The sequence below is a fragment of the Canis lupus genome, chromosome 4 (genome assembly GCF_011100685.1).
Source record: "Canis lupus familiaris isolate Mischka breed German Shepherd chromosome 4, alternate assembly UU_Cfam_GSD_1.0, whole genome shotgun sequence".
NCBI lineage: Eukaryota > Metazoa > Chordata > Mammalia > Carnivora > Canidae > Canis > Canis lupus.
The window spans coordinates 10839580-10975865 of record NC_049225.1 but is presented as its reverse complement, the minus strand read 5'-3'; the positions used below and the strand labels follow the sequence as shown (position 1 = coordinate 10975865).

General features: G+C 59.0%; 1 protein-coding gene, 36 non-coding genes and 6 pseudogenes across 37 annotated transcripts; 1 reads left to right on the top strand and 42 right to left on the bottom strand.

Annotated features, from left to right (window-relative positions):
- Positions 1 to 42330: 42330 nt before the first annotated feature.
- LOC119876246 lies at positions 42331 to 42449 on the bottom strand. Its single transcript, XR_005358790.1, has one exon. It is a non-coding gene; the product is annotated as a 5S ribosomal RNA (ribosomal RNA).
- Positions 42450 to 42888: 439 nt separating this feature from the next.
- On the bottom strand, positions 42889 to 49953 carry LOC119876179 (collagen alpha-1(I) chain-like). Its single transcript, XM_038533768.1, has 5 exons — positions 49750 to 49953; positions 48361 to 49230; positions 46571 to 47437; positions 44784 to 45680; positions 42889 to 43860 (listed from the first exon to the last, which is right to left on the bottom strand). Exons 1-5 carry the CDS (start codon positions 49951 to 49953, stop codon positions 42889 to 42891), a joined length of 3810 nt encoding a protein of 1269 aa, XP_038389696.1.
- On the bottom strand, positions 44121 to 44239 carry LOC119876245. The gene has a single exon (XR_005358789.1). It is a non-coding gene; the product is annotated as a 5S ribosomal RNA (ribosomal RNA).
- LOC119876244 lies at positions 45912 to 46030 on the bottom strand. Its single transcript, XR_005358788.1, has one exon. It is a non-coding gene; the product is annotated as a 5S ribosomal RNA (ribosomal RNA).
- On the bottom strand, positions 47698 to 47816 carry LOC119876243. The gene has a single exon (XR_005358787.1). It is a non-coding gene; the product is annotated as a 5S ribosomal RNA (ribosomal RNA).
- Positions 49491 to 49609, bottom strand: LOC119876242. Its single transcript, XR_005358786.1, has one exon. It is a non-coding gene; the product is annotated as a 5S ribosomal RNA (ribosomal RNA).
- A 2325-nt stretch (positions 49954 to 52278) lies between the features above and the next one.
- LOC119876250 lies at positions 52279 to 52397 on the bottom strand. The gene has a single exon (XR_005358794.1). It is a non-coding gene; the product is annotated as a 5S ribosomal RNA (ribosomal RNA).
- Positions 52398 to 53980: 1583 nt separating this feature from the next.
- On the bottom strand, positions 53981 to 54096 carry LOC119876264 (annotated as a pseudogene).
- A 934-nt stretch (positions 54097 to 55030) lies between these two features.
- On the bottom strand, positions 55031 to 55148 carry LOC119876251. Its single transcript, XR_005358795.1, has one exon. It is a non-coding gene; the product is annotated as a 5S ribosomal RNA (ribosomal RNA).
- A 1602-nt stretch (positions 55149 to 56750) lies between these two features.
- On the bottom strand, positions 56751 to 56868 carry LOC119876252. The gene has a single exon (XR_005358796.1). It is a non-coding gene; the product is annotated as a 5S ribosomal RNA (ribosomal RNA).
- A 1598-nt stretch (positions 56869 to 58466) lies between these two features.
- LOC119876263 lies at positions 58467 to 58583 on the bottom strand (annotated as a pseudogene).
- Positions 58584 to 60219: 1636 nt separating this feature from the next.
- Positions 60220 to 60338, bottom strand: LOC119876241. The gene has a single exon (XR_005358785.1). It is a non-coding gene; the product is annotated as a 5S ribosomal RNA (ribosomal RNA).
- Positions 60339 to 61907: 1569 nt separating this feature from the next.
- Positions 61908 to 62025, bottom strand: LOC119876253. Its single transcript, XR_005358797.1, has one exon. It is a non-coding gene; the product is annotated as a 5S ribosomal RNA (ribosomal RNA).
- A 1614-nt stretch (positions 62026 to 63639) lies between these two features.
- On the bottom strand, positions 63640 to 63758 carry LOC119876240. The gene has a single exon (XR_005358784.1). It is a non-coding gene; the product is annotated as a 5S ribosomal RNA (ribosomal RNA).
- Positions 63759 to 65391: 1633 nt separating this feature from the next.
- Positions 65392 to 65509, bottom strand: LOC119876261 (annotated as a pseudogene).
- A 1612-nt stretch (positions 65510 to 67121) lies between these two features.
- On the bottom strand, positions 67122 to 67240 carry LOC119876256. The gene has a single exon (XR_005358801.1). It is a non-coding gene; the product is annotated as a 5S ribosomal RNA (ribosomal RNA).
- Positions 67241 to 68831: 1591 nt separating this feature from the next.
- LOC119876249 lies at positions 68832 to 68949 on the bottom strand. The gene has a single exon (XR_005358793.1). It is a non-coding gene; the product is annotated as a 5S ribosomal RNA (ribosomal RNA).
- A 1605-nt stretch (positions 68950 to 70554) lies between these two features.
- Positions 70555 to 70669, bottom strand: LOC119876260 (annotated as a pseudogene).
- A 1601-nt stretch (positions 70670 to 72270) lies between these two features.
- Positions 72271 to 72389, bottom strand: LOC119876254. The gene has a single exon (XR_005358799.1). It is a non-coding gene; the product is annotated as a 5S ribosomal RNA (ribosomal RNA).
- A 1614-nt stretch (positions 72390 to 74003) lies between these two features.
- LOC119876262 lies at positions 74004 to 74118 on the bottom strand (annotated as a pseudogene).
- A 1597-nt stretch (positions 74119 to 75715) lies between these two features.
- LOC119876255 lies at positions 75716 to 75831 on the bottom strand. Its single transcript, XR_005358800.1, has one exon. It is a non-coding gene; the product is annotated as a 5S ribosomal RNA (ribosomal RNA).
- A 1627-nt stretch (positions 75832 to 77458) lies between these two features.
- Positions 77459 to 77575, bottom strand: LOC119876257. Its single transcript, XR_005358802.1, has one exon. It is a non-coding gene; the product is annotated as a 5S ribosomal RNA (ribosomal RNA).
- Positions 77576 to 79205: 1630 nt separating this feature from the next.
- Positions 79206 to 79325, bottom strand: LOC119876247. Its single transcript, XR_005358791.1, has one exon. It is a non-coding gene; the product is annotated as a 5S ribosomal RNA (ribosomal RNA).
- Positions 79326 to 80938: 1613 nt separating this feature from the next.
- LOC119876259 lies at positions 80939 to 81058 on the bottom strand. Its single transcript, XR_005358804.1, has one exon. It is a non-coding gene; the product is annotated as a 5S ribosomal RNA (ribosomal RNA).
- Positions 81059 to 82708: 1650 nt separating this feature from the next.
- LOC119876239 lies at positions 82709 to 82827 on the bottom strand. The gene has a single exon (XR_005358783.1). It is a non-coding gene; the product is annotated as a 5S ribosomal RNA (ribosomal RNA).
- Positions 82828 to 84492: 1665 nt separating this feature from the next.
- LOC119876238 lies at positions 84493 to 84611 on the bottom strand. Its single transcript, XR_005358782.1, has one exon. It is a non-coding gene; the product is annotated as a 5S ribosomal RNA (ribosomal RNA).
- Positions 84612 to 86261: 1650 nt separating this feature from the next.
- Positions 86262 to 86380, bottom strand: LOC119876236. The gene has a single exon (XR_005358780.1). It is a non-coding gene; the product is annotated as a 5S ribosomal RNA (ribosomal RNA).
- A 1663-nt stretch (positions 86381 to 88043) lies between these two features.
- Positions 88044 to 88162, bottom strand: LOC119876235. Its single transcript, XR_005358772.1, has one exon. It is a non-coding gene; the product is annotated as a 5S ribosomal RNA (ribosomal RNA).
- A 1659-nt stretch (positions 88163 to 89821) lies between these two features.
- LOC119874890 lies at positions 89822 to 89940 on the bottom strand. The gene has a single exon (XR_005358763.1). It is a non-coding gene; the product is annotated as a 5S ribosomal RNA (ribosomal RNA).
- Positions 89941 to 91584: 1644 nt separating this feature from the next.
- LOC119871721 lies at positions 91585 to 91703 on the bottom strand. Its single transcript, XR_005358753.1, has one exon. It is a non-coding gene; the product is annotated as a 5S ribosomal RNA (ribosomal RNA).
- A 1659-nt stretch (positions 91704 to 93362) lies between these two features.
- On the bottom strand, positions 93363 to 93481 carry LOC119874884. Its single transcript, XR_005358745.1, has one exon. It is a non-coding gene; the product is annotated as a 5S ribosomal RNA (ribosomal RNA).
- A 1647-nt stretch (positions 93482 to 95128) lies between these two features.
- Positions 95129 to 95247, bottom strand: LOC119876233. Its single transcript, XR_005358735.1, has one exon. It is a non-coding gene; the product is annotated as a 5S ribosomal RNA (ribosomal RNA).
- A 1647-nt stretch (positions 95248 to 96894) lies between these two features.
- On the bottom strand, positions 96895 to 97013 carry LOC119876232. Its single transcript, XR_005358724.1, has one exon. It is a non-coding gene; the product is annotated as a 5S ribosomal RNA (ribosomal RNA).
- A 1656-nt stretch (positions 97014 to 98669) lies between these two features.
- Positions 98670 to 98788, bottom strand: LOC119876231. The gene has a single exon (XR_005358713.1). It is a non-coding gene; the product is annotated as a 5S ribosomal RNA (ribosomal RNA).
- A 1632-nt stretch (positions 98789 to 100420) lies between these two features.
- Positions 100421 to 100539, bottom strand: LOC119876229. The gene has a single exon (XR_005358710.1). It is a non-coding gene; the product is annotated as a 5S ribosomal RNA (ribosomal RNA).
- A 1663-nt stretch (positions 100540 to 102202) lies between these two features.
- On the bottom strand, positions 102203 to 102321 carry LOC119876228. The gene has a single exon (XR_005358705.1). It is a non-coding gene; the product is annotated as a 5S ribosomal RNA (ribosomal RNA).
- A 1632-nt stretch (positions 102322 to 103953) lies between these two features.
- On the bottom strand, positions 103954 to 104072 carry LOC119876265. Its single transcript, XR_005358805.1, has one exon. It is a non-coding gene; the product is annotated as a 5S ribosomal RNA (ribosomal RNA).
- A 1651-nt stretch (positions 104073 to 105723) lies between these two features.
- Positions 105724 to 105842, bottom strand: LOC119876258. The gene has a single exon (XR_005358803.1). It is a non-coding gene; the product is annotated as a 5S ribosomal RNA (ribosomal RNA).
- Positions 105843 to 107493: 1651 nt separating this feature from the next.
- Positions 107494 to 107612, bottom strand: LOC119876248. Its single transcript, XR_005358792.1, has one exon. It is a non-coding gene; the product is annotated as a 5S ribosomal RNA (ribosomal RNA).
- A 1651-nt stretch (positions 107613 to 109263) lies between these two features.
- On the bottom strand, positions 109264 to 109382 carry LOC119876237. The gene has a single exon (XR_005358781.1). It is a non-coding gene; the product is annotated as a 5S ribosomal RNA (ribosomal RNA).
- A 1651-nt stretch (positions 109383 to 111033) lies between these two features.
- LOC119876227 lies at positions 111034 to 111152 on the bottom strand. Its single transcript, XR_005358703.1, has one exon. It is a non-coding gene; the product is annotated as a 5S ribosomal RNA (ribosomal RNA).
- A 1012-nt stretch (positions 111153 to 112164) lies between these two features.
- LOC119876178 lies at positions 112165 to 129617 on the top strand (annotated as a pseudogene).
- LOC119871742 lies at positions 124537 to 124643 on the bottom strand. Its single transcript, XR_005358721.1, has one exon. It is a non-coding gene; the product is annotated as a U6 spliceosomal RNA (small nuclear RNA).
- Positions 129618 to 136286: the final 6669 nt, after the last annotated feature.

The following is a 136286-nucleotide window of genomic DNA, read 5'->3' as shown; positions in this document are numbered from 1 at the left end:
AGCCTTGAGAGATCACAGTCCAAATCTTGTGGGCTCTTGGCCTGCATCTCATGAGATCTCCTCCCCCAAGCATCAAAAGATCTCTTTCCAAATCAGCACTTTGACATTTACTAGTGAAACTTGCAAATTTCAGAGATAAAGAGAAAAATCCTTAAAGCAGCTCGAGACAGAAGATTCTTAACTTATATGGGGAGAAATGTCAGATTAACAGCAGACCTCTCCAGAGACCTGGCAGGACAGAAAGGGCTGGCAGGATATATTCAGGGTACTAAACAAGAAGACCATGCAGCCAAGAATACTTTATCCGGCAAGGCCATCATTCGAAATAGAAGGAGAGATAAAGAGCTTCCAGGATAGGCAGAAACTGAAAGAATATGTGACCACCAAACTGGCTCTGCAAGAAATATTAAGGCGGACCCTGTACAAGAAAGAGGGAGCCCAAAGAAACAATCCACAAAAACAGACTGAATAGGTAATATGATGACACTAATTTCATATCTTTCAATAGTTGCTCTGAACGTGAATGGGCTAAATGATCCCATCAAAAGACAGAGGGTATTGGACTGGGTAAAAAAGCAAGACCCGTCTATATGCTGTCTACAAGAGACTCATTTTAGACCTAAGACACCTCCAGCCAGAAAACAAAGGGGTGGAGAACAATTTACCATTCAAATGGTCCTCAAAAGAAAGCTGGGGTAGCAATACTCATATCAGGTAAGGTTTATTCCAAAGGCTGTAGTAAGAGACGAGGAGGGACACTGTATCATACTGAAAGGGTGTATCCAACAAGAAGCGCTAGCAATCATGAATATCCATGCTCCTAATGTGGGAGCCACCAAGTATATCAATTAATAACCAAAGTAGAGATACTTAGATAATTATACACTAATAGGAGACTTCAACATGGCACTTCCAGCAAGTGACAGATCTTCTAAGCAGAACATCACCAAAGGAACAAGGGCCTTAAGTGATACACTGGACCAAACAGATTTCACAGCTACATACAGAACTTTCCATCCGAACACAACTGAAGACACATTCTTCTCAAGTGCACATGGAGCTTTCTCCAGAATAGACCACATACTGGGTCACAAATCAGGTCTCAACCGATACCAAAAGACTGGGATTGTCCCCTGCATATTTCAGACCACAGTGCTTTGAAACTGGAACTCAATCACAAGAAGAAATTTGGAAGAAACTCCAACACATGGAGGTTAAAGAGCATCCTACTAAAAGATGAATGGTTCAACCAGGAAATCAGAGAAGAATTTAAAAGATGCATGGAAACGAATGAAAATGAAGATACAACCATTCAAAATCTTTGGGATACAGCAAAAGCGGTCCTAAGAGGGAAATACATCGCAATACAAGCCTCCCTCCAAAAATTGGAAAAACCTTGAATAAACACACAAGCTAACCTCGCACCTAAAGGAACTGGAGAAAAAAAAAGCAAGTAAAACCTACACCAAGCAGAAGGGAGATAATAAGGACTCGAGCAGAACTCAATGAAATAGAGACTAGAAGAACTGTAGGGCAGATCAACAAAACCAGGAGTTGGTTCCTTGAAAGAATTAATAAGATATATAAACCACTAGCCAGCCTTATTAGAAAGAAAAGAGAAAGGATTCAAATTAATAAAATCATGAATGAAAGAGGAGAGATCACAACCAATACCAAGGAAATACAAACGATTTTAAATATATATTATGAGCAGCTATATGTCAACAAATTAGGCAATCCAGAAGAAATGGATGCATTTCTGGAAAACCACAAATTATCAAAACTGGAACAGGAAGAAATAGAAAACCTAACAGGCCAATAACCAGTGAGGAAATTGAAGCAGTCATCAAAAGCCTCCCAAGACACAAAAGTCCGGGGCCCGATGGCTCACAGGGGAAGTCTATCAAACGTTTAAAGAAGAAGTAATACCTATTCTGCTAAAGCTGTTGCAAAGGATAGAAAGGGATGGAATACTTCCAAACTCATTTTATGGGGCCAGCATCACCTTGATTACAGAACCAGACAAAGACCCCACCAAAAAAGGAGAAGTATAGACCAATATCCCTGATGAACACGGATGCAAAAATTCTCAACGAGTTACTAGCCAATAGGATCCAACAGAACATTAAGAAGATTACTCACCATGACTAAGTGGGATTTATCCCCAGGATGCAAGGCTGGTTCAACACTCATAGAACAATCAACGTGATTGTTGATTGATCACATCCATAAGAGTAAAAACAAGAACCATATGATCCTCTCAATAGATGCAGAGAAAGCATTTGACAAAATACAGCATCCATTCCTGACCAAAACTCTTCAGAGTGTAGGGATAGAGGGAACATTCCTCAGCATCTTAAAAGCCATCTATGAAAAGCCCACAGCAAATATCATTCTCAATGGGGAAACACTGAGAGCCTTTCCCCTAAGATCAGGAACACGACAGGAATGTCCACTCTCACCACTGCTATTCAACACAGTGCTAGAAGTCCTAGCCTCAGCAATAAGACAACAAAAAGAAATAAAAGGCATTCAAATTGGCAAAGAAGAAGTCAAACTCCCTCTTTGCAGATGACATGGTACTGTATATAGAAATCCCAAAACACTCCACCCCAAGATGGCTAGAACTCATACAGCAATTCAGCAATGTGGCAGGATACAAAATCAATGCACAGAAATCAGTGACATTTCTATACATTAACAATGAGACTGGAGAAAGAGAAATTAAGGAATCAATCCCATTTACAACTGCACCCAAAAGCATAAGATACCTAGGAATAAATCTAACCAAAGAGGCAAAGGATCTATACCCTAAAAACTACAGAACACTTCTGAAAGACATTGAGGAAGACACAAAGAGATGGAAAAACATTCCATGCTCATGGATTGGAAGAATTAATATTGTGAAAATGTCTATGCTACCCAGGGCAATTTACACGTTCAATGCAATCCCTATCAAAATACCATGGGTTTTCTTCAGAGAGTTGGAACAAATCATCTTAAGATTTGTACAGAATCAGGAAAGGCCCCGGAATAGCCAGGGGAATAGTGAAAAAAGAAAACCAATGCTGTGGGCATCACAATGCCAGATTTCAAGCTGTATTTCAAAGCTGTGATCATCAAGACACTGTGGTACAGGCACAGAAACAAACACATAGATCAATGGAACAGAATAACGAACTCAGAAATGGGCGCTCAACTCTACGGTCAACTACTATTCAACAAACCAGGAAAGAATATTAACTGGAAAAAGGACCGTCTCTCCAATAACTGGTGCTGGCACGTGCAGAAGAATGATACTAGACCATTCTCTTACACCATACACAAGGATAATCTCAAAATGGGTGAAAGATCTAAATGTGAGACGAGAATCCATCAAAATCCTAGAGGAGAACACAGGAAACACCCTTTCTGAACTTGGCCACAGTAACTTCTTGCAAGATGCATCTATGAAGGCAAAGGAAACAAAAACAAAAATGAACTATTGGGACTTAAGCAGGATAAAAAAAGTTTCTGTATGGCAAAAGAATAGTCAACAAAACTAAAAGACAACCTACAAAATGGGAGGAGATAGTTGCAGATGGTATATCAGATAAGGGGCTAGTATCCAAGATCTAGAAAGAACTTATTAAACTCAACAGCAAGGAAACAAACAATCCAATCATGAAATGGGCATAAGACATGAACAGAAGTTTCACCGAGGAAGACATACACGTGGCCAAGAAGCACATGAGAAAATGCTCCGCGTCACTTGCCATCAGGGAAATACAAATCAGAACCACAATGAGATACCACTTCACAGCAGTGAGAGTGGCAAAAATTAACAAGACAGGAAACGACAAATGTTGGACAGGATGTGGATAAAGGGGAACCCTCTTGTACTGTTGGTGGGAATGCAAACTGGGACAGGCACTCTGGATATCAGTGTAAAGCTTCCTTAAGAAGTTAAAAATAGAGCTACCCCACAACCCTGCAATTGCACTACTGGGTATTTGCCCCAAAGATGCAGATGTAGTGAAATGCCACGATACCCGCACCCCCAATGTTCAAAGTAGCAATGTCCACAATAGCCAAACTGTGGAAGGATCCGTGATGTCCTTTGACAGATGAATGGATAAAGAATAAGTGGTCTATATATACGATGGAATATTACTCAGCCATTAGAAAGGACAAATACCCACCATTTGCTTCGACATGAATGGGGCTGGAGGGTATTATGCTGAGTGAAGTAAATCAATTGAAGAAGGACAATCATTATCCGGTTCCACTCATATGGGGAATATAATAAATAGTGAAAGGGATTATAAAGGAAACTGAGTGGGAAAAATTAGATAAGGTGAGAATCCATGAGAGACTCCTAAGTCTGGGATATGAAGAAAGGATAATGGAAGGGGAGGAGGGTGAGAGAATGGGGTAAGTGGGTGATAGGCACTGAGGAAAGCACTTGATGGGATGGCACTGAGTGTTATACTGTATCTTGGCAAATTAAACAGAAAAATACGAGTCATAATGGAAAAATGAAAAAAAAAAAAAAGAAAAACAAGGACTCTCTAGGTCTATATACTACCCCTCCCCCCAACACACACACCCTGAAGCTTTCCAGCACTGCTTCGTTAATAAACTTGCTCTTCCCATGTTCTTCCAGCAGCTCTTCTGGGGGAGGTGTCTGCTGTGCTGATTCTCAGGTGTGTGAGCCTCGGCAGAGATGCTCCACCCCTTGCCAGGTACAGGGGTCAGTATGAGTTGTTTACCTGTAAGGCCTTTGTTCCCCAGCGCCCCGCCTCTCCCAGGCACAAGGTGAAACAAAGAGGAAAAACAACAAAGGCAGCGGCCAGATTTCCAACTCTGTAGGCAAGTTCCCTGGAAGTAACTAACCACAGTTTCCCAGTCCGCACTGGCCTAGATGCTCCTAGAGGCTGGAGCAGGTGCCCTGATCTGCACAGTTTGCTGGGTGCCCAGTGGCAGGAGAATTCTTGCCTCCCTGTGCCCTCTCTACTTCCACCTGTCCCAGGGGGAAGGCAGGATTGTTGGCTTTGTCCACTTGGGTGCCCTGAGATCCGGGGCTCTGTGCCGCTGGACCCACACTCCCGGGGACCACTGCTCCTGAAGGGAATGGGGTACAGCCCCCTCTGTCTGTAGCCAGCTCACCTAACCAACTGGCTTCTCCCAAATGCCCAGGAGAGCTGTGGCACTCCAGCTCTTTACCAATATTGGACGGAGGTTTGAGGTGAGGTTTCCCCAGGGCACCCCTCCTCTTATAGTGTCTCCAGGAATCTTCAGGCTTCACTGCGCCCCTCTCGTGATTCTTCCCCATATCCCTGCTAAGCACTTTTCCATCAGGGAAAACTTCGGCTTTTCCCTGTTGGATTTTTAAAGTTCCTATTTCTCCAGGGCTGGGCTTTCCTGCATGGGAGGCTTTCCTCACTTTAGCCCTGCTATTTGCAGTTCCCCTTCCCGACTTTATTCTTTTTTATTTTTTGCCTTCCTACCTTGTTAGAAGTGAAAAGTTTTCTCTCTGTAGCATTCCATCTGTTCTCTCTTTAAATTTCAGGTTGAATTCATAGGTGTTCAGAATGTTTTGAAAGTTATCTAAGTAAGTTCGTTAGGCCCCATGAGTTGAGGACCCCTACTCTTCCACTGTCTTGCCCCTCCGCATAGCATTCATATCTTAACAAAGGGAATAGGTTATTTGACACATAGTTTAAGCACAGTTCAGTTTCAACTAGATGCTAAATCTGGACTTCCAGGACTATGGTAAATAACATGCAAAAGAATGAAACTGGACACTCTTATACCATATACAAAAATAAATTCAAAAGGAATGGAAGACCTAAATGTGAGGTGGGACAACAGCAAAATCCTAATATGATAAAGTTGGACAACCACATGCAGAAGAATGAAACTGTGTCATCCTATTATACCATACACAAAAATAAACTCAAAATGGATGAAAGACCTAAATGGGAGAGAAGAATCCATCAAAATCCTACTGGAGAACACAGGCAGCAACTTCTTTGGCCTTGGCCATAGCAACATCTCACTAGGCACATCTGCAATGCAAAGGGAAACAAAAGCAAAAATAAACTATTGGGACTTTGTCAGGATAAGAAGCTGTAGCACAGCAAAGCAGTCAACAAAACTGAATGGCAACCTACAGAATGGGAGAAGATATTTGCAAAGGACTTACCAGATAAAGGGCTAGTATCCAAAACCTATAAAGAACTTATCTGGAGGGGCAAGATGGCTGAAGAGTAGGGTCCCCAAATCACCTGTCTCCACCAAATTACCTATATAACCTTCAAATCATCCTGAAAATCTACGAATTTGGCCTGAGATTTAAAGAGAGACCAGCTGGAACGCTACAGTGAGAAGAGTTCGTGCTTCTATCACGGTAGGAAGACGGGAAAAAGAAATAAAGAAACAAAAGGCCTCCAAGGGGGAGGGGCCCCACAAGGAGCCGGGCTAAGGCCGGGGCGAGTGACCCCAGGAGAGGAAAGCTCCATCCGGGAGAAGCAGGAGCTGCACCAACCTTCCCGGGCAGAAAGGCGCCTGCAGGGAGTTAGAGCAGGACCCCAGGAGGGCGGGGATGCCCTCGGGCTCCCTGGGACACTAACAGACACCTGCGCCCCGGGAGATGGGCCGAGCTCCCTAAGGGCTGCAGCGCGCACGGCGGGACCCGGAGCAGCTCCGAGGGGCTCGGACGGTGGCTCCGCGGAGGGGGCTGCGGGGCGGGAGCGCGAATCCAACCGCGCAGGCTCCGGAGCACAGGGCGCCGGGACACAGCCCAGGATCCGGCCTCCCCCCGGGACAGGCAGAGGCCGGGAAGGCCCAGGACAGCGAGGACGCTCCTGCCCCGAGCTGAGCAGATCAGCGGCCCCGCCCCGGAGCCTCCAGGCCCTGCAGGCGGAGAGCTCCGGAGTTCCTGTGGGGGCTGAATCCAGGTTTCCAGAGCTGGCCAACGACACTGGGGTTGTTCCTCCAGGGGCCTCACGGGGTAAACAACCCCCACTGAGCCCTGCACCAGGCAGGGGGCAGAGCAGCTCCCCCAAGTGCTAACACCTGAAAATCAGCACAACAGGCCCCTCCCCCAGAAGACCAGCTAGAGGGACAAGTTCCAGGGGAAGCCAAGGGACTTAAAGTATACAGAATCAGAAGACACTCCCCCGTGGGTTTTTTGTTTTTTGGTTTTTGTTTTTTGTTTTTTTGCCTTTTGATTTCTTTTGCTTCCCCCACCCTTTTTTCCCTTTCTTTTTTTCTTTATCTTTTTCTTCTCTTTTTTTTTTCTTTTTTTCTTCCTTTTTTCTTTTTTCTTTTTCTCTTTTCTTTCCTTCTTTCTCTCTCTTTTTCTCCTTTTCCCAATACAACTTGTTTTTGGCCATTCTGCACTGAGCAAAATGACTAGAAGGAAAACCTCACCTCAAAAGAAAGAATCAGAAACAGTCCTCTCTCCCACAGAGTTACAAAATCTGGATTACAATTCAATGTCAGAAAGCCAATGCAGAAGCACTATTATACAGCTACTGGTGGCTCTAGAAAAAAGCATAAAGGACTCAAGAGACTTCATGACTGCAGAATTTAGATCCAATCAGGCAGAAATTAAAAATCAATTGAATGAGATGCAAACCAAACTAGAAGTCCTAATGACGAGGGTTAACGAGGTGCAAGAATGAGTGAGTGACATAGAAGACAAGTTGATGGCAAAGAGGGAAACTGAGGAAAAAAGAGACAAACAATTAAAAGACCATGAGGTTAGATTAAGGGAAATAAATGACAGCCTGAGGAAGAAAAACCTACGTTTAATTGGGGTTCCCGAGGGCGCCAAAAGGGCCAGAGGGCCAGAATATGTATTTGAACAAATCATAGCTGAAAACTCTCCTAATCTGGGAAGGGAAACAGGCATTCAGATCCAGGAAATAGATTCCCCCCCTAAAATCAATAAAAACCGTCCAACACCTCGACATCTAATAGTGAAGCTTGCAAATTCCAAAGATAAAGAGAAGATCCTTAAAGCAGCAAGAGACAAGAAATCCCTGACTTTTATGGGGAGAAGTATTAGGGTAACAGCAGACCTCTCCACAGAGACCTGGCAGAAAGGGCTGGCAGGATATATTCAGGGTCCTAAATGAGAAGAACATGCAACCAAGAATACTTTATCCAGCAAGGCTCTCATTCAAAATGGAAGGAGAGATAAAGAGCTTCCAAGACAGGCAAGGAACTGAAAGAATATGTGACCTCCAAACCAGCTCTGCAAGAAATTTTAAGGGGGACTCTTAAAATTCCCCTTTAAGAAGAAGTTCAGTGGAACAATCCACAAAAACAAGGACTGAATAGATATCATGATGACACTAAACTCATATCTCTCAATAGTAACTCTGAACGTGAACGGGCTTAATGACCCCATCAAAAGGCGCAGGGTTTCAGACTGGATAAAAAAGCAGGACCCATCTATTTGCTGTCTACAAGAGACTCATTTTAGACAGAAGGACACCTACAGCCTGAAAATAAAAGGTTGGAGAACCATTTTACCATTCAAATGGTCCTCAAAAGAAAGCAGGGGTAGCCATCCTCATATCAGATAAACTAAAATTTACCCCGAAGACTGTAGTGAGAGATGAAGAGGGACACTATATCATACTTAAAAGATCTATCCAACAAGAGGACTTAACAATCCTCAATATATATGCCCCGAATGTGGGAGTTCCCAAATATTTAAATCAATTAATAACCAAAATGAAGAAATACTTAGATAATAATACACTTATACTTGGTGACTTCAATGTAGCTCTTTCTATACTCGATAGGTCTTCGAAGCACAACATCTCCAAAGAAATGAGAGCTTTAAATGATACACTGGACCAGATGGATTTCACAGATATCTACAGAACTTTACATCCAAACTCAACTGAATACACATTCTTCTGAAGTGTACATGGAACTTTCTCCAAAATAGACCACATACTGGGTCACAAATCGGGTCTGAACCGATACCAAAAGATTGGGATCGTCCCCTGCATATTCTTAGACCATAATGCCTTGAAATTAGAACTAAATCACAACAAGAAGTTTGGAAGGACCTCAAACACGTGGAGGTTAAGGACCATCCTGCTAAAAGATGAAAGGGTCAACCAGGAAATTAAGGAAGAATTAAAAAGATTCATGGAAACTAATGAGAATGAAGATACAACTGTTCAAAATCTTTGGGATGCAGCAAAAGCAGTCCTAAGGGGGAAATACATCGCAATACAAGCATCCATTCAAAAACTGGAAAGAACTCAAATACAAAAGCTAACCTTACACAAAAATGAGCTAGAGAAAAAAACAGCAGATGGACCCTACACCCAGCAGAAGAAGAGAGTAATTAAAATTCAAGCAGAACTCAAAGAAATCGAGACCAGAAGAACTGTGGAACAGATCAACAGAACCAGGAGTTGGTTCTTTGAAAGAATTAACAAGGTAGATAAACCATTAGCCAACCTTATTAAAAAGAAGAGAGAGAAGACTCAAATTAATAAAATCATGAATGAGAAAGGAGAGATCACTACCAACACCAAGGAAATACAAATGATTTTAAAAACATATTATGAACAGCTATACACCAATAAATTAGGTAATCTAGAAGAAATGGACGCATTCCTGGAAAGCCACAAACTTCCAAAACTGGAACAGGAAGAAATAGAAAACCTGAACAAGCCAATAACCAGGGAGGAAATTGAAGCAGTCATCAAAAACCTCCCAAGACACAAGAGTCCAGGGCCAGATGGCTTCCCAGGGGAATTCTATCAAACGTTTAAAGAAGAAACCATACCTATTCTACTAAAGCTGTTTGGAAAGATAGAAAGAGATGGAGTACTTCCAAATTAATTCTATGAGGCCAGCACCACCTTAATTCCAAAACCAGACAAAGACCCCACCAAAAAGGAGAATTACAGACCAATATCCCTGATGAACATGGATGCAAAAATTCTCAACAAGATACTAGCCAATAGGATCCAACAATACATTAAGAAAATTATTCACCATGACCAAGTAGGATTTATCCCCGGGACACAAGGCTGGTTCAACACTCGTAAAACAATCAATGTGATTCATCATATCAGCAAGAGAAAAACCAAGAACCATATGATCCTCTCATTAGATGCAGAGAAAGCATTTGACAAAATACAGCATCCATTCCTGATCAAAACTCTTCAGAGTGTAGGGATAGAGGGAACTTTCCTCGAAATCTTAAAAGCCATCTACGAAAAGCCCACAGCAAATATCATTCTCAATGGGGAAGCACTGGGAGCCTTTCCCCTAAGATCAGGAACAAGACAGGGATGTCCACTCTCACCACTGCTATTCAACATAGTACTGGAAGTCCTAGCCTCAGCAATCAGACAACAAAAAGACATTAAAGGCATTCAAGTTGGCAAAGAAGAAGTCAAACTCTCCCTCTTCGCCGATGACATGATACTCTACATAGAAAACCCAAAAGCCTCCACCCCAAGATTGCTAGAACTCATACAGCAATTTGGTAGTGTGGCAGGATACAAAATCAATGCCCAGAAATCAATGGCATTTCTATACACTAACAATGAGACTGAAGAAAGAGAAATTAAGAAGTCAATCCCATTTACAATTGCACCCAAAAGCATAAGATACCTAGGAATAAACCTAACCAAAGAGGTAAAGGATCTATATCCTAAAAACTATAGAACACTTCTGAAAGAAATTGAGGAAGACACAAAGAGATGGAAAAATATTCTATGCTCATGGATTGGCAGAATTAATATTGTGAAAATGTCAGTGTTACCCAGGGCAATTTAAACGTTTAATGCAATCCCTATCAAAATACCATGGACTTTCTTCAGAGAGTTAGAACAAATTATTTTAAGATTTGTGTGGAATCAGAAAAGACCCCGAATAGCCAGGGGAATTTTAAAAAAGAAAACCATATCTGGGGGCATCACAATGCCAGATTTCAGGTTGTACTACAAAGCTGTGGTCATCAAGACAGTGTGGTACTGGCACAAAAACAGACACATAGATCAATGGAACAGAATAGAGAACCCAGAAGTGGACCCTGAACTTTATGGTCAACTAATATTCGATAAAGGAGGAAAGACTATCCATTGGAAGAAAGACAGTCTCTTCAATAAATAGTGCTGGGAAAATTGGACATCCACATGCAGAGGAATGAAACTAGACCACTCTCTTTCACCATACACAAAGATAAACTCAAAATGGATGAAAGATCTAAATGTGAGACAAGATTCCATCAAAATCCTAGAGGAGAACACAGGCAACACCCTTTTTGAACTTGGCCACAGTAACTTCTTGCAAGATGCATCTACGAAGGCAAAAGAAACAAAAGCAAAAGTGAACTATTGGGACTTCATCAAGATAAGAAGCTTTTGCACAGCAAAGGATACAGTCAACAAAACTAAAAGACAACCTACAGAATGGGAGAAGATATTTGCAAATGACGTATCGGGTAAAAGGCTAGTTTCCAAAATCTATAAAGAACTTATCAAACTCAACAGCAAAGAAACAAACAATCCAATCATGAAATGGGCAAAAGACATGAAGAGAAATCTCACAGAGGAAGACATAGACATGGCCAACATGCACATGAGAAAAATGCTCTGCATCACTTGCCATCAGGGAAATACAAATCAAAACCACAATGAGATACCACCTCACACCAGTGAGAATGGGGAAAATTAACAAGGCAGGAAACCACAAATGTTGGAAAGGATGCGGAGAAAAGGGAACTCTCTTACACTGTTGGTGGGAATGTGAACTGGCGCAGCCACTCTGGAAAACTGTGTGGAGGTTCCTCAAAGAGTTAAAAATAGACCTGCCCTACGACCCAGCAATTGCGCTGTTGGGGATTTACCCCAAAGATTCAGATGTAATGAAACCCCGGGACACCTGCACCCCGATGTTTATAGCAGCTATGTCCACAATAGCCAAACTGTGGAAGGAGCCTCGGTGTCCATCAAAAGATGAATGGATAAAGAAAATGTGGTCTATGTATACAATGGAATATTACTCAGCCATTAGAAATGACAAATACCCACCATTTGCTTCAACGTGGATGGAACCGGAGGGTATTATGCTGAGTGAAGTAAGTCAATCGGAGAAGGACAAACAGTGTATGTTCGCATTCATTTGGGGAATATAAATAATAGTGAAAGGGAATATAAGGGAAGGGAGAAGAAATGTGTGGGAAATATCAGCAAGGGAGACATAACATAGACTCCTAACTCTGGGAAAGGAACTAGGGGTGGTGGAAGGGGAGGAGGGCGGGGGGTGGGGGTGAATGGGTGACAGGCACTGAGGGGGACACTTGACGGGATGAGCACTGGGTGTTATTCTGTATGTTGGTAAATTGAACACCAATAAAAAAATAATTTATTAAAAAAAGAACTTATCTAACTCAACACACACACAAAAAAAACTCCAGTCAAGAAATGCCAGAAGACATCAACAGACATTTCTTTAAAGAATACAGACAGATGGCTAACAGACAGACACACACACACACACACACACACACACACAGAATGCTCAACAGCACTCAGCATCAGGGAAATGCAAATTAAAATCACAATGAGATGCCACCCCACAGAAGTCAGAGGGCTAAACTCAACAATTCAGGAAGCAACAGATGTTAGTGAGGATGCAGAGAAAGCGTAACCATCCTACACTGTTGGTGGGAATGCCAACTGGTGCAGCCACTCTGAAAAACAGTATGGAGGGTCCTCAAACACATAAAAATAGAACTGCCATATGACCCAACAGTTGCACCACTACGTATTCACCCAAAGGACACATAGTTATTCAAAAGGGCATGTGCACCCCATTGTTTCTTGCAGCAATGTCCACAATAGCCAAACTATGAAAGAGCCCAGATGTCCACTGATAGATGAATGGGTAGAGAAGAAGTGAGATATATATTTATATTTACATATATAAATATATATAAAGGGGATCCCTGGGTGGCTCAGCAGTTTAGCGCCTGCCTTCGCCCCAGGGTGTGATCCTGGAGTCCCAAGATCGAGTCCCACATCAGGCTCCCCACATGGAGCCTGCCTCTCCCTCTGCCTGTGTCTCTGCCTCTCTCTCTCTCTCTGTGTCTCTCATGAATGAATAAATAAAATATTTTTAAAAAATAAATATATATAAATATATTCTATTTTATTGTATTATTTAATATTATTAAATATATATTTATATTTACATATATAAATATATATAATGGAATATTACTCAGCCATCAAAAACAATGAAATAAGTCAGTCAGAGAAAGAAAAATTACATATGATTTCCCTCATATGTAAGTTTTAAAAAACAAAACAGATGAACATGTGGGAAGGAAAAAAAAGGGAAGGATGAAATCCATGAAACTCTCAACAATAGAGAACAAATAGGATTGATGGAAAAAGGTGGGTGGGGAATGTGTTAAATGGATGATGGGTGGGCACTTGTTATGATGAGCCCTGAGTGTGACATGTAAGTGATTAATCACTAAATTCTACTCCTGAAACCAATATTACACTATATGTTAACTAACTAGAATTTAAATAAAAATATTTAAAGAAACAAAGAATTTTGAGAGTCTGATCAAGTTTTTATGAACATAGGACAGTTTTAGCCACAAGACTACTCTTCATTTGGCTTTGAGACTAGCTTGACATCGTGAGGCTTAGGGCATTTGAAACTACCCAGGAGAGAATGTTCATGTGTAGGTTGGGCCATCCCTTTTGGAAAAAAGCTGGCCTCATTTCTGGGGCAAATGGAAAGGAAGAAAGATACCTTCTTCCAGATATTTCCCATTCTTTGAAATGTAAAACTTTGACTCTTTTTGTAGCTATCCTCATATTGTTGCATAATTTCTAACTAGGCTTCATTCACATTCAGAGATGATGGGGCTCCCACACAGCCAGCACCCAAGGATTGGTATCAAGTTCCCACTCTGATCCCATGATAAGGGAGAGCAATCAGTGTCTGATATCCCAAAGGAACAATGTCTTTCTTGTTCCTTAGGACTTGCTTGGCTGGCTGGTGTAAGTATGGTGATCAATAACCAGTTTGCCTCCCTCCCCTGGATGATCCAGATACCTTCGTTGTGAAGAGGAGTTAGTTCATGCATGTACAATATGCTCCAGAATCTGCTTAGTGCAGAAAATGCCCTTTCAAGGCCCTGATCCAAACACTTGAGCATCAGCGGCAAGTACCCGCATGCCATTGTTGAGCCATTGCTGTCTCTATCCATTAGTGGGAAGGGCAGGAAAAAACAACCAAGTCCAGAAGCTTTCCCTCTATTTCTGAGGAAAGAATGTAGGGTTCTTGCTGACAGGGCTCCCATGCATAAACAATTGAGAGTTCACTTTGCCTAAGTTCATTATTCAGTGTTAGCTATTCAGAAGGTGGCCCACTTTCTAGGAGATTGTGCTACGCCATACTCAACATTATCCGGTTCTCATCTATCATAAAGAGCATTAACCTTCTGTGTATCCATTTTTACCCTATCCTTTTTAAGGTTTATTTATTTATTTGAGAGAAAGAGCGAGCGAGAATGAGTTGGGGAAAGGGCAGAGGGAGAGAATCTTCAACTGGACTCCACTAAGCATGGAGCCTAATGTGGGGCTTGATCCCACAACCCAGGAGTTTCATCTGAAACCAAGAATTGGATGCTTAACCCACTGAGCCAACCAGGCACCTTTTATTCTTATCTGAAACTAGATTAACCCAACAGGCATTCAGAGCCAGTGTCTCAGAGGAACATCCTCTACTTTAAAGTGGGGAGTCTACTTTAAGGTGGGGAGTCTGGCAGAGTTCTTAGGACTATGGAATATGCTGTGCCACAGGGCCCCTCAAAATTTGGTTTCAGAACAATTTGGACATCAGTAATCTTTGGGCATTTGAAGATGCTCAGCGGGAAATGTTTGTGTGTAGGATGAAATACAGGGTTTGGGATGGACGTGGCCTCATTCCTGGGGCAAGAAGAAACAAAGTTAGTTCTGTCCTTCCGGGATTTTGTCCCATTCATGTTTGAAATGTGGAGTGCTGATCCTCTTAGGAGGCATTCCCATATACTTCAGTATTTCTCACTAGGTCTTTGCTCACATTCCAGAATAAAGATCCTCTCACACTACCAGCATTCAAAGACTTTGATGGGTTCCCACTTTGTTTCTATGCTAAGTGAGCATAATCAGTCTTTGATACCCCCCAAAACAATGGTCCTCCTATCTCCAAACACTTACTAAGAGCAATGATGAATAGCTATACAATCACCACACACATGCTACTTTCACACCTACTTATACCACATACAAATGCACACCATACATACACCACAAAATTGAGAGACACCAACACTTTCATCACACATTAACAGCACAAACTACATAGATACACCACAGACAACACATATAACACAGACACAACACAAATACATCACACACACAGTACCCATATACCAAACACCTACATATGATACATATACCACCCTCATCCTAGACATACACCATATACAATGCACAACTCATACACAGAACAGATACATATATACCACACTCACACTTCACACATAAAATATCCAGAATACAAGTATACCACACACTTCACCTACACCATACATGCATAAACACATATACCACACTATCACCATACACACAGTGCACATACACAACATACACCACACATAAGGTACATAAGGCACACACAAACCTCTCACACAACACACATACCATACACATACAACAGACATACAGAACACACACCAAAGACATTACATACACCACATACAACACACACTGCATACCAAACACCCACTATACATACACCACGCAAATACCATACACAACAAACACACACCACACACACGTTTCATTTACCTCAAACACAACACATGCTCACCAAAAATGCCCAATATATTTACCACACATACAGCACATACACAGAGTACATACATTACATACACACAGAAGGCACACACAGCATATATTCCACAAAAACTCACCCACCACAAATACCATTTTCATACCATGTACATGACACATATCACTCATATATGACACAAATACATCACACACAAACCTCACAGACACAACACATGTAACACACACAACCGCACACCCAATACATACAAACATGCACAACACAAATACTGAATACACATCGCACATACCACACACACAGACATCACACTTGCACCACACAACTACACATACACTCCACACATACATAAACCGCACAAACACCACACACAAATACCAAACACACAGAGCAGAAATTAACCACACAAACTGAACGCACATACCAAGTGACAGTCACACCATATATACAACACCAATATCATGTAAATAACACAGACAGCTACCACACATATGTTACACTCACACATGTAGTATGCAGACACATGAACCCTTCATGCACCATACATAGTACACATACTCCAAAAAAGGCACCATACGTATACAATATCACCTCCATTACAAACACACCACACACACCACACACGACACATACAACACACATACCACACATCACACACAATACACAATACAAACACCACACACATCCCACATGTAAACCATTTGTATAATACACACACCAGATTCATACCACACATAGTAGACCCATTTTACCACATGTACATCACAAACAACACACACATGATACATACAACACATATGCCACACAAACACAGAAATCACATGAACTAAATCATATACAAAACCATATACAACATATACACTATGTGTATACCACACCTAACACACAGATCAAACACACACCACAACTCTATAAAACACAAAGACATAACAAATACATCACACACACCTATATAAAAACACACCAAATATTACACCTCACACACACCACACATGCAACAAAAATTCACCACACATACAACATCCACACACTGCACATACACCATCCACACACCACACCTATCCCACTCATACATGACTCACATACACCACAACTTACCACTGAAATACAATATATTTATCATACACACACTTGTAATTATACACACACACACACCAAACTCACACACATACACTACACAAAAATCAACACACACAAAAACACTTTACACTATATACATCTACACCACACATGCAACTTAAATAACACACATATACATCATACACACAGAACACATACAATACATGCCACATCTATACCAGAGACTCATAACACATACTGTAGAGAAACACACCAAACATATACAGTGCACACACACCATACATTCACAACAATACACCACACACATTATACATCTACCACAAACACACCACACATATACCACATAAAAATGCACCACCCACACACCATGCATACACCACACTTAGTACACATATACTACACAAAAACACACACTTACATCATGCACATAGCACACAAATAACACATATGTGACACATACACCACAGACAGACCATACATATAACATGCATACACAGCACACATACCCCTACATATATACACCACACAGACACCAAACATACACCATACAAAACACATCACCATCACACACAAACATACGGCACACAAAACACACACCTAGACAACACTCAATAACTGCACACACACCATACCCATACCACACACTTACACCCACATATTCAACACACCTCCACACAGCACACAAGCAAGAGACACATATCAGATTTACGTCACAATCAAACAACACCAACTGCACACACAAACACACATATAGAGCAGACCACACACTACATGTATACTGAACACAGGCTAGACATGCACACACGCGCACATGCACATGCATGCACACACATACCTGCTTAGTTCTTGGCTGGTGTAAGCATCATGTTAGGTAGCCAGCTTGTCTCCCTCCCCTGGCTGATTGACATGCCTTTGTTATAAAGAGAAGATAATTCACCCATGCACAGAACTTTTCATGGCATGGCCAGCACAGAAATAGCCCTTTCTTGGACTATTGCACCAAGGTCCATCTCAAGTGCTTGAGATTGGGCCCCAAAGCACTCCTTGAGATTTACCCCCAAAGAGCTCCTGCTATCCCTGAGCCACTGCTACCCATATTCACTGATGGGAAGGGTAGGAAATATAGCCAAGACCAGAAGCTTTCTCTCTCTCTCTGTTTTAAATATTTTATTTATTTATTCATGAGAGACACAGAGTGAGAAGCAGGCAGGGAGTCTGGTCCAGTCCTTGGGCCTGTGCAGTCAGTTGAGCCACAGGATCACTTGCAATTTGGTCTCAGAAATATATGGACACTGGGAAGTATAGGGCATTTTCATATGCTGGCATAGGATGTTTGCGTGTAGGCTGGGCCAGAGGTTTTGAGAGGGAACTGGCCACATTTCTGAAGCAAAGGGACACAAAGTTAACATCTTCCCAGATTTATTTCATTCCCACTGGAATGTAGAACTGTGGCCCTCCGGGGAGTCATTCTCATAACCTTGCTGTATTTCCAACTAGATCTTGGTTCACATCCATGGGATATGTAGCTATATCAGTCACACAGCCACCAGCCAGTGGTTGGTGGCAAGCTTCCATTCTGGTCCTGGGAAAGCAATCAGTGTCTGTTATCCCCAAGGAAAATGGGGCTCTTTTCTTCAAGTGCTTGATGCCTCATGCACGGAGTAAGTGCTGTATTGGGTAGTCAGCTTGCTGCTTTACTTTGGTTCACTGAGATGCCTATATTCTGAAGACCAGATGGTTTGGGCAGGCAGAGTATCTTCTAGGACCTGGTCAGTACAGAAAGAGCTCATTCAAAGAACTAAAGGCCTAGTTCCAAACACTTGGGCATCAGCAGAGAGCACTCACCTGCTTCCCTCAAACCATTTCTGTCTCTATTCACTGACTTGAAGGGCAGGAAAATCTTCCAAGGGCAGCAGCTTTCCTGATATTTCTGAAAGAAGGATAGAGGTCTCTTGCTAACTCCCTGGTGTAACCAGGTTTCCCTTTGCCGGAGCTCAAAAGGGTTTCTTATTCCTGAGAAAGCCAACTTGTTAGGAGATTATGCTAGTCACTCCATTCTCAACATTATCCCATTTTCACCTCTCTTGAAGATATTTGGCATTTTGTGTATCCATTTCCATTGTTTGGCTCCCTTTTAAAACTAGATTCACCTTTGGAAAAATTATGAGTCAGTATCTCAGAGCAAATTCATCTGCTTTAAATTAGGGAGCCTGGCCAAATCCTTGGGACTATGGGATAAGTAAGGACACTAAGCTCCTCAAAGTTTGGTCCCAGAACTCTGTGGATGTTGGGAGGCCTAGGGCATTTAAAGATGCCCAGCAGAGCATGGTTGTGTGTAGGCTGGGCAAGAGGTTTTAGGAGAGTGTTGGCCTCATTTCTGGGGCAATAGAAACAAATCTACATATCTCATTCCCAGATTAATCTCATTCCTATTCAAAATGTAGAACTTTGGTCCTCCTGTGGCCATTTCCAACACCTTGCTATATTTCTAACTAGTTCTTGGTTTCTATTTCCTGGCAATGGGGCTCTGACTGACACACCAACCCCTAGGAATTGCTAGTGAGTTCCCACTCTGGTCCTGTGAAAACCAAGTGAATCAGTGCCTGACATCTACCCTTTCCCCCCTCAAATGTGACTGTGTTGTCCCTGAGTGCTTTCTGCTTACCCAGGTTGGCAAACGTAGTGATGGGCAGCCAGTTTGCTGACCACCCCTAACTGACCTAGATGCCTGTGTTCTTAAAAGGAGGAAGCTCACACATATGAAGTTATGACTGGTCATAACTGGTCAATATCGAAAAAGCACTTTCAAGGAATACTACCCCAAACCCCAGTTCCAGACGCTTGTGCATCAGTCCCAAGCACCCACCTGCTACCTCTGAACCCTCACTGCCTCTATCTACTGATAGGAATTGCAGGGAAAAAGAGCCAAGGCTGAAAGCTTTATCTCTTTGTGTGAAAGAAAATTGCAGGTGTCTTGCTGACAGAGCTCCCAGGTGTAGCCAATGGGGGTTTCCTTTAGCCAAAGCCCACTGGTGTTTCTTATTCCTGAGATGGCCAGCTTGCTAGGAGATTGTGTTGGTGACTTCATTTTCAACATTCATAGCCAGCATCTTAGAGCAGTATCCTCTGCCTTAAACTGAGCAGTCCAGCTGAGTCTGTGGGACTGTGGAATAGGTTGGGCAAGAGGATCCCTCAAAATTTGATTTCAGAAGGATGTGGACATCAGGAAGTCTAGGGTATTTGAAGGTGCCCAGGGAAAAGGAGAAAAAATGAGTGGGAAATCGGAGAGGGTGACAGAACATGAGAGACTCCTAACTCCGGGAAATGAACAAGGAGTAGTGGAAGGGGAGGTGGGCAGGGGGATGGGGTGACTGGGTGACGGGCACTGAGGGGGACACTTGATAGGATAAGCAATGGGTGTTATACTATATGTTGGCAAATCGAACTCCAATAAAAAATATACAAAAAAAAAAAAAGAGAGAAGGTACCCAGCAGAGAATGTTTGTTTATAGATTGGGCCACAGGGTTTGGGAAGAAGGTGGCCTTGTTTCTGTTATGAAAGAAAATTACTTTAGGCATTTGTTTCCCCAGTTGATTCAATTCCCACTTGAAATGTGGGACTTGGCCATTCTGGTTGCTATTTCCATTCTCTTGCTGTATGTACCTTGGTCCTCATTCATATTCAGGGGTGATAGGGCTGTAACTCATGCAGATAGCATAACAAGATTGATAGACCTTTTTCTACTCTACTCCCATGCTAAGCAAGAACGATTAGTGCCTGATATCTCCAGAAAAGATGGCCTTCCTGTCCCAGATAACTTGTTCTTTGCCAGCTGGAATAAACCCAGTGATAGTAGGCAGGCTGTCTCCCACCCCTGGCTGACCCAGATATTTTCATTCTGAAGAGCAGATGGTTTGCCCATGCACAGTTTGCTCCAGGAGCTGGTCAGTGCAAGAAGAGTCCTTTCAGCTACTGCCCCAAGGCCTGATTCCAAACACTTGACCATTCACCTAAGCCACCCCCTAATACAACTGAACTAAAGCTGCCTGTAGCCACTGATCAGAAGAGCAGGAAAAACAGTACAAGGCCAGAAGCTTTCCTTCTCTTTCTGAAGGAAGAATGCAGTATTGTTCTAACAGGGTTCCCAGATGTAGTCAATTTCCCTTTGACCAAACCTACCACTATTTCTTAGTCTTGAGAGAGCCAGCTTTCTAGGAAATTGTGCTAGTTACTTCATTTTCACCATTATCATTCTTATCTCTAATGAAGAATTTTGGCTCCCAAAGTGTTTTATTTTCATCACTTTGATATTTTCTCAAATTAGGTTCTCCCTGGGGGCCATTCAGATCCAATGTCTCAGGCCATACCCTCTCCATTGAACTGGGAGTCTGGCCAAGTCCTTGAGACTGGGGGACAATTTTGGCCACAGAGTCCTCTTATGTTGGCTTCTGAACTATTTTGACATTGGCAGGACTAGGCGTTTGAAGGTGCCTAGCAGAGAATATTTGTGTGTAGGCATGGTCAGAGGACTTGAGGTGGAGAACTGCCTTCATTTGAAAGGTATTTCATTTGGAAGAAACTCAAACACGTGGAGGTTAAAGAGCATCCTGCTAAAAGATGAATGGGTCAACCAAGAAATTAGAGAAGAATTAAAAAGATTTATGGAAACTAATGAGAATGAAGATACAATTATTCAAAATCTTTGGGATACAGTAAAAGTGGTCCTAAGAGGGAAATACATCGCAATACAAGTATCCTTCAAAAAATTGGAAAAAAACTAAAATACACACTAAAGGAACTTTGCACCTAAAAAGAACTGGAGAAAGAACAGCAAGTAAAACCTACACCAAGCAGAAGAGAGTTAATAAAGATTCAAGCAGAACTCAATGAAATAGAGATCAGAAGAATTGTAGGACAGATAAACAAAACCAGGAGTTCGTTCTTTGAAAGAATTAATAAGATAGATAAACCATTAGCCATTTCTTCTTAAAAAGAAAAAAGACTCAAATTAATAAAATCACGAATGAAAAAAGGAGAGATCACAACCAATACCAAGGAAATACAAACGATTTTAAAAACGTATTATGACCAGCCTATACACCACAAATTAGGCAATCTAGAAGAATTGGACACATTTCTGGAAAACCACAAATTACCAAAACTGGAACATGAAGAAATAGAAAACCTGAATGGGCCAATAACCAGAAGGAAATTGAAGCAGACATCAAAAACATCTCAAGACACAAAAGTCCAGGGCCCAATGGCTTCCCAGGGGAATTCCATCAAACGCTTAAAGAAGAAACAATACCTATTCTACTAAAGCTATTATGAAGGATAGAAAGGGATGGAATACTAAAAAACTCATTTTATGAGGCCAGCATCACCTTGATTACAAAACCAGACAGAGGGATCCCTGGGTGGCGCAGCGGTTTGGCGCCTGCCTTTGGCCCAGGGCACGATCCTGGAGACCCGGGATCGAATCCCATATCGGGCTCCCGGTGCATGGAGCCTGCTTCTCCCTCTGCCTGTGTCTCTGCGCCTCTCTCTCTCTCTCTCTGTGACTATCATAAATAAATAAATAAATAAATAAATAAATAAAAACCAGACAGAGACCCCACCAAAAAGGAGAAGTATAGACCAATATCCCTGATGAGGATGGAGCACACGCAGGCCTCCAGCTGGGCCATGTCTGTCTCATCGTCCATATGCAACATGTATCTCATCGAACACAGATGCAAAAATTTTCAAGAAGATACTAGCCAATAAGATCCAATAGTACAGGGCCATGCCCCCGGGCCGGGCCGGCCGCGCAGGCGCGGTCCCCAGCCCCATAAAAAAAAAAAAAAAAAAAAAAAAAAAAAAAAAAAAGATCCAATAGTACATTAAGATTATTCACCATGACCAAGTGGGATTTATTCTAGGATGCAAGGCTGGTTCAACACTCGTAAAACTAGATCACATCTATAAGAGTAAAAACAAGAACCATATGATCCTCTCAATGGATTCAGAGAAAGCATTTGACAAAATACAGCATCCATTCCTGACCAAAACTCTTCAGAGTGTAGGGATAGAGGGAACATTCCTCAGCATCTTAAAAGCCATCTATGAAAAGCCCACAGCAAATATCATTCTCAATGGGGAAACACTGGGAGCCTTTCCCCTAAGATCAGGAACACGACAGGAATGTCCACTCTCACCACTGCTATTCAACACAGTACTAGAAGTCCTAGCCTCAGCAATAAGACAACAAAAAGAAATAAAAGGCATTCAAATTGGCAAAGAAGAAGTCAAACTCCCTCTTTGCAGATGACATGGTACTGTATATAGAAATCCCAAAACACTCCACCCCAAGATGGCTAGAACTCATACAGCAATTCAGCAATGTGGCAGGATACAAAATCAATGCACAGAAATCAGTGACAGTTCTATACATTAACAATGAGACTGGAGAAAGAGAAATTAAGGAATCAATCCCATTTACAACTGCACCCAAAAGCATAAGATACCTAGGAATAAATCTAACCAAAGAGGCAAAGGATCTATACCCTAAAAACTACAGAACACTTCTGAAAGACATTGAGGAAGACACAAAGAGATGGAAAAACATTCCATGCTCATGGATTGGCAGAATTAATATTGTGAAAATGTCTATGCTACCCAGGACAATTTACACGTTCAATGCAATCCCTATCAAAATACCATGGGTTTTCTTCAGAGAGTTGGAACAAATCATCTTAAGATTTGTACAGAATCATAAAAGACCCCAAATAGCCAGGGGAATATTGAAAAAAGAAAACCAGAGCAGGGGGCATCACAATGCTGGTTTCAAGTTGTACTACAAAGCTGTGGTACAGGCACAAAAACAGACACATAGATCAATAGAGCAGAATAGGGAACCCAGAAATGGGCCCTCAACTCTATATGGTCAACTAATATTCGACAAAGCAAGAAAGACTATCCACTGGAAAAAGGACAGACTCTTCAGTAAATGGTGCTGAGAAAATTGGACAGCTACATGCAGAAGAGTGAAACTAGACCATTCTCTTACGCCATACACAAAGATCAACTCAAAATGGTTGAAAGAGGAGAACACAGGCAACACCCTTTTTGAACTTGGCCACAGCAACTTCTTGCAAGATACATATATGAAAGCAAGGGAAACAAAAGCAAATATGAACCACTGGGACTTAATCAAGATAAAAATCTTCTGTCAGCAAGAGAAACAGTCAACAAAACTAAAAGACAACCTACAGAATGGGAGGAGATATTTTCAAATGACATATCAGATAAAGGGCTAGTATCCAAGATCTAGAAAGAACTTATTAAACTCAACAGCAAAGAAACAAGCAATTCAATCATGAAATGGGCAAAAGACATGAACAGAAATTTTACCGAAGAAGACAGACATACACATGGCCAACAAGCACGTGAGAAAATTCTCTGCATCACTTGCCATCAGGGAAATACAAATCAAAACCTGAGATACCACCTCACACCAGTGAGAATGGGGGAAATTAACAAGGCAGGAAACAACAAATGTTGGAGAGGATGTGGAGAAAGGGGAACCCTCTTGCATTGTTGTTGGGAATGTGATCTGGTACAGCCATTCTGGAAAACAGTGTGGAGGTTCCTCAAAGAGTTAAAAATAGAGCTACCCTATGACCCAGCGATTGCACTCCTGGGGATTTACCCCAAAGATACAGATGCAGTGAAAAACCAAGACACCTGCACCCTAATGTTTTTAGCAACAATGTCCACAATAGCCAAACTGTGGAAGAAGCTTCAGTGTCCATCGAAAGATGAACAGATAAAGATGTGGTCTGTATATAAAATGGAATATTCCTCAGCCATTAAAAACGACCAATACCCACCATTTGCTTCTACGTGGATAGAACTTGAGGGAATTATGCTGAGTGAAGTAAGTCAATCAGAGAAGGACAAACATTATATGGTTTCATTCATTCGGGAAATATAAAAAATAGTGAAAGGGATTAAAGGGGAAACAAGAGAAAATGAGTGGGAAATATCAGAGAGGGTGACAAACCATGAGAGACTCCTAACTCTGAGAAACAAACAAGGGGTAGTGGAAGGGGAGGTGGGCAGGGGGAATAGGGTGACTGGGTGACTGGCACTGAGGGGGGCACTTGACAGAATGAGCACTGGGTGTTATACAATATGTTGGCAAATTGAACTCCAATAAAAAAAAATATACAAAAAGAAAATATACAAATAAATAAATAAATAAACCAAAAAAATGAAAGGTATTTAATTTCCTATTTGAGAGATAGAACTTTACAAATATTTCCATTTTCTTGTGGTTTTCTAACAAGGTCTTGGGTCACCATCAGGGGCCATGGTGCTGTCACTCACACAAAGAGCACCAAGGGATTGGCAGCAAGTTCCAATTCTGGTCCTGTATTAGGCAAGATATCAGTATTTGATATCCCAAAGGTAATATGGCACTCTTGTTCCTGGGCACTTGATTCTTGGACAGTTAGGTAAAGTGCAGTGATGGGTAGCCAGCTTGCCTCCATCCTCTGGCTGTCAGAGATGCCTTTGTTTTGAAGAACAGACAATTCCCACGTGGGCAGCATGCTCCTGGAGCTGGTCAGTGCAGAAAAAACCTTGTCAAGGAATACTTCACCAATGGGCAGCCCAGGTGGCTCAGCGGTTTAGCGCCACCTTCAGTCCAGGGCCTGATCCCTGCAGACCCAGGATCGAGTACCACATCAGGCTCCCTGCATGGAGCCTGCTTCTCTCTCTCTCTCTCTCTCTCTCTCTCTCTCTCTGTATCTCATGAATAAATAAATAAAATCTAAAAAAAAAAGGAATACTTTACCAAGAAACAGTTCCAAATACTTGATCTTCAGGTGGGAGAACCCCTGAATCACTGCTACATTTAAGCACTTACGGAAAAGCAGGAATAAGAGCCACCATCAAAGCATTCCTTACCTTTCTGGAGGAAGAATATAAGCCTCTGGCTAAAGCTTTCCTGGGGTGGCAGATGGAAGTTTCTCTTAACCCAAGCCTATGGGTGATTCTCTTTTTTTTTTTTTTTAATTTCTATTTATGATAGTCACACAGAGAGAGAGAGAGAGAGAGGCAGAGGGAGAAGCAGGCTCCATGCACCGGGAGCCCGATGTGGGATTCGATCCCGGGTCTCCAGAATTGCACCCTGGGCCAAAGGCAGGCGCTGAACTGCTGCACCACCCAGGGATCCCCTATGGGTGATTCTTATTCCTGAAACTGACAACATTAGGAGATTGTGCTAGTCACTTCATGATCAACATTATCCTATTTTCATCCCTAATGAAGAACTTTGGCCCTCTGTGTATCTATTTCCATTCCTTTGTTCTTTTGTTCATAAGAGGTTTTCCCCAGGGATCATTCAAAGCTAGTGCCTCAGAACTATATCTTATACTTTAAACTGAAGTATGTGGCTGAATACTTATCACTATGGGATAGGTTAGGTCAACATTCCTATGGTCACATTGACAACAGGAGGAATAGGGAATTTGAAGGTGCCCAGCAGAGAATGTTTGTGTGTAGGCTCAGGCAGAGGTTTGGGGAGGAGCTGGCCTCCTTTTTCCACAAGTGGAAACAAAGGGAGATATTGTAAGATTTATCCCATTCTCACTTGACCTGTAGAACTTTGGCCCTCCTTGTAGTGATTCCCCAGTTCTCACTGTTTTTCAAACAAGGTCTTGGGTGGTCTTCATGAGCCACCATGTTTGAACTCACATTGCACCCAGGGTCTTGTGGTGAATCCCCCTCTGGACCTGTGCTAAGGTAGAACAATCTGTGACTAATATTTGAAAGAAAAGTTTGTCCTTCTGTCAAGGACAAACTTGAACACTTGATTCTTGGCCAGCTGAGGAAGCACAGAGATGAGTATCTAGCTTGCTTCATTCTCCTGGGTGATTTAGATGCCTTCATTCAGAAGAACAGATGGACCGTGCATGCCTTCTATGCTCCAGAACCTGTTCCATGCAGAAATATAATGTTCTGTGTACCAATTCCAAACATTTGATCATCTGCTGGGAGATCCAGCCCAGTACCTCTGAATCACTGATGTCTCTATCCACTGATGGAAGTGCAGGAAAACTCCCAATGTAAGAAGCTTTCCCTCTCTTTGTGAGGAAAGAATGAAGGCATATTGAGGAACCTGTGTGGCTCAGTTGATGAAGCATCTGACTCTCGATTTTGGCTCAGGTCTCACTTTCAGGCTCATGGTCTCAGGGTTGTGGGATCCAGCCACACATAGGGCTCTGTGCTGGACCTGGAGCCTGCTTAAGATTCTCTCTCACTCCCTCTGCCCCTCCCCCATCAAGTGTATGCTCTCTCTAGTTCTCTCTGTCTGAAAGAAAAGAAAGAAAGAAAGAAAGAGAGAGAGAGAGAGAGAGAGAGAGAGAGAAAGAAAGAAAGAAGAAAGAAAGAAAGAAAGAAAGAAAGAAAGAAAGAAAGAAGAAAGAAAGAAAGAAAGAAAGAAAGAAAGAAAGAGAGAGAAAAGAAAAGAATGCAGGCATCGCGTTTACTCATTCCCCAGGTGTAGCCTATGGAAGTTTCCCTTTGGCCAAGTCCACTGGAGTTTCTTATTCCTAAAACAGCGAGATTTTTCACCTCCTTGTAGCCAATAGAGAACCTTGCTTCCATGCATAAATATTCATCCCTGTTCTATTTTTTCAAACTAGGTTCTTCCTGGAGGCCATTAAGTGCCAGTGTTCCTAGCACAATATTTTCTGACTTAAACTGGGGAAACTGACAGAGCCCTCTGACTGTGAGATAGGTTGTGCTACAAGTCCCTTTGTAATTTGGCTTCAGGATAAGGTTGACATCAGGAGGGCCTGGGTATTTGAAGGAGCTCAAAAGATTGCGCATAGGCCAGAGGTTTTGGGAAGGAGCTTGCCTTTTTCTGGGGCAAAGGGAGATGAAGTTAGACATCTTACTCCCAGATAACTTTCATTTCCTTTTGAAATGGAGAACTTTGGTTTTCCTTGAAGCCATTCCCATCCTCTTGCTGTTTTTCTAGCTAGATTTGTTCACATACAGGAATAACATGATTGTCATCACACAACCAGTGCCCAGTGTTGGTGGCAAGTTCCCACTCTGGTCCTATACTATGAAAGAGCAAAAAGTGTCTGATAGCCAAAAGGAAAGCTTCCCCTTCTGCCTCTGAGTGATTTGTTCTTGTCCTGCTTCTTCTCATGCTGTGATTAGTAGCCAGGTTGTCTCCCTCTCCTGGCTGGGAGAGATGCCTTCATTCTGAAGAGCAGACAGTGCAATATGCTCCAGAACCTATTCAGTGTAGAAAGAGCTTTTTTTTTTTTTTTTTAAAAAAGAGCTTTTTCAAGGAATACTGCTCCAATGACCATTGCCAAATACATCATCAGTTGAAAGAACCAATCTTTTAGCCTTAAATCATTTTTCCCCCCCACTGGTGGAAAGGCAGAAGAAATATTCAAAACCAGAAGCTCGCCCTCTCTTTGTGAAGGAAGAATGAAGGTCCATTGCTTAACTGCCCCCCATGTGTAGCCAATGGATGTTCCCCATTGCCCAAGCCAACAGATGTTTCTTATTTCTGAGACTGCCAGCTTGCTAAGAGATTTTGCTAGATACTTTTAATTCTCAACATTATTTCATTCTCATCTCTAAGAAAGTCCTTCATTCCCTCCGTGTCTATTTCCATTCCTTTGCTCTTTTTCCAAACTAAGTTCTCCAGAATAGAGACATCTCAATTACCCAGGGGGAGGGAGGCACCCTGACCACCCATCAATGCATTGACCCAAGGTAGCCACATATATACATCTTCTTTATACATTTACCTGTCGATGTGGACATATGGGCTCTTTCCATAGTTTAGCTATTGTGAATATTACTTATATAAGCCTCAGGGTGCATGTGCCCCCTTTGAATGACTATGTGTATTTCCTTTGGACAAATACCTAGTAGTGCGATCCCTAAATCATTTGGTCATTCCTTTTTTATACCCTTGAGGAACCTCCATACTGTTGTCCAGAGTGGCTGTACCAGTTTACATTTCCATGAACAGTGTAAGGGAGTTCCCTTTCCTCCGCATCTTTGCCAACATCTGTTGTTTCCTGAGTTGTTCATTTTAGCCATTTTGACCAGTATGAGATGGTATTTCATTGTGGTTTTGATATGGGTTTCCCTTAAATTTAGTGATGGTGAGCCTTTTTTCATATGCCTGTTAACCATTTTTGTATTTGGAGAAATGTCTTTTCATGTCTTTTGCCTATTTCTTGACTGGAGTTTTTAGTTTTGTGCTGTTGAGTTTGATCATTTCTTTATAGGTTTTGGATACTAGTCCTTTATATAGTCATTTGCAAATATCTTCTCCCATTCCTTGGGCTACCTTTTGGTTTTGTTGACTGATTCTTTTACTGTATCAAAGCTTTTTACCCCGATCAAGCCCCAGTAGTTCATTTCTGCTTTTGTTTCCCTTGTCTTATATATGTGTATTGGAGTAAGTTGCTGGAGCCAACGTCAGAGAACTTACTGCCTGTGTTCTCCTCTAGGATTTTGATGGATTCTTAGCTCCCATTTATTTTTTTTTTATTTTTTTTTCTTAGCTCCCATTTAGATCTTTCATCCATTTCGAGTTTGTTTTTGAGTAAGCTGTAAAAAAAAAAAAAAAAAAAAGTGTTAGTTTCATTCTGCATGTGGCTGTCTAATTTTCCCAACACAAGGATTTTGGTGTTGTGCTGTCTCACATTTAGGTCTTTCATCCCTTTTGAATTTATTTTTATGTATGGTGTAAGAGTGTGTCCAGTTTCATTCTTTGACATGTTACTTAATAGAGTCCTGGAAATCCTAGCCTTAGCATCTAATTGAAACTGCCCTGTGCTTAAACCATGTGTCAAGCAACGTATTCCCTTCATTAAGATATGATTGTTAAAATGTGATAAGTGATATCATATGTATAAATAAACTAGGAAAAATACATGTGTTTATATTCTTGAAACCATACTCTGCTTAAAGTGTCCCTCAATTAACATCTTCTTTTCATTTGATCCTTATGTGAAAACACATTAGTGGAAAATGTGCTTAACTCCTTTGAAACTACTCTGTTCTTAAATCATAGTTTAAGTAACAACTTCCTATTTTACATATATGTTCATAAACTCATGTGTATAAGCACTAGAAATAAGCCTTGTACTTAATTCCTTGAAGCTATAATTCTTAAGACATCTTAAAGTAACATCAGAGTTTCATAATGTTAAGAAGTGTTTTTGACACCTGTATTGTTAACACAAGGAAGTGGCATTGTGCTTATATTCTTGAAACCACATGGTTGTTGGTTTTTTTTTACCATACTCTAAGTAAAAATCTTCCTTTCCTCAGAATATGTGTTTTTAACTTATATGAATAAGATTATTAAAAGCCATTTGTTCAACTCCTTGAAACAACACTGAGCTTAAACCACTTGCAGGTAACATCTTCCTTTCATGAAGATATAGATAGATGATAAATAGATAGATAGATAGATAGATAGATAGATAGATAGATAGATAAAGTATATAAGCATTAGGAAAAGCATATGCTTATCTACTTGGAACTACATGCTTAAATTGTCTTTCAAGTAACATCTCTTCTTTACTAAGATGTGTTTTTAAACTTATGTATATAAATACTAGTGGAAAGGCATGTGCTTAACTGCTTGAAACTACATTGTGTTTAAAGTTTCCCTAAAATAATAACTCCTTTCATTAAGATATAAGTGTTTTTGAGGTAGGTTTTCAAGGTGGCTGTGCAGTAGGGGGACCTGGAACTTCCCTTGTCCTTTGAATACAACTAGATCAACATTCAACTATTTTGAACTCTTAGGAAGCAGATTGGAGGAGTAAGGAAAAAATCTCCAAACCTGGAGGGAGAGAATCTGGCAGAGAGGAGGTTCAGAGTCCTGAATTGGGAGATTGGGAAGCCATGTAGCCAAAAAGGAGTTCCTGGTTAGTGGAACAAAGTCAGAAGCAGGAGAAGGTTGGAAAGAGCAGAGCAGGTTGTGATCACACAACAAGCCAGGGCAAGGAGATCCCTTGGGTCCTTCAAGAGGGATTGCTCCCCTCCTAGGAGGGCATGTGGAAGAGAGTATTTAGCCTCTCCAAAGACAAAAGGCTAGTTGAGGGGTGGGGGAGAGCAGAGCTCAGCAACAGGGTCACAGTGGCCCACAGAGGGCAGAAAACCTCTTAATTTTTGATGTGAGCCACAATAGGCTCAAATCTCTATGCACAAAGATGTTATTTGAAAGATGCTTTCTATAGTGTTATTTCAATGAGTTACATATATGGCACGTTCCTTATGCTACCACACATACATTTACTAAGGCTACTATCTTCATGATAGATGTTAGTTGTAAGATGCTTTTCTACAGTGTTGTTTTAATGAGATAAATAATGGCACATTCCTTATGTTTCCACAGATACATTTGAAAACTCTTCTATATTCACGAAGGAAAACGTTAGTTGAAAGATGCTTTCTACCTGTACTGTTTCATTGAGTTAAGTATATTGCACTTTCCATGTCCTTCAACACATATATTCGAAAATACTACTATCTTCACCAAAGAAGATATCATTTGAAAGATGCTTTCTACACAATGTTGTCTCATTGATTTCCAGTATTTTGCATTTTTCTTAGGCTTCCACAGATACATTTGAAAACATTCCTATCTTCATGATACATGTTAGTTGAAAGATGCTTTCTAAATGGTATTGTTTCAATGAGTTTAGTATATATCACTTTCTATATGCTTCCACACATACATTGAAAAGACTTCAGTCTTGATGAAGGAAGAAGTGATTTGAAAGATGTGTTCTACACAATGTTGTTTCAATGAATTAAGTATATGGAACTTTTCTTATGGTTGCACATACATATTTGAAAATGCTTCTATCTGCTTGAAAGAAGGTGTTAGTTGAAAGATGCTTTTTACGCAGTGTTGTTTTTTAGTTTGTTTTTTAATTTTTTTATTGGAGTTCAATTTGCCAACATATAGAATAACACCCAGTGCTCATCCCATCAAGTGCCTCCCTCAGTGCCCATCACTCAGTCACCCCCACCCACCTCCCTTTCCACCACCCCTTGTTCGTTTCCCAGAGTTAGGAGTCTCTCATGTTCTGTCTCCCTTTCTGATATTTCCCACTCATTTTTTCTCCTTTCCCCTTTATTCCCTTTCACTATTTTTTATATTCCCCAAATGAATGAGACCATATAATGTTTGTCCTTCTCCGATTGACTTACTTCACTCAGCATAATACCCTCCAGTTCCATCCACGTTGAAGCAAATGGTGGGTATTTGTCGTTTCTAATGGCTGAGTAATATTCCATTGTATACATAGACCACATCTTCTTTATCCATTCATCTTTCGATGGACACCGAGGCTCCTTCCACAGTTTGGCTATTGTGGACATTGCTGCTATAGACATCGGGGTGCAGGTGTCCTGGCGTTTCATTGCATCTGAATCTTTGGGGTAAATCCCCAGCAGTGCAATTGCTGGGTCGTAGGGCAGGTCTATTTTTAACTCTTTGAGGAACCTCCGCACAGTTTTCCAGAGTGGCTACATCAGTTCACATTCCCACCAACAGTGCAAGAGGGTTCCCCTTTCTCCACATCCTCTCCAACATTTGTTGTTTCCTGCCTTGTTAATTTTCCCCATTCTCACTGGTGTGAGGTGGTATCTCATTGCGGTTTTGATTTGTATTTACGCAGTGTTGTTTTGTTATGTATATTTCAATTTCCTTAAGCTTCCACAGCCTAAGGCTTAAGCCACAATTTCCTTAGGCTTTGAAAACACTTCTGTCTTAATGAAAGATGTTTGTTGAAAGATGCTTTCTACACAGTGTTAGTTGAATGAGTCAGGTTTATGGCATTTTCCTTATACTTCCACACATACATTTGAAAACACAACTTCATGAATTCATGAGATTTTTTCCAAGATTACATGAGATCAGGCTAAGCCAGAGGTTGCTTATCAGGTGGAGACACAAACAGCCTTAACATGTTGAAAGCCTCAAAAGGCCCCCATAGAGCCTGCCTGTGTATTCACATGGGTAGCTCCTGGGCTTGTTGTCCTGAGACTTCATATTTGGCCATACATCTCATGAGAGTTGCCCCAAGGTCTTATGAGATTTGGGTTAAGATGTCATGAGCTGTAGAACTAGAGAGAATCACCCCAAACTTTCCTGATACCCCAAAGGGAAGAGGTGGCTTTTTTCTGCAAGTGTCAAGTCCCAACCTGTCATGAATTGTTGAAAGCCTGGGCAAGCATCCAGGGAGCATTTCTTTGTGTTCAGATGAGCCAGATCCCAGGGTCATTGCCTCTTCCTGCACCTACTGCCCTCTTGTGTCTATCTAACATAATGCCTCTAAGAAACCTGGAGGTCATTCATCTCTATTTTAGTGCTCCGTTTTGACCCCCAAATCAGAATGGCATCTGTGGGCTTTTGTGAAATGCCGGGTATTCCCAGAGTTTCCCAAACCAGAAATGTCCCTGTGCTACCTATAAGACTGTACAAGAATTGGTATTAGGGGTTCCAAATCATGCTGAGTTCCTGTGAGATGTCTCCCCAGGCCTCATGAGGTTTTGCCATAGATTTTGTAAGATTAGGCCTGACCTCTCAGGAGATTTGAGTGTAATTACATGAGATCTGGCTAAAGAAAGAAGTAACTTATCTTTTTTTCTGGGAGGGGGGTGGTGGTGGTGGTGGTGACTTGCACAGACAGAATTCAAGTGTTAAAAAACTGAGAAAGCCTCCAGGGAGTCTGCTTATGTGCTCAGATATCCATCTCCAGGGCACATTGCTTCTTCCTTTTCCTCTAGTCCTTCTGTTTCTACCACTTCCAATTTAGTGTGAATAAGAGGCTGCAGGGCCCGTTCATCTGGAATTAGTGCGATGTTCCCTTCCCCCTTCACCCAGGATGCTGAATCACTAGGGGTATAGGATGAAACACCTTATGTATTGGTGCAGGACGTGTCTGGTAGAATTTGTGAAACTGCAAATATTTCCAGTTGTTCCCAATCTTGGAATATGCCATACCTACGTACTTAAGTAGTTACAAAGCAGTCTTTCCTAGGGAGTGCCAGGTCCTACCAAGTGCCCAGGAGCATTGTCCAGAGATCTCATGAATTTTGGACCTAGATCTCACTGACCATAAGACCATGATCTTTTGAGATTTTGATGAAGTCTCACAAGATTTGGACTGAGATCACTCAAGACTTGCCTGAAGATCAAGTGTGGTCCCGCAAAGGGAAGACATTGCTAGATTCTGCATATGGTAAGTTTCAAACAGACTGTACTGAAATGTGGAAAGCCTGGGAAAGCACCCAGGGAGACTTCTTGTGTTCATATAAGCCAGCTCCCAGACTCCTTGCCTCTTCCTGCACCTTATGCCCTCCTGTGTCTCTCACCTATAACAATGCCAGTAAGGTATCTGGAGACCATTCATCCCTATTTCATTTTGACCCCAAATCAAAATGGCTAAGAAGATCCCACTCCTGCCAAATTCCTATGAGATTTCTCTCCATGTCTCATGAAATTTATCCATATATCTCTCAAGACTAGGTTTGACCACTCGAGAGATTTTGGCCAAGTTCCAAGGAGTAAGCTTTGATCTCTCAAGATTTGTCCAGAGATCTTGTGAGATTTGGTCCTAGGATTCCTGAGGGGTAGCCTGAGAGTTTTTGAGATTTGTCCAAATATTATAGGAGACCTTGCTAAGGAAAGAGGTGGCTTATCTTTTTTTACTAGAGTGAGGTGAGACAAACACAGAGAGCCTTAACCTGTTGAAAGACTAGGAAAGCCTCCAGGGAGTCTGCCTATGTGCTCAGATATCCAGCTCCAGGGCATATTGTTTCTTCCTTCTCCATCTGCCCTCCTGTTTCTATCACATCCAGTTTAGTGTGTCTAAGAGGCCACAGGGCCCATTTATCCTGAAATTGCTACTACCTTGTTACCCCTACTTCACCCAGGATGCTGAAACACCAGGGATTTGAGTGTGAGACACCATGTGTCTTCCTGCAGTTCCTATCTAGGAGCATTTGTGAAACTGCAAATATTAGCAGTTGTGCTCAATCGGGGCATGTGCCATCCCTACCTAGTCATGCAGCACAAAGCAGGCTCTGCTAGGGAGTGCCAAGTCCCTCAAGGGACTGGAAGCTTTGGCTAAAGAAAGGTCTCATGAGATTTGGCCCTAGATCTTGATGGCTGGTTCCAATATTGGGAGATTTTGATGAAATCTCATGAGATTTGAACTAAGATCATCCAAAACATGTTCCAAGATCATGTGAGATCTGGCAAAGGGAAGAGGTGACTTGTTTCTGCAGGTGAATCTAAAACAGGCCTTCCTGTAATGTCAGAAGCCTTGAAAAGTACCCAAGGAGCCTTTCTATGTGTTCAGATGAGCTAAGTTCCTGGCTCCTTGCCTCTTCCTGCACCTAATGCCCTCCTGTGTCTATTACCTCTAAGGTCATGTCGATAAGGGACTTGGAGGCCATTCATTCCTATTTTGGTGTCCTGTTTTGAACCACATATCACAATGGCATCTGAGGGTATTTGTGGAATGCCAGATGTTTCCAGGAATCAGCAAAACTTGCATGTCTCAGTGCTACCTATTATCCAGCACAGGTCCTGCCTAGGTTGTTCCCACCCTTGCCAAGTTCCCATGAGATTAGCTCCAGGTATTGTGATATTTGGCCATAGATCTTCTGAGATTTGGACAGATGTCTCAGGAAATTTTGGCTTAGATCCAAGTAGTGGCCTTTGATCTCAAAAGATTTGTCTAGAGATCATAAGATTTGGTCCGATGATTCCTGAGATGTAGCCTGAAAATTCCCATGATTTGCTACAAGATGACATAGATCTGGCAAAGGAAAGAGATGGATTATCTTTTGGGGGGGATGGCAAGAAAGATGGAGATAGCCTCTAAGTCTTGAAAACATGGAAAAGGCCAGTCCTCCTGGGAGCCTGCCTGTGTGCCCAGATGTCTAGCTCACCTTTTGCCTTCACCTCCTGCCCTCTTGTTTCTATTGCCAACATTTTAATGTGAATAAGTGGTCACAGAGTTCATTCGTCCTAAGTTCAGTGCTACCTTGTTATCACCACAGAACTCAGGATGTTGAAACTCCAGGGTTTAGGTGCAAAGCACTTCATGTCTTCCAGCAGTTCATGCCTTTGTGCATTTGTAAAACTGCAAATATTGGCAGTTGTGCCCAATCCTGGCATATGCCATCCCTATCCACTTAAGCAGTCCAAGTAGGCTCTGCTAGGGAGTGTCAGAGCCTGCTGAAGGCCCAGGAACTTTGACCAGAGACGTCATGAGTTTGGGCTCTTGATCTCCCCAGTGAGGCCCATACTCTCACAAGATTTTAAATGAGATCTCATGAGATTTGGACTGAGATTGCATGAAATTCCCCGAAGATCAACTGAGATCTGGCAAATAGAAGAGGTGGCTCATTTCTGCAGCTGGTGAGTCTCATATTGTCCTGAAATGTGGAAATCCTAGGAAAGCACCTGGGGAGTCTTCCTGTGTGTTCAAATGAGTCAGCTCCTATGCTCATTTGCCTCTCCCTGTGCCTACTGGACTCCTTTTTCTATCACCTCCAACTTAATCACTGTAAGAGATCTGGAGGCCATTCATCCCTACTTCAGTGCTCCGTATCGAATTTTAACATCAGAATGACATCTATGGGCAGTTGTATAATGCCAGGTGCTCCCAAGGTTCCCCAAACCAAGAATGTTCCAACATTAGCTATTAGTTGCACAGGAGTCAAGGCTAGGGAGTTCCCAGTCCTGCCAAGTTTCCATAAGATTTCTCATCGGTTCTCCCAAGATTTGGCCATAGATCTTGTGAGATTAGGCCCGACCTCTCAGGAGATTTTGGCTGAGTTCCACAATGGCCTTTGATCTCTCAAGATTTGTCCAGGGATCTCCTGAGATTTGGTCTGAGGTTTTCCTGATAGGTAACCTGAGAACTGGCATGATTTGCCCCAAGATTATGTGAGTTCTGGCTATGTTAAGAGGTGGCTTATCTTTATCTTTTTTTTTTGGGGGGGGGGGGACTGGGGTTAAGGGGAAGACGACCACAGATTATTATTTGTGTACCACAGTGCTTTGATACTTGAACTCAATCACAAGAGGAAATGGGAAAGGAACTAAAATATTTGGAGGGTAAAGAGCATCCTATTAAATAATGAAAGCATCAACCAGGGAATTAAAGAAGAATTTTTTTAAAATCATAGAAACAAATGAAAATGAAAACACAACTGTTCAAAACCTTTGGTATGCAGCAAAGGCAGTCCTAAGAGGGAAGTACATAGCAATACAAGCCTTTCTCAAGACACAAGAAAAGTCTCAAATACACAAGCTAACCATACATCAAAAGAAGCTGGAGAGAGAACAGCAAATAAAGCATAAACCAAACAGGAAATGGGAAATAATACAGAACAGAGCAGAAATCAATGAAAGAGGAACCAAAAAAAAAAAAAAAAAAAAACCCACAATTGAACATATCAATGAAGCTAGGAGCTGGTTCTTTGAAAGAATTTATAAGGTCAGCAAGCCCTTAACCAGTCTTATCAACAAGAAAAGAGAAAGGATCCAAGTTAATATAATCAAGAATGAAAAAGAGATCACAACAAACACCAAGGAAATAAAAAACATCATTTTTTGATCAGCTAATATATGCCAACAAGTTAGGCAATCTGGAAGAAATGGATGCATTCCTGGAAACTTATAAACTACCAAATCTGAAACAGGAATAAAGAGAAAACCTGGGACCCCTGGGTGGCTCAGTGGTTGAGCATCTGTCTTCAACTCAGGGTGTGATCCTGGAGGCCTGAGATTGAGTCCCACATCAGGCTCCCTGCATGGGGCCTGCTTCTCCCTCTGCCTGTGTCTCTGTCTCTGTCTCTCTCTCTCATGAATAAATAAATAAAATCTTAAAAAAGAGAGAGAAAACCTGAACACACCCATAGCCAGCAAGAATTAAAGCAGTCATAAAAAAAAAAAATCTCCCAACAACAAACAAGAGGCCAAGGCTGGATGGCTTCCCAGGGGAATTCTACCAAACATTTAAAGAACTAATACCTATTCTCATGTAGCTGCTTCAAAAATAGAAATGGAAGGAAAACTTCCAAACTCATTCTATGAGACCAGCATTACCTTGATCCTAAAACCAAAGACCCTACCAAAAAAGAGAATTACAAACCAATATCCCTGATGAGCATGGATGAAAAATTCTGACCAAAATACTAGTCAATAGTATCCAAAAGTACATTAGAAGGATTATTCACCATGACCAAGTAGGATTTATTCCTGGGCTGCAAAGGTGGTTCAACATCAACAAATCAATCAATGTGATATATTACATTATCAAAAAAAAGGACAAGAACTAAATAATTCTCTCAATTATTGCAAAAAAAAAGAGTTTGATAAAATACCTCATCCTTTCTTGACTAAAATGTTCCATAGTGTAGGAATGGAAGGAACATATCTTGGTATCATGAAAGCAATATACAAAAAGCCCACAGTGACTATCATTCTCAATGGGGAAAAACGAGTTTTTCCCTAAGGTCAGGAATATGACAGATGCTCACGCTTACAACTGTTGTCCAACATAGTACTAAGAGTCCTAGCCTCAGCAATCAGACAACAAAAAGACATAAAAGGCATTCAAATTAACGAAGATGTCAAACTCTCACTCTTTGCAGATGCCATGAAAACCCAAAAGACTCCACCCCAAAATAGCTGTAACTTACACAGCAAGTCAGCAATGTGGCAGGATATAAAATCAATGGACAGAAATTAGTAGCATTTCTTTACACGAACAATGCGACATAAGAAAATAAATTAAGGAATATATGCCATTTACATTTGCACAAAAAAAACCCACAAGGTACCTAGGAATAAACCTAACCAAAGAGATAAAGGATCTCTGCTCTAAAAATTACAGATGGCAGTTGAAGTCTCACCACACTTGGTGAAGGAGATATCACAAGATTTGAACTAGGATCCAACGAAACTTGGTGGAGAAGATATCGTGAGATGTGCGCTGAGATCTCTAGGTAAGAGGTGGACGAGATCAAGATATGGTAGAGACCTCAAAAGACTTGATAGAGGATATCTCAAGAGGCATGGGCCAAAATCACACGATAATTGGACAGCGACCTCATGAGACTTGGTAGAGGAGAACTCGCACGATGTGGGGTGAAATCATGCAAGAATTGGATTGAGAACTCGTGATACTTGGTGAAGGAGATCTGATGAGATATGATCTGAGATCTCCCAAAACTTGGTGAAGGAGATTTCACACAATGTGGGCTGAGATCTCACAAAAATAGGTAGAGATATCTCTATCTATATTTGTACTGTGATCTCTCGAGGCTTGGTGGAAAAGATGTTGCAAAATGTGGCTGAGATCACGTGAAATTTGGACTAATACCTCATGACACTTGTGAGACATGGGCCAAGATTATGCAATATTTAGACTGTGATTTATTTCATGGGCAGCCCCGGTGGCCCAGTGGTTTAGCACCGCCTTCTGCCCAGGGCCTGATCCTGGAGACCTGGAATCAAGTCCCACGTTGGGCTCCCTGTATGGAGTCAGCTTCTCCCTCTGCCTGTGTCTCTGCCTCTCGCTTTCTCTCTCTCTGTGCCTCTCATGAATGAATAAATAAAATATTAAAAAAAAAAAAGACTGATATCATGAGGCTTAGGGAAGAGATCTCCAGAAACATGGACCAAGATTTCCCAAATTCGGGTGAAGATCACGTGAGATTTGGACAGAAACCTCGTGAGGCTTTAAGGAGTAGATCTCTGGAGATGTGGGCGGAGATCTCATGAGATTTGGACTGAAACGGGGGGGGGAGGGGAGCTTGAGGGAGCAGAGCTCACGAGGTAAGATATCACCCAAGATTTGTACTGTGATCTCACAAGTACAGTGGGAGGAGATTTCAGGAGATGTGTAATGAGATCTTGCAAAATGCCTGCCAAGATCCTGCAAGATTTGAGAGAGATCTCACCAAATGAGAGATGTTATCACATGAGATTTGGACAGAGATATAAAGACTTTTTCAGAGTAGGCCACTGGAATTGCAGGCCAAGATCTCATGATCTTAGTGGAGGAGATCTTGGACCATCCTGGTGAGACCTCAAGAGATTTGTGCTGAAGTCATGAGAGAATTGGCGGTGACTTCTTGAGATATGGACTGAGACATCTCGACGTTTGATGGAGGAAATATCACCATTGCCAGAACAAGATCACATGAGACTTGCACTGAGATCTTGCTAGGGTAGGTAGAAGAGATCATGCAACATGCTGGCTGAGATCTCGCATATTTGTCCTGATACCACGTCAGGCTTGAAAGAGGAAATCTTACAATATGCGGCCCGGGATCATAAGAGATATGGAATGAGATCTTGAGAGGCTTTTCAGAGGATACTCTGCAGAATTGCCAGCCGAGATCACATGAGATTAGCCCTGAGATATAGTGAGGCTTGGCAGAGGACATCTCACCAATTGCTAGCTGAAACTATGGGAGGTTTGGCTGGAGACCTCTCAATACTTAGCAGAGGAGTTCTTGCAAGATAGAAGACCAGATTATGTGAGATTTGGAGTGAGATCTTTCAGGGATTGGCAGAGGAGATCTGCACCAGCACTGCAGGCCGAGATCAACAAAGATTTGGACTGACACCTCACAAGAGAGGAAGCAAAATCATGCGAAATTTTAATGAGGTCTCGTCAGGTTTGGAGGAGGAGATCTCATGATTTGAAGGCTAAGATCATGAGAGATTTGGACTGAAATCTCCCAATGTTTGGCAGAGGAGAGATCACAAGATGTGGGAGGAGATCACATGACATATCATGATCACATGATATTTTATGAAGCTTCCCGCAGATTTCATGAGATGCCTAGCTAAGATCACATGAGACTTGAACTGAAACTTCCTGAGGCTTGGCAGAGGAGGTCACTAAAACTGTGAGCCAAGACCTCACAAGATTTACACTGAAGTCTTATGATATTTTGCAGTGACCTACTGAGATTTGGACTGAGAACTCACAGTACTTGGTGGAAGAAATTTCACAAATGCCTGGACAAGATCACATGCAATTTGGCCTGAGAAATCATGAGGCTTCACAGAAGATATCTCACAAGACATGAGATGAGATTCTGTGAAATTTAGACAGAGAACACAAGAAATGATGGGCACAATCATGTGAGATTTTGATCACCCAATACTTGTCAGAGGTGATCAAGGAAAATGCATGTGAGAGTTGCACAGAAGTCACATGAGATTTAATGGTGTCTGCATGATTTGGTCTGAGATTTCCTGAGGCTTGGTGGATGAGACCTCACAATTTGAGGGTAGAGATTTGTGATATATATATATATATATTTTTAATTTTAAAGTTTTTATTTATTTACTCATGAGAGAGTCAGAAACATAGGCAGAGTGAGAAGCAAGTTCCCTGCAGGAAGTCTATGCAAGCCTCCATTATAGGACCCCCCAAAAATGAATGAAGCCAAAGTTAAATGCTCAACAAATGAGTCACCCAGAAGGCATGATCAAGCCAAATTTAAACTGGGATCTCATGAGGCTTGGAGGACTAGATCTCATGAAATGCTGGCCAAATATTACAAGGTTTGGAATCAGATACCTTAAAGCATCAGAAAGGAGATTTCACCAGATGAAGGCAGAGATCAGGGGAAAATATGTACTGAGGTCTTCCAGGCTTTTAAGAGACAAGGGGGATTGATGACCAACATGAAATAATTTGGACTGAGATCTCAGAGCCTTGAAAGAGAAATATCAAACCTGCGGGCAGAGATCAAAACACTTTTGCACTGAAGTCAAGGAGATTTAGTCCTGTGCTCCAAGGAATATAAGTAAGAACTTGCATTCCCTGATAGAGAAAATCGAGTGAGATACCAAAGGTATATCATCTAATATTGCAGTGAGATGAAGTGAATCTACCTATACGACTCAAAATTTGATAGCCTAAATCACATGACTTCAAGGGAGATAACAAGAGGATTGGGAGAGAAGATCTTCCATGAAAGACAAGATCCGAAATATAAGGAAAAACTAATAAAGATATGCACAGGATATTTACAAAATACGACTAAAGTTTTCCGAAATTGGAAGAATACACGGAGAGAACTCACATACAAAATTCATAAAACCAAAAGATTAATACAAAGAATTGCATTTAGAAACCTAAAATATGGACATGGAGATAATAAGAGTAAAACAAACAGATGACGTTTATTCCAAAGATGAGACTCCCTGCCTCAACTATGCCACAGGAAAAAAGGAAGTTAAGGAAGGCAAAACAACAGGAAAAAAAAGCCTACAGCACCCGGTATTCCCAGGCGGTCTCCCATCCAAGTACTAACCAGGCCCGACCCTGCTTAGCTTCCGAGATCAGACGAGATCGGGCGCGTTCAGGGTGGTATGGCCGTAGACGTCCGCGGCTGCCGCTGGGCGCCCCAAGAGCCTGCTCTGCGCCTCTCTCCAGGCCAGGCGCCCGCCGCTCCTCAGCCCTCCTCCGCCCGCCCTGTGCGGCCCGCCTGAACGCCTGCCTGCCTGCCTGCCTGCATGCTCGCCTGCCGGCCCGACTGATGGACTGACCGCCTCCCGCGCCGCGCCCGGGGTGGCGGAGGGCGCCTGCCCGGGCCGGGGGGTGGGGGCCAAGACGCGTCCCGCACCCCGGAGCCGAGTCTGTCGCGGGAGCCCGGGCGCGCTCCCGTCCCCGGCCTGTCGGGCTCGTCGCCGCCGCTCGGCTCCCCGGATGGCACGCCGCCCCACATCGGGCCGCTCGCTGGGGGCTGGGGGCTGCGGGGGGGTGGGGGGGTGTGCCGCGGGCCGGGGCCGGCGCCGGCCGGCCCCTGGCCTCTCCTGTCCTTCAGCCCGCCTGGCTCAAAGCCAAGCCGGGGCCGCCCGCGCCGCCGGACCCCATCGTCGCACAGGCAGGGACACAGACACGGGTGCCCACGACACACACACACACAGACAGACGGAAGGAGGACACAGGCATTCGGAGCTGGGCCACACGGCCTGTGGGGGCGAGGCAGCCACCCCGCCGGAGGGGCGCAGGCCCTGGAGCTGCGTCAGGAGCCCTGGCAGCCGCAGGCCCCGCAGCCACGGTGTCAGGGATGCCGTTCCGCTCCCATTCCTGCCCATCAGCCGAACCGCCGCGGGGCCGTGTGCCTGCGTGCGTGCGCGGCGCCCTGGCCCAGGCGCGGAGCGAGTGTCTGTGGTGTGTCTTGCTGTGTCCCGAGCGGCTCTTTGGGCCTGGGTGCCGGCCGCCCCCGCGTCGCCGTGGTCTTGGCTGTCGCGGGGTCACGGAGCGCGGAGCCCGGCGCCAACGGGGGGCCTGAGGCCCCCGGCGGTCGGGCCATCTGGTTGGTGTCCTGGGCACGCGGAGCGTGGACCCCGGGGCTGAGGGCCGAAGGGACGGTGGTCCGCGGGGGACGGAGGGCATGTCCTTCGGAGAGAAGGTGCAGGCGGGCCCGGGCCGAAGGTGGGGGGGGTGTTGCGGGTGGCTGGGTGGCTTGGTCGCTGGGGGCGGTGCCAGGGAATTGCTAGGGGCTGGGGGCGGGCCTGGGGGCGAGGCTTGGGGCGGGGCCTGGGGCGGGGCGAGGAGGGCCCGCAGGCAGGCCCGGCCCCCGGCCCCCGACCCCCAACCACCCCCCCCTCGGCCCCACGGAGGGCCTCGCAGGCCTGCGAGGACGGGATCCAGCCCCCACCCGTCTCCCCCCAGCGACCGCACCGCCCCCCCGCGCCCCAGCCCCGAGGTTCCGGCTGTCGCCCCGTCCCCTCCCTGGGCCGCTTCGGGCCCCCTCGGCCCCCTCGGCCCCCTGGGACGCGCGGCCGGCTAGGATGCGGGTGGGCGTCGTTGAAGGGCTGGGAGGAAGAGGAGGTGTGTGGTGTATGTAGTGGCGTCCTGCCCGTGCAGCGGGCGCCCTCGGTGCCCCGCGGCGCCCTGCGGTGGTCCCGGCGGGGCGGGGGCCATGGCAGGGGTGGTCCGGAGGGCACCGCCGCCGCCGCCGCCGCCGCCGCCGCCGCCGCCGCCGCCGCGTTGGGCGAGGGGGGTGTTGGCGGCAAAGGGACGGACAGGAAGGCCGAAGAAAAAAAAGCCTACAGCACCCGGTATTCCCAGGCGGTCTCCCATCCAAGTACTAACCAGGCCCGACCCTGCTTAGCTTCCGAGATCAGACGAGATCGGGCGCGTTCAGGGTGGTATGGCCGTAGACGTCCGCGGCTGCCGCTGGGCGCCCCAAGAGCCTGCTCTGCGCCTCTCTCCAGGCCAGGCGCCCGCCGCTCCTCAGCCCTCCTCCGCCCGCCCTGTGCGGCCCGCCTGAACGCCTGCCTGCCTGCCTGCCTGCATGCTCGCCTGCCGGCCCGACTGATGGACTGACCGCCTCCCGCGCCGCGCCCGGGGTGGCGGAGGGCGCCTGCCCGGGCCGGGGGGTGGGGGCCAAGACGCGTCCCGCACCCCGGAGCCGAGTCTGTCGCGGGAGCCCGGGCGCGCTCCCGTCCCCGGCCTGTCGGGCTCGTCGCCGCCGCTCGGCTCCCCGGATGGCACGCCGCCCCACATCGGGCCGCTCGCTGGGGGCTGGGGGCTGCGGGGGGGTGGGGGGGTGTGCCGCGGGCCGGGGCCGGCGCCGGCCGGCCCCTGGCCTCTCCTGTCCTTCAGCCCGCCTGGCTCAAAGCCAAGCCGGGGCCGCCCGCGCCGCCGGACCCCATCGTCGCACAGGCAGGGACACAGACACAGGTGCCCATGACACACACACACACAGACAGACGGAAGGAGGACACAGGCACTCGGAGCTGGGCCACACGGCCTGTGGGGGCGAGGCAGCCACCCCGCCGGAGGGGCGCAGGCCCTGGAGCTGCGTCAGGAGCCCTGGCAGCCGCAGGCCCCGCAGCCACGGTGTCAGGGATGCCGTTCCGCTCCCATTCCTGCCCATCAGCCGAACCGCCGCGGGGCCGTGTGCCTGCGTGCGTGCGCGGCGCCCTGGCCCAGGCGCGGAGCGAGTGTCTGTGGTGTGTCTTGCTGTGTCCCGAGCGGCTCTTTGGGCCTGGGTGCCGGCCGCCCCCGCGTCGCCGTGGTCTTGGCTGTCGCGGGGTCACGGAGCGCGGAGCCCGGCGCCAACGGGGGGCCTGAGGCCCCCGGCGGTCGGGCCATCTGGTTGGTGTCCTGGGCACGCGGAGCGTGGACCCCGGGGCTGAGGGCCGAAGGGACGGTGGTCCGCGGGGGACGGAGGGCATGTCCTTCGGAGAGAAGGTGCAGGCGGGCCCGGGCCGAAGGTGGGGGGGGGTGTTGCGGGTGGCTGGGTGGCTTGGTCGCTGGGGGCGGTGCCAGGGAATTGCTAGGGGCTGGGGGCGGGCCTGGGGGCGAGGCTTGGGGCGGGGCCTGGGGCGGGGCGAGGAGGGCCCGCAGGCAGGCCCGGCCCCCGGCCCCCGACCCCCAACCACCCCCCCCTCGGCCCCACGGAGGGCCTCGCAGGCCTGCGAGGACGGGATCCAGCCCCCACCCGTCTCCCCCCAGCGACCGCACCGCCCCCCCGCGCCCCAGCCCCGAGGTTCCGGCTGTCGCCCCGTCCCCTCCCTGGGCCGCTTCGGGCCCCCTCGGCCCCCTCGGCCCCCTGGGACGCGCGGCCGGCTAGGATGCGGGTGGGCGTCGTTGAAGGGCTGGGAGGAAGAGGAGGTGTGTGGTGTATGTAGTGGCGTCCTGCCCGTGCAGCGGGCGCCCTCGGTGCCCCGCGGCGCCCTGCGGTGGTCCCGGCGGGGCGGGGGCCATGGCAGGGGTGGTCCGGAGGGCACCGCCGCCGCCGCCGCCGCCGCCGCCGCCGCCGCCGCCGCCGCGTTGGGCGAGGGGGGTGTTGGCGGCAAAGGGACGGACAGGAAGGCCGAAGAAAAAAAAGCCTACAGCACCCGGTATTCCCAGGCGGTCTCCCATCCAAGTACTAACCAGGCCCGACCCTGCTTAGCTTCCGAGATCAGACGAGATCGGGCGCGTTCAGGGTGGTATGGCCGTAGACGTCCGCGGCTGCCGCTGGGCGCCCCAAGAGCCTGCTCTGCGCCTCTCTCCAGGCCAGGCGCCCGCCGCTCCTCAGCCCTCCTCCGCCCGCCCTGTGCGGCCCGCCTGAACGCCTGCCTGCCTGCCTGCCTGCATGCTCGCCTGCCGGCCCGACTGATGGACTGACCGCCTCCCGCGCCGCGCCCGGGGTGGCGGAGGGCGCCTCCCCGGGCCGGGGGGTGGGGGCCAAGACGCGTCCCGCACCCCGGAGCCGAGTCTGTCGCGGGAGCCCGGGCGCGCTCCCGTCCCCGGCCTGTCGGGCTCGTCGCCGCCGCTCGGCTCCCCGGATGGCACGCCGCCCCACATCGGGCCGCTCGCTGGGGGCTGGGGGCTGCGGGGGGGGTGGGGGGGTGTGCCGCGGGCCGGGGCCGGCGCCGGCCGGCCCCTGGCCTCTCCTGTCCTTCAGCCCGCCTGACGCCAAGCCGGGGCCGCCCGCGCCGCCGGACCCCATCGTCGCACAGGCAGGGACACAGACACAGGTGCCCACGACACACACACACACAGACAGACGGAAGGAGGACACAGGCACTCGGAGCTGGGCCACACGGCCTGTGGGGGCGAGGCAGCCACCCCGCCGGAGGGGCGCAGGCCCTGGAGCTGCGTCAGGAGCCCTGGCAGCCGCAGGCCCCGCAGCCACGGTGTCAGGGATGCCGTTCCGCTCCCATTCCTGCCCATCAGCCGAACCGCCGCGGGGCCGTGTGCCTGCGTGCGTGCGCGGCGCCCTGGCCCAGGCGCGGAGCGAGTGTCTGTGGTGTGTCTTGCTGTGTCCCGAGCGGCTCTTTGGGCCTGGGTGCCGGCCGCCCCCGCGTCGCCGTGGTCTTGGCTGTCGCGGGGTCACGGAGCGCGGAGCCCGGCGCCAACGGGGGGCCTGAGGCCCCCGGCGGTCGGGCCATCTGGTTGGTGTCCTGGGCACGCGGAGCGTGGACCCCGGGGCTGAGGGCCGAAGGGACGGTGGTCCGCGGGGGACGGAGGGCATGTCCTTCGGAGAGAAGGTGCAGGCGGGCCCGGGCCGAAGGTGGGGGGGGTGTTGCGGGTGGCTGGGTGGCTTGGTCGCTGGGGGCGGTGCCAGGGAATTGCTAGGGGCTGGGGGCGGGCCTGGGGGCGAGGCTTGGGGCGGGGCCTGGGGCGGGGCGAGGAGGGCCCGCAGGCAGGCCCGGCCCCCGGCCCCCGACCCCCAACCACCCCCCCCTCGGCCCCACGGAGGGCCTCGCAGGCCTGCGAGGACGGGATCCAGCCCCCACCCGTCTCCCCCCAGCGACCGCACCGCCCCCCCGCGCCCCAGCCCCGAGGTTCCGGCTGTCGCCCCGTCCCCTCCCTGGGCCGCTTCGGGCCCCCTCGGCCCCCTCGGCCCCCTGGGACGCGCGGCCGGCTAGGATGCGGGTGGGCGTCGTTGAAGGGCTGGGAGGAAGAGGAGGTGTGTGGTGTATGTAGTGGCGTCCTGCCCGTGCAGCGGGCGCCCTCGGTGCCCCGCGGCGCCCTGCGGTGGTCCCGGCGGGGCGGGGGCCATGGCAGGGGTGGTCCGGAGGGCACCGCCGCCGCCGCCGCCGCCGCCGCCGCCGCCGCCGCCGCCGCGTTGGGCGAGGGGGGTGTTGGCGGCAAAGGGACGGACAGGAAGGCCGAAGAAAAAAAAGCCTACAGCACCCGGTATTCCCAGGCGGTCTCCCATCCAAGTACTAACCAGGCCCGACCCTGCTTAGCTTCCGAGATCAGACGAGATCGGGCGCGTTCAGGGTGGTATGGCCGTAGACGTCCGCGGCTGCCGCTGGGCGCCCCAAGAGCCTGCTCTGCGCCTCTCTCCAGGCCAGGCGCCCGCCGCTCCTCAGCCCTCCTCCGCCCGCCCTGTGCGGCCCGCCTGAACGCCTGCCTGCCTGCCTGCCTGCATGCTCGCCTGCCGGCCCGACTGATGGACTGACCGCCTCCCGCGCCGCGCCCGGGGTGGCGGAGGGCGCCTGCCCGGGCCGGGGGGTGGGGGCCAAGACGCGTCCCGCACCCCGGAGCCGAGTCTGTCGCGGGAGCCCGGGCGCGCTCCCGTCCCCGGCCTGTCGGGCTCGTCGCCGCCGCTCGGCTCCCCGGATGGCACGCCGCCCCACATCGGGCCGCTCGCTGGGGGCTGGGGGCTGCGGGGGGGTGGGGGGGTGTGCCGCGGGCCGGGGCCGGCGCCGGCCGGCCCCTGGCCTCTCCTGTCCTTCAGCCCGCCTGGCTCAAAGCCAAGCCGGGGCCGCCCGCGCCGCCGGACCCCATCGTCGCACAGGCAGGGACACAGACACAGGTGCCCACGACACACAAACACACACACAGACGGAAGGAGGACACAGGCACTCGGAGCTGGGCCACACGGCCTGTGGGGGCGAGGCAGCCACCCCGCCGGAGGGGCGCAGGCCCTGGAGCTGCGTCAGGAGCCCTGGCAGCCGCAGGCCCCGCAGCCACGGTGTCAGGGATGCCGTTCCGCTCCCATTCCTGCCCATCAGCCGAACCGCCGCGGGGCCGTGTGCCTGCGTGCGTGCGCGGCGCCCTGGCCCAGGCGCGGAGCGAGTGTCTGTGGTGTGTCTTGCTGTGTCCCGAGCGGCTCTTTGGGCCTGGGTGCCGGCCGCCCCCGCGTCGCCGTGGTCTTGGCTGTCGCGGGGTCACGGAGCGCGGAGCCCGGCGCCAACGGGGGGCCTGAGGCCCCCGGCGGTCGGGCCATCTGGTTGGTGTCCTGGGCACGCGGAGCGTGGACCCCGGGGCTGAGGGCCGAAGGGACGGTGGTCCGCGGGGGACGGAGGGCATGTCCTTCGGAGAGAAGGTGCAGGCGGGCCCGGGCCGAAGGTGGGGGGGGTGTTGCGGGTGGCTGGGTGGCTTGGTCGCTGGGGGCGGTGCCAGGGAATTGCTAGGGGCTGGGGGCGGGCCTGGGGGCGAGGCTTGGGGCGGGGCCTGGGGCGGGGCGAGGAGGGCCCGCAGGCAGGCCCGGCCCCCGGCCCCCGACCCCCAACCACCCCCCCCCTCGGCCCCACGGAGGGCCTCGCAGGCCTGCGAGGACGGGATCCAGCCCCCACCCGTCTCCCCCCCAGCGACCGCACCGCCCCCCCCGCGCCCCAGCCCCGAGGTTCCGGCTGTCGCCCCGTCCCCTCCCTGGGCCGCTTCGGGCCCCCTCGGCCCCCTCGGCCCCCTGGGACGCGCGGCCGGCTAGGATGCGGGTGGGCGTCGTTGAAGGGCTGGGAGGAAGAGGAGGTGTGTGGTGTATGTAGTGGCGTCCTGCCCGTGCAGCGGGCGCCCTCGGTGCCCCGCGGCGCCCTGCGGTGGTCCCGGCGGGGCGGGGGCCATGGCAGGGGTGGTCCGGAGGGCACCGCCGCCGCCGCCGCCGCCGCCGCCGCCGCCGCCGCCGCCGCGTTGGGCGAGGGGGGTGTTGGCGGCAAAGGGACGGACAGGAAGGCCGAAGAAAAAAAAGCCTACAGCACCCGGTATTCCCAGGCGGTCTCCCATCCAAGTACTAACCAGGCCCGACCCTGCTTAGCTTCCGAGATCAGACGAGATCGGGCGCGTTCAGGGTGGTATGGCCGTAGACGTCCGCGGCTGCCGCTGGGCGCCCCAAGAGCCTGCTCTGCGCCTCTCTCCAGGCCAGGCGCCCGCCGCTCCTCAGCCCTCCTCCGCCCGCCCTGTGCGGCCCGCCTGAACGCCTGCCTGCCTGCCTGCCTGCATGCTCGCCTGCCGGCCCGACTGATGGACTGACCGCCTCCCGCGCCGCGCCCGGGGTGGCGGAGGGCGCCTGCCCGGGCCGGGGGGTGGGGGCCAAGACGCGTCCCGCACCCCGGAGCCGAGTCTGTCGCGGGAGCCCGGGCGCGCTCCCGTCCCCGGCCTGTCGGGCTCGTCGCCGCCGCTCGGCTCCCCGGATGGCACGCCGCCCCACATCGGGCCGCTCGCTGGGGGCTGGGGGCTGCGGGGGGGTGGGGGGGTGTGCCGCGGGCCGGGGCCGGCGCCGGCCGGCCCCTGGCCTCTCCTGTCCTTCAGCCCGCCTGGCTCAAAGCCAAGCCGGGGCCGCCCGCGCCGCCGGACCCCATCGTCGCACAGGCAGGGACACAGACACGGGTGCCCATGACACACACACACACAGACAGACGGAAGGAGGACACAGGCACTCGGAGCTGGGCCACACGGCCTGTGGGGGCGAGGCAGCCACCCCGCCGGAGGGGCGCAGGCCCTGGAGCTGCGTCAGGAGCCCTGGCAGCCGCAGGCCCCGCAGCCACGGTGTCAGGGATGCCGTTCCGCTCCCATTCCTGCCCATCAGCCGAACCGCCGCGGGGCCGTGTGCCTGCGTGCGTGCGCGGCGCCCTGGCCCAGGCGCGGAGCGAGTGTCTGTGGTGTGTCTTGCTGTGTCCCGAGCGGCTCTTTGGGCCTGGGTGCCGGCCGCCCCCGCGTCGCCGTGGTCTTGGCTGTCGCGGGGTCCACGGAGCGCGGAGCCCGGCGCCAACGGGGGGCCTGAGGCCCCCGGCGGTCGGGCCATCTGGTTGGTGTCCTGGGCACGCGGAGCGTGGACCCCGGGGCTGAGGGCCGAAGGGACGGTGGTCCGCGGGGGACGGAGGGCATGTCCTTCGGAGAGAAGGTGCAGGCGGGCCCGGGCCGAAGGTGGGGGGGGTGTTGCGGGTGGCTGGGTGGCTTGGTCGCTGGGGGCGGTGCCAGGGAATTGCTAGGGGCTGGGGGCGGGCCTGGGGGCGAGGCTTGGGGCGGGGCCTGGGGCGGGGCGAGGAGGGCCCGCAGGCAGGCCCGGCCCCCGGCCCCCGACCCCCAACCACCCCCCCCTCGGCCCCACGAGGGCCTCGCAGGCCTGCGAGGACGGGATCCAGCCCCACCCGTCTCCCCCCAGCGACCGCACCGCCCCCCCGCGCCCCAGCCCCGAGGTTCCGGCTGTCGCCCCGTCCCCTCCCTGGGCCGCTTCGGGCCCCCTCGGCCCCCTCGGCCCCCTGGGACGCGCGGCCGGCTAGGATGCGGGTGGGCGTCGTTGAAGGGCTGGGAGGAAGAGGAGGGTGTGGTGTATGTAGTGGCGTCCTGCCCGTGCAGCGGGCGCCCTCGGTGCCCCGCGGGCGCCCTGCGGTGGTCCCGGCGGGGCGGGGGCCATGGCAGGGGTGGTCCGGAGGGCACCGCCGCCGCCGCCTCCGCCGCCGCCGCCGCCGCCGCCGCCGCCGCGCGTTGTGGGCGAGGGGGGTGTTGGCGACCACGCGGAGGGGCGCAGGCCCTGGAGCTGCGTCAGGAGCCCTGGCAGCCGCAGGCCCCGCAGCCACGGTGTCAGGGATGCCGTTCGCTCCATTCCTGCCCATCAGCCGAACCGCCGGGGCCGTGTGCCTGCGTGGTGCGCGGCGCCCTGGCCCGGCGCGCGAGCGAGTGTCTGTGGTGTGTCTTGCTGTGTCCCGAGCGGCTCTTGGGCCTGGGTGCCGGCCGCCCCGCGTCGCCGTGGTCTTGGCTGTCGCGGGGTCACGGAGAGCGGAGCCCGGCGCCAACGGGGGCCTGAGGCCCGGCGGTGGCCATCTGGTTGGTGTCCTGGGCACGCGGAGCGTGGACCCCGGGGCTGAGGGCCGAAGGGACGGTGGTCCGCGGGGGACGGAGGGCATGTCCTTCGGAGAGAAGGTGCAGGCGGGCCGGGCGAAGGTGGGGGGGGGGTGTTGGGGTGGCTGGGTGGCTTGGTCGCTGGGGCGGTGCCAGGGAATTGCTAGGGGCTGGGGGCGGGCCTGGGGGCGAGGGTGGGGCGGGCTGGGGGGGGCGAGGAGGGCCGAGGCAGGCCCGGCCCCCGGCCCCCCCCCACCCCACACCCCCCCTCGGCCCCCACGGAGGCCTCGCAGGCCTGCGAGGAGGGATCCAGCCCCCACCCGTCTCCCCCCAGCGACCGCACCGCCCCCCCGCGCCCCAGCCCCGAGGTTCCGGCTGTCGCCCCGTCCCCTCCCTGGGCCGCTTCGGGCCCCCTCGGCCCCCGCGCCCCCTGGGACGCGCGGCCGGCTAGGATGCGGGTGGGCGTCGTTGAAGGGCGGGAGGAAGAGGAGGTGTTGGGTATGTAGTGGCGTCCTGCCCGTGCAGCGGGCGCCCTCGGTGCCCGGGCGCCCTGCGGTGGTCCGGCGGGGCGGGGGCCATGGCAGGGTGGTCCGGAGGCACCGCCGCCGCCGCGCCGCCGCCGCGCCGCCGCCGCCGCCGCGTTGGGCGAGGGGGGTGTTGGCGGCAAAGGGACGGACAGGAAGGCCGAAGAAAAAAAAGCTACAGCACCCGGTATTCCCAGGCGGTCTCCCATCCAAGTACTAACCAGGCCCGACCCTGCTTAGCTTCCGAGATCAGACGAGATCGGGCGCGTTCAGGGTGGTATGGCCGTAACGTCGGGTGGTGGGGGAAGAGCTGCTCTGCGCCTCTCTCCAGGCCAGGCGGCGTCCTCAGCCCTCCGCCCGCCTGTGCGGCGCCTGAACGCCTGCCTGCCTGCCTGCTGATGCTCGCCTGCCGGCCCGACTGATGGACTGACCCGCTCCCGCGCCGCGCCCGGGGGAGGGGGCGCCTCGGGCCGGGGGGTGGGGGCCAAGACGCGTCCGCACCCGGAGCCGAGTCTGTCGCGGGAGCCCGGGCGCGCTCCCGTCCCCGGCCTGTCGGGCTCGTCGCCGCCGCTCGGCTCCCCGGATGGCACGCCGCCCCACATCGGGCCGCTCGCTGGGGGCTGGGGGGCTGCGGGGGGTGGGGGGTGTGCCGCGGGCCGGGGCCGGCGCCGGCCGCCCCTGGCCTCTCCTGTCCTTCAGCCCGCCTGAAGCCAAGCGGGGCCGCCCGCGCCGCCGGACCCATCGTCGCACAGGCAGGGACACAGACACAGGTGCCCACGACACACACACACAACAGAACGGAAGGAGGACACAGGCACTCGGAGCTGGGCCACACGGCCTGGGGGCGAGGCAGCCGCGGAGGGGGAGGCCCTGGAGCTGCGTAGGAGCCCTGGCAGCCGCAGGCCCCGCAGCCACGGTGTCAGGGATGCCGTTCCGCTCCCATTCCTGCCCATCAGCCGAACCGCCGCGGGGCGTGGGCCTGCGTGCGTGGCGGCGGCCCTGGCCCAGGCGCGGAGCGAGTGTCTGTGGGTGTTTGCTGTGTCCCGAGCGGCTCTTTGGGCCTGGGTGCCGGCGCCCCCGCGTCGCCGTGGTCTTGGCTGTCGCGGGGTCACGGAGCGCGGAGCCCGGCGCCAACGGGGGGCCTGAGGCCCCGGCGGTCGGGCCATCTGGTTGGTGTCCTGGGCACGCGGAGCGTGGACCCGGGGCTGAGGGCCGAAGGGACGGTGGTCCGGGGGGACGGAGGGCATGTTTCGGAGAGAGAGAAGGCAGGCGGCCCGGGGAAGGGTGTGGGGGGTGTTTGCGGGTGGCTGGTGGCTGGTCGGGGGGCGGTGCCAGGAATTGCTAGGGGCTGGGGGCGGGCCGGGGCGAGGCTTGGGGCGGGGCCTGGGGGGGCGAGGAGGGCCCGCAGGCAGGCCGGCCGGCCCGACCCCAACCACCCCCTGGCCCCAGACGGCCTCGCAGGCCTGCGAGGACGGGATCCAGCCCCCACCCGTCCCCCCCAGCGACCGCACCGCCCCCCGCGCCCCAGCCCCGAGGTTCCGGCTGTCGCCCCGTCCCCTCCCTGGGCCGCTTCGGGCCCTCGGCCCCCTCGGCCCCCTGGGACGCGCGGCCGGCTAGGATGCGGGTGGGCGTCGTTGAAGGGCGGGAGGAAGAGGAGGGTGTGTGGTGTATGTTGTATGGCGGCCTGCCCGTGCAGCGGGCGCCCTCGGTGCCCGCGCGGCGCCCTGCGGTGGTCCGGCGGGGCGGGGGCCATGGCAGGGGTGGTCCGAGGGCACCCCCGCCGCCGCCGCCGCCGCCGCCGCCGCCGCCGCCGCCGCGTTGGGCGAGGGGGGTGTTGGCGGCAAAGGGACGGACAGGAAGGCAAGAAGAAAAAAAGCCTACAGACCCGGTATTCCCAGGCGGTCTCCCATCAAGTACTAACCAGGCCCGACCTGCTTAGCTTCCGAGATCAGACGAGATCGGGGCGTTCAGGTGTGGTATGGCCGTAGACGTCCGCGGCTGCCGCTGGGCGCCCCAAGAGCCTGCTCTGCGCCTCTCTCAGGCCAGGCGCCCGCCGCTCCTCAGCCCTCCTCCCCGCCCTGTGCGGCCCCCGCTGAACGCTGCCTGCCTGCCTGCCTGCCTGCTCCGCTGCCGGCCGACTGATGGACTGACCGCCTCCCGCGCCCGCGCCGGGGTGGCGGAGGGCGCCTCCCGGCGGGGGGTGGGGCCAAGACGCGTCCCGCACCCGGAGCCGAGTCTGTCGGGGAGCCCGGGCGCGCTCCCGTCCCCGCTGTCGGGCTCGTCGCCGCCGTCGGCTCCCCGGATGGCACGCCGCCCCACATCGGGCCGCTCGCTGGGGGCTGGGGGTGCGCGGGGGTGGGGGGGTGTGCCGCGGCCGGGGCCGGCGCCGGCCGCCCCTGGCCTCTCCTGTCCTTCAGCCCGCCTGGATCAAGCCAAGCCGGGGCCGCCCGCCGCCGGCCGGACCCATCGTCGCACAGCAGGGACACAGACACCAGGTGCCCACGACACCAACACACACAAGACGGAAGGAGGACACAGGCACTCGGAGCGGGCCACACGGCCTGTGGGGCGAGCAGCCACCGCGGAGGGGCGCAGGCCCTGGAGCTGCGTCGGAGCCCTGCAGCCGCAGGCCCCGCAGCCACGGTGTCAGGGATGCCGTTCCGCTCCCATTCCGCCCATCAGCCGAACCGCCGCGGGGCCGTGTGCCTGCGTGCGTGCGCGGCGCCCTGGCCCAGGCGCGGAGCGAGTGTCTGTGTGGTGGTCTTGCTGTGTCCCGAGCGGCTCTTTGGCCTGGGTGCCGGGCCCCCGCGTCGCCGTGGTCTTGGCTGTCGCGGGGTCACGGAGCGCGGAGCCCGGCGCCAACGGGGGGCCTGAGGCCCCCGGCGGTCGGGCCATCTTGGTTAGGAAGGCCGAAAGAAAAAAAAAGCCTACAGCACCCGGTATTCCCAGGCGGTCTCCCATCCAAGTACTAACCAGGCCCGACCCTGCTTAGCTTCCGAGATCAGACGAGATCGGGGCGTTCAGGGTGGTATGGCCGTAGACGTCCCCGGCTGCCGCTGGGCGCCCCAGAGCTGCTTGCGCCTCTCTCCAGGCCCAGGCGCCCGCCGCTCCTCAGCCCTCCTCCGCCCCGCCCTGTGCGGCCGCCTGAACGCCTGCCTGCCTGCTGCTGCATGCTCGCCGCCGGCCGACTGATGGACTGACCGCCTCCGCGCCGCGCCCGCGGGTGGCGGAGGGCGCCTGCCCGGGCCGGGGGTGGGGGCCAAGACGCGTCCCGCACCCCGGAGCCGAGTCTGTGCGGGAGCCGGGCGCGCTCCCGTCCCCGGCCTGTCGGGTCGTCGCCGCCGCTCGGCTCCCCGGATGGCACGCCGCCCCACATCGGCCGCTCGCTGGGGGCTGGGGCTGCGGGGGGGTGGGGGGGTGGGGGGGTGTGCCGCGGGCGGGGCCGGCGCGGCCGGCCCCTGGCCTCTCCTGTCCTTCAGCCCGCCTGGCTCAAAGCCAAGCCGGGCCGCCCGCGCCGCCGGACCCCATCGTCGCACAGGCAGGGACACAGCACAGTGCCCACGACACACACACACAGACAGACGGAAGGAGGACACAGGCACTCGGAGCTGGGCCACACGGCCTGTGGGGCGAGGCAGCCACCCCGCCGGAGGGGCGCAGGCCCTGGAGCTGCGTCAGGAGCCCTGGCAGCCGCAGGCCCCGCAGCCACGGTGTCAGGGATGCCGTTCCGCTCCCATTCCTGCCCATCAGCCGAACCGCCGCGGGGCCGTGTGCCTGCGTGCGTGCGCGGCGCCCTGGCCCAGGCGCGGAGCGAGTGTCTGTGGTGTGTCTTGCTGTGTCCCGAGCGGCTCTTTGGGCCTGGGTGCCGGCCGCCCGCGTCGCCGTGGTCTTGGCTGTCGCGGGTCACGGAGCGCGGAGCCCGGCGCCAAGGGGGCCTGAGCCCCGGCGGTGGGCCATCTGGTTGGTGTCCTGGGCACGCGGAGCGTGGACCCCGGGGCTGAGGGCCGAAGGGACGGTGGTCCGCGGGGACGGAGGGCATGTCCTTCGGAGAGAAGGTGCAGGCGGGCCCGGGCCGAAGGTGGGGGGGGTGTTGCGGGTGGCTGGGTGGCTTGGTCGCTGGGGGCGGTGCCAGGGAATTGCTAGGGGCTGGGGGCGGGCCTGGGGGCGGGGCCTGGGGCGGGGCGAGGAGGGCCCGCAGGCAGGCCCGGCCCCCGGCCCCCGCCCCCAACCCACCCCCCCTCGCCCCACGGAGGGCCTCGCAGGCCTGCGAGGACGGGATCCAGCCCCCACCCGTCTCCCCCAGCGACCGCCACCGCCCCCCGCGCCCCAGCCCACGGTTCCGGCTGTCGCCCCGTCCCCTCCCTGGGCCGCTTCGGGCCCCCTCGGCCCCCTCGGCCCCCTGGGACGCGCGGCCGGCTAGGATGCGGTGGGCGTCGTTGAAGGGCTGGGAGGAAGAGGAGGTGTGTGGTGTAGTAGTGGCGTCCTGCCCGTGCAGCGGGCGCCCTCGGTGCCCCGGGCGCCTGCGGTGGTCCCGGCGGGGCGGGGCCATGGCAGGGGTGGTCCGGGAGGGCACCGCCGCCGCCGCCGCGTTGGGCGTGGGGGGGTGTTGGCGCAAAGGACGGACAGGAAGGCCGAAGAAAAAAAAGCCTACAGCACCCGGTATTCCCAGGCGGTCTCCCATCCAAGACTAACCAGGCCCGACCCTGCTTAGCTTCCGAGATCAGACGAGATCGGGCGCGTTCAGGGTGGTATGGCCGTAGACGTCCGCGGCTGCCGCTGGGCGCCCCAAGAGCCTGCTCTGCGCCTCTCTCCAGGCCAGGCGCCCGCCGCTCCTCAGCCCTCCTCCGCCCGCCCTGTGCGGCCGCCTGAACGCCTGCCTGCCTGCCTGCCTGCATGCTCGCCTGCCGGCCCGACTGATGGACTGACCGCCTCCCGCGCGCGGGGTGGCGGAGGGCGCCTGCCGGGCCGGGGGGTGGGGGCCAAGACGCGTCCCGCACCCGGAGCCGAGTCTGTCGCGGGAGCCCGGGCGCGCTCCGTCCCCGGCCTGTCGGGCTCGTCGCCGCCGCTCGGCTCCCCGGATGGCACGCCGCCCCACATCGGGCCGCTCGCTGGGGCTGGGGGCTGCGGGGGGGTGGGGGGTGTTGCCGCGGGCCGGGGCCGGCGCCGGCCGGCCCCTGGCCTCTCCTGTCCTTCAGCCCGCCTGGCTCAAAGCCAAGCCGGGGCCGCCCGCGCCGCCGGACCCCATCGCGCCACAGGCAGGGACACAGACAAGGTGCCCACGACACACACCACACAGACAGACGGAAGGAGGACACAGGCACTCGGAGCTGGGCCACACGGCCTGTGGGGGCGAGGCAGCCACCCCGCCGGAGGGGCGCAGGCCCTGGAGCTGGTCAGGAGCCCTGGCAGCCGCAGGCCCCGCAGCCACGGTGTCAGGGATGCCGTTCCGCTCCCATTCCTGCCCATCAGCCGAACCGCCGCGGGCGTGTGCCTGCGTGCGTGCGCGGCGCCCTGGCCCAGGCGCGGAGCGAGTGTCTGTGGTGTGTCTTGCTGTGTCCCGAGCGGCTCTTTGGGCCTGGGTGCCGGCCCCCCCGCGTCGCCGTGGTCTTGGCTGTCGCGGGGTCACGGAGCGCGGAGCCCGGCGCCAACGGGGGGCCTGAGGCCCCCGGCGGTGGGCCATCTGGTTGGTGTCCTGGGCACGCGGAGCGGACCCCGGGGCTGAGGGCCGAAGGGACGGTGGTCCGCGGGGGACGGAGGGCATGTCCTTCGAGAGAAGGTGCAGCGGGCCCGGGCCGAAGGTGGGGGGGGTGTTGCGGGTGGCTGGGTGGCTTGGTCGCTGGGGGCGGTGCCAGGAATTGCTAGGGGCTGGGGGCGGGCCTGGGGGCGGGGCTGGGGCGGGGCCTGGGGCGGGCGAGGAGGGCGCAGCAGGCGGCCCCGGCCCCGCGCCCCCAACCACCCCCCCCTCGCCCCACGGAGGCCCTGCAGGCCTGGAGGACGGGATCCAGCCCCACCCGTCTCCCCCCAGCGACCGCACCGCCCCCGCGCCCCAGCCCCGAGGTTCCGGCTGTCGCCCCGTCCCTCCCTGGGCCGCTTCGGGCCCCCTCGGCCCCCTGGGACGCGCGGCCGGCTAGGATGCGGGGGCGTCGTTGAAGGGCTGGGAGGAAGAGGAGGTGTGTGGTGTATGTAGTGGCGTCCTGCCCGTGCAGCGGGCGCCCTCGGTGCCCGCGGCGCCCTGCGGTGGTCCCGGCGGGGCGGGGGCCATGGAGGGGGGTCCGGAGGGCACCGCCGCCGCCGCCGCCGCCGCGTTGGGCGAGGGGGGTGTTGGCGGCAAAGGGACGGACAGGAGGCCGAAGAAAAAAAAGCCTACAGCACCGGTATTCCCAGGCGGTCTCTCCCATCCAAGTACTAACCGGCCCGACCCTGCTTAGCTTCCGAGATCAGACGAGATCGGGCGGTTCAGGTGGTATGGCCGTAGACGTCCGCGGCTGCCGCTGGGCGCCCCAAGAGCCTGCTCTGCGCCTCTCTCCAGGCCAGGCGCCCGCCGCTCCTCAGCCCTCCTCCGCGCCCTGTGCGGCCCGCCTGAAGCCTGCCTGCCTGCCTGCCTGCATGCTCGCCTGCCGGCCCGACTGATGGACTGACCGCCTCCCGCGCCGCGCCCGGGTGGCGGAGGGCGCCTGCCCGGGCCGGGGGGGGGGCCAAGACGCGTCCCGCACCCCGGAGCCGAGTCTGTGCGGGAGCCCGGGCGCGCTCCCGTCCCCGGCCTGTCGGGCTCGTCGCCGCCGCGGCTCCCCGGATGGCACGCCGCCCCACATCGGGCCGCTCGCTGGGGCTGGGGCTGCGGGGGGGTGGGGGGTGTGCGCGGGCCGGGGCCGGCGCCGGCCGGCCCCTGGCCTCTCCGTCCTTCAGCCCGCCTGCTCAAAGCCAAGCCGGGCCGCCCCGCCGCCGGACCCCATCGTCGCACAGGCAGGGACACAGACACAGGTGCCCACGACACACACACAACAGACAGACGGAGGGACACAGGCACTCGGAGCTGGGCCCACCGGCCTGTGGGGGCGAGGCAGCCACCCCGCCGGAGGGCGCAGGCCCTGGAGCTGCGTCAGGAGCCCTGGCAGCCGCAGGCCCCGCAGCCACGGTGTCAGGGATGCCGTTCCGCTCCCATTCCTGCCCCATGCCGAACCGCCGCGGGCCGTGGCCTGCGTGCGTGCGCGGCGCCCTGGCCCAGGCGCGGAGCGAGTGTCTGTGGTGTTGTCTTGCTGTGTCCCGAGCGGCTCTTTGGGCCTGGGTGCCGGCCGCCCCCGCGTCGCCGTGGTCTTGGCTGTCGCGGGGTCACGGAGCGCGGAGCCCGGCGCCAACGGGGGGCCTGGGCCCCCGGGGTCGGGCCATCTGGTTGGTGTCCCTGGCACGCGGAGCGTGGACCGGGGCTAGGGCCGAAGGGACGGTGGTCCGCGGGGGACGGAGGGCATGTCCTTCGGAGAGAAGGTGCAGGCGGGCCCGGCCGAAGGTGGGGGGGGTGTGGTGTGGTGGGTGGCTTGGTCGCTGGGGGCGGTGCCAGGGAATTGCTAGGGCTGGGGGCGGGCCTGGGGGCGGGGCCTGGGGCGGGCTGGGCGGGGCCTGGGCTGGGCGGGCGAGGAGGGCCCGCAGGCAGCCGGCCCCCGGCCCCCGGCCCCCAACCACCCCCCCCTCGGCCCCCACGGAGGGCCTCGCAGGCCTGCGAGGACGGGATCCAGCCCCCACCCGTCTCCCCCCAGCGACCGCACCGCCCCCCCGCGCCCCAGCCCGAGGTTCCGGCTGTCGCCCCGTCCCTCCCTGGCCGCTTCGGGCCCCTCGGCCCCCTCGGCCCCCTGGACGCGCGGCCGGCTAGGATGCGGGTGGGCGTCGTTGAAGGGCTGGGAGGAAGGGAGGGTGTGTGGTATGTAGTGGCGTCCTGCCCGTGCAGCGGGCGCCCTCGGTGCCGCGGCGCCCGCTGGTGGTCCCGGCGGGGCGGGGCCATGGCAGGGGTGGTCCGGAGGGCACGCAGCCCCGCCGCCGCCGCCGCCGCCGCCGCCGCCGCCGCGTTGGGCGAGGGGGGTGTTGGCGGCAAAGGGACGGACAGGAAGGCCGAAGAAAAAAAAGCCTACAGCACCCGGTATTCCCAGGCGGTCTCCCATCCAAGTACTAACCAGGCCCGACCCTGCTTAGCTTCCGAGATCAGACGAGATCGGGCGCGTTCAGGGTGGTATGGCCGTAGACGTCCGCGGCTGCCGCTGGGCGCCCCAAGAGCCTGCTCTGCGCCTCTCTCCAGGCCAGGCGCCCGCCGCTCCTCAGCCTCCTCCGCCCGCCCTGTGCGGCCGCCTGAACGCCTGCCGCCTGCCTGCTGCCTGCATGCTCGCGGCCCCCGACTGATGGACTGACGCCTCCCCGCCGCCGCCCGGGTGGCGGAGGGCGCCTGCCGGGCCGGGGGGTGGGGGAAGAGGCCCGCAGAGCGAGGGAGTGCCGTGGGCGGGGGCGGCTCGGCCGCTCGCTCGGCTCCCGGATGGCACGCCGCCCCATCGGGCCGCTCGCTGGGGCTGGGGCTGCGGGGGGTGGGGGGTGTGCCGCGGGCCGGGGCCGGCGCCGGCCGGCCCCTGGCCTCTCCTGTCCTTCAGCCCGCCTGGCTCAAAGCCAAGCCGGGGCCGCCCGCGCGCCGGACCCCATCGTCGCACAGGCAGGGACACAGACACAGGTGCCCACGACACACACACACACAGACAGACGGAAGGAGGACACAGGCATCGGAGCTGGGCCACACGGCCTGTGGGGCGAGGCAGCCACCCCGGAGGGGCGCAGGCCCTGGAGCTGCGTCAGGAGCCCTGGCAGCCGCAGGCCCCGCAGCCACGGTGTCAGGGATGCCGTTCGCTCCCATTCCTGCCATCAGCCGAACCGCCGCGGGGCCGTGTGCCTGCGTGCGTGGCGGCGCCCTGGCCAGGCGCGGAGCGAGTGTCTGTGTGGTGTTCTTGCTGTGTCCGAGCGGCTCTTTGGGCCTGGGTGCCGGCCGCCCCGCGTCGCCGTGGTCTTGGCTGTCGGGGTCACGGAGCGCGGAGCCCGGCGCCAACGGGGGGCCTGAGGCCCCGGCGGTCGGGCCATCTGGTTGGTGTCCTGGGCACGCGGAGCGTGGACCCGGGGCTGAGGGCCGAAGGGACGGTGGTCCGCGGGGACGGAGGGCATGTCCTTCGGAGAGAAGGTGCAGGCGGGCCCGGGCCGAAGGTGGGGGGGGTGTTGCGGGTGCTGGGTGGCTTGGTCGCTGGGGCGGTGCCAGGGAATTGCTAGGGGCTGGGGGCGGGCCTGGGGGCGGGCTGGGGCGGGCCTGGGGCGGGCGAGGAGGGCCCGCAGGCAGGCCGGCCCCCGGCCCCCGGCCCCAACCACCCCCCCTCGCCCCCGGAGGGCCTCGCAGGCCTGCGAGGACGGGATCCAGCCCCCACCCGCTCCCCCCAGCGACCGCACCGCCCCCCCGCGCCCCAGCCCCGAGGTTCCGGCGTCGCCCGTCCCCTCCCTGGGCCGCTTCGGGCCCCCTCGGCCCCCTCGGCCCCCTGGGACGCGCGGCCGGCTAGGATGGGGTGGGCGTCGTTGAAGGGCTGGGAGGAAGAGGAGGTGTGTGGTGTATGTAGTGGCGTCCTGCCCGTGCAGGGGCGCCCTCGGTGCCCCGCGGCGCCCTGCGGTGGTCCCGGCGGGGCGGGGGGCCATGGCAGGGGTGGTAGGAGCCGGCACGCCGCCCCGCCGCCGCCGCGTTGGGCGAGGGGGGTGTTGGCGGCAAAGGGACGGACAGAAGGCCGAAGAAAAAAAAGCCTACAGCACCCGGTATTCCCAGGCGGTCTCCCATCCAAGTACTAACCAGGCCCGACCTGCTTAGCTTCCGAGATCAGACGAGATCGGGCGCGTTCAGGGTGGTATGGCCGTAGACGTCCGCGGCTGCCGCTGGGCGCCCCAAGATCCTGCTCTGCGCCTCTCTCCAGGCCAGGCCGCCCGCCGCTCCTCAGCCCTCCTCCGCCGCCCTGTGCGGCCCGCCTGAACGCCTGCCTGCCTGCCTGCCTGCATGCTCGCCTGCCGGCCCGACTGATGGACTGACCGCCTCCCGCGCCGCGCCCGGGTGGCGGAGGGCGCCTGCCCGGGCCGGGGGGTGGGGGCCAAGACGCGTCCCGCACCCCGGAGCCGAGTCTGTCGCGGGAGCCCGGGCGCGCTCCCGTCCCCGGCCTGTCGGGCTCGTGCCGCCGCTCGGCTCCCCGGATGGCACGCCGCCCCCACATCGGCCGCTCGTGGGGGCTGGGGGCTGCGGGGGGGTGGGGGGGTGTGCCGCGGGCCGGGGCCGGCGCCGGCCGGCCCCTGGCCTCTCCTGTCCTTCAGCCCGCCTGGCTCAAAGCCAAGCCGGGGCCGCCCGCGCCGCCGGACCCCATCGTCGCACAGGCAGGACACAGACAAGGTGCCCACACACACACACCACAGACAGACGGAAGGAGGACACAGGCACTCGGAGCTGGGCCACACGGCCTGTGGGGGCGAGGCAGCCACCCCGCCGGAGGGGCGCAGGCCCTGGAGCTGCGTCAGGAGCCCTGGCAGCCGCAGGCCCCGCAGCCACGGTGTCAGGGATGCCGTTCCGCTCCCATTCCTGCCCTCAGCCGAACCGCCGCGGGGCCGTGTGCCTGCGTGCGTGCGCGGCGCCCTGGCCCAGGCGCGGAGCGAGTGTCTGTGGTGTGTCTTGGTGTCCCGAGCGGCTCTTTGGGCCTGGGTGCCGGCCGCCCCGCGTCGCCGTGGTCTTGGCTGTCGCGGGGTCACGGAGCGCGGAGCCCGGCGCCAACGGGGGGCCTGAGGCCCCGCGGTCGGGCCATCTGGTTGGTGTCCTGGGCACGCGGAGCGTGGACCCCGGGGCTGAGGGCCGAAGGGACGGTGGTCCGCGGGGACGGAGGGCATGTCCTTGGAGAGAAGGTGCAGGCGGGCCCGGGCCGAAGGGGGGGGGGTGTTGCGGGTGGCTGGGTGGCTTGGTCGCTGGGGGCGGTGCCAGGAATTGCTAGGGGCTGGGGCGGGCCTGGGGGCGGGGCTGGGGCGGGTGGGGGGGGCGAGGAGGGCCGCAGGCAGGCCGGCCCCCGGCCCCCGGCCCCAACCACCCCCCCCTCGGCCCACGAGGGCCTCGCAGGCCTGCGAGGACGGGATCCAGCCCCCCCCGTCTCCCCCAGCGACCGCACGCCCCCCCCCGCCCCAGCCCCGAGGTTCCGGCTGTCGCCCCGTCCCCTCCCTGGGCCGCTTCGGGCCCCCTCGGCCCCCTCGGCCCCCTGGGACGCGCGGCCGGCTAGGATGCGGGTGGGCGTCGTTGAAGGGCGGGGAAGAGGAGGTGTGTGGTGTATGTAGTGGCGTCCTGCCCGTGCAGCGGGCGCCCTCGGTGCCCGCGGCGCCCTGCGGTGGTCCGGCGGGGCGGGGCCATGGCAGGGGTGGTCCGGAGGGCAGCCGCCGCCGCCGCCGCCGCCGCCGCGTGGCGAGGGGGTGTTGGCGGCAAAGGGACGGACAGGAAGGCCGAAGAAAAAAAAGCCTACAGCACCCGGTATTCCCAGGCGGTCTCCCATCCAAGTACTAACCAGGCCCGACCCTGCTTAGCTTCCGAGATCAGACGAGATCGGGCGCGTTCAGGGTGGTATGGCCGTAGACGTCCGCGGCTGCCGCTGGGCGCCCCAAGAGCCTGCTCTGCGCCTCTCTCCGGCCAGGCGCCCGCCGCTCCTCAGCCCCTCCTCCGCCCGCCCTGTGCGGCCCGCTGAACGCTGCCTGCCTGCCTGCCTGCATGCTCGCCTGCCGGCCCGACTGATGGACTGACCGCCCCGCGCCGCGCCGGGGTGGCGGAGGGCGCCTGCCCGGGCCGGGGGGTGGGGGCCAAGACGCGTCCCGCACCCCGGAGCCGAGTCTGTCGCGGGAGCCCGGGCGCGCTCCCGTCCCCGGCCTGTCGGGCTCGTCGCCGCCGCTCGCTCCCGGATGGCACGCCGCCCCACATCGGGCCGCTCGCTGGGGGCTGGGGGCTGCGGGGGTGGGGGGGTGTGCCGCGGGCCGGGCGCCCGGCCGGCCCCTGGCCTCTCCTGTCCTTCAGCCCGCCTGGCTCAAAGCCAAGCCGGGGCCCGCCCGCGCCGCGGACCCCATCGTCGCACAGGCAGGACACAGACAACAGGGTGCCCACGACACACACACACACAGACAGACGGAAGGAGGACACAGGCACTCGGAGCTGGGCCACACGGCCTGTGGGGCGAGGCAGCCACCCCGCCGGAGGCGCAGGCCCTGGAGCTGCGTCAGGAGCCCTGGCAGCCGCAGGCCCCGCAGCCACGGTGTCAGGGATGCCGTTCCGCTCCCATTCCTGCCCATCAGCCGAACCGCCGCGGGCCGTGTGCCTGCGTGCGTGCGCGGCGCCCTGGCCCAGGCGCGGAGCGAGTGTCTGTGGTGTGTCTTGCTGTGTCCCGAGCGGCTCTTTGGGCCTGGGTGCCGGCCGCCCCCGCGTCGCCGTGGTCTTGGCTGTCGCGGGGTCACGGAGCGCGGAGCCCGGGCCAACGGGGGGCCTGAGGCCCCGGGGTCGGGCCATCTGTGGTGGTGTCCTGGGCACGCGGAGCGTGGACCCCGGGCTGAGGGCCGAAGGGACGGTGGTCCGCGGGGACGGAGGGCATGTCCTTCGGAGAGAAGGTGCAGGCGGGCCGGGCCGAAGGTGGGGGGGGTGTTGGGGTGGCTGGGTGGCTTGGTCGCTGGGGCGGTGCCAGGGAATTGCTAGGGGCTGGGGGCGGGCCTGGGGGCGGGGGGGGCGGGGCCTGGGGCGGGGCGAGGAGGGCCCGCAGGCAGGCCGGCCCCGGCCCCCGGCCCCCAACCACCCCCCCTCGGCCCCAGGAGGGCCTCGCAGGCCTGCGGACGGGATCCAGCCCCCACCCGTCTCCCCCCAGCGACCGCACCGCCCCCCCGCGCCCCAGCCCGAGGTTCCGGCTGTCGCCCCGTCCCCTCCCTGGGCCGCTTCGGGCCCCCTCGGCCCCCTCGGCCCCCTGGGACGCGCGCCGGCTAGGATGCGGGTGGGCGTCGTTGAAGGGCTGGGAGGAAGAGGAGGTGTGTGGTGTATGTAGTGGCGTCCTGCCCGTGCAGCGGCGCCCTCGGTGCCCCGCGGCGCCCTGCGGTGGTCCCGGCGGGGCGGGGCCATGGCGGGGTGGTCCGGAGGGCACCGCCGCCGCCGCCGCCGCCGCCCCGCCGCCGCCGCCGCCGCGTTGGGCGAGGGGGGTGTTGGCGGCAAAGGGACGGACAGGAAGGCCGAAGAAAAAAAAGCCTACAGCACCCGGTATTCCCAGGCGGTCTCCCATCCAAGTACTAACCAGGGCCCGACCCTGCTTAGCTTCCGAGATCAGACGAGATCGGGCGCGTTCAGGTGGTATGGCCGTGACGTCCGCGGCTGCCGCTGGGCGCCCAAGAGCCTGCTCTGCGCCTCTCTCCAGGCCAGGCGCCCGCCGCTCCTCAGCCCTCCTCCGCCCGCCCTGTGCGGCCCGCCTGAACGCCTGCCTGCCTGCCTGCCTGCATGCTCGCCTGCCGGCCCGACTGATGGACTGACCGCCTCGCGCCGCGCCGCGGGGTGGCGGAGGGCGCCTGCCCGGGCGGGGGGTGGGGGCCAAGACGCGTCCCGCACCCGGAGCCGAGTCTGTCGCGGGAGCCCGGGCGCTCCCGTCCCCGGCCTGTCGGCTCGTCGCCGCCGCTCGGTCCCCGGATGGCACGCCGCCCCACATCGGGCCGCTCGCTGGGGGCTGGGGGCTGCGGGGGGGTGGGGGGGTTGTGCCGGGGCCGGGGCCGGCGCCGGCCGGCCCCTGGCCTCTCCTGTCCTTCAGCCCGCCTGGCTCAAAGCCAAGCCGGGGCCGCCCGCGCCGCCGGACCCCATGTCGCACAGCAGGACGGGACACAGACACAGGTGCCCACGACACACACACACACAGACAGACGGAAGGAGGACACAGGCATCGGAGCTGGGCCACACGGCCTGTGGGGGCGAGGCAGCCACCCCGCGGAGGGGCGCAGGCCCTGGAGCTGCGTAGGAGCCCTGGCAGCCGCAGGCCCCGCAGCCACGGTGTCAGGGATGCCGTTCCGCTCCCATTCCTGCCCATCAGCGAACCGCCGCGGGGCCGTGTGCCTGCGTGTGCGCGGCGCCCTGGCCCAGGCGCGGAGCGAGTGTCTGTGGTGTGTCTTGCTGTGTCCCGAGCGGCTCTTTGGGCCTGGGTGCCGGCCGCCCCCGCGTCGCCGTGGTCTTGGCTGTCGCGGGGTCACGGAGCGCGGAGCCGGCGCCAACGGGGGGCCTGAGGCCCCCGGCGGTCGGGCCATCTGGTTGGTGTCCTGGGCACGCGGAGCGTGGACCCCGGGGCTGAGGGCCGAAGGGAGGTGGTCGCGGGGGACGGAGGGCATGTCCTTCGGAGAGAAGGTGCAGGCGGGCCCGGGCCGAAGGTGGGGGGGGTGTGCGGGTGGCTGGGTGGCTTGGTCGCTGGGGCGGTGCCAGGGAATTGCTAGGGGCTGGGGGCGGGCCTGGGGGCGGGGTGGGGCGGGGCGAGGAGGGCCCGCAGGCAGGCCCGGCCCCCGGCCCGGCCCCAACCACCCCCCCCTCGGCCCACGGAGGGCCTCGCAGGCCTGCGAGGACGGATCCAGCCCCACCCGTCTCCCCCCAGCGACGCGCACCGCCCCCCCGCCGCCCAGCCCCGAGGTTCCGGCTGTGCCCCCGTCCCCTCCCTGGGCGCTTCGGGCCCCCTCGGCCCCCTCGGCCCCCTGGGACGCGCGGCCGGCTAGGATGCGGGTGGGCGTCGTTGAAGGGCTGGGAGGAAGAGGAGGTGTGTGGTGTATGTAGTGGCGTCCTGCCCGTGCAGCGGGCGCCCTCGGTGCCCGCGGCGCCCTGCGGTGGTCCCGGCGGGGCGGGGGCCATGGCAGGGGTGGTCGGAGGGCACCGGGGGCCGCCGCGCCGCGGCGTTGGGCGAGGGGGTGTGTTGGCGGCAAAGGGACGGACAGGAAGGCCGAAGAAAAAAAAGCCTACAGCACCCGCGTATTCCCAGCGGTCTCCCATCCAAGTACTAACCAGGCCCGACCCTGCTTAGCTTCCGAGATCAGACGAGATCGGGCGCGTTCAGGGTGGTATGGCCGTAGACTCCGCGGCTGCCGCTGGGCGCCCAAGAGCCTGCTCTGCGCCTCTCTCCAGGCCAGGCGCCCGCCGCTCCTCAGCCCTCCTCCGCCCGCCCTGTGCGGCCCGCCTGAACGCCTGCCTGCCTGCCTGCCTGCATGCTCGCCTGCCGGCCCGACTGATGGAACTGACCGCCTCCGCGCCGCGCCCGGGGTGGCGGAGGGCGCCTGCCCGGCCGGGGGGGGGGGCCAGACGCGTCCCGCACCCCGGAGCCGAGTCTGTCGCGGGAGCCCGGGCGCGCTCCCGTCCCCGGCCTGTCGGGCTCGTCGCCGCCGCTCGGCTCCCCGGATGGCACGCCGCCCCACATCGGGCCGCTCGTGGGGGCTGGGGGCTGCGGGGGGGGGGGGGTGTGCGCGCGGCCGGGCCGGCGCCGGCCGGCCCCGGCTCTCCTGTCCTTCAGCCCGCTGGCTCAAAGCCAAGCCGGGGCCGCCCGCGCCGCCGGACCCCATCGTCGCACAGGCAGGGACACGAACAGGTGCCCACGACACACACACACACAGACAGACGGAAGGAGGACACAGGCACTCGGAGGCGGCACACGGTGGGGGCGAGGAGCACCCCGGGAGGGGCGCAGGCCCTGGAGCTGGTCAGGAGCCCTGGCAGCCGCGAGGCCCCGCAGCCACGGTGTCGGGATGCCGTTCGCTCCCATTCCTGCCCATCAGCCGAACCGCCGGGGCCGTGTGCCTGCGTGCGTGCGCGGCGCCCTGGCCCAGGCCGGAGCGGAGTGGTGTCTGTGGTGTGTCTTGCTGTGTCCCGAGCGGCTCTTTGGGCCTGGGTGCCGGCCGCCCCCGCGTCGCCGTGGTCTTGGCTGTCGCGGGGTCACGGAGCGGGAGCCCGGCGCCAACGGGGGCCTGAGGCCCCGGCGGTCGGCCATCTGGTTGGTGTCCTGGGCACGCGGAGCGTGGACCCCGGGCTGGGGCCGAAGGGACGGTGGTCCGCGGGGGACGGAGGGCATGTCCTTCGGAGAGAAGGTGCAGGCGGGCCCGGGCCGAAGGTGGGGGGGGGTTTGCGGGTGCGGTGGCTTGGTCGCTGGGCGGTGCCAGGAATTGCTAGGGCTGGGGGCGGGCCTGGGGGCGGGGCTGGGGCGGGGCCTGGGGCGGGGCGAGGAGGGCCCGCAGGCAGGCCGGCCCCCGGCCCCCGGCCCCCAACCACCCCCCCCTCGGCCCACGGAGGGCCTCGCAGGCCTGCGAGGACGGGATCCAGCCCCCACCCGTCTCCCCCCAGCGACCGCACCGCCCCCGCGCCCCAGCCCCGAGGTTCCGGCTGTCGCCCCGTCCCCTCCCTGGCCGTTCGGCCCCCTCGGCCCCCTCGGCCCCCTGGGACGCGCGCCGGCTAGGATGCGGGTGGGCGTCGTTGAAGGGCGGGAGGAAGAGAGGTGTGTGGTGTATGTAGTGGCGTCCTGCCCGTGCAGCGGGCGCCTCGGTGCCCCGCGGCGCCCTGCGGTGGTCCCGGCGGGGCGGGGCCATGGCAGGGGTGGTCCGGAGGGCACCGCCGCCGCCGCCCGCGTTGGGAGGGGGGTGTTGGCGGCAAAGGGACGGACAGGAAGGCCGAAGAAAAAAAGCCTACAGCACCGGTATTCCCAGGCGGTCTCCCATCCAAGTACTAACCAGGCCCGACCCTGCTTAGCTTCCGAGATCAGACGAGATCGGGCGCGTTCAGGGTGGTATGGCCGTAGACGTCCGGGCTGCCGCTGGGCGCCCCAAGAGCCTGCTCTGCGCCTCTCTCCAGGCCAGGCGCCCGCCGCTCCTCAGCCCTCCTCCGCCCGCCCTGTGCGGCCCGCCTGAACGCCTGCCTGCCTGCCTGCATGCTCGCCTGCCGGCCCGACTGTGGACTGACCGCCTCCCGCGCCGCGCCCGTGGGGGGCGGAGGGCGCCTGCCCGGGCGGGGGTGGGGGCCAAGACGCGTCCCGCACCCCGGAGCCGAGTCTGTTCGCGGGAGCCCGGGCGCGCTCCCGTCCCGGCCTGTCGGGCTCGTCGCCGGCTCGGCTCCCCGGATGGCACGCCGCCCCCACATCGGGCCGCTCGCTGGGGCTGGGGGCTGCGGGGGGTGGGGGGGTGTGCCGCGGGCGGGGCCGGCGCCGGCCGGCCCCTGGCCTCTCCTGTCCTTCAGCCCGCCTGGCTCAAAGCCAAGCCGGGGCCGCCCGCGCCGCCGGACCCCATCGTCGCACGGCAGGACCAGACACAGGTGCCCACGACACACACACACACAGACAGACGGAAGGAGGACACAGGCACTCGGAGCTGGGCACACGGCCTGTGGGGGCGAGGGCAGCCACCCCGCGGAGGGGCGCAGGCCCTGGAGCTGCGTCAGGAGCCCTGGCAGCCGAGGCCCCGCAGCCACGGTGTCAGGGATGCCGTTCCGCTCCCATTCCTGCCCATCAGCGAACCGCCGCGGGCCGTGTGCCTGGTGCGTGCGCGGCGCCCTGGCCCAGGCGCGGAGCGAGTGTCTGTGGTGTGTCTTGCTGTGTCCCGAGCGGCTTTGGGCCTGGGTGCCGGCCGCCCCCGCGTCGCGTGGTCTGGCTGTCGCGGGGTCACGGAGCGCGGAGCCCGGCGCCAACGGGGGGCCTGAGGCCCCCGGCGGTCGGGCCATCTGGTTGGTGTCCTGGGAGCGGAGCGTGGACCCCGGGGCTGAGGCCGAAGGGACGGTGGTCCGCGGGGGACGGAGGGATGTCCTTCGGAGAGAAGGTGAGGCGGGCCCGGGCCGAAGGTGGGGGGGGTGTTGCGGGTGGCTGGGTGGCTTGGTCGCTGGGGGCGGTGCCAGGGAATTGCTAGGGCTGGGGCGGGCCTGGGGGCGGGGCTTGGGGCGGGCTGGGGCGGGGCGAGGAGGGCAGGCAGGCCGGCCCGGCCCCCGGCCCCCAACCACCCCCCTCGCGCCCACGGAGGGCCTCGCAGGCCTGCTGCGAGGACGGGATCCACCCCACCCGTCTCCCCCAGCGACCGCACCGCCCCCGCGCCCCAGCCCCGAGGTTCCGGCTGTCGCCCCGTCCCCTCCCTGGGCCGCTTCGGGCCCCTCGGCCCCTCGCCCCTGGGACGCGGGCCGGCTAGTGAGGGTGGGCGTCGTTGAAGGGCTGGAGGAAGAGGAGGTGTGTGGTGTATGTAGTGGCGTCCTGCCGTGCAGCGGGCGCCCTCGGTGCCCCGCGGCGCCCTGCGGTGGTCCCGGCGGGGCGGGGGCCATGGCAGGGGTGGTCCGGAGGGCACCGCGCCGGCCGCCGCCGCGCCGCCGCCGCGTGGCGGAGGGGGGTGTTGGCGGCAAAGGACGGACAGGAAGGCCGAAGAAAAAAAAAGCCTAGCACCCGGATTCCCAGGCGGTCTCCCATCCAAGTACTAACCAGGCCCGACCCTGCTTAGCTTCCGAGATCAGACGAGATCGGGCGCGTTCAGGTGGTATGGCCGTAGACGTCGCGGCTGCCGCTGGGCGCCCCAAGAGCCTGCTCTGCGCCTCTCTCCAGGCCAGGCGCCCGCCGCTCCTCAGCCCTCCTCCGCCCGCCCTGTGCGGCCCGCTGAACGCGCCTGCCTGCCTGCCTGCATGCTCGCCTGCCGGCCCGACTGATGGACTGACCGCCTCCCGCGCCGCGCCCGGGGTGCGGAGGGCGCCGCCGGGCCGGGGGGTGGGGCCCAAGAAGCGTCCCGCACCCCGGAGCCGAGTCTGTCGCGGGAGCCCGGGCGCGCTCCCGTCCCCGGCCTGTCGGGCTCGTCGCCGCCCGTCGGCTCCCCGGATGCACAGCCCGCCCACATCGGGCGCTCGCTGGGGGCTGGGGGCTGCGGGGGGGGTGGGGGGTGTGCCGCGGGCCGGGGCCGGCGCCGGCCGGCCCTGGCCTCTCCTGTCTTCAGCCCGCCTGGCTCAAAGCCAAGCCGGGCCGCCCGCGCCGCCGGACCCCATCGTCGCACAGGAGGGACACAGACACGGTGCCCACGACCACACACACACAGACAGACGGAAGGAGGACACAGGCACTCGGAGCTGGGCACACGGCCTGTGGGGCGAGGCAGCCACCCCGCCGGAGGGGCGCAGGCCCGGAGCTGGTCAGGAGCCCTGGCAGCCGCAGGCCCCGCAGCCACGTGTCAGGGATGCCGTTCCGCTCCCATTCCTGCCCATCAGCCGAACCGCCCGCGGGGCCGTGTGCCTGCGTGCGTGCGCGGCGCCCTGGCCCAGGCGCGGAGCGAGTGTCTGTGTGTGTCTTGCTGTGTCCCGAGCGGTCTTTGGGCCTGGGTGCCGGCCGCCCCCGCCGCGCCGTGGTCTTGGCTGTCGCGGGGTCACGGAGCGCGGAGCCCGGCGCCAACGGGGGCCTGAGGCCCCCGGCGGTCGGGCCATCTGGTTGGTGTCCTGGGCACGGGAGCGTGGACCCCGGGGCTGAGGGCCGAAGGGACGGTGGTCCGCGGGGACGGAGGGCATGTCCTTCGGAGGAGAAGGTGCAGGCGGGCGGGCCGAGTGGGGGGGGTGTTGCGGGTGGCGGGTGGCTTGGTCGCTGGGGGCGGTGCCAGGGAATTGCTAGGGGGGGGGCGGGCCTGGGGGGGGGCCTGGGGGCGGGGCCTGGGGCGGGGCGAGGAGGGCGCAGGCAGGGCCGGCCCCCGGCCCCGCCCCCAACCACCCCCCCCTCGGCCCACGGAGGGCCTCGCAGGCCTGCGAGGACGGGATCCAGCCCCCACCCGTCTCCCCCCAGCGACCGCACCGCCCCCCGCCCAGCCCGAGGTTCCGCTGTCGCCCCGTCCCCCCGCCCTTGGGCCCCTTCGGCCCTCGGCTCCCCCGGCCCCCTGGACCCGCCGGCGATGCGGGTGGGCGTCGTTGAAGGGCTGGGAGGAAGAGGAGGTGTGTGGTGTATGTAGTGGCGCCTGCCCGTGCAGCGGGCGCCCTCGGTGCCCCGCGGCGCCCTGCGGTGGTCCCGGCGGGGCGGGGGCATGGCAGGGGTGGTCCGGAGGGCACCGCGCCGCCGCCGCCGCAGCGTTGGGCGAGGGGGGGGTGTTGGCGGCAAAGGACGGACAGGAAGGCCGAAGAAAAAAAAGCCTACAGCACCCGGTATTCCAGGCGGTCTCCCATCCAAGTACTAACCAGGCCCGACCCTGCTTAGCTTCCGAGATCAGACGGAGATCGGGCGCGTTCAGGGTGGTATGGCCGTAGACGTCCGCGGCTGCCGCTGGGCGCCCCAAGAGCCTGCTCTGCGCCTCTCTCCAGGCCAGGCGCCCGCCGCTCCTCAGCCCTCCCTCCGCCCGCCCTGTGCGGCCCGCCTGAACGCCTGCCTGCTGCCTGCTGTGTGGCGGCCCAGAGAGGACTGACGCCTCCGCGCCGCCCGCCGGGTGGCGGAGGGCGCTGGCCGGGCCGGGGGGTGGGGGCCAAGACGCGTCCCGCACCCGGAGCCGAGTCTGTCGCGGGAGCCGGGCGCGCTCCCGTCCCCGGCTGTCGGGTCGTCGCCGCCGCTCGGCTCCCCGGATGGCACGCCGCCCCACATCGGGCCGCTCGCTGGGGGCTGGGGGCTGCGGGGGGGTGGGGGGGTGTGCCGCGGGCCGGGCGGGCGCCGGCCGGCCCCTGGCCTCTCCTGTCCTTCAGCCCGCCGGCTCAAGCCAAGCCGGGCCGCCCCGCCGCCGGACCCCATCGTCGCACAGGCAGGGACACAGACACGGTGCCACGACACAAACACACACAGACAGACGGAAGGAGGACACAGGCACTCGGAGCTGGGCCACACGGCCTGTGGGGGCGAGGCAGCCACCCCGCCGGAGGGGCGCAGGCCCTGGAGCGTCAGGAGCCCTGGCAGCCGCAGGCCCCGCAGCCACGGTGTCGGATGCCGTTCCGCTCCCATTCCTGCCCATCAGCCGAACCGCCGCGGGGCCGTGTGTGCTGTGCGTGCGCGGGCCTGGCCCAGGCGGAGCGAGTGTCTGTGGTGTGTCTTGCTGTGTCCCGAGCGGCTCTTGGGCCTGGGTGCCGGCCGCCCCCGCGTCGCCGTTGGTCTGGCTGTCGCGGGGTCACGACGGGAGCGCGAGCCGGCGGCCAACGGGGGCCTGAGGCCCCGGCGGTCGGCCATCTGGTTGGTGTCCTGGCACGCGGAGCGTGGACCCCGGGGCTGAGGGCCGAAGGGACGGTGGTCCGCGGGGGACGGAGGGCATGTCCTTCGGAGAGAAGGTGCAGGCGGGGCCCGGGCCGAAGGTGGGGGGGTGTTGCGGGTGGCTGGGTGGCTTGGTCGCTGGGGGCGGTGCCAGGGAATTGCTAGGGCTGGGGGCGGGCCTGGGGGCGGGCTTGGGGGGGGCCTGGGGCGGGGCGAGGAGGGCGAGGAGGCCGGCCCCCGGCCCGGCCCCAACCACCCCCCCTCGGCCCCACGGGGGCCTCGCAGGCCTGCGAGGACGGGATCCAGCCCCCACCCGTCTCCCCCCAGCGACCGCACCGCCCCCCGCGCCCCAGCCCCGAGGTTCCGCTGTCGCCCCGTCCCTCCCTGGGCCGCTTCGGGCCCCCTCGCCCCCTCGGCCCCTGGGAAGCGCGGCGGCTAGGATGCGGGTGGGCGTCGTTGAAGGGCTGGGAGGAAGAGGAGGTGTGTGGTGTATGTAGTGGCGTCCTGCCCGTGCAGCGGGCGCCCTCGGTGCCCCGCGGCGCCCTGCGGTGGTCCCGCGGGGGCGGGGGCCATGGCAGGGGTGGTCCGGAGGGCACCGGCCGCCGCCCCGCCGCCCCGCCGCCGCCGCCGCCGCCGCGTTGGGCGAGGGGGGTGTTGGCGGCAAAGGGACGGACAGGAAGGCCGAAGAAAAAAAAGCCTACAGCACCGGTATTCCCAGGCGGTCCTCCCATCCAAGTACTAACAGGCCCGACCCTGCTTAGCTTCGAGATCAGACGAGATCGGGCGTTCAGGGTGGTATGGCCGTAGACGTCCGCGGCTGCCGCTGGGCGCCCCAAGAGCCTGCTCTGCGCCTCTCTCCAGGCCAGGCGCCCGCCGCTCCTCAGCCCTCCTCCGCCCGCCCTGTGCGGCCCGCCTGAACGCCCCTGCCTGCCTGCCTGATGCTCGCCTGCCGGCCCGACTGATGGATGACCGCCTCCGCGCCGCCGCCGGGGTGGCGAGGGCGCCTGCCCGGGCCGGGGTGGGGGCCAAGACGCGTCCCGCACCCCGGAGCCGAGTCTGTCGCGGGAGCCCGGGCGCGCTCCGTCCCCGGCCTGTCGGGCTCGTCGCCGCCGCTCGCTCCCGGATGGCACGCCGCCCCACATCGGGCCGCTGCTGGGGGCTGGGGGTGCGGGGGGGTGGGGGGTGTGTGCGCGGGCCGGGCCGGGCCGGCCGGCCCCTGGCCTCTCCTGTCCTTCAGCCCGCCTGGCTCAAAGCCAAGCCGGGGCGCCCGGCCCGCCGGACCCATCGTCGCCAGGCAGGGACAAGAAACAGGTGCCCACGACACACACACACACAGACAGAGGAAGGAGGACACAGGCACTCGGAGCTGGGCCACACGGCCTGTGGGGCGAGGCAGCCACCCCGCCGGAGGGGCGCAGGCCCTGGAGCTGCGTCAGGAGCCCTGGCAGCCGCAGGCCCCGCACCACGGTGTCAGGGATGCCGTTCCGCTCCCATTCGCCCATCAGCCGAACCGCCGCGGGGCGTGTGCCTGCGTGCGTGCGCGGCGCCCTGGCCCAGGCGCGGAGCGAGTGTCTGTGGTGTGTCTTGCTGTGTCCCGAGCGGCTCTTGGGCCTGGGTGCCGGCCCCGCCCCGCGTCGCCGTGGTCTTGGCTGTCGCGGGGTCACGGAGCGCGGAGCCGGCGCCAACGGGGGGCCTGAGGCCCCCGGCGGTCGGGCCATCTGGTTGGTGTCCTGGGCACGCGGAGCGTGGACCCGGGGCTGAGGGCCGAGGGACGGTGGTTCGCGGGGGACGGAGGGCATGTCCTTCGGAGAGAAGGTGCAGGCGGCGGGCCGAAGGTGGGGGGGTGTTGCGGGTGGCTGGGTGGCTTGGTTGCTGGGGGCGGTCCAGGGAATTGCTAGGGGCTGGGGGGGGCCTGGGGGCGGGGGCCTGGGGCGGGGCGGGGAGGGCCCGCAGGCAGGCCCGGCCCCCGGCCCCGGCCCCCAACCACCCCCCCCTCGCCCCCACGGAGGCTCGCAGGCCTGCGAGGACGGATCCAGCCCCCACCCGTCTCCCCCAGCGACAGCACCGCCCCCCGCGCCCAGCCCCGAGTTCCGGCTGTCGCCCCGTCCCCTCCCTGGGCCGCTTCGGGCCCCCTCGGCCCCCTCGCCCCCTGGGACGCGCGGCCGGCTAGGATGCGGGTGGGCGTCGTTGAAGGGCTGGGAGGAAGAGGAGGTGGTGTGGTGATGTTAGTGGCGTCCTGCCCGTGCAGCGGGCGCCCTCGGTGCCCCGCGGCGCCCTGCGGTGGTCCCGGCGGGGCGGGGGCCATGGCAGGGGTGGTCCGAGGGCACCGCCGCCGCCGCCGCCGTCGGCGCGCGGGGGGTGGGGGTGTGGCGGCAAAGGGACGGACAGGAAGGCCGAAGAAAAAAAAGCCTACAGCACCGGTATTCCCAGGCGGTCTCCCTCCAAGTACTACCAGGCCCGACCCTGCTTAGCTTCCGAGATCAGACGAGATCGGGCGCGTTCAGGGTGGTATGGCCGTAGACGTCCGCGGCTGCCGCTGGGCGCCCCAAGGCCTGCTCTGCGCCTTCTCCAGGCAGGCGCCCGCCGCTCCTCAGCCTCCTCCGCCCGCCCTGTGCGGCCCGCCTGAACGCCTGCCTGCCTGCCTGCCTGCATGCTCGCCTGCCGGCCGACTGATGGACTGACCGCCTCCCGCGCCGCGCCGGGGTGGCGGAGGGCGCCTCCGGGCCGGGGGTGGGGGCCAAGACGCGTCCCGCACCCCGGAGCCGAGTCTGTCGCGGGAGCCCGGGCGCGTCCCGTCCCCGGCCTGTCGGGCTCGTCGCCGCCGCTCGGCTCCCCGATGGCACGCCGCCCCACATCGGGCCGCTCGCTGGGGCTGGGGTGGGGCTGCGGGGGGTGGGGGGGTGTGCCGCGGGCCGGGGCCGGCGCCCGCCGGCCCCTGGCCTCTCCTGTCCTTCAGCCCGCCTGGCTCAAAGCCAAGCGGGGCCGCCCGCGCCGCCGGACCCCATCGTCGCACAGGAGGGACACAGAACAGGTGCCCACGACACACACACACACAGACAGACGGAAGGAGGACACAGGCACTCGGAGCTGGGCCACCGGCCTGTGGGGCGAGTCGAGCCAGCCACCCCGCCGAGGGGCGCAGGCCCTGGAGCTGCGTCAGGAGCCCTGGCAGCCGCAGCCCCGCAGCCACGGTGTCAGGGATGCCGTTCCGCTCCCATTCCTGCCCATCAGCCGAACCGCCGCGGGGCCGTGTGCTGCGTGCGTGCGGGCGCCCTGGCCCAGGCGCGGAGCGAGTGTCTGTGGTGTGTCTTGCTGTGTCCCGAGCGGCTCTTTGGGCCTGGGTGCCGGCCGCCCCGCGCCTCGCCGTGGTCTTGGCTGTCGCGGGGTCACGGAGCGCGGAGCCCGGCGCCAACGGGGGCTGAGGCCCCGGCGGTCGGGCCATCTGGTTGGTGTCCTGGGCACGCGGAGCGTGGACCCCGGGGCTGAGGGCCGAAGGGACGGTGGTCCGCGGGGGACGGAGGGCATGTCCTTCGGGAGAGAAGGTGCAGGCGGGCCGGGCCGAAGGTGGGGGGGTGTTGCGGGTGGCTGGGTGGCTTGGTCGCTGGGGGCGGTGCCAGGAATTGCTAGGGGCTGGGGCGGGCCTGGGGGCGGGCTTGGGGCGGGCTGGGGCGGGGCGAGGAGGGCCCGCGGCAGGCCCGGCCCCCGGCCCCCGGCCCCCAACCACCCCCCCCTCGGCCCACGGGGGCCTCGCAGGCCTGCGAGGACGGGATCCAGCCCCCACCCGTCTCCCCCAGCGACCGCACCGCCCCCCCGCCCCAGCCCCGAGGTTCCGGCTGTCGCCCCGTCCCCTCCCGGGCGCTTCGGGCCCCCTCGGCCCCCTCGGCCCCCTGGGACGCGCGGCCGGCTAGGATGCGGGTGGGCGTCGTTGAAGGGCTGGGAGGAAGAGGAGGTGTGTGGTGTATGTAGTGGCGTCCTGCCCGTGCAGCGGGCGCCCTCGGTGCCCCGCGGCGCCCTGCGTGTGGTCCCGGCGGGGGGGGGCCATGGCAGGGGTGTCCGGAGGCCGCCGCCGCCGCGCCGCCGCCGCCGCCGCCGCGTTGGGCGAGGGGGGTGTTGGCGGCAAAGGGACGGACAGGAAGGCCGAAGAAAAAAAGCCTACAGCACCCGGTATTCCCAGGCGGTCTCCCATCCAAGTACTAACCAGGCCGACCTGCTTAGCTTCCGAGATCAGACGAGATCGGGCGCGTTCAGGGTGGTATGGCCGTAGACGTCCGCGGCTGCCGCTGGGCGCCCCAAGAGCTGCTCTGCGCCTCTCTCCAGGCCAGGCGCCGCCGCTCCTCAGCCCTCCTCCGCCCGCCCTGTGCGGCCGCCTGAAGCCTGCCTGCCTGCCTGCCTGCATGCTCGCCTGCCGGCCCGACTGATGGACTGACCGCCTCCGCGCGCGCCCGGGGTGGCGGAGGCGCCTGCCCGGGCCGGGGGGTGGGGGCCAAGACGCGTCCCGCACCCCGGAGCCGAGTCTGTCGCGGGAGCCCGGGCGCGCTCCCGTCCCGGCCTGTCGGCTCGTCGCCGCCGCTCGGCTCCCCGGATGGCACGCCGCCCCACATGGGCCGCTCGCTGGGGGCTGGGGGCTGCGGGGGGGTGGGGGGGTGTGCCGCGGGCCGGGCCGGCGCGGCCGGCCCCTGCCTCTCCTGTCCTTCGCCGCCTGGCTCAAAGCCAAGCCGGGGCCGCCCGCGCCGCCGGACCCATCGTCGCACAGGCAGGGACACAGACACAGGTGCCCACGACCACACACACACAGACAGACGGAAGGAGGACACAGGCACTCGAGCTGCTGGGCCACACGGCCTGTGGGGGCGAGGCAGCCACCGCCGGAGGGGCGCAGGCCCTGGAGCTGCGTCAGGAGCCCTGGCAGCCGCAGGCCCCGCAGCCACGGTGTCAGGGTGCCGTTCCGCTCCCATTCCTGCCCATCAGCCGAACCGCCGCGGGGCCGTGTGCCTGCGTGCGTGGCCGGCGCCCTGGCCCAGGCGCGGAGCGAGTGTCTGTGGTGTGTCTTGCTGTGTCCCGAGCGGCTCTTTGGGCCGGGTGCCGGCCGCCCCCGCGTCGCCGTGGTCTGGCTGTCGCGGGGTCACGGAGCGCGGAGCCCGGCGCCAACGGGGGCCTGAGGCCCCGGCGGTCGGGCCATCTGGTTGGTGTCCGGGCACGCGGAGCGTGGACCCCGGGGCTGAGGGCCGAAGGGACGGTGGTCCGCGGGGGACGGAGGGCATGTCCTTCGGAGAGAAGGTGCAGGCGGCCCGGGCCGAAGGTGGGGGGGTGTTGCGGGTGGCTGGGTGGCTTGGTCGCTGGGGGCGGTGCCAGGGAATTGCTAGGGGCTGGGGGCGGGCCTGGGGGGGGCCTGGGGCGGGGCCTGGGGCGGGCGAGGAGGGCGCAGGCAGGCCGGCCCCGGCCCCCGGCCCCCAACCACCCCCCCCTCGGCCCACGGAGGGCCTCGCAGGCCTGCGAGGACGGGATCCAGCCCCCACCCGTCTCCCCCCAGCGACCGCACCGCCCCCCGCGCCCCAGCCCCGAGGTTCCGGCTGTCGCCCCGTCCCCTCCCTGGGCCGCTTCGGGCCCCCTCGGCCCCCTCGGCCCCCTGGGACGCGCGGCCGGCTAGGATGCGGGTGGGCGTCGTTGAAGGGCTGGGAGGAAGAGGTGGGTGTGGTGTATGTAGTGGCGTCCTGCCCGTGCAGCGGGCGCCCTCGGTGCCCGCGCGCCCTGCGGTGGTCCCGGCGGGGCGGGGCCATGGCAGGGGTGGTCCGGAGGGCACCGCCGCCGCCGCCGCCCCGCCCGCCGCCGCCGCCGCCGCGTTGGGCGAGGGGGGTGTTGGCGGCAAAGGGACGGACAGGAAGGCCGAAGAAAAAAAAGCCTACAGCACCCGGTATTCCCAGGCGGTCTCCCATCCAAGTACTAACCAGGCCCGACCCTGCTTAGCTTCCGAGATCAAGACGAGATCGGGCGCGTTCAGGGTGGTATGGCCGTAGACGTCCGCGCTGCCGCTGGGCGCCCCAAGAGCCTGCTCTGCGCCTCTCTCCAGGCCAGGCGCCCGCCGCTCCTCAGCCCTCCTCCGCCCGCCCTGTGCGGCCCGCCTGAAACGCCTGCCTGCCTGCCTGCCTGCATGCTCGCCTGCCGGCCCGACTGATGGACTGACCGCCCTCCCGCGCCGCGCCCGGGGTGGCGGAGGGCGCCTGCCCGGGCCGGGGGGTGGGGGCCAAGACGCGTCCCGCACCCCGGAGCCGAGTCTGTCGCGGGAGCCCGGGCGCGCTCCCGTCCCCGGCCTGTCGGGCTCGTCGCCGCCGCTCGGCTCCCCGGATGGCACGCCGCCCCACATCGGGCCGCTGCTGGGGGCTGGGGCTGCGGGGGGGTGGGGGGTGTGCCGCGGGCCGGGCCGGCGCCGGCCGGCCCCTGGCCTCTCCTGTCCTTCAGCCGCCTGGCTCAAAGCCAAGCCGGGGCCGCCCGCCCGCCGGACCCCATCGTCGCACAGGCAGGGACACAGACACAGGTCCCACGACACACACACACACAGACAGACGGAAGGAGGACACAGGCACTCGGAGCTGGGCCACACGGCCTGTGGGGCGAGGCAGCCACCCCCCGGAGGGGCGCAGGCCCTGGAGCTGCGTCAGGAGCCCTGGCAGCCGCAGGCCCCGCAGCCACGGTGTCAGGGATGCCGTTCCGCTCCCATTCCTGCCATCAGCCGAACCGCCGCGGGGCCGTGTGCCTGCGTGCGTGCGCGGGCGCCCTGGCCCAGGCGCGGAGCGAGTGTCTGTGGTGTGTTTGCTGTGTCCCGAGCGGCTCTTGGGCCTGGGTGCCGGCCGCCCCCGCGTCGCCGTGGTCTTGGCTGTCGCGGGGTCACGGAGCGCGGAGCCCGGCGCCAAAGGGGGGCCTGAGGCCCCCGGCGGGTCGGGCCATCTGGTTGGTTGTCCTGGCACGCGGAGCGTGACCCGGGGCTGAGGGCCGAAGGTGACGGTGGTCCGCGGGGGACGGAGGGCATGTCCTTCGGAGAGAAGGTGCAGGCGGGCCCGGGCCGAAGTGGGGGGGGGTGGTTGCGGGTGGCTGGGTGGCTTGGTCGTGGGGCGGTGCCAGGGAATTGCTAGGGGCTGGGGGCGGGCCTGGGGGCGGGCGCTGGGCGGCGGGGCGAGGAGGGCCCGCAGGCAGGCCGGCCCGGCCCCCGGCCCCCAACCACCCCCCCCTCGCCCCCACGGAGGGCCTCGCAGGCCTGCGAGGACGGGATAGCCCCCACCCGTCTCCCCCCAGCGACCCGCACCGCCCCCCCGCGCCCCAGCCCCGAGTTCCGGCTGTCGCCCCGTCCTCCCTGGCCGCTTCGGGCCCCTCGGCCCCCTGCCCCCGGACGCCCCGGACGGCTAGGATGCGGGTGGGGCGTCGTTGAACGGGCGGAGGAAGAGGAGGTGTGTGGTGTTGTAGTGGCGTCCTGCCCGTGCGCGGGCGCCCTCGGTGCCCGCCCGGCGCCCTGCGGTGGTCCCGGCGGGGGCGGGGGCCATGGCAGGGGTGGTCCGGAGGGCACCGCCGCCCGCCGCGCGTTGGGCGAGGGGGGGTGTTGGCGGCAAAGGGACGGAACAGGAAGGCCGAAGAAAAAAAAGCCTACAGCACCCCGGTATTCCCAGGCGGTCCTCCCATCCAAGTACTAACCAGGCCGACCCTGCTTAGCTTCCGAGATCAGACGAGATCGGGCGCGTTCAGGGTGGTATGGCCGTAGACGTCCGCGGCTGCCGCTGGGCGCCCCAAGAGCCTGCTCTGCGCCTCTCTCCAGGCCAGGCGCCCCGCCGCTCCTCAGCCCTCCTCCGCCCGCCCTGTGCGGCCCGCCTGAACGCCTGCCTGCCTGCCTGCCTGCATGCTCGCCTGCCGGCCCGACTGATGGACTGACCGCCTCCGCGCCGCGCCCGGGGTGGCGGAGGGCGCCTGCCCGGGCCGGGGGGTGGGGGCCAAGACGCGTCCCGCACCCCGGAGCCGAGTCTGTCGCGGGAGCCCGGGCGCGCTCCCGTCCCCGGCCTGTCGGGCTCGTCGCCGCCGCTCGGCTCCCCGGATGGCACGCCCGCCACCACATCGGGCCGCTCGCTGGGGGCTGGGGGCTGCGGGGGGGTGGGGGGTGTGCCGCGGGCCGGGCCGGCGCCGGGCCGGCCCTGGCCTTCTCCTGTCCTTCAGCCCGCCTGGCTCAAAGCCAAGCAGGGGCCGCCCGCGCCGCCGAGACCCCCATCGTCGCACAGGGCAGGGACACAGACACAGGTGCCCACGACACACACACACACAGACAGACGGAAGGAGGAGAACAGGCATTCGGAGCTGGGCCACACCGGCCTGTGTGGGCGAGGCAGCCACCCCGCCGGAGGGGGCGCAGGCCCTGGGAGCGCGTCAGGAGCCCTGGCAGCCGCAGGCCCCCGCAGCCACGGTGTCAGGGATGCCGTTCCGCTCCCATTCCTGCCCATCAGCCGAACCGCCGCGGGGCCGTGTGCCTGCGTGCGTGCGCGGCGCCCTGGCCCAGGCGCGGAGCGAGTGTCTGTGGTGTGTCTTGCTGTGTCCCGAGCGGCTCTTTGGGCCTGGGTGCCGGCCGCCCCCGCGTCGCCGTGGTCTTGGCTGTCGCGGGGGTCACGGAGCGCGGAGCCCGGCGCCAACGGGGGGCCTGAGGCCCCCGGCGGTCGGGCCATCTGGTTGGTGTCCTGGGCACGCGGAGCGTGGACCCCGGGGCTGAGGGCCGAAGGGACGGTGGTCCGCGGGGGACGGAGGCATGTCCTTCGGAGAGAAGGTGCAGGCGGGCCCGGGCCGAAGGTGGGGGGGGTGTTGCGGGTGGCTGGGTGGCTTGGTCGCTGGGGGCGGTGCCAGGGAATTGCTAGGGGCTGGGGGCGGGCCTGGGGCGGGGCTTGGGGCGGGGCCTGGGGCGGGGCGAGGAGGGCCCGCAGGCAGGCCCGGCCCCCGGCCCCCGGCCCCCAACCACCCCCCCCCCGGCCCCACGGAGGGCCCCGCAGGCCTGCGAGGACGGGATCCAGCCCCACCCGTCCCCCCCCCGCGACCGCACCGCCCCCCCGCGCCCCAGCCCCGAGGTTCCGGCTGTCGCCCCGTCCCCTCCCTGGGCCGCTTCGGGCCCCCTCGGCCCCCTCGGCCCCCTGGGACGCGCGGCCGGCTAGGATGCGGGTGGGCGTCGTTGAAGGGCTGGGAGGAAGAGGAGGTGTGTGGTGTATGTAGTGGCGTCCTGCCCGTGCAGCGGGCGCCCTCGGTGCCCCGCGGCGCCCTGCGGTGGTCCCGGCGGGGCGGGGGCCATGGCAGGGGTGGTCCGGAGGGCACCGCCGCCGCCGCCGCGTTGGGCGAGGGGGGTGTTGGCGGCAAAGGGACGGACAGGAAGGCCGAAGAAAAAAAAGCCTACAGCACCCGGTATTCCCAGGCGGTCTCCCATCCAAGTACTAACCAGGCCCGACCCTGCTTAGCTTCCGAGATCAGACGAGATCGGGCGCGTTCAGGGTGGTATGGCCGTAGACGTCCGCGGCTGCCGCTGGGCGCCCCAAGAGCCTGCTCTGCGCCTCTCTCCAGGCCAGGCGCCCGCCGCTCCTCAGCCCTCCTCCGCCCGCCCTGTGCGGCCCGCCTGAACGCCTGCCTGCCTGCCTGCCTGCATGCTCGCCTGCCGGCCCGACTGATGGACTGACCGCCTCCCGCGCCGCGCCCGGGGTGGCGGAGGGCGCCTGCCCGGGCCGGGGGGTGGGGGCCAAGACGCGTCCCGCACCCCGGAGCCGAGTCTGTCGCGGGAGCCCGGGCGCGCTCCCGTCCCCGGCCTGTCGGGCTCGTCGCCGCCGCTCGGCTCCCCGGATGGCACGCCGCCCCACATCGGGCCGCTCGCTGGGGGCTGGGGGCTGCGGGGGGGTGGGGGGGTGTGCCGCGGGCCGGGGCCGGCGCCGGCCGGCCCCTGGCCTCTCCTGTCCTTCAGCCCGCCTGGCTCAAAGCCAAGCCGGGGCCGCCCGCGCCGCCGGACCCCATCGTCGCACAGGCAGGGACACAGACACAGGTGCCCACGACACACACACACACAGACAGACGGAAGGAGGACACAGGCACTCGGAGCTGGGCCACACGGCCTGTGGGGGCGAGGCAGCCACCCCGCCGGAGGGGCGCAGGCCCTGGAGCTGCGTCAGGAGCCCTGGCAGCCGCAGGCCCCGCAGCCACGGTGTCAGGGATGCCGTTCCGCTCCCATTCCTGCCCATCAGCCGAACCGCCGCGGGGCCGTGTGCCTGCGTGCGTGCGCGGCGCCCTGGCCCAGGCGCGGAGCGAGTGTCTGTGGTGTGTCTTGCTGTGTCCCGAGCGGCTCTTTGGGCCTGGGTGCCGGCCGCCCCCGCGTCGCCGTGGTCTTGGCTGTCGCGGGGTCACGGAGCGCGGAGCCCGGCGCCAACGGGGGGCCTGAGGCCCCCGGCGGTCGGGCCATCTGGTTGGTGTCCTGGGCACGCGGAGCGTGGACCCCGGGGCTGAGGGCCGAAGGGACGGTGGTCCGCGGGGGACGGAGGGCATGTCCTTCGGAGAGAAGGTGCAGGCGGGCCCGGGCCGAAGGTGGGGGGGGTGTTGCGGGTGGCTGGGTGGCTTGGTCGCTGGGGGCGGTGCCAGGGAATTGCTAGGGGCTGGGGGCGGGCCTGGGGGCGGGGCTTGGGGCGGGGCCTGGGGCGGGGCGAGGAGGGCCCGCAGGCAGGCCCGGCCCCCGGCCCCCGGCCCCCAACCACCCCCCCCTCGGCCCCACGGAGGGCCTCGCAGGCCTGCGAGGACGGGATCCAGCCCCCACCCGTCTCCCCCCAGCGACCGCACCGCCCCCCCGCGCCCCAGCCCCGAGGTTCCGGCTGTCGCCCCGTCCCCTCCCTGGGCCGCTTCGGGCCCCCTCGGCCCCCTCGGCCCCCTGGGACGCGCGGCCGGCTAGGATGCGGGTGGGCGTCGTTGAAGGGCTGGGAGGAAGAGGAGGTGTGTGGTGTATGTAGTGGCGTCCTGCCCGTGCAGCGGGCGCCCTCGGTGCCCCGCGGCGCCCTGCGGTGGTCCCGGCGGGGCGGGGGCCATGGCAGGGGTGGTCCGGAGGGCACCGCCGCCGCCGCCGCCGCCGCCGCCGCCGCCGCCGCGTTGGGCGAGGGGGGTGTTGGCGGCAAAGGGACGGACAGGAAGGCCGAAGAAAAAAAAGCCTACAGCACCCGGTATTCCCAGGCGGTCTCCCATCCAAGTACTAACCAGGCCCGACCCTGCTTAGCTTCCGAGATCAGACGAGATCGGGCGCGTTCAGGGTGGTATGGCCGTAGACGTCCGCGGCTGCCGCTGGGCGCCCCAAGAGCCTGCTCTGCGCCTCTCTCCAGGCCAGGCGCCCGCCGCTCCTCAGCCCTCCTCCGCCCGCCCTGTGCGGCCCGCCTGAACGCCTGCCTGCCTGCCTGCCTGCATGCTCGCCTGCCGGCCCGACTGATGGACTGACCGCCTCCCGCGCCGCGCCCGGGGTGGCGGAGGGCGCCTGCCCGGGCCGGGGGGTGGGGGCCAAGACGCGTCCCGCACCCCGGAGCCGAGTCTGTCGCGGGAGCCCGGGCGCGCTCCCGTCCCCGGCCTGTCGGGCTCGTCGCCGCCGCTCGGCTCCCCGGATGGCACGCCGCCCCACATCGGGCCGCTCGCTGGGGGCTGGGGGCTGCGGGGGGGTGGGGGGGTGTGCCGCGGGCCGGGGCCGGCGCCGGCCGGCCCCTGGCCTCTCCTGTCCTTCAGCCCGCCTGGCTCAAAGCCAAGCCGGGGCCGCCCGCGCCGCCGGACCCCATCGTCGCACAGGCAGGGACACAGACACAGGTGCCCACGACACACACACACACAGACAGACGGAAGGAGGACACAGGCACTCGGAGCTGGGCCACACGGCCTGTGGGGGCGAGGCAGCCACCCCGCCGGAGGGGCGCAGGCCCTGGAGCTGCGTCAGGAGCCCTGGCAGCCGCAGGCCCCGCAGCCACGGTGTCAGGGATGCCGTTCCGCTCCCATTCCTGCCCATCAGCCGAACCGCCGCGGGGCCGTGTGCCTGCGTGCGTGCGCGGCGCCCTGGCCCAGGCGCGGAGCGAGTGTCTGTGGTGTGTCTTGCTGTGTCCCGAGCGGCTCTTTGGGCCTGGGTGCCGGCCGCCCCCGCGTCGCCGTGGTCTTGGCTGTCGCGGGGTCACGGAGCGCGGAGCCCGGCGCCAACGGGGGGCCTGAGGCCCCCGGCGGTCGGGCCATCTGGTTGGTGTCCTGGGCACGCGGAGCGTGGACCCCGGGGCTGAGGGCCGAAGGGACGGTGGTCCGCGGGGGACGGAGGGCATGTCCTTCGGAGAGAAGGTGCAGGCGGGCCCGGGCCGAAGGTGGGGGGGGTGTTGCGGGTGGCTGGGTGGCTTGGTCGCTGGGGGCGGTGCCAGGGAATTGCTAGGGGCTGGGGGCGGGCCTGGGGGCGGGGCTTGGGGCGGGGCCTGGGGCGGGGCGAGGAGGGCCCGCAGGCAGGCCCGGCCCCCGGCCCCCGGCCCCCAACCACCCCCCCCTCGGCCCCACGGAGGGCCTCGCAGGCCTGCGAGGACGGGATCCAGCCCCCACCCGTCTCCCCCCAGCGACCGCACCGCCCCCCCGCGCCCCAGCCCCGAGGTTCCGGCTGTCGCCCCGTCCCCTCCCTGGGCCGCTTCGGGCCCCCTCGGCCCCCTCGGCCCCCTGGGACGCGCGGCCGGCTAGGATGCGGGTGGGCGTCGTTGAAGGGCTGGGAGGAAGAGGAGGTGTGTGGTGTATGTAGTGGCGTCCTGCCCGTGCAGCGGGCGCCCTCGGTGCCCCGCGGCGCCCTGCGGTGGTCCCGGCGGGGCGGGGGCCATGGCAGGGGTGGTCCGGAGGGCACCGCCGCCGCCGCCGCCGCCGCGTTGGGCGAGGGGGGTGTTGGCGGCAAAGGGACGGACAGGAAGGCCGAAGAAAAAAAAGCCTACAGCACCCGGTATTCCCAGGCGGTCTCCCATCCAAGTACTAACCAGGCCCGACCCTGCTTAGCTTCCGAGATCAGACGAGATCGGGCGCGTTCAGGGTGGTATGGCCGTAGACGTCCGCGGCTGCCGCTGGGCGCCCCAAGAGCCTGCTCTGCGCCTCTCTCCAGGCCAGGCGCCCGCCGCTCCTCAGCCCTCCTCCGCCCGCCCTGTGCGGCCCGCCTGAACGCCTGCCTGCCTGCCTGCCTGCATGCTCGCCTGCCGGCCCGACTGATGGACTGACCGCCTCCCGCGCCGCGCCCGGGGTGGCGGAGGGCGCCTGCCCGGGCCGGGGGGTGGGGGCCAAGACGCGTCCCGCACCCCGGAGCCGAGTCTGTCGCGGGAGCCCGGGCGCGCTCCCGTCCCCGGCCTGTCGGGCTCGTCGCCGCCGCTCGGCTCCCCGGATGGCACGCCGCCCCACATCGGGCCGCTCGCTGGGGGCTGGGGGCTGCGGGGGGGTGGGGGGGTGTGCCGCGGGCCGGGGCCGGCGCCGGCCGGCCCCTGGCCTCTCCTGTCCTTCAGCCCGCCTGGCTCAAAGCCAAGCCGGGGCCGCCCGCGCCGCCGGACCCCATCGTCGCACAGGCAGGGACACAGACACAGGGTGCCCACGACACACACACACACAGACAGACGGAAGGAGGACACAGGCACTCGGAGCTGGGCCACACGGCCTGTGGGGGCGAGGCAGCCACCCCGCCGGAGGGGCGCAGGCCCTGGAGCTGCGTCAGGAGCCCTGGCAGCCGCAGGCCCCGCAGCCACGGTGTCAGGGATGCCGTTCCGCTCCCATTCCTGCCCATCAGCCGAACCGCCGCGGGGCCGTGTGCCTGCGTGCGTGCGCGGCGCCCTGGCCCAGGCGCGGAGCGAGTGTCTGTGGTGTGTCTTGCTGTGTCCCGAGCGGCTCTTTGGGCCTGGGTGCCGGCCGCCCCCGCGTCGCCGTGGTCTTGGCTGTCGCGGGGTCACGGAGCGCGGAGCCCGGCGCCAACGGGGGGCCTGAGGCCCCCGGCGGTCGGGCCATCTGGTTGGTGTCCTGGGCACGCGGAGCGTGGACCCCGGGGCTGAGGGCCGAAGGGACGGTGGTCCGCGGGGGACGGAGGGCATGTCCTTCGGAGAGAAGGTGCAGGCGGGCCCGGGCCGAAGGTGGGGGGGGTGTTGCGGGTGGCTGGGTGGCTTGGTCGCTGGGGGCGGTGCCAGGGAATTGCTAGGGGCTGGGGGCGGGCCTGGGGGCGGGGCTTGGGGCGGGGCCTGGGGCGGGGCGAGGAGGGCCCGCAGGCAGGCCCGGCCCCCGGCCCCCGGCCCCCAACCACCCCCCCCTCGGCCCCACGGAGGGCCTCGCAGGCCTGCGAGGACGGGATCCAGCCCCCACCCGTCTCCCCCCAGCGACCGCACCGCCCCCCCGCGCCCCAGCCCCGAGGTTCCGGCTGTCGCCCCGTCCCCTCCCTGGGCCGCTTCGGGCCCCCTCGGCCCCCTCGGCCCCCTGGGACGCGCGGCCGGCTAGGATGCGGGTGGGCGTCGTTGAAGGGCTGGGAGGAAGAGGAGGTGTGTGGTGTATGTAGTGGCGTCCTGCCCGTGCAGCGGGCGCCCTCGGTGCCCCGCGGCGCCCTGCGGTGGTCCCGGCGGGGCGGGGGCCATGGCAGGGGTGGTCCGGAGGGCACCGCCGCCGCCGCCGCCGCCGCCGCCGCCGCCGCGTTGGGCGAGGGGGGTGTTGGCGGCAAAGGGACGGACAGGAAGGCCGAAGAAAAAAAAGCCTACAGCACCCGGTATTCCCAGGCGGTCTCCCATCCAAGTACTAACCAGGCCCGACCCTGCTTAGCTTCCGAGATCAGACGAGATCGGGCGCGTTCAGGGTGGTATGGCCGTAGACGTCCGCGGCTGCCGCTGGGCGCCCCAAGAGCCTGCTCTGCGCCTCTCTCCAGGCCAGGCGCCCGCCGCTCCTCAGCCCTCCTCCGCCCGCCCTGTGCGGCCCGCCTGAACGCCTGCCTGCCTGCCTGCCTGCATGCTCGCCTGCCGGCCCGACTGATGGACTGACCGCCTCCCGCGCCGCGCCCGGGGTGGCGGAGGGCGCCTGCCCGGGCCGGGGGGTGGGGGCCAAGACGCGTCCCGCACCCCGGAGCCGAGTCTGTCGCGGGAGCCCGGGCGCGCTCCCGTCCCCGGCCTGTCGGGCTCGTCGCCGCCGCTCGGCTCCCCGGATGGCACGCCGCCCCACATCGGGCCGCTCGCTGGGGGCTGGGGGCTGCGGGGGGGTGGGGGGGTGTGCCGCGGGCCGGGGCCGGCGCCGGCCGGCCCCTGGCCTCTCCTGTCCTTCAGCCCGCCTGGCTCAAAGCCAAGCCGGGGCCGCCCGCGCCGCCGGACCCCATCGTCGCACAGGCAGGGACACAGACACAGGTGCCCACGACACACACACACACAGACAGACGGAAGGAGGACACAGGCACTCGGAGCTGGGCCACACGGCCTGTGGGGGCGAGGCAGCCACCCCGCCGGAGGGGCGCAGGCCCTGGAGCTGCGTCAGGAGCCCTGGCAGCCGCAGGCCCCGCAGCCACGGTGTCAGGGATGCCGTTCCGCTCCCATTCCTGCCCATCAGCCGAACCGCCGCGGGGCCGTGTGCCTGCGTGCGTGCGCGGCGCCCTGGCCCAGGCGCGGAGCGAGTGTCTGTGGTGTGTCTTGCTGTGTCCCGAGCGGCTCTTTGGGCCTGGGTGCCGGCCGCCCCCGCGTCGCCGTGGTCTTGGCTGTCGCGGGGTCACGGAGCGCGGAGCCCGGCGCCAACGGGGGGCCTGAGGCCCCCGGCGGTCGGGCCATCTGGTTGGTGTCCTGGGCACGCGGAGCGTGGACCCCGGGGCTGAGGGCCGAAGGGACGGTGGTCCGCGGGGGACGGAGGGCATGTCCTTCGGAGAGAAGGTGCAGGCGGGCCCGGGCCGAAGGTGGGGGGGGTGTTGCGGGTGGCTGGGTGGCTTGGTCGCTGGGGGCGGTGCCAGGGAATTGCTAGGGGCTGGGGGCGGGCCTGGGGCGGGCTGGGGCGGGGCCTGGGGCGGGGCGAGGAGGGCCCGCAGGCAGGCCCGGCCCCCGGCCCCCGGCCCCCAACCACCCCCCCCTCGGCCCCACGGAGGGCCTCGCAGGCCTGCGAGGACGGGATCCAGCCCCCACCCGTCTCCCCCCAGCGACCGCACCGCCCCCCCGCGCCCCAGCCCCGAGGTTCCGGCTGTCGCCCCGTCCCCTCCCTGGGCCGCTTCGGGCCCCCTCGGCCCCCTCGGCCCCCTGGGACGCGCGGCCGGCTAGGATGCGGGTGGGCGTCGTTGAAGGGCTGGGAGGAAGAGGAGGTGTGTGGTGTATGTAGTGGCGTCCTGCCCGTGCAGCGGGCGCCCTCGGTGCCCCGCGGCGCCCTGCGGTGGTCCCGGCGGGGCGGGGGCCATGGCAGGGGTGGTCCGGAGGGCACCGCCGCCGCCGCCGCCGCCGCCGCCGCCGCCGCGTTGGGCGAGGGGGGTGTTGGCGGCAAAGGGACGGACAGGAAGGCCGAAGAAAAAAAAGCCTACAGCACCCGGTATTCCCAGGCGGTCTCCCATCCAAGTACTAACCAGGCCCGACCCTGCTTAGCTTCCGAGATCAGACGAGATCGGGCGCGTTCAGGGTGGTATGGCCGTAGACGTCCGCGGCTGCCGCTGGGCGCCCCAAGAGCCTGCTCTGCGCCTCTCTCCAGGCCAGGCGCCCGCCGCTCCTCAGCCCTCCTCCGCCCGCCCTGTGCGGCCCGCCTGAACGCCTGCCTGCCTGCCTGCCTGCATGCTCGCCTGCCGGCCCGACTGATGGACTGACCGCCTCCCGCGCCGCGCCCGGGGTGGCGGAGGGCGCCTGCCCGGGCCGGGGGGTGGGGGCCAAGACGCGTCCCGCACCCCGGAGCCGAGTCTGTCGCGGGAGCCCGGGCGCGCTCCCGTCCCCGGCCTGTCGGGCTCGTCGCCGCCGCTCGGCTCCCCGGATGGCACGCCGCCCCACATCGGGCCGCTCGCTGGGGGCTGGGGGCTGCGGGGGGGTGGGGGGGTGTGCCGCGGGCCGGGGCCGGCGCCGGCCGGCCCCTGGCCTCTCCTGTCCTTCAGCCCGCCTGGCTCAAAGCCAAGCCGGGGCCGCCCGCGCCGCCGGACCCCATCGTCGCACAGGCAGGGACACAGACACAGGTGCCCACGACACACACACACACAGACAGACGGAAGGAGGACACAGGCACTCGGAGCTGGGCCACACGGCCTGTGGGGGCGAGGCAGCCACCCCGCCGGAGGGGCGCAGGCCCTGGAGCTGCGTCAGGAGCCCTGGCAGCCGCAGGCCCCGCAGCCACGGTGTCAGGGATGCCGTTCCGCTCCCATTCCTGCCCATCAGCCGAACCGCCGCGGGGCCGTGTGCCTGCGTGCGTGCGCGGCGCCCTGGCCCAGGCGCGGAGCGAGTGTCTGTGGTGTGTCTTGCTGTGTCCCGAGCGGCTCTTTGGGCCTGGGTGCCGGCCGCCCCCGCGTCGCCGTGGTCTTGGCTGTCGCGGGGTCACGGAGCGCGGAGCCCGGCGCCAACGGGGGGCCTGAGGCCCCCGGCGGTCGGGCCATCTGGTTGGTGTCCTGGGCACGCGGAGCGTGGACCCCGGGGCTGAGGGCCGAAGGGACGGTGGTCCGCGGGGGACGGAGGGCATGTCCTTCGGAGAGAAGGTGCAGGCGGGCCCGGGCCGAAGGTGGGGGGGGTGTTGCGGGTGGCTGGGTGGCTTGGTCGCTGGGGGCGGTGCCAGGGAATTGCTAGGGGCTGGGGGCGGGCCTGGGGGCGGGGCTTGGGGCGGGGCCTGGGGCGGGGCGAGGAGGGCCCGCAGGCAGGCCCGGCCCCCGGCCCCCGGCCCCCAACCACCCCCCCCTCGGCCCCACGGAGGGCCTCGCAGGCCTGCGAGGACGGGATCCAGCCCCCACCCGTCTCCCCCCAGCGACCGCACCGCCCCCCCGCGCCCCAGCCCCGAGGTTCCGGCTGTCGCCCCGTCCCCTCCCTGGGCCGCTTCGGGCCCCCTCGGCCCCCTCGGCCCCCTGGGACGCGCGGCCGGCTAGGATGCGGGTGGGCGTCGTTGAAGGGCTGGGAGGAAGAGGAGGTGTGTGGTGTATGTAGTGGCGTCCTGCCCGTGCAGCGGGCGCCCTCGGTGCCCCGCGGCGCCCTGCGGTGGTCCCGGCGGGGCGGGGGCCATGGCAGGGGTGGTCCGGAGGGCACCGCCGCCGCCGCCGCGTTGGGCGAGGGGGGTGTTGGCGGCAAAGGGACGGACAGGAAGGCCGAAGAAAAAAAAGCCTACAGCACCCGGTATTCCCAGGCGGTCTCCCATCCAAGTACTAACCAGGCCCGACCCTGCTTAGCTTCCGAGATCAGACGAGATCGGGCGCGTTCAGGGTGGTATGGCCGTAGACGTCCGCGGCTGCCGCTGGGCGCCCCAAGAGCCTGCTCTGCGCCTCTCTCCAGGCCAGGCGCCCGCCGCTCCTCAGCCCTCCTCCGCCCGCCCTGTGCGGCCCGCCTGAACGCCTGCCTGCCTGCCTGCCTGCATGCTCGCCTGCCGGCCCGACTGATGGACTGACCGCCTCCCGCGCCGCGCCCGGGGTGGCGGAGGGCGCCTGCCCGGGCCGGGGGGTGGGGGCCAAGACGCGTCCCGCACCCCGGAGCCGAGTCTGTCGCGGGAGCCCGGGCGCGCTCCCGTCCCCGGCCTGTCGGGCTCGTCGCCGCCGCTCGGCTCCCCGGATGGCACGCCGCCCCACATCGGGCCGCTCGCTGGGGGCTGGGGGCTGCGGGGGGGTGGGGGGGTGTGCCGCGGGCCGGGGCCGGCGCCGGCCGGCCCCTGGCCTCTCCTGTCCTTCAGCCCGCCTGGCTCAAAGCCAAGCCGGGGCCGCCCGCGCCGCCGGACCCCATCGTCGCACAGGCAGGGACACAGACACAGGTGCCCACGACACACACACACACAGACAGACGGAAGGAGGACACAGGCACTCGGAGCTGGGCCACACGGCCTGTGGGGGCGAGGCAGCCACCCCGCCGGAGGGGCGCAGGCCCTGGAGCTGCGTCAGGAGCCCTGGCAGCCGCAGGCCCCGCAGCCACGGTGTCAGGGATGCCGTTCCGCTCCCATTCCTGCCCATCAGCCGAACCGCCGCGGGGCCGTGTGCCTGCGTGCGTGCGCGGCGCCCTGGCCCAGGCGCGGAGCGAGTGTCTGTGGTGTGTCTTGCTGTGTCCCGAGCGGCTCTTTGGGCCTGGGTGCCGGCCGCCCCCGCGTCGCCGTGGTCTTGGCTGTCGCGGGGTCACGGAGCGCGGAGCCCGGCGCCAACGGGGGGCCTGAGGCCCCCGGCGGTCGGGCCATCTGGTTGGTGTCCTGGGCACGCGGAGCGTGGACCCCGGGGCTGAGGGCCGAAGGGACGGTGGTCCGCGGGGGACGGAGGGCATGTCCTTCGGAGAGAAGGTGCAGGCGGGCCCGGGCCGAAGGTGGGGGGGGTGTTGCGGGTGGCTGGGTGGCTTGGTCGCTGGGGGCGGTGCCAGGGAATTGCTAGGGGCTGGGGGCGGGCCTGGGGCGGGCTGGGGCGGGGCCTGGGGCGGGGCGAGGAGGGCCCGCAGGCAGGCCCGGCCCCCGGCCCCCGGCCCCCAACCACCCCCCCCTCGGCCCCACGGAGGGCCTCGCAGGCCTGCGAGGACGGGATCCAGCCCCCACCCGTCTCCCCCCAGCGACCGCACCGCCCCCCCGCGCCCCAGCCCCGAGGTTCCGGCTGTCGCCCCGTCCCCTCCCTGGGCCGCTTCGGGCCCCCTCGGCCCCCTCGGCCCCCTGGGACGCGCGGCCGGCTAGGATGCGGGTGGGCGTCGTTGAAGGGCTGGGAGGAAGAGGAGGTGTGTGGTGTATGTAGTGGCGTCCTGCCCGTGCAGCGGGCGCCCTCGGTGCCCCGCGGCGCCCTGCGGTGGTCCCGGCGGGGCGGGGGCCATGGCAGGGGTGGTCCGGAGGGCACCGCCGCCGCCGCCGCCGCCGCCGCCGCCGCCGCGTTGGGCGAGGGGGGTGTTGGCGGCAAAGGGACGGACAGGAAGGCCGAAGAAAAAAAAGCCTACAGCACCCGGTATTCCCAGGCGGTCTCCCATCCAAGTACTAACCAGGCCCGACCCTGCTTAGCTTCCGAGATCAGACGAGATCGGGCGCGTTCAGGGTGGTATGGCCGTAGACGTCCGCGGCTGCCGCTGGGCGCCCCAAGAGCCTGCTCTGCGCCTCTCTCCAGGCCAGGCGCCCGCCGCTCCTCAGCCCTCCTCCGCCCGCCCTGTGCGGCCCGCCTGAACGCCTGCCTGCCTGCCTGCCTGCATGCTCGCCTGCCGGCCCGACTGATGGACTGACCGCCTCCCGCGCCGCGCCCGGGGTGGCGGAGGGCGCCTGCCCGGGCCGGGGGGTGGGGGCCAAGACGCGTCCCGCACCCCGGAGCCGAGTCTGTCGCGGGAGCCCGGGCGCGCTCCCGTCCCCGGCCTGTCGGGCTCGTCGCCGCCGCTCGGCTCCCCGGATGGCACGCCGCCCCACATCGGGCCGCTCGCTGGGGGCTGGGGGCTGCGGGGGGGTGGGGGGGTGTGCCGCGGGCCGGGGCCGGCGCCGGCCGGCCCCTGGCCTCTCCTGTCCTTCAGCCCGCCTGGCTCAAAGCCAAGCCGGGGCCGCCCGCGCCGCCGGACCCCATCGTCGCACAGGCAGGGACACAGACACAGGTGCCCACGACACACACACACACAGACAGACGGAAGGAGGACACAGGCACTCGGAGCTGGGCCACACGGCCTGTGGGGGCGAGGCAGCCACCCCGCCGGAGGGGCGCAGGCCCTGGAGCTGCGTCAGGAGCCCTGGCAGCCGCAGGCCCCGCAGCCACGGTGTCAGGGATGCCGTTCCGCTCCCATTCCTGCCCATCAGCCGAACCGCCGCGGGGCCGTGTGCCTGCGTGCGTGCGCGGCGCCCTGGCCCAGGCGCGGAGCGAGTGTCTGTGGTGTGTCTTGCTGTGTCCCGAGCGGCTCTTTGGGCCTGGGTGCCGGCCGCCCCCGCGTCGCCGTGGTCTTGGCTGTCGCGGGGTCACGGAGCGCGGAGCCCGGCGCCAACGGGGGGCCTGAGGCCCCCGGCGGTCGGGCCATCTGGTTGGTGTCCTGGGCACGCGGAGCGTGGACCCCGGGGCTGAGGGCCGAAGGGACGGTGGTCCGCGGGGGACGGAGGGCATGTCCTTCGGAGAGAAGGTGCAGGCGGGCCCGGGCCGAAGGTGGGGGGGGTGTTGCGGGTGGCTGGGTGGCTTGGTCGCTGGGGGCGGTGCCAGGGAATTGCTAGGGGCTGGGGGCGGGCCTGGGGGCGGGGCCTGGGGCGGGGCCTGGGGCGGGGCGAGGAGGGCCCGCAGGCAGGCCCGGCCCCCGGCCCCCGGCCCCCAACCACCCCCCCCTCGGCCCCACGGAGGGCCTCGCAGGCCTGCGAGGACGGGATCCAGCCCCCACCCGTCTCCCCCCAGCGACCGCACCGCCCCCCCGCGCCCCAGCCCCGAGGTTCCGGCTGTCGCCCCGTCCCCTCCCTGGGCCGCTTCGGGCCCCCTCGGCCCCCTCGGCCCCCTGGGACGCGCGGCCGGCTAGGATGCGGGTGGGCGTCGTTGAAGGGCTGGGAGGAAGAGGAGGTGTGTGGTGTATGTAGTGGCGTCCTGCCCGTGCAGCGGGCGCCCTCGGTGCCCCGCGGCGCCCTGCGGTGGTCCCGGCGGGGCGGGGGCCATGGCAGGGGTGGTCCGGAGGGCACCGCCGCCGCCGCCGCCGCGTTGGGCGAGGGGGGTGTTGGCGGCAAAGGGACGGACAGGAAGGCCGAAGAAAAAAAAGCCTACAGCACCCGGTATTCCCAGGCGGTCTCCCATCCAAGTACTAACCAGGCCCGACCCTGCTTAGCTTCCGAGATCAGACGAGATCGGGCGCGTTCAGGGTGGTATGGCCGTAGACGTCCGCGGCTGCCGCTGGGCGCCCCAAGAGCCTGCTCTGCGCCTCTCTCCAGGCCAGGCGCCCGCCGCTCCTCAGCCCTCCTCCGCCCGCCCTGTGCGGCCCGCCTGAACGCCTGCCTGCCTGCCTGCCTGCATGCTCGCCTGCCGGCCCGACTGATGGACTGACCGCCTCCCGCGCCGCGCCCGGGGTGGCGGAGGGCGCCTGCCCGGGCCGGGGGGTGGGGGCCAAGACGCGTCCCGCACCCCGGAGCCGAGTCTGTCGCGGGAGCCCGGGCGCGCTCCCGTCCCCGGCCTGTCGGGCTCGTCGCCGCCGCTCGGCTCCCCGGATGGCACGCCGCCCCACATCGGGCCGCTCGCTGGGGGCTGGGGGCTGCGGGGGGGTGGGGGGGTGTGCCGCGGGCCGGGGCCGGCGCCGGCCGGCCCCTGGCCTCTCCTGTCCTTCAGCCCGCCTGGCTCAAAGCCAAGCCGGGGCCGCCCGCGCCGCCGGACCCCATCGTCGCACAGGCAGGGACACAGACACAGGTGCCCACGACACACACACACACAGACAGACGGAAGGAGGACACAGGCACTCGGAGCTGGGCCACACGGCCTGTGGGGGCGAGGCAGCCACCCCGCCGGAGGGGCGCAGGCCCTGGAGCTGCGTCAGGAGCCCTGGCAGCCGCAGGCCCCGCAGCCACGGTGTCAGGGATGCCGTTCCGCTCCCATTCCTGCCCATCAGCCGAACCGCCGCGGGGCCGTGTGCCTGCGTGCGTGCGCGGCGCCCTGGCCCAGGCGCGGAGCGAGTGTCTGTGGTGTGTCTTGCTGTGTCCCGAGCGGCTCTTTGGGCCTGGGTGCCGGCCGCCCCCGCGTCGCCGTGGTCTTGGCTGTCGCGGGGTCACGGAGCGCGGAGCCCGGCGCCAACGGGGGGCCTGAGGCCCCCGGCGGTCGGGCCATCTGGTTGGTGTCCTGGGCACGCGGAGCGTGGACCCCGGGGCTGAGGGCCGAAGGGACGGTGGTCCGCGGGGGACGGAGGGCATGTCCTTCGGAGAGAAGGTGCAGGCGGGCCCGGGCCGAAGGTGGGGGGGGTGTTGCGGGTGGCTGGGTGGCTTGGTCGCTGGGGGCGGTGCCAGGGAATTGCTAGGGGCTGGGGGCGGGCCTGGGGGCGGGGCCTGGGGCGGGGCGAGGAGGGCCCGCAGGCAGGCCCGGCCCCCGGCCCCCGGCCCCCAACCACCCCCCCCTCGGCCCCACGGAGGGCCTCGCAGGCCTGCGAGGACGGGATCCAGCCCCCACCCGTCTCCCCCCAGCGACCGCACCGCCCCCCCGCGCCCCAGCCCCGAGGTTCCGGCTGTCGCCCCGTCCCCTCCCTGGGCCGCTTCGGGCCCCCTCGGCCCCCTCGGCCCCCTGGGACGCGCGGCCGGCTAGGATGCGGGTGGGCGTCGTTGAAGGGCTGGGAGGAAGAGGAGGTGTGTGGTGTATGTAGTGGCGTCCTGCCCGTGCAGCGGGCGCCCTCGGTGCCCCGCGGCGCCCTGCGGTGGTCCCGGCGGGGCGGGGGCCATGGCAGGGGTGGTCCGGAGGGCACCGCCGCCGCCGCCGCCGCCGCCGCCGCCGCGTTGGGCGAGGGGGGTGTTGGCGGCAAAGGGACGGACAGGAAGGCCGAAGAAAAAAAAGCCTACAGCACCCGGTATTCCCAGGCGGTCTCCCATCCAAGTACTAACCAGGCCCGACCCTGCTTAGCTTCCGAGATCAGACGAGATCGGGCGCGTTCAGGGTGGTATGGCCGTAGACGTCCGCGGCTGCCGCTGGGCGCCCCAAGAGCCTGCTCTGCGCCTCTCTCCAGGCCAGGCGCCCGCCGCTCCTCAGCCCTCCTCCGCCCGCCCTGTGCGGCCCGCCTGAACGCCTGCCTGCCTGCCTGCCTGCATGCTCGCCTGCCGGCCCGACTGATGGACTGACCGCCTCCCGCGCCGCGCCCGGGGTGGCGGAGGGCGCCTGCCCGGGCCGGGGGGTGGGGGCCAAGACGCGTCCCGCACCCCGGAGCCGAGTCTGTCGCGGGAGCCCGGGCGCGCTCCCGTCCCCGGCCTGTCGGGCTCGTCGCCGCCGCTCGGCTCCCCGGATGGCACGCCGCCCCACATCGGGCCGCTCGCTGGGGGCTGGGGGCTGCGGGGGGGTGGGGGGGTGTGCCGCGGGCCGGGGCCGGCGCCGGCCGGCCCCTGGCCTCTCCTGTCCTTCAGCCCGCCTGGCTCAAAGCCAAGCCGGGGCCGCCCGCGCCGCCGGACCCCATCGTCGCACAGGCAGGGACACAGACACAGGTGCCCACGACACACACACACACAGACAGACGGAAGGAGGACACAGGCACTCGGAGCTGGGCCACACGGCCTGTGGGGGCGAGGCAGCCACCCCGCCGGAGGGGCGCAGGCCCTGGAGCTGCGTCAGGAGCCCTGGCAGCCGCAGGCCCCGCAGCCACGGTGTCAGGGATGCCGTTCCGCTCCCATTCCTGCCCATCAGCCGAACCGCCGCGGGGCCGTGTGCCTGCGTGCGTGCGCGGCGCCCTGGCCCAGGCGCGGAGCGAGTGTCTGTGGTGTGTCTTGCTGTGTCCCGAGCGGCTCTTTGGGCCTGGGTGCCGGCCGCCCCCGCGTCGCCGTGGTCTTGGCTGTCGCGGGGTCACGGAGCGCGGAGCCCGGCGCCAACGGGGGGCCTGAGGCCCCCGGCGGTCGGGCCATCTGGTTGGTGTCCTGGGCACGCGGAGCGTGGACCCCGGGGCTGAGGGCCGAAGGGACGGTGGTCCGCGGGGGACGGAGGGCATGTCCTTCGGAGAGAAGGTGCAGGCGGGCCCGGGCCGAAGGTGGGGGGGGTGTTGCGGGTGGCTGGGTGGCTTGGTCGCTGGGGGCGGTGCCAGGGAATTGCTAGGGGCTGGGGGCGGGCCTGGGGCGGGCTGGGGCGGGGCCTGGGGCGGGGCGAGGAGGGCCCGCAGGCAGGCCCGGCCCCCGGCCCCCGGCCCCCAACCACCCCCCCCTCGGCCCCACGGAGGGCCTCGCAGGCCTGCGAGGACGGGATCCAGCCCCCACCCGTCTCCCCCCAGCGACCGCACCGCCCCCCCGCGCCCCAGCCCCGAGGTTCCGGCTGTCGCCCCGTCCCCTCCCTGGGCCGCTTCGGGCCCCCTCGGCCCCCTCGGCCCCCTGGGACGCGCGGCCGGCTAGGATGCGGGTGGGCGTCGTTGAAGGGCTGGGAGGAAGAGGAGGTGTGTGGTGTATGTAGTGGCGTCCTGCCCGTGCAGCGGGCGCCCTCGGTGCCCCGCGGCGCCCTGCGGTGGTCCCGGCGGGGCGGGGGCCATGGCAGGGGTGGTCCGGAGGGCACCGCCGCCGCCGCCGCCGCCGCCGCCGCCGCGTTGGGCGAGGGGGGTGTTGGCGGCAAAGGGACGGACAGGAAGGCCGAAGAAAAAAAAGCCTACAGCACCCGGTATTCCCAGGCGGTCTCCCATCCAAGTACTAACCAGGCCCGACCCTGCTTAGCTTCCGAGATCAGACGAGATCGGGCGCGTTCAGGGTGGTATGGCCGTAGACGTCCGCGGCTGCCGCTGGGCGCCCCAAGAGCCTGCTCTGCGCCTCTCTCCAGGCCAGGCGCCCGCCGCTCCTCAGCCCTCCTCCGCCCGCCCTGTGCGGCCCGCCTGAACGCCTGCCTGCCTGCCTGCCTGCATGCTCGCCTGCCGGCCCGACTGATGGACTGACCGCCTCCCGCGCCGCGCCCGGGGTGGCGGAGGGCGCCTGCCCGGGCCGGGGGGTGGGGGCCAAGACGCGTCCCGCACCCCGGAGCCGAGTCTGTCGCGGGAGCCCGGGCGCGCTCCCGTCCCCGGCCTGTCGGGCTCGTCGCCGCCGCTCGGCTCCCCGGATGGCACGCCGCCCCACATCGGGCCGCTCGCTGGGGGCTGGGGGCTGCGGGGGGGTGGGGGGGTGTGCCGCGGGCCGGGGCCGGCGCCGGCCGGCCCCTGGCCTCTCCTGTCCTTCAGCCCGCCTGGCTCAAAGCCAAGCCGGGGCCGCCCGCGCCGCCGGACCCCATCGTCGCACAGGCAGGGACACAGACACAGGTGCCCACGACACACACACACACAGACAGACGGAAGGAGGACACAGGCACTCGGAGCTGGGCCACACGGCCTGTGGGGGCGAGGCAGCCACCCCGCCGGAGGGGCGCAGGCCCTGGAGCTGCGTCAGGAGCCCTGGCAGCCGCAGGCCCCGCAGCCACGGTGTCAGGGATGCCGTTCCGCTCCCATTCCTGCCCATCAGCCGAACCGCCGCGGGGCCGTGTGCCTGCGTGCGTGCGCGGCGCCCTGGCCCAGGCGCGGAGCGAGTGTCTGTGGTGTGTCTTGCTGTGTCCCGAGCGGCTCTTTGGGCCTGGGTGCCGGCCGCCCCCGCGTCGCCGTGGTCTTGGCTGTCGCGGGGTCACGGAGCGCGGAGCCCGGCGCCAACGGGGGGCCTGAGGCCCCCGGCGGTCGGGCCATCTGGTTGGTGTCCTGGGCACGCGGAGCGTGGACCCCGGGGCTGAGGGCCGAAGGGACGGTGGTCCGCGGGGGACGGAGGGCATGTCCTTCGGAGAGAAGGTGCAGGCGGGCCCGGGCCGAAGGTGGGGGGGGTGTTGCGGGTGGCTGGGTGGCTTGGTCGCTGGGGGCGGTGCCAGGGAATTGCTAGGGGCTGGGGGCGGGCCTGGGGGCGGGGCCTGGGGCGGGGCGAGGAGGGCCCGCAGGCAGGCCCGGCCCCCGGCCCCCGGCCCCCAACCACCCCCCCCTCGGCCCCACGGAGGGCCTCGCAGGCCTGCGAGGACGGGATCCAGCCCCCACCCGTCTCCCCCCAGCGACCGCACCGCCCCCCCGCGCCCCAGCCCCGAGGTTCCGGCTGTCGCCCCGTCCCCTCCCTGGGCCGCTTCGGGCCCCCTCGGCCCCCTCGGCCCCCTGGGACGCGCGGCCGGCTAGGATGCGGGTGGGCGTCGTTGAAGGGCTGGGAGGAAGAGGAGGTGTGTGGTGTATGTAGTGGCGTCCTGCCCGTGCAGCGGGCGCCCTCGGTGCCCCGCGGCGCCCTGCGGTGGTCCCGGCGGGGCGGGGGCCATGGCAGGGGTGGTCCGGAGGGCACCGCCGCCGCCGCCGCGTTGGGCGAGGGGGGTGTTGGCGGCAAAGGGACGGACAGGAAGGCCGAAGAAAAAAAAGCCTACAGCACCCGGTATTCCCAGGCGGTCTCCCATCCAAGTACTAACCAGGCCCGACCCTGCTTAGCTTCCGAGATCAGACGAGATCGGGCGCGTTCAGGGTGGTATGGCCGTAGACGTCCGCGGCTGCCGCTGGGCGCCCCAAGAGCCTGCTCTGCGCCTCTCTCCAGGCCAGGCGCCCGCCGCTCCTCAGCCCTCCTCCGCCCGCCCTGTGCGGCCCGCCTGAACGCCTGCCTGCCTGCCTGCCTGCATGCTCGCCTGCCGGCCCGACTGATGGACTGACCGCCTCCCGCGCCGCGCCCGGGGTGGCGGAGGGCGCCTGCCCGGGCCGGGGGGTGGGGGCCAAGACGCGTCCCGCACCCCGGAGCCGAGTCTGTCGCGGGAGCCCGGGCGCGCTCCCGTCCCCGGCCTGTCGGGCTCGTCGCCGCCGCTCGGCTCCCCGGATGGCACGCCGCCCCACATCGGGCCGCTCGCTGGGGGCTGGGGGCTGCGGGGGGGTGGGGGGGTGTGCCGCGGGCCGGGGCCGGCGCCGGCCGGCCCCTGGCCTCTCCTGTCCTTCAGCCCGCCTGGCTCAAAGCCAAGCCGGGGCCGCCCGCGCCGCCGGACCCCATCGTCGCACAGGCAGGGACACAGACACAGGTGCCCACGACACACACACACACAGACAGACGGAAGGAGGACACAGGCACTCGGAGCTGGGCCACACGGCCTGTGGGGGCGAGGCAGCCACCCCGCCGGAGGGGCGCAGGCCCTGGAGCTGCGTCAGGAGCCCTGGCAGCCGCAGGCCCCGCAGCCACGGTGTCAGGGATGCCGTTCCGCTCCCATTCCTGCCCATCAGCCGAACCGCCGCGGGGCCGTGTGCCTGCGTGCGTGCGCGGCGCCCTGGCCCAGGCGCGGAGCGAGTGTCTGTGGTGTGTCTTGCTGTGTCCCGAGCGGCTCTTTGGGCCTGGGTGCCGGCCGCCCCCGCGTCGCCGTGGTCTTGGCTGTCGCGGGGTCACGGAGCGCGGAGCCCGGCGCCAACGGGGGGCCTGAGGCCCCCGGCGGTCGGGCCATCTGGTTGGTGTCCTGGGCACGCGGAGCGTGGACCCCGGGGCTGAGGGCCGAAGGGACGGTGGTCCGCGGGGGACGGAGGGCATGTCCTTCGGAGAGAAGGTGCAGGCGGGCCCGGGCCGAAGGTGGGGGGGGTGTTGCGGGTGGCTGGGTGGCTTGGTCGCTGGGGGCGGTGCCAGGGAATTGCTAGGGGCTGGGGGCGGGCCTGGGGGCGGGGCCTGGGGGCGGGGCCTGGGGCGGGGCGAGGAGGGCCCGCAGGCAGGCCCGGCCCCCGGCCCCCGGCCCCCAACCACCCCCCCCTCGGCCCCACGGAGGGCCTCGCAGGCCTGCGAGGACGGGATCCAGCCCCCACCCGTCTCCCCCCAGCGACCGCACCGCCCCCCCGCGCCCCAGCCCCGAGGTTCCGGCTGTCGCCCCGTCCCCTCCCTGGGCCGCTTCGGGCCCCCTCGGCCCCCTCGGCCCCCTGGGACGCGCGGCCGGCTAGGATGCGGGTGGGCGTCGTTGAAGGGCTGGGAGGAAGAGGAGGTGTGTGGTGTATGTAGTGGCGTCCTGCCCGTGCAGCGGGCGCCCTCGGTGCCCCGCGGCGCCCTGCGGTGGTCCCGGCGGGGCGGGGGCCATGGCAGGGGTGGTCCGGAGGGCACCGCCGCCGCCGCCGCCGCCGCCGCCGCCGCCGCGTTGGGCGAGGGGGGTGTTGGCGGCAAAGGGACGGACAGGAAGGCCGAAGAAAAAAAAGCCTACAGCACCCGGTATTCCCAGGCGGTCTCCCATCCAAGTACTAACCAGGCCCGACCCTGCTTAGCTTCCGAGATCAGACGAGATCGGGCGCGTTCAGGGTGGTATGGCCGTAGACGTCCGCGGCTGCCGCTGGGCGCCCCAAGAGCCTGCTCTGCGCCTCTCTCCAGGCCAGGCGCCCGCCGCTCCTCAGCCCTCCTCCGCCCGCCCTGTGCGGCCCGCCTGAACGCCTGCCTGCCTGCCTGCCTGCATGCTCGCCTGCCGGCCCGACTGATGGACTGACCGCCTCCCGCGCCGCGCCCGGGGTGGCGGAGGGCGCCTGCCCGGGCCGGGGGGTGGGGGCCAAGACGCGTCCCGCACCCCGGAGCCGAGTCTGTCGCGGGAGCCCGGGCGCGCTCCCGTCCCCGGCCTGTCGGGCTCGTCGCCGCCGCTCGGCTCCCCGGATGGCACGCCGCCCCACATCGGGCCGCTCGCTGGGGGCTGGGGGCTGCGGGGGGGTGGGGGGGTGTGCCGCGGGCCGGGGCCGGCGCCGGCCGGCCCCTGGCCTCTCCTGTCCTTCAGCCCGCCTGGCTCAAAGCCAAGCCGGGGCCGCCCGCGCCGCCGGACCCCATCGTCGCACAGGCAGGGACACAGACACAGGTGCCCACGACACACACACACACAGACAGACGGAAGGAGGACACAGGCACTCGGAGCTGGGCCACACGGCCTGTGGGGGCGAGGCAGCCACCCCGCCGGAGGGGCGCAGGCCCTGGAGCTGCGTCAGGAGCCCTGGCAGCCGCAGGCCCCGCAGCCACGGTGTCAGGGATGCCGTTCCGCTCCCATTCCTGCCCATCAGCCGAACCGCCGCGGGGCCGTGTGCCTGCGTGCGTGCGCGGCGCCCTGGCCCAGGCGCGGAGCGAGTGTCTGTGGTGTGTCTTGCTGTGTCCCGAGCGGCTCTTTGGGCCTGGGTGCCGGCCGCCCCCGCGTCGCCGTGGTCTTGGCTGTCGCGGGGTCACGGAGCGCGGAGCCCGGCGCCAACGGGGGGCCTGAGGCCCCCGGCGGTCGGGCCATCTGGTTGGTGTCCTGGGCACGCGGAGCGTGGACCCCGGGGCTGAGGGCCGAAGGGACGGTGGTCCGCGGGGGACGGAGGGCATGTCCTTCGGAGAGAAGGTGCAGGCGGGCCCGGGCCGAAGGTGGGGGGGGTGTTGCGGGTGGCTGGGTGGCTTGGTCGCTGGGGGCGGTGCCAGGGAATTGCTAGGGGCTGGGGGCGGGCCTGGGGGCGGGGCCTGGGGCGGGGCGAGGAGGGCCCGCAGGCAGGCCCGGCCCCCGGCCCCCGGCCCCCAACCACCCCCCCCTCGGCCCCACGGAGGGCCTCGCAGGCCTGCGAGGACGGGATCCAGCCCCCACCCGTCTCCCCCCAGCGACCGCACCGCCCCCCCGCGCCCCAGCCCCGAGGTTCCGGCTGTCGCCCCGTCCCCTCCCTGGGCCGCTTCGGGCCCCCTCGGCCCCCTCGGCCCCCTGGGACGCGCGGCCGGCTAGGATGCGGGTGGGCGTCGTTGAAGGGCTGGGAGGAAGAGGAGGTGTGTGGTGTATGTAGTGGCGTCCTGCCCGTGCAGCGGGCGCCCTCGGTGCCCCGCGGCGCCCTGCGGTGGTCCCGGCGGGGCGGGGGCCATGGCAGGGGTGGTCCGGAGGGCACCGCCGCCGCCGCCGCGTTGGGCGAGGGGGGTGTTGGCGGCAAAGGGACGGACAGGAAGGCCGAAGAAAAAAAAGCCTACAGCACCCGGTATTCCCAGGCGGTCTCCCATCCAAGTACTAACCAGGCCCGACCCTGCTTAGCTTCCGAGATCAGACGAGATCGGGCGCGTTCAGGGTGGTATGGCCGTAGACGTCCGCGGCTGCCGCTGGGCGCCCCAAGAGCCTGCTCTGCGCCTCTCTCCAGGCCAGGCGCCCGCCGCTCCTCAGCCCTCCTCCGCCCGCCCTGTGCGGCCCGCCTGAACGCCTGCCTGCCTGCCTGCCTGCATGCTCGCCTGCCGGCCCGACTGATGGACTGACCGCCTCCCGCGCCGCGCCCGGGGTGGCGGAGGGCGCCTGCCCGGGCCGGGGGGTGGGGGCCAAGACGCGTCCCGCACCCCGGAGCCGAGTCTGTCGCGGGAGCCCGGGCGCGCTCCCGTCCCCGGCCTGTCGGGCTCGTCGCCGCCGCTCGGCTCCCCGGATGGCACGCCGCCCCACATCGGGCCGCTCGCTGGGGGCTGGGGGCTGCGGGGGGGTGGGGGGGTGTGCCGCGGGCCGGGGCCGGCGCCGGCCGGCCCCTGGCCTCTCCTGTCCTTCAGCCCGCCTGGCTCAAAGCCAAGCCGGGGCCGCCCGCGCCGCCGGACCCCATCGTCGCACAGGCAGGGACACAGACACAGGTGCCCACGACACACACACACACAGACAGACGGAAGGAGGACACAGGCACTCGGAGCTGGGCCACACGGCCTGTGGGGGCGAGGCAGCCACCCCGCCGGAGGGGCGCAGGCCCTGGAGCTGCGTCAGGAGCCCTGGCAGCCGCAGGCCCCGCAGCCACGGTGTCAGGGATGCCGTTCCGCTCCCATTCCTGCCCATCAGCCGAACCGCCGCGGGGCCGTGTGCCTGCGTGCGTGCGCGGCGCCCTGGCCCAGGCGCGGAGCGAGTGTCTGTGGTGTGTCTTGCTGTGTCCCGAGCGGCTCTTTGGGCCTGGGTGCCGGCCGCCCCCGCGTCGCCGTGGTCTTGGCTGTCGCGGGGTCACGGAGCGCGGAGCCCGGCGCCAACGGGGGGCCTGAGGCCCCCGGCGGTCGGGCCATCTGGTTGGTGTCCTGGGCACGCGGAGCGTGGACCCCGGGGCTGAGGGCCGAAGGGACGGTGGTCCGCGGGGGACGGAGGGCATGTCCTTCGGAGAGAAGGTGCAGGCGGGCCCGGGCCGAAGGTGGGGGGGGTGTTGCGGGTGGCTGGGTGGCTTGGTCGCTGGGGGCGGTGCCAGGGAATTGCTAGGGGCTGGGGGCGGGCCTGGGGGCGGGGCCTGGGGGCGGGGCCTGGGGCGGGGCGAGGAGGGCCCGCAGGCAGGCCCGGCCCCCGGCCCCCGGCCCCCAACCACCCCCCCCTCGGCCCCACGGAGGGCCTCGCAGGCCTGCGAGGACGGGATCCAGCCCCCACCCGTCTCCCCCCAGCGACCGCACCGCCCCCCCGCGCCCCAGCCCCGAGGTTCCGGCTGTCGCCCCGTCCCCTCCCTGGGCCGCTTCGGGCCCCCTCGGCCCCCTCGGCCCCCTGGGACGCGCGGCCGGCTAGGATGCGGGTGGGCGTCGTTGAAGGGCTGGGAGGAAGAGGAGGTGTGTGGTGTATGTAGTGGCGTCCTGCCCGTGCAGCGGGCGCCCTCGGTGCCCCGCGGCGCCCTGCGGTGGTCCCGGCGGGGCGGGGGCCATGGCAGGGGTGGTCCGGAGGGCACCGCCGCCGCCGCCGCCGCCGCGTTGGGCGAGGGGGGTGTTGGCGGCAAAGGGACGGACAGGAAGGCCGAAGAAAAAAAAGCCTACAGCACCCGGTATTCCCAGGCGGTCTCCCATCCAAGTACTAACCAGGCCCGACCCTGCTTAGCTTCCGAGATCAGACGAGATCGGGCGCGTTCAGGGTGGTATGGCCGTAGACGTCCGCGGCTGCCGCTGGGCGCCCCAAGAGCCTGCTCTGCGCCTCTCTCCAGGCCAGGCGCCCGCCGCTCCTCAGCCCTCCTCCGCCCGCCCTGTGCGGCCCGCCTGAACGCCTGCCTGCCTGCCTGCCTGCATGCTCGCCTGCCGGCCCGACTGATGGACTGACCGCCTCCCGCGCCGCGCCCGGGGTGGCGGAGGGCGCCTGCCCGGGCCGGGGGGTGGGGGCCAAGACGCGTCCCGCACCCCGGAGCCGAGTCTGTCGCGGGAGCCCGGGCGCGCTCCCGTCCCCGGCCTGTCGGGCTCGTCGCCGCCGCTCGGCTCCCCGGATGGCACGCCGCCCCACATCGGGCCGCTCGCTGGGGGCTGGGGGCTGCGGGGGGGTGGGGGGGTGTGCCGCGGGCCGGGGCCGGCGCCGGCCGGCCCCTGGCCTCTCCTGTCCTTCAGCCCGCCTGGCTCAAAGCCAAGCCGGGGCCGCCCGCGCCGCCGGACCCCATCGTCGCACAGGCAGGGACACAGACACAGGTGCCCACGACACACACACACACAGACAGACGGAAGGAGGACACAGGCACTCGGAGCTGGGCCACACGGCCTGTGGGGGCGAGGCAGCCACCCCGCCGGAGGGGCGCAGGCCCTGGAGCTGCGTCAGGAGCCCTGGCAGCCGCAGGCCCCGCAGCCACGGTGTCAGGGATGCCGTTCCGCTCCCATTCCTGCCCATCAGCCGAACCGCCGCGGGGCCGTGTGCCTGCGTGCGTGCGCGGCGCCCTGGCCCAGGCGCGGAGCGAGTGTCTGTGGTGTGTCTTGCTGTGTCCCGAGCGGCTCTTTGGGCCTGGGTGCCGGCCGCCCCCGCGTCGCCGTGGTCTTGGCTGTCGCGGGGTCACGGAGCGCGGAGCCCGGCGCCAACGGGGGGCCTGAGGCCCCCGGCGGTCGGGCCATCTGGTTGGTGTCCTGGGCACGCGGAGCGTGGACCCCGGGGCTGAGGGCCGAAGGGACGGTGGTCCGCGGGGGACGGAGGGCATGTCCTTCGGAGAGAAGGTGCAGGCGGGCCCGGGCCGAAGGTGGGGGGGGTGTTGCGGGTGGCTGGGTGGCTTGGTCGCTGGGGGCGGTGCCAGGGAATTGCTAGGGGCTGGGGGCGGGCCTGGGGGCGGGGCCTGGGGGCGGGGCCTGGGGCGGGGCGAGGAGGGCCCGCAGGCAGGCCCGGCCCCCGGCCCCCGGCCCCCAACCACCCCCCCCTCGGCCCCACGGAGGGCCTCGCAGGCCTGCGAGGACGGGATCCAGCCCCCACCCGTCTCCCCCCAGCGACCGCACCGCCCCCCCGCGCCCCAGCCCCGAGGTTCCGGCTGTCGCCCCGTCCCCTCCCTGGGCCGCTTCGGGCCCCCTCGGCCCCCTCGGCCCCCTGGGACGCGCGGCCGGCTAGGATGCGGGTGGGCGTCGTTGAAGGGCTGGGAGGAAGAGGAGGTGTGTGGTGTATGTAGTGGCGTCCTGCCCGTGCAGCGGGCGCCCTCGGTGCCCCGCGGCGCCCTGCGGTGGTCCCGGCGGGGCGGGGGCCATGGCAGGGGTGGTCCGGAGGGCACCGCCGCCGCCGCCGCCGCCGCGTTGGGCGAGGGGGGTGTTGGCGGCAAAGGGACGGACAGGAAGGCCGAAGAAAAAAAAGCCTACAGCACCCGGTATTCCCAGGCGGTCTCCCATCCAAGTACTAACCAGGCCCGACCCTGCTTAGCTTCCGAGATCAGACGAGATCGGGCGCGTTCAGGGTGGTATGGCCGTAGACGTCCGCGGCTGCCGCTGGGCGCCCCAAGAGCCTGCTCTGCGCCTCTCTCCAGGCCAGGCGCCCGCCGCTCCTCAGCCCTCCTCCGCCCGCCCTGTGCGGCCCGCCTGAACGCCTGCCTGCCTGCCTGCCTGCATGCTCGCCTGCCGGCCCGACTGATGGACTGACCGCCTCCCGCGCCGCGCCCGGGGTGGCGGAGGGCGCCTGCCCGGGCCGGGGGGTGGGGGCCAAGACGCGTCCCGCACCCCGGAGCCGAGTCTGTCGCGGGAGCCCGGGCGCGCTCCCGTCCCCGGCCTGTCGGGCTCGTCGCCGCCGCTCGGCTCCCCGGATGGCACGCCGCCCCACATCGGGCCGCTCGCTGGGGGCTGGGGGCTGCGGGGGGGTGGGGGGGTGTGCCGCGGGCCGGGGCCGGCGCCGGCCGGCCCCTGGCCTCTCCTGTCCTTCAGCCCGCCTGGCTCAAAGCCAAGCCGGGGCCGCCCGCGCCGCCGGACCCCATCGTCGCACAGGCAGGGACACAGACACAGGTGCCCACGACACACACACACACAGACAGACGGAAGGAGGACACAGGCACTCGGAGCTGGGCCACACGGCCTGTGGGGGCGAGGCAGCCACCCCGCCGGAGGGGCGCAGGCCCTGGAGCTGCGTCAGGAGCCCTGGCAGCCGCAGGCCCCGCAGCCACGGTGTCAGGGATGCCGTTCCGCTCCCATTCCTGCCCATCAGCCGAACCGCCGCGGGGCCGTGTGCCTGCGTGCGTGCGCGGCGCCCTGGCCCAGGCGCGGAGCGAGTGTCTGTGGTGTGTCTTGCTGTGTCCCGAGCGGCTCTTTGGGCCTGGGTGCCGGCCGCCCCCGCGTCGCCGTGGTCTTGGCTGTCGCGGGGTCACGGAGCGCGGAGCCCGGCGCCAACGGGGGGCCTGAGGCCCCCGGCGGTCGGGCCATCTGGTTGGTGTCCTGGGCACGCGGAGCGTGGACCCCGGGGCTGAGGGCCGAAGGGACGGTGGTCCGCGGGGGACGGAGGGCATGTCCTTCGGAGAGAAGGTGCAGGCGGGCCCGGGCCGAAGGTGGGGGGGGTGTTGCGGGTGGCTGGGTGGCTTGGTCGCTGGGGGCGGTGCCAGGGAATTGCTAGGGGCTGGGGGCGGGCCTGGGGGCGGGGCCTGGGGGCGGGGCCTGGGGCGGGGCGAGGAGGGCCCGCAGGCAGGCCTGGCCCCCGGCCCCCGGCCCCCAACCACCCCCCCCTCGGCCCCACGGAGGGCCTCGCAGGCCTGCGAGGACGGGATCCAGCCCCCACCCGTCTCCCCCCAGCGACCGCACCGCCCCCCCGCGCCCCAGCCCCGAGGTTCCGGCTGTCGCCCCGTCCCCTCCCTGGGCCGCTTCGGGCCCCCTCGGCCCCCTCGGCCCCCTGGGACGCGCGGCCGGCTAGGATGCGGGTGGGCGTCGTTGAAGGGCTGGGAGGAAGAGGAGGTGTGTGGTGTATGTAGTGGCGTCCTGCCCGTGCAGCGGGCGCCCTCGGTGCCCCGCGGCGCCCTGCGGTGGTCCCGGCGGGGCGGGGGCCATGGCAGGGGTGGTCCGGAGGGCACCGCCGCCGCCGCCGCCGCCGCGTTGGGCGAGGGGGGTGTTGGCGGCAAAGGGACGGACAGGAAGGCCGAAGAAAAAAAAGCCTACAGCACCCGGTATTCCCAGGCGGTCTCCCATCCAAGTACTAACCAGGCCCGACCCTGCTTAGCTTCCGAGATCAGACGAGATCGGGCGCGTTCAGGGTGGTATGGCCGTAGACGTCCGCGGCTGCCGCTGGGCGCCCCAAGAGCCTGCTCTGCGCCTCTCTCCAGGCCAGGCGCCCGCCGCTCCTCAGCCCTCCTCCGCCCGCCCTGTGCGGCCCGCCTGAACGCCTGCCTGCCTGCCTGCCTGCATGCTCGCCTGCCGGCCCGACTGATGGACTGACCGCCTCCCGCGCCGCGCCCGGGGTGGCGGAGGGCGCCTGCCCGGGCCGGGGGGTGGGGGCCAAGACGCGTCCCGCACCCCGGAGCCGAGTCTGTCGCGGGAGCCCGGGCGCGCTCCCGTCCCCGGCCTGTCGGGCTCGTCGCCGCCGCTCGGCTCCCCGGATGGCACGCCGCCCCACATCGGGCCGCTCGCTGGGGGCTGGGGGCTGCGGGGGGGTGGGGGGGTGTGCCGCGGGCCGGGGCCGGCGCCGGCCGGCCCCTGGCCTCTCCTGTCCTTCAGCCCGCCTGGCTCAAAGCCAAGCCGGGGCCGCCCGCGCCGCCGGACCCCATCGTCGCACAGGCAGGGACACAGACACAGGTGCCCACGACACACACACACACAGACAGACGGAAGGAGGACACAGGCATTCGGAGCTGGGCCACACGGCCTGTGGGGGCGAGGCAGCCACCCCGCCGGAGGGGCGCAGGCCCTGGAGCTGCGTCAGGAGCCCTGGCAGCCGCAGGCCCCGCAGCCACGGTGTCAGGGATGCCGTTCCGCTCCCATTCCTGCCCATCAGCCGAACCGCCGCGGGGCCGTGTGCCTGCGTGCGTGCGCGGCGCCCTGGCCCAGGCGCGGAGCGAGTGTCTGTGGTGTGTCTTGCTGTGTCCCGAGCGGCTCTTTGGGCCTGGGTGCCGGCCGCCCCCGCGTCGCCGTGGTCTTGGCTGTCGCGGGGTCACGGAGCGCGGAGCCCGGCGCCAACGGGGGGCCTGAGGCCCCCGGCGGTCGGGCCATCTGGTTGGTGTCCTGGGCACGCGGAGCGTGGACCCCGGGGCTGAGGGCCGAAGGGACGGTGGTCCGCGGGGGACGGAGGGCATGTCCTTCGGAGAGAAGGTGCAGGCGGGCCCGGGCCGAAGGTGGGGGGGGTGTTGCGGGTGGCTGGGTGGCTTGGTCGCTGGGGGCGGTGCCAGGGAATTGCTAGGGGCTGGGGGCGGGCCTGGGGGCGGGGCCTGGGGGCGGGGCCTGGGGCGGGGCGAGGAGGGCCCGCAGGCAGGCCCGGCCCCCGGCCCCCGGCCCCCAACCACCCCCCCCTCGGCCCCACGGAGGGCCTCGCAGGCCTGCGAGGACGGGATCCAGCCCCCACCCGTCTCCCCCCAGCGACCGCACCGCCCCCCCGCGCCCCAGCCCCGAGGTTCCGGCTGTCGCCCCGTCCCCTCCCTGGGCCGCTTCGGGCCCCCTCGGCCCCCTCGGCCCCCTGGGACGCGCGGCCGGCTAGGATGCGGGTGGGCGTCGTTGAAGGGCTGGGAGGAAGAGGAGGTGTGTGGTGTATGTAGTGGCGTCCTGCCCGTGCAGCGGGCGCCCTCGGTGCCCCGCGGCGCCCTGCGGTGGTCCCGGCGGGGCGGGGGCCATGGCAGGGGTGGTCCGGAGGGCACCGCCGCCGCCGCCGCCGCCGCGTTGGGCGAGGGGGGTGTTGGCGGCAAAGGGACGGACAGGAAGGCCGAAGAAAAAAAAGCCTACAGCACCCGGTATTCCCAGGCGGTCTCCCATCCAAGTACTAACCAGGCCCGACCCTGCTTAGCTTCCGAGATCAGACGAGATCGGGCGCGTTCAGGGTGGTATGGCCGTAGACGTCCGCGGCTGCCGCTGGGCGCCCCAAGAGCCTGCTCTGCGCCTCTCTCCAGGCCAGGCGCCCGCCGCTCCTCAGCCCTCCTCCGCCCGCCCTGTGCGGCCCGCCTGAACGCCTGCCTGCCTGCCTGCATGCTCGCCTGCCGGCCCGACTGATGGACTGACCGCCTCCCGCGCCGCGCCCGGGGTGGCGGAGGGCGCCTGCCCGGGCCGGGGGGTGGGGGCCAAGACGCGTCCCGCACCCCGGAGCCGAGTCTGTCGCGGGAGCCCGGGCGCGCTCCCGTCCCCGGCCTGTCGGGCTCGTCGCCGCCGCTCGGCTCCCCGGATGGCACGCCGCCCCACATCGGGCCGCTCGCTGGGGGCTGGGGGCTGCGGGGGGGTGGGGGGGTGTGCCGCGGGCCGGGGCCGGCGCCGGCCGGCCCCTGGCCTCTCCTGTCCTTCAGCCCGCCTGGCTCAAAGCCAAGCCGGGGCCGCCCGCGCCGCCGGACCCCATCGTCGCACAGGCAGGGACACAGACACAGGTGCCCACGACACACACACACACAGACAGACGGAAGGAGGACACAGGCACTCGGAGCTGGGCCACACGGCCTGTGGGGGCGAGGCAGCCACCCCGCCGGAGGGGCGCAGGCCCTGGAGCTGCGTCAGGAGCCCTGGCAGCCGCAGGCCCCGCAGCCACGGTGTCAGGGATGCCGTTCCGCTCCCATTCCTGCCCATCAGCCGAACCGCCGCGGGGCCGTGTGCCTGCGTGCGTGCGCGGCGCCCTGGCCCAGGCGCGGAGCGAGTGTCTGTGGTGTGTCTTGCTGTGTCCCGAGCGGCTCTTTGGGCCTGGGTGCCGGCCGCCCCCGCGTCGCCGTGGTCTTGGCTGTCGCGGGGTCACGGAGCGCGGAGCCCGGCGCCAACGGGGGGCCTGAGGCCCCCGGCGGTCGGGCCATCTGGTTGGTGTCCTGGGCACGCGGAGCGTGGACCCCGGGGCTGAGGGCCGAAGGGACGGTGGTCCGCGGGGGACGGAGGGCATGTCCTTCGGAGAGAAGGTGCAGGCGGGCCCGGGCCGAAGGTGGGGGGGTAGTTGCGGGTGGCTGGGGAGCCTCCCCGTCAGCGCAAGCCCGTTGCCCTTTGTCCGGTTCTCTTCCCCAAGCGTCTCCCCCCGACACCAGGATCTTCTGTAGAGACAGGGCGAGGGTAGAGGCACACGCGGGTCGCCTCACAGTTCTTGAGACACATGCTTGCTGGGCGGATGTTTAGACACATTGGAAGATAGGGTCGAGTCTAGGGCGGGCAACAAATGCGGGTAAAGAAACAGACCTTCGAGGATCCAACACACAGACCCCATGGCACCCCAGAATGACACGCAGGCCCTGACCCGGACCCGCACGGGTACACGGAGAGGCAGGTTAGTGTCTCTAAATGTGGTTCCATTTGCTACTGCTTTTATCTTTAGTAATTGGCTCTGTGATCCTTGATCTAGATCTGTTCTTTTGTAAGAGAATTGGAATATTCGCATTGGTCTTCTTCCTGAGTTTCTGTTGGTGGTAATCTGGGGTATATGGCGTGAGGCCAACGTATATAAATGGGCCACTTAGGCATTCTCAGTTAAAATGTCCTCCCTGAGCTCCCTGTCATCCAGGAGAAGCATTAGCTATTGTGTTATCCAACTGTCCACGATCCACTGGAACCTTTAGATGGCTGCTGTTTCATCTGCCATTTCATTGCACCAGCAGGTGAAACTCTAAGCAAGATCCACTTAGTTGTGCCCAGGCCTCACAGAGAACTATGATTTAACTTTAAATATTTTTAAACCACTAATTATTGAAAATGTCATGGCAAGGAATACCAGTTTGTTTCTGTAATAATTGCTTTAAAGCAAATGTATCCTTGAAATGAAGTATAAGTCCCTTAAGGGCTCCAAGGAGGTTTATTTTTGTTGGTTCCTTTTACTAAGCACAGGAAATGCAATCTATTGTTAGTGGATGAAATTAAGTTCTAACAGGATGCCTGGAGGCCAGGAAAGAGGGAGTTTTTGGTAGCTATCCGTAAGGCCACAGGCCCTCTTGCAATATTCCAAAACCAAGCCACCAGAAGCTGGATCAAACCAGGTAGGCCCAAGATGGCAGATGCTGTAACACAGAAAACCCTTTACCGAATAATGAAGAAAGCATAAACTCTGCTTCTAAGAAATTTAGTCCCCAAATAATATTACACCCTCGTTAATCACTGTCAATTAAAAATAGAAACCCTGTGGCTTGCAGCTCTCTCTCCAGCTCACTTGCTGTTACATCTTGAGAGTGTACTTTCACTTTAATAAATTGTTCTGCTTTTACCACTTACTCGCTGTGTTGTGTCTCTCCTGGAATTCTTTCTTGTGACAAGACCAAGAGCCTTCAGTGACATCTTTGGGATGGGCTGAGTTGAGGCTTCAGGGCCCAAGGTCTTCCAAGTTCATCCAGCACTGTTGTTGTTTCAGGTCATGCTAGGTACTAGAGTTTCAACTATGCATAAGAAAATCCCTAATGAGGGCATAGACATTCACCCAATGAGGAAACCGTAAACAAGACCATTTCAAGTCACAGTAAGCATTTGTTGAGCCCTGCACTGGTTCTGCTGTAGACAGGGCAATGACACAACCCATGCTGCACCTGTGAGCCTGGCATTATGGGGAGGGAGACAGACAATGTATGTAACACAACATGTTAGAAGGGATAAGTCCTGTGGAAATGAAAGAAGGTCTCGGGGAAAACCCTATGCCCCAGACCTGAAATTATTTAAGTTAGCTGATCCTAAATATCGGCCTACCACTCTGCCTTGCATGCTCCTTGTGTTAAAAAAAAATTTTAACTGAATAAATTTTAATGATTTTATTAGATTTGTTTATTAATTTATTTGACAGAGAGCAAGAGAGCACAAGCAGTGAGAAGGGCAGGCAGAGGAAGAGGGAAAGGGAGAAGCAGGGTGGACAAAGAGCCTGATACAGGACTTGATCTCCATACCATAGGATTAGGGCCTGAGCCAAAGGCAGCCACTTAACTGACTGAGCCACCCTTAGCACCACAGTTTTATTGGCTTTAGCCAGTAATTCATGAAGCCAGTTAGCATCCCATCCTGCAGATAGAAAGATGTTCCAGGGGCTGTATAAAATGAAAGGCTTTTATAGGTAGAAGGAAACAGGAACAAGGAAGTTATACTGGCAAAAGTGGATTGGTTGTAGCCAGGTCACTTTCCTTTAGGGATAGCAGGAGATCTATCAGGCATGTAACCTCACTAGTGCTGACCTAGTGATTCCTGATTGACTGGTTTAAGATTCGATTTCTGAAAAAGCCAAAACTGTAATTAAGTCAATGGTGACATGGGGCCTAGCACCATTTTGTCATTTCATTTTGGACCTGTTATCTTGTTTTTAACGCTTAGTTCAGAGACCACAGTAAAGATTCTTATCTGTACTCCCTCTCTCTTTTCCCCTTTCTGGTGCTTTCTTTTCTGGTGCTCCCCTCATGGCATGCCCCTCCACTTGGGTACTGTAAGAAACAAACTATATTTTCAATGGCAGTTGAATAACTTATTGGTCTTAGTATAACTGAGATTTTCTATTAATATACTATATTTTAAAACAACTCCAAATGACAAGACACTTTACAGGCATTTTGAAGAGCGAACAGATAAAGAATGGATGAACAAGGCACTTTTTTAGAATTGTTAAAAATTAACAACAGGCCAAGATGGAATAACTTATGTTAAACTCTACAAGACTTAACCACCATAAGAGTATCACCTTAAACCCAACTTCAGTTTCAGCCTCTCTCAGAAGTGGAATTTTAAACCAATTAGCCTGGAATTTCCTGATCAGTACCAGAGAGGTAATCTGCAAGATAAGACCCCCTGCTCTTCCAGCTACTGCTACCTGGAGGTGACCTTTCCTCAAATAATTGTTTCTTTTCTTTTACTAATAACCTCCTTGTTCTGCCTCAATTCTACCTATAAAATCCTTCTATTATGTACAGCTCCTTGGAGTTTCCTTCTCTTTGTTAGATGAGATGCTGTCCAATTCAAGAATCATTGAATGAAACCCATTAAACCTTTAAATTTCCTCATTTGAATTTTTGTTCTTTAAGTCGATATTCTGGGACTCCTGGGTGGCTCAGCAGTTGAGCGCCTGCCTTTGGCTCAGGGTGTGATCCTGGAGTCTGGGAATTGAGTCCCACATCAGGTTTCTTCTGCCTGTATCTCTGCCTCTATGTGTCTTTCATCAATGTATTAAAACAAAACAAAACACAATATTCTCAACAAGTTTCATATTTTAATATATATTAGAGTTTCTTTTCTACATAAAATTACAGATTCCGTCAAGTGGAGGCATATAAGACTTTATATGAGGGAGAAAAAGACTTCATATGGAAAAGACCAGACATTTGGAGGTCCTAAGTATTTGTCTCCCTAAACTGAGCATCTCAGATGAAGACTGACCCAGTCTCTGCCTTTTTCCTGAAAAAGGAGTTTGGTTTATTTTTTCTTTTTTGAAAAATTAAGCTATTAAAAACAAGATAACCAGCTCAAAATGAAGCCCTATATCACCAAACTAAGAATTAACTTAATTGCAGTTTTGGCTCTCCCAGAAATGAAATCTTAAACCATTTAATCAGGAATCACCCATCAGCTCTAATTAGGTAATCTCTTTTATGCTTATAAAGAAAGTAAATTTAAGCAATTTTTAAAAAAAGATTTTATTTATTTATTCATGAGAGACAGAGACACAGGCAGAGGGAGAAGCAGGCTCCACACTAGGAGCCCTATGTGGGACTCAATCCCCGATCCCGGGATCACGCCCTGAGCCAAAGGCAGACACTCAACCGCTGAGCTACCCAGGTGTCCCAAACTTAAACAATTTGATTTTTGCCTAGCATAACTTCCTTGTTCCTGCTCTCTTCTTCCTATAAAATTCTTTCATTTCATACAGCTCTTCAGAGTTCTTTCCTGTCTGCTAGCTAGGATAGTGCCTGATTCATGAACCACAGAATAAAGCCAATAAAATCTTTAAAATCTATCCAGTTGATTTTTTTTTTTTAAACAAAGCTTTTAACCTGTCAGCTAGTGGGAACTTGGAGATCTAAATTCATTTTTCTAACAATCAAATGTTTACCTTAAAAATAAAACTGCCAATTATTTTACTAGTAAAAATGGGTTTATTTGAAATACCAGAGAATTGCAATCTGAAACAAGCAAGTTATAGCAAAGTCATAGAGACAAGTTCCCGGAAGAAAGGAGATATACTCTTTTATAGGAAAAGAAGGGGCTGTTGGGAAGGCTGCTTTTAAAATTATTTACTTATTTATTTAAATTAAATTTGCCAACATATAGTATAACACCCAGTGCTTATCTCACTACATACTTGGGAGGGCTGTTATAAATAAAAAGTCCAATGGAGCAAACCGGGAGTTTGAAGTATAGTAGCTTTTCATTGGTGGAGTTGAGACATTCCCTCATTGGTTAGTTAGGCTTTTGGCTAGTAAGGGGGTGCTGGGGATGGGGAGAGAGGAAACTTTTCTTCCTCTGGCTCAGGATGTAAAATAATAGCTAAATTAGTAACCATTTGGAGTGTACATTGTCTCATTGCAATTGAGCAGGAGTGGTAGGACATGAGAGCTTCCCTTGCTGGCTTCCTGACTCCATTTTCTTTTCTTTTCTTTTCTTTTCTTTTTTTCTTTTCTTTTCTTTTCTTTTCTTTTCTTTTCTTTTCTTTTCTTTTCTTTTCTTCTTTTCTTTTCTTCTTTTCTTTTCTTCTTTTCTTTTTTCTTTTTTTCTTTCTTTTTTTCTTTTCTTTTCTTTTTAAGATTTTATTTATTTATTCATGAGACACACACACATACACACACAAACACACACAGAGGAGAGAGAAAGAGAGAGAGAAGCAGAGACACAAGCAGAGGGAAAAGTAGGCTCCCAAGTAGGGAGCCTGACGTGGGATTCAATCCCAGGTCTCCAGGATCACACCCTGGGCTGAAGGTGCTAAACCACTGAGACACCGGGTTGCCCCCATTTTATTTTCTTTATTTAATTTTTAAAGATTTATTTATTTTAGAGAGCGAGTGCATGGGAAGGCAGAGGGAGGGTGAGAGGGAGAGAATATCCAACATCTCCCAACTGAGTGTGAGCCAATGTGGGGCGTGATCTCATGACCCTGAGGTCATGAGCTGAACCCAAACCAAGAGTTGGAAGGAAAGGAAGGGGAGAGGGGCTGGAAATTGAGTTCAAACCACAATAGACAATGATTTAATCAATCGTGCATCTATAATGAAGCTTTCATAGAAACCCAAAAGGATAGGATTTGGAAAGTTTCAGGGTTGGTGAACTGATGGAGATTTGGAGAGAGTGGTACTCAGAGAGGGCATGGAAACTCTGGGCCTCTTTCCCCACACCTTGCCCTATGCATCTTCTCCAGATGGCTATTCTGGAGTTCTATTAGACTAGGCAGTTGATTAGGTTCTAATAGGATACCTGGAGGTCAGCAATGAGGAAGTCATGACCAGATGTCAGGAAGGTCAGAGGCATGTCCTGACAGCACTCCATAAGAAGCTGGATCAAACCAGATAGACCCAGGATGGCAGATGCCATAACAGGAAACTTATGACCAAATTAGGAAGAAAAAACATGAAACTCTGCTTCCCTGCCCCAAGTAATGACTATTCTGCTTATAGGTAACAACTGCTGATAAAAGATAGAATCCCAAATTGCTGGGACACATCTCTCTCAAGCTTGCCTGCTCTCGTCTCTTGGGGGTATACTTTCTGCTTTAATAAACTATCCCATTTGTGTCACTTATCCACTGTACTGCTTTTCTGTCCTTGAATTCATTCTTGTGACAGGACCAAGAACCTTCAGCAACTCCATGGTGTCTGGCTGTGTTAAGGCTCCAGGCCCCAGAGTCTCCTCACTTTATCTGACAACAATACCCTTTTCTAATAAACCCTTTTATGATCTAGTGAGTAAACTCTAAAGTTCTGTGACCTGCTCTAGCAAATTAAATGAACCCAAGGAGGGGTTCGTGGTGACCCCCAATCTATAGGTGGTCAGTCAGAAACACAGGTAACAACCACCTTGGTCTTGCAATGAGCATCTGAAGGGGAGGGCACAATTTGTAGGACTAAGTCCTTAATGTGTGGAATCTGCTGCTATCTCCAGGTAGATATTGTTAGAATTGAATTAAATTATAAGACACCCAGCTAGTGTCACAGAATTGCTTGATGTGTGGAAACTTCTCCACATCCATGTCAGGAGCGAACTAATGCTGTAGTAGAGTATTGAGAGTAGAGGAGACACACAGTAGTACAGTTTGTTTTTCCTTTACAGGCTCTTTATGAGGTCATTAGAAGAAATGGACCAATCACAGCTGGAGATAATTATTAGTGCTTTCCTCACTTTTTGGTCTCAAGAATAAGAACCTGAAAGAGCTTTCTGTCTATGTAGGTCATAGCAATTCTTATTTCCCTTATTATAAATAAAAATCTATAGGATGTTTCAGTGGCCTTTTCATTTCTAATTTGAAAATATGTAATATGGTTTGGGTTTTAAAGAGCTCCTAACAATTAATCTTAAAATATTCAATTCATTTTTCTTTAAATTCTGAATGATTGATCTCAGAATGATGCTACAACTCAACCAACATCATGATAATATACGAAATGTTCTATTGCATAAGACATAATAAGGTACGTTATTAATACATCTATAAAGCTAAAAGGAAGATAATTTTAATTATATTTTCCCCAATAATATTATCAGCAGATTTCTCATCAAAACCTTAGAGGCCAGAAGGAAAATAAGTGTCAACCAAGAATTCTATATCCTGCAAACTTTTCTTCAAAAATGAGGGGAAAATGAAGACATTCCCAGATAAACAAAAGCCTGTACTACAAGAAATGCTAAATGAAATCCTCCAGAATGAAATGAAAGGACACTAGACACTAGTAATTAGTAGCTAGAGAGCAGTAACTTGAAACTATATGGAAAAGGAAAGATCTCTGATAAAGCTAAATATGTGGATAGTTATAGAAGCTAGTATTTTTGTTACTTTGATTTGGTAACTCCACACTTTTTCTATATGATATGAGACTGATGCTTGAAAACAATTAATAGTCTATGTTTTTGGACAGATAATACATAAAGATGTAATTTTGTGACATTAATAACTGAAAGGAGATGGAAATTGACTTGTATAAGAAAAGATTGTATGTTATTGAACTTAAGCTGTATAAATTTAGTGTTATAACTTTAAGATGTTGCTATAGACTGAAGGTTTGTGTCTCTCCAAAATTCATATGTTGGAACTTAACTCTCAATCTGATGGTATTTGGAAGTGGGGCCTTCAGGAGATACTTAGGTCATAAGGGTGGAACCCTCATAAATGAGATTAGTGCCCTTATGAAAGAGATCCCAGAGAAATCCCTCCCCTCTTCTGCCATATGAGGACACAGTGAAAAGAGCCTATGAACCTATGAACCAGGAATTTCATTCTCCCCAGATATCAAATTTGCTGGTGGCTTGATTTCGGACTTCAGGGCCTCCACAGCTATGAGAAACACATTTTAATTATTTACAAGCCAGCCACTCTATGGTATTTTGTTATAATGTTAGAGTAGGCAATTAGTTAGGTTCTAAGAGGAAACCTGGAGGTCAGTAACAAGAAAGTCATAACCAGCTATTGGGAAGGTCAGAGGCCTGTCCAGGCAGCACTCCACAAGAAGCTGGATCAAACCAGACAAGCCCAAGATGGCAGGTACCATGACAGGAAACCTGACCAAATTAGAAAGAAAAAGCATGCTTCTCTGCCCCAAGTGATGAATATTCCACACCTTATTTTTTTTTCTCAAATATTTTATTTATTTTTTCATGAGAGACACAGAGGCAGAGACATAGGCAGAGGGAGAAGCAGGTTCCCCTCAGGGAGCCCAATGCAGGACTTGATCCCCAGACTCCCAGATCATACCCTGAGCTGAAGGCAGCTGCTCAACCCCTGAACCACCCAGATGTCCCAATATTCCACCCCTTAGTTAACAACTGTCAATAGAAGATGGATAGAAATGCAACCCCTAGGGTGCACAGCTCTCTCTTTTTCTTCCTCTCTCTCTTTTCACCTATTCTCATATCTCGAATGTACCTTTTGCTTTAATAAACTTTCTTGATTATGTCTCTTGTAAGTTGTGCTGCATGTCCATCTTTGAATTTATTCTCATGACAAGACCAAGAACCTTTGGGTCTGGCTGGGTTGAGGCCCCAGGGCCTGGGGTCTCCCCAGTTTACCTGGCAATAATAGACTGAATAGGCTAAAACCAGTCTGATCCTATCAGGATGTGGATAGACCCTGGTGGATGACAAAGTACAGATTGCAGATCCAAACTGGCCAGCACATTTTTTTGTACATAGTTTTTACATTTTTACATCTATCTATCATCTATCTAATCTATCTATCTATCTATCTATCTATCTATCTATCTATCTATCTATCATCTCTGTATCTATCATCTATCTATCATCATCTATCTATCATCTACCTATCTATCTATCAGGGGCAGGGAGAGGCAGAGGGAGTAGGAGAAAGAATCCTAAGCAGACTCCATGCTCAGCCCAATGTGGGGCTCTCATTACCCTGAAATCACGACCGGAGTGAAAACCAAGAGTCTGACACTTACCTGATTGAGCCACCAAGGCACCGCTGGTATAAAATTTTCTAACATGTGAAAATTATTATTATTTTTTTAAAGATTTATTTATTTATTCAGTCAGAGAGAGAGCGAGAGAGAGGCAGAGACCAGGCAGAGGGTGAAGCAGGCTCCATGCAAGAAGCCCGATGTGGGACTCGATCCCGGGTCCCCAGGATCACGCCCTGGGCTGCAGGCGGCGCTAAACCGCTGCGCCACCGGGGCTGCCCACATGTGAAAATTATGAGAAATTCAAATCCCATCTTTTATTTTATTTATTTATTTATTTATTTATTTATTTATTTATTTATTTATTTATTTATTTATTTATTTACTTACTTACTTATTTAAGTGTTCTGGATTTTTTTTTTAAGATTTTATTTATTTATTCATGAGAGAGAGAGAGAGAGAAAGAAAGGCAGAGACAGGCTCTGTGCAGGGAGCCGGATATGGGACTCAATCCCAGATCTCCAGGATCACTCCTGGCTACCAAAGGCAGATGCTCAACCACTGGGCCACCCAGGCATCCCCATATCTCATCTTTTATGAGAAAAGCTTCATCAGAACACAGAGGGACATTTGCTCATTTCTGTATTGTCCTGCTGCTTTGACACATTACAAATCAGAGTGACCTGGTTTTCATACCACAGCGTTTCTGGCAAGTGCTGCTTGCCACAGAGCTAGCTATGCTGGCAGTGCTGAAAGAATGACTAGATCAGGGAGTCATCCCAATATTCTCAACTCACAGGAAGGCAACAATCATGAAAACTAGAAAGCTTAAACAGGAATATCTCATCATAGCTAATTTTCTCCATAAAAATAAAAGTTGGAAATGAGGCTGCAGCCAAAGTAAGTTGCCAAAGTGGCTTATTTTGCCACATGAGGAAAACCATTTACTGAGAGTGATTTAATTCGATCATGTTTGAACACAGGAGCCAAAGAAATGTGCTCAGAGCATATAAACTTGTTGAAGATTATTAGCTTTTTTTGCTGGATGAATTGGGGACGAGAAGTTAATTTCTTTTTCCTTTTTTTTTTTTGAGAAGTTAATTTCTAAAAATGCATAGCTATCCAGCAGAGGGCAGCATTACCCCACAGAGCTGACACCTTCACAGGCAGAAAGCATCACCTTCCAGGGGCCTGAAGTGTGGATATAGGCTCATTTGCCAAGATTTGATAACCAATGTATTAGCTTATTTAATCTTCATGAAACCCCTGTAAGACAGGTGTTATTTTTATCCCCCCCTTTTTTTTAAATAAGGAAGCTGAAGCTCAGATTTTTTTTTTTTTTTCCGGAATGGTTAAGTCTAGCCAAGTCTAAGCCATTTGTCTGACTCTAGGACTGTATTTTTATTTAAGAAAGCAATTATAAGGTGCTTGCTATGCACCAAGCATTGTCTAAGCACTTTGCATGTTTTCACTCCTTTCATCCCAATCCTAGGATTTAAGTACCATTATCATCACCCCCATTTTCCAGATAAGGAAACTAAGATACGGAGGTTAACAATTTTCCTAAGGTAATTTCACCTGTCTCAGCCCTGCCCCAGCTTTCTGCTCATTATGATGATAAGCCAGGGCTTCTCAAAGTGGGGGTTAGTGTCACCTGGGAGCCTTTTAGAATTGCAATTTTGAGGACACACCCTGGACTTCCTAAATCTGAAACTTTGTGGATACAGCCCAACAATCTGAGTTTAACAAGCCCTTGAGGTGGTTATAAACCACACTAAAGTTAGACACCACAAGATTCTCACTGTGGTCCTTCCACCCCAGTGCCCTCAATGCACACAAGTAAGTATGTAACACACATCTGCCAGTTTATATACTTTGACTAAGGGATGATTTGAACATACACACATGTTATGGGTTGAGGCAAATGTGTTTGTGTTGAATCTGTATCGTGTCTTGCTTTTAATTACCAGGAGCAAATTTTCTGGGATGTGGTCTTAGGCTACCTATGTGACAGATTATTACAACAGCAATACCCTTTCTTCTTCCTGCGTTGTGTCTGTGTAGCTCTTTTCTCATTATAAATCTTTTATTCCTTTTCTTATCATTTATCCTTATACACAGAAATGATGATTTCCAAACAAGTATCAGGAACTTTGTGACTTACTCTGAGCTAGCACTTTCTGAAAAAGAATACTGGCCAGACTTCTACAGAAAGGCAAGGGAATGGTGCTGCTCTGTGTGGCCAGGACCAAATGAGGCAGGCAAGGGTCCCACTTCTGGCTAGATAAAATAGAGAGCTGCTGGGGTCTGAGTGAGGTGTCAACTCCCTCAGTGAATCCCTAGCCAGGCTTCTGAAGGACTTGGTTACTTTGTATGAGGGGATAAGGAGGTAGGACATCAGTGCAGTGGGAAGTGGGGACTGCCTGAGCAAACAGGAAATAGGAGGCTGTCTTTTCCTCACCTGCCCACCCCTGTTTCATTTTCTTTTGCTTCCTTACTTTATTTTCTTTTTGCTGTTCATTGTCTCTAATCTTTTTTTCTTCCTTTTTTCCTTTTCTGTCTCTTCTTTCCATCTTTGCCCTCTCTTTTTCTTTATCACAAAACTGAGGCAATTTGTACTGTATCAGTACAAATCCAATCAGGAGAGAGGAACCACATACTAATTTCAACAGGAAGGATTCTGTGCAGTAACTGCACCGCGCCCCCCACCCCACCCCGCCTCTGCCTTACCTAAAGTTTCACTTTCCACAGTTTGAGTTACCTGAGCTTGACTGAGATCTGGAAGCAAATGATCCTCCAGACATATTGTCAGAAGGTCAATAGTAGCCTAGCACTATGTCACAATGCCTGCATCATTTGCCTCAGTCTTAACACATGGGCATTTTATGACATCAACACAAGATGAAGAAGAGTGAATACAGTACAATAACATATTTTGAGAACGAGATCACATTCACATGACTTTTATTACAGCATAGTGTTATAATTGTTCTATTTTATTATTCTTGTTTATCTCTTACTCAGCCTAATTTACAGTTAAGCTTTATCACAAGTATGTATAGTATAGGAAAAAACAGAGTATCTATGGGATCTGTTACTGTCCATGGTTTCAGGCATCCACTAGCGGTCCTGGATTTTATCCTCTGTGGATAAGGGGGGGGGGGGGACTGTTGTATTGATAATTATAGTGGTAATATATATATAATGGAATATTAGCCATCAAAAAGAATGAAATCTTGCTATTTGCAACAGCCTGGATGGAGTTAGAAGGTGTTCTGCTAGGTGAAACAAGTCAGTCAGAGAAAGACAAATACCATATGATTTCACTCATATGTGGAATTTAAGAAACAAAACATGAACAAGAGGAAGGGAAGGAAAAATAATCTTCTAGTTCTTAGACTTATACTTTGTCGTGTCTGCCTTGCAGATGCTTTTTCTGAAGCTGATAATAATGGCATGACTGCTCAGTAGGGAATGGTGTAATTTCTTAGAAGTTAAAGATATTTTATTTTCAATTTTTAAATTTAAATTTGATTAATTAACATATAGTGTATTATTAATTTTAGAGGTAGAGGTCAGTGACTCATCAGTCTTATATAATATCCAGTGCTCATTATATACGTGCCCTCCTTAATGTCCATCACCCAGTTTCCCCATCTCCCCACCTACCTCCCTTCCAGCAACCCTCAGTTTGTTTCCTATACTTAGGGGTCTCTTGTGGTTTGTCTCCCTAATTTTGTGTTGTTTTATTAAAAAAATATGGAATGCTTCACAAATTCACATAGCATCCTTGCACAGGGGCCATGCTAATCTCCTCTGTATTGTTCCAATTTTAGTATATGTGCTGCTGAAGTGAGCACAAGTTAAAGACATTTTAGCAACTTAATTGTGAAATGCATTTCCATCCAGAATTCTCCCAAAGTCATGGTATGCCTTAAGGGTAGGATTCATTCTTTTGTATGCTTTAGGCTGAAAATCATACTGAGATGTGTATTAAACGATACCATCAGATTATAAACATGAAATTCATTTAACTGCTTGCTTTTGGAAACCCTCTGCTAGCACAGAGCAGTCAACTGGTCAAACATAAGCCCCTTCTGGGACCTGGCACTGCTCTTGTCAATGAGGGTAAACAAAGTCTCTGCTGTTGAGGCTATCGCTGGGCCAATGAGTGGATAAGTTAATGGCAGGTGTTGATAAGGACAATGACAAAGATAAAATAGAGTAACATGTCAGAGAGTGAGCGGTGCTGATTAGTTAAGGTGTTCAGAGGAGGCCTCTCTGAAGAAAGTTATGTATGTTTAAGTTAAAACCTGAATAAATATCCTTGTCAAAAATTGGCCCAGACATCAACATTACCACCACCCCCTATCCTCAGCAGAACTGGACTAAGAGGTGGTCTCTCCACCTGCTGGGCAGTTGTCCAGAGTACTAATAAGAGGAACAATAGATCACGAGAAGAATTCAGCAGTGTGAATCAGTCCTTCTAACAAAGTTGGGGAGAACTTCCCAATGGGAATAGAAACTGCTGGTCAAAGTAGAGCTGTCTCTACCGAATTTCTGCACAGCTGCTTGCAGCCTCAGCCCACCAGCTAAGAAAGGGTAGGGGGAGGGCTGATTACAAGGAAGGAGAGATTTCTTTTAGTAAATACTAACCCTTTCAGTAGGTCTCTCAAGAAAGTCATTGCTTCAGAAAAATTATGAAAAAGAACATGAGCTCTCACCTCCTAGAGTCTTTCCTTTAGGATGGGTCCAGTTTTATTTTATTTTATTTTATTTTATTTTATTTTATTTTATTTTAGATTTTATTTATTCATGAGAGACACACAGGGAGAGAGAGGCAGAGACACAGGCAGAGGGAGAAGCAGGCTCCATGCAGGAAGCCCGAAGATGTGGGACTCAACCCTGGGACCCCAGGATCATGCCCTGGGCTAAAGGCAGGCACTAAACCGCTGAGCCACCCAGGGATCCCTTGGGTCCAATTTTAGAAGTTGATGTAACAACTGGCTCACAAGGTAGTAAGAATAGCCACTTACAGGCCAGTTACACATTTTTCTGAAACATTCTGTGACTTACCTGGTTGAGATCCTTTTCTTCATCCCCAGCATAAATGTCGTATCATCTTTTTCTTAGGATCAAAGAGGTGGTACATTTTACTATTATTTTTTGATGTGGAAATGTGAATTTAAAAATACGACAGCCAAGAGAGAAGGATAGACAGAAAAGGCACTTGAAACTTCACACTTTCAACTTTACCATAGTGATCTCTGCCTGTGGACACTGGGAATCTAAGAGGTCATCTCCTTGTGACTTGGCATGCATTTGTTTCCATTTTTGGACCTTTCATACTAAAGAAAAACTTTTATTAGCACAAATTTAACTTTACAACTTAACTTTATATAACTTAAATTTTATAAACTTAACTTTATAAAGTTAATTTATCACTTAAATGTTAAGTCACTCTTTTTTTTTTTTTTTTTTTAAAGATTTTATTTATTTATTCATGATAGTCAGAGAGAGAGAGGCGGGGGGCGGGCAGAGACACAGGCAGAGAGAGAAGCAGGCTCCATGCACCGGAAGCCCGACGTGGGATTCGATCCCGGGTCTCCAGGATCGCGCCCTGGGCCAAAGGCAGGCACCAAACCGCTGTGCCACCCAGGGATCCCTTAAGTCACTCTTGAGCCTGGTCAATAGTGACCTCTCTAGCTAAGTTAAAACCTACCAATAAGAGCATGAGAATAAGATGTATTCCCTGAAGGAAGATGATGCACAGGTTTACAGTGAAGCAGCAGGAAGAAAATCAATGAATTTAAACCACCTAGTACACTATTCTCATAAATCACCTTTGCTATCACTCAGGAAGTCAGAGATTTTACCTGTTGGTATGATCCAAATCATTCCCATACTTTTCCAAGCCTTTTTTAGTGGTCTTTTTTTTTAGCAATCTTTACTGGATTGCTACTGGGTACTGCTACAGTTTCCCACTGACCAGTATTATGGGCTAGGGAACTAAGAAACATTCAGTGAATGGAGTGGCTTTCAGCCATAGTACTTTATTCTCAGTGGGTAGCAGTAGCCTAATTTCCACCTAGTAATCAGCATCAATCATCGTGGTTTATTCTCTGCTTTTTGTTTAGTGGCCCAAAGATCCCCAAATGGGCAGGGCAGTCTCCGTTTTCAGTTTCATTTTTATTTGATTAAAAAAAAAAATAAAAAAGCAGGAGGAGAAGATTACAAGGTTACAAGGAAGGTAATGCTATCTTTTGATGTTCAGATATTCCTAATTTTGATTTACTCCAATTTGTAAATGTTTTCCTTAGTGGTTAGTGCCATTTGTATCCATTAGGAAATTATTTCCTGCCCAAAACCGTGAAGATATTGCCCTATATTTTATTCTACAAATCTTTACTGCTTTTCTTTTTTACATTTGTAATTCACCAAGAATGATATTTTTGCATATTATTTGAGTAGAAATCAAGTTTTCTTTTTTTTAAGATTTTTATTTATTTATTCATGAGAGACACAGAGAGAGAGAGGCAGAGACAGAGGAAGAAGCAGGCTCCATGCAGGGAACCTGATGTGGGGCTTGATGTGGGACTTGATCCCGGGTCTCCAGGATCACACCCTGGGCCAAAGGCAGGTGCTAAACCACTGAGCCATCCAGGGATCCCCTAGGAATCAAATTTTATTCCCCTCCTTATTAATAATACATATTTGAACCACAGCTCTTTAATGAAAAGATTGTCCTTTCTCAACTTTTTGCAGTATCTCCAGTCATAGATCAAGTGTTCAGTGGAAGGATGGGTCTGTTTCTGGAATCTCTAATCTTTCCATCAATTTATTTGTCATATTTATTATATCTTTACAACAAATCTCTATACATAGACTGTTTGTCCTCTAACTATGTCCTTCTATATTTCCTTAGTTACCTTTGTCTTTCCTATTTCCATAAATTTTAGAATTAAATTTTAAAGTCACACAAATACACTCACTATGACTTTACTTGAGAGAGCTGTGGATCCTATACATAAACTTGGTCTTTACCATATATTGACTCTTTCAAATCTTGGGCATAGTATATTACTTCTCCCCATTTATTAAGTTTTCCTTAATACCTCTCAATTATATATACAGCTGTTGTGTTGCTGTTTTTAAGTAGGCTCTATGTGGAGCCCAATGCAGAGCTTGAACTCACAACCCTGAGATCAAGAGTCAGACACAACCAACTTACCCACCCAGGTGCCCCTAACTCCTCTCAAATTCCTCTCAAAACATAAGTTTTATACATTTTGTGTAGAGGTTTTGTATATTTTTTTTAAAAAGATTTTACTTATTTATTCATGAGAGATATAGAGAGGGGCAGAGACACAGGCAGAGGGAGAAGCAAGGTCCCTGCAAGGAGTCTGATACAGGGCTCAATCCCAGGACCCCGGGATCATGCCCTGAGCCAAAGGTAGATGCTTAACCATTGAGGCACCCAGGTGCCCTGAAGTTTCTTTTTAGAGGCTGCTTTAAAAAGACAGCCTTTCTCTGTGTGTATAATTTTATTTAAGTGCTCGTTGCTGTTATAAACAAAATATAGATTTGATTCTTGCATGATGACTTTAAATTCAGTGACTTGCAAAAGATTATATATAGATTCATTTGGATTCTCCTTCATCTCTGTCTTTGTTTCTCTGTGTATCACTCTATATATGTAATTTTTATTATTACTTAATATTCTTGTTAATTAACTTCCTTAAATCAACTAGGACCTGCCCTGTGATGTTAAGTGGAGTTATAATAATGAGCACATTTGAGTTTTATTTTGTTTGTTTTTGTCAGAATAGGGAATTTTCTTTCTATTTCTAGTTTGCTAAGTTTTTTTTTTTAAGATTTTATTTATTTATTCATGAGAGACAAAGAGAAAGAAAGAGAGAGAGAGAGGCAGAGACATAGGCAAAGGGAGAAGCAGGCTTCATGCAGGGAGCCTGATGCAGGATTCAATCCCAGGACTCCAGGATCACCACCTGGGGTGAAGGCAGGTGTTAAACCACTGAGCCACCCAGGGAATCACCTTAAGTTTCTTTCTTTTTTTAAAGATTTTATTTATTTATTCATGAGAGATACAGAGAGAGAGAGAGAGGCAGAGACACAGGCAGAGGGAGAAGCAGAAGGAGAAGCAGGCTCCACGCAGGGAGCCTGACCTGGGACTCGATCCGGGGTCTTCAGGATCACGCCCTGGGCTGAAGGCAGGCGCTAAACTGCTGAGCCATCCAGGGTTCCCAAGTTTCTTCTTTTAAAAAGGAAATCACTAATAGGGTACTCCAGGTAAAGATGACCTAACACAGTTACGATTTTTCACTGACTACGTTCAGCGCATCTGGTAAACTTGCCCAGATTGGCTATACTAGATGAGCTTCTTCAGTAGAGGAATTAAAGCTGTATGTGGTGTGGTTTTAGCAACTGAGAAGAAACAGAAATCCATTCTGTCTGATGAGCAAAGTGTACGCAAAAGTGGAACCAATTACCAAATGCATAGGTTTGGTGTACAGCGGCATGGGCCCCAGATTACAGAGTGTTCCAGTGCAGAGCTCGAAAACTAGTTCAGCAACACTATCTCCTTTCCCAAGAATTCATTCCCACAGCCCAGCTGGTATGGAGAGTAGCTCTTGTGATGCAAGAATACACTCATTCAGGTGATGTTCATCCACTTGAAGTTTATTAATTTGTGGTTGGAATGAGGAAAGATCATACTTATTTTAGTCATAGCCTTTGGAGCTTACTTTGCCTAGAAAGCCACAGCAATGATAAAGAACTATGTGAATGGACAGACTTTCCTTACAAAAATATAACGAAGATCTAGACTTAAAGATGCCATTCATACAGATATATTAAATCCAAAGGAAAGCTTGAAGGGCAAATGACTGAAGATAATGTCGAGGTTAGACTCTGCAATGAAGCTGGATTCAGGAGGCCCACTCCTACTGAAGTTAAGGATTACCTGGGTGCCATAACATAACAAAGTGATGGAAAAATCTGGAATTTCAGATAATCTGTCTACTTAAACATGTCTAAAATATGTTTAGTTTTGTATACCTTTACATACTTATTTCTACATGGTTTAATGGACTGATGTTTTTCATTTATTTATTTATTTATTTTTGGACTGATGTTTTTTAAATGGCACTTATAAATCATAATAAGTTGTGAAATACAAAAAATCATGAGTAGATATTGAATTCTATCAAATAATTTTTCATGAATCAATGGAGAAAGTCATTTGATGACTTTCTTATTCTTTATTCTGTTGGTGGCATAAGTTATATTGATTGATTTCAAATATTAAGCTATGCATGGATTTCTAGATCAAATACAATTTGGATACAGTATATTATCTTTTTTCATGTGTCATTAGATTCAGTTTGCTAATCTGTTCAGGATTTTTTACACGTGTATGAGTATGATTGGCCTGTTCTACAAAGGCACACCATATCCCCTGTCTTACTTCAGATTTTGGCTACATCTGTGGTGGGCACTGTAGAAGTTGACCTCTTAAGTGCACACAGAGTATCTTCCAGAATTCTCCCCCAAAACATTTATTTGCTACTAAGGAACCTTCTTAGCCAACACACACCCTATAAGTTTGAGGGAATCAATGCCCACAGGGGCAAACTTCAAGCAAAGGGAGCAGGAGGCTACCTATTACCTGTCAAATTAGCAATTCTGGGAGGAATTCTGTGTATTTCTCAAAGGCTTTAAGAAAAATGACCCCTCCATGACCTATAGCTTAATCTTAATAACAAACCCTCACATTGGCTTGTTTTTTTTTTTTTTTTTGGCTTGTTTTAATATAGATTTTTTACTGTATTATAGCCTATGTGCAGATAATTGCCCGGATTATAAGTGTCCAGCTAGTAGATTTCCACAAAGTAAGCATATTTACATAACTGGATCAAGAAACAGATGCTCAGAGCGTCTCAGCAATCCATCTCAGGCCCCCTTCCATGTTTTTCCTGTTCTCCCTTGCTAGGTTCAATTCTGTGGCCACTGTGATAAAGCATCACAATATTAGCACCTCGCAAAACACAAATCTATTTTCTTGCAGGTCTGACATGTGTCTCCCCCATGGGCTAATTAAAGTCAAGGTGTTAATAGGGCTGCATTCCTTTCTGGAGGATCGGGGAGAGAATTGGTTTCCTGCTCATTCAAGTTGTTGGTGAAATTCAGTTCTTCATGGTTATAGGACTGTAGTGGCCATTCCTTGCTGGTTACCAGTGGCCACTCCCAGTTTCTAGAGGTCCTCACATTCCTTGACTCCTGGCTCCCTTTTTATATCTTCAAAGCTAGCAACCATCACATCTTTATCCATTTATCTATTGATGGACAAATGGGCTGCTTCCATAATTTGGTTATCGTATATAATGCTGTTATAAACATTGGGGTACATGTATCCTTTTGAATTAGTGTTTTTGTATTTTGAGGGTAAGTACACAGTAGTGCAATTACTAGATTGTAGGATAGTTCTATTTAAAAAGAAATTTTTTTCCAAGTAAGCTCCACACCCAACATGGAGCTTGAACTCAACAATCCTGAGATCAATAATCCTGTGCTCCAGCAACTGAGCCAGACCGCCTACCTCCTAGTAGTTCTATTTTTAACTTTTTTAAGAAATCTCCATACTTCCAGAGTGTCTGCACCAGTTTACATTCTCACCCACAGTGCAAGAATGTTCCTGTTTCTCCACATCCTCACCAACACTTGTTTCTTTTTTTCTTTTTCTTTTTTTTTAAGATTTTATTTATTCATTCATGAGAGACACAGAAAGATAGAAAGGCAGAGACATAGGCTGAGAGAGAAGGCTCCATGCAAGGAGCCTGATGTGGGACTCAATTCTGCAACTCCAGGATCACACCCTGAGCCAAAAGCAGACTCTGAGCCACCCAGGCATCCCCAAGACTTGTTTCTTGTGTTTTTGATTTTACCCATTCTGACAGGTGTGAGGTGATATCTCGTATGGTTTTGATTTGCATTTCTCTGATGATGGGTAATGTTGAGCATCTTCTCACGTGTCTGTTTGCCATCTGGATGTCTTCTTTGGAGAAATGTCTGTTCATGTTTTCTGTCCATTTTTAAATAGATTATTTGCTTTTCTGGTATTGAGTTGTGTAAGTTCTTTATATACTTTGGATATAACCCTTTGTCAGATATGTCATTTGCAAATATTGTCTCTCATTCAGTAGGTTGCTTTAGTTTTGTTGTTTCCATAACTATGCAAAAGCTTTTTAGTTTGATGTAGTCCCTTTTATGCTTCAAATTGTGACTTTTTTGTTATCATGTCTTCTGACTAATTTTTCCCTTCCTCTTCCACTTTTAAGGGCTCAGGATATTACTTTTGCTTACCCACATAATCCAGTATAATTTTCCTATTTTAAGGCCCATGGCCTTAATTTCATCTGCGAAATCCTTTTTGCCATATGAGAGAACATATTTATAGGTCTCAGGGATAAAAAATTTGAACATGTTGGGAACCATTATTCTATCACATCCCTACCTGCCCCCATAATAAAAATAATTATTTTCTAAACTTTTAACACCAAAGATGAGTTTTTCTGTCTTGTGTGTAGAGGGAATAATCCAACATATATATCTTGGAGTTTGGATTCTTTCACTCATTGTTGTTTGTGCAGACGTTTTAAGACCCAGTGCACAATTTATCATGTTCCCTTTGCCCTGATGCAATGTTTGTGGAAATATGTGTTGAGATGGAGACTGTCCCCCTAGATCCTTGATTGACTGCTGAACAGATCACCCAAGTGAAACATTTAACATGATTAAGAAATATATTTTTCCTGTATTAAGCCAATGAGATTCTGGGATTGTTTGTCACCCAGCAACTGAATCTGTAGCAACACAAACTTCTGCAACCTAATCATAGAAGTGATTCCCATTACTTTTGCCATATACCATTGGTCAGAAATATGTCATTCAGTTCAGCCCACACTCAAGGGGAGGAATTGTATAAAGGTTTTGTTATGGGCTGAATTGTGTTTCCCTAGAATTCATTTGTTGAAGCTCTAACTCCCAGTACTTTGGAGTGTGACTGTAGCTGGAGATAGAGTCTTTAAAGAGGTAATTAAGTTAACAGATTTCTAGGGTGGGTTCTAATCATCCAATCTGATTGGTATCTTTATAAGGAGAGGAAATTTGGACACACAAAAAGACATCAGATACATATGTCCATGAAGGGAAGGCCATCTGCAAGCCAGGAAAAGAGGCCTCGAAAGAAACCAACCCCATCAACATCTTTTTTTTTTTTTTTTTCATTTATTTATGATAGTCACACAGAGAGAGAGAGGCAGAGACATAGGCAGAGGGAGAAGCAGGCTCCATGCACCGGGAACCTGACGTGGGATTTGATCCCGGGTCTCCAGGATCACGCCCTGGGCCAAAGGCAGGTGCTAAACTGCTGCACCACCCAGGGATCCCCCCATCAACATCTTGATCTTAGACTTTCAACCTCCGGAACTGTGATAAAATAAATTTATATTGTTTGTGGTGTTTTGTAATGGCAGCCCAAGCAAACTAATACAAGTATGGATTCCTTGAGATGGGATTCATTGGGGGCCATTTTGAAAGACTTGTCTATCAGAGTGTGACTCTTGCCACAAATCATTGGCTAAAATCAAACTGATAAAAGCAAAGATCTTGAGAAATTTGTACTTGAGAAATTTGTACTATCAGAAGCATGACCAGCTTGGAATACAGATATTTAAAACTAACCCTCAGGCACCCATGTCTCTTTGTTTTTTTTTTTTTTTTTTTTTTTTTTTTTTTTTTTTTTTTTCCCATGTCTCTTTGGATAGGCAGTAGGCTGAGATCAAAAGTCAGATGTTTAACCAATTGAGGCACCCAGGTGCCCATTGAATTCTTAATTTAATGAATACTTACATAAATAATAAGAAAAAAAAAGCACAAAATCCATAAAGGAAAAGAATGACAAGTTTGACAGCATCAAGATTAAAAAATCTTTTCTTAATAAGACAATCTAATTTTTTATTGAGTGAGTTAAACAAGCATTTTACAAAAGAATACATATAAATGGCCAAAAAAAACATGAAAAGATGCTTAGTATTATTAATAATCAGGGAAATGCAAATTAAAATCACAATAAGATATCACCACATATCCACTAAAATGGCTGACATTAAACAGATTGACAATATGTGTTGACAAGGACGCAGAGCAACTGGAAGTCTCAGACTGCTTGTGGGGGTGTAAAATGATAGACCACGTTGTTTTTTTTTAATTAAATTAAATTTTATTTAAATTCAATTAATTAACATATAGTGTATTATTAGTTTCAGAGGTAGAGTTCAGTGATTCATCAGGTGTATATAACACCGAGTGCTCATTACATTACGTGCCCTTCTTAATGCCCATCACTCAGTTACCCCATTCTTCCAACCACCTCCCCTCCAGCAACTTTCAGTTTGTTTCCTAGAGTTATGAGTCCCTTTTGGTTTGTCTCCCTCTCTGATTTCATCTTATTTTATTTTCCCCAAGATTTGAAAACTTTTTAAAACAAATAAAATAATAAAATAAACGAAAAATACTTTTTTTTTTTTAGTTTTATTTATTCATGAGAGACATACAGAGGCAGAGACATAGGCAGAAGGTAAAGCAGACTCCCTAGGGGAAGCCTGTTGCAGAGCTTGATCCCAGGACCCTGGGATCATGACCTAAGCCAAAGGCAGAAGCTCAACTACTGAGCCACCCAAGTGCCCCCTAAAAAAGACATTCTTAATGAATCTTAACAAACTCTAATTAAGCAATAGGTAAAAATATTTGTAGCATGTGTATTAAAAGGGTAATATTTATTTTTTATTTTTTAAAAATTTATTTATTTATTTATTTGACAGAGAGAGCACAAGCAGGGGGAGTGGCAGAGAGAGAGAAGGAGAAACAGGCTCCCTCTCAGGGAGCCTGATGTGGGCTCAGTCCTAGGACTCTGGGATCATGACCTGAGCTGAAGGCAGATGCTTAACTGACTGAGCCACTAAAAGGGTAATATTTAGTATATATAAAATTTGGCTAGAAATCAAGAAAAAGACAATCTAGAAAAAAATGGGCAAAGGATAAGAATACAAAATTTATAAAAGAAGATATATATATATATATATATATATATATATATATATATATATATACACATTATATATAATGGTGCCTATCCTCATTGGCAACTAGGAAAATACAAATTAAATAATGACATACCACTTTAAATGTAGTAAAATGGCAATATACTTGAAGTTTGATAAAATCGAGGTTGGCTATGTTGTAGGGCAATTATATACTACTATTGGTGAAAGTATTTTGGAAAACAATTTGGCAGTATCTAGGAATATCCAGTAAAGTGCATATTCACTGTGATTTAGTGCCATCACTCCTCAGTATCTACCCTATAGAAGCACTTATATATGTGCATTAAAGGCACATGAAGTTGTTTTTGTTGTAACATTTATAATACAAAAAACAATCTAAATGTCCACCAATAGTGGAATGATTGGGGAACATCTATACTGTGGAACGTCTATATGTGGAACATCTATATTGTGAAACAGCTGTCACCTGGGGCCATTAGTCTCCTCCATGTGGCCTTGAAGCAGAGGGGTCTCCATGGATCCAATTTCTCATGTGGTGGTTGGCATCCTCTAGTGCAAAAGCAGATGCTTCCACATCAATTTAAGGCTTCAGCTCTGAACTAATGAACTCATCACTGTTGTATGTGGTAGGGCAAAGGCAGATGCAGCCAGATTAGATCTGTGGGGCTGGAGAATAAGTTGCCGCTCTTGATGGGTAGAGCAGTTGGGCAGAATAGTCTGCTTCTACAAGGAGGGGAGAAATCAAGGCTGTTGTAGGAGATGGGCTGTCACAACTTGGCTGGAGATTTCAAGGATGGTTTTCCTAAGGATGTGACAAGTGAGCTGAAATCTGAAGGTCAATAACTCTTAGTTAGGCAAAGAGGAGAAGAAAGAGCACTCCAGGGAAAGAAAGGAGCAAAAGCAATGGTGCTTTGCTGGGAAGTCTCATAACAATTTACAGGGACCGGGGGAAAGGTCCAATATGTCTTGAGAGCAGGAAGTGAGGAAGAGTGCAATTCTAGAGGCGTGGAGGAACCAGGTCACTCTGAACATCTTAGCTATGTTTAAGATTTCAGATTTTATATGAGATGTGAGGATCTGTAGAAAGGTTGTTAGTAGGAGGTGGGATAGGGAGATGGGTTCCATCAGATTGACATTTTCACAGAAAACTGTCTGACTGCCTGTGCAGCATGGAATGGAAGCCCAACATAGGTGGCCAGCAACTTAGGAGACCACTGGAATGCCTGAGGCAGAAAATCATGGAGTTTTGGGGTTGTTGGTAGCCATGGACATGGACAAAAATGAAACCCCGTGTGCTGGAAAAAATATACTTCCAATGTATGTTGTGGCCCCAGTATGATTATTATTATTATCCTTTTT

What these genes read in the sequence shown, in the direction of transcription:
- LOC119876179 (XM_038533768.1), bottom strand. Translation starts at nt 49,953, where the DNA reads ATGTGGGGCGGCGTGCCATCCGGGGAGCCGAGCGGCGGCGACGAGCCC. An exon ending in TCCATCAGTCGGGCCGGCAG is followed by an intron (nt 49,231 to 49,749) that starts GCGAGCATGCAG and finishes CCCGCATCCTAG; the next exon opens with CCGGCCGCGCGTCCCAGGGG. An exon ending in TGTCCTCCTTCCGTCTGTCT is followed by an intron (nt 43,861 to 44,783) that starts GTGTGTGTGTGT and finishes CCCGCATCCTAG; the next exon opens with CCGGCCGCGCGTCCCAGGGG.